This window comes from Cryptomeria japonica, chromosome 10 (assembly GCF_030272615.1).
Source record: "Cryptomeria japonica chromosome 10, Sugi_1.0, whole genome shotgun sequence".
Taxonomy (NCBI): Eukaryota; Viridiplantae; Streptophyta; class Pinopsida; order Cupressales; family Cupressaceae; genus Cryptomeria; species Cryptomeria japonica.
In genome coordinates this window covers 24,413,530-24,557,708 of record NC_081414.1, presented here as the reverse complement: position 1 = coordinate 24,557,708, position 144,179 = coordinate 24,413,530, and the positions used below count along the sequence as shown (strand labels likewise).

Sequence of the window (144,179 nt, the reverse complement as noted above, 5' to 3'; positions counted from 1 at the left end):
CAAATTTCATTATTTGAGTTGTTGCGCATATCACTAGCACATAAAGAAGTCCTGGATAAAGCCTTACAAGATTCGGTTGTTTCTAGGGACATTGATCAGAACACATTTCAATCAATGGTGGGAAACTTGTTAGCCTCAAAGGTCACATTCACTCAATAGGATGTTCCTGCAAACCGACTCGTGCATAATGATCTGTTGCACTTAGAAGCTTTCATTGACCGAAAAAAGGTTCAAAGAGTACTAATAGATGGTGGTGCGGGCCTCAACATTTGCACTCTACATTTGATCAAAGCTCTGGGATATTCTGAACATTATATTGACTCTACTGAGAGAATCAATATAAAAGCCTATGACAATGAGGAGCGCCCTTCCAAAGGTATGGTGACATTACCAGTACAAGTGGGACTGACTACAACAAATATCACCTTCCAAGTACTAGATAGAGAAATGGGGTACAATATGTTGTTAGGTCACTCGTGGATACATACAATGCAAGCAGTACCATCAACTTTTCACCAATGTGTAAAGTTCCCATATAATGGTATAGAGATCACTGTCCATGGTGACCCCAACCCTTTCCAACATTGTAATCATTTAAGGGCAAGCTCAAACAATCAGGTACCAAAAAATCAGGAAGCTCCTATTCACCTACAAATGGAAACATTATAAATTAAAGGAAATAGAGAAAAATACACCAACTACATCTTCTTTGCATATTAAAGAAGTTGGTTGTGGAGAATATTCCATTTCAAGCACATCAGATGGCAAACAATCATCATTTTCTCCAAGGTCCTTTGGGAAGCCTCAGAACACAACAATGAAGCAAGATAAAGGCAAAGAAATAGTAAAATATTCAGATTCTTGTTCCTTCATTAGATGGGGAGATCTACAAGAAGAATCTTTAAATGAAGATATTAATCACTAGATATATAGAGAGGAGGATGACATGGTAGTACCCATGATACCTCTACATCGATATGGAAACGACTTCAAGATGTTACAAAAAACACGGATATGATGGCACCACAGGATTAGGGCTACAAAAGTAAGGAATATTAGAACCTATTTTGCCAAATGAAAACCCAAAGAATCAAGGCTTGGGATATAAATATTTTCCACCAATTACAAAAGCTAGACAACAAACATTGGATATATTGAACAGGCCAAAGGTACCCTCAGATTTCATACCTATAAGCTAGATGGATTTCTTTCCACCTCAGAAAAGAAAGAAATTACCAACATCTCCTATCACAAAATCAAATGGTGAAGACATGAGGCAACTTATACAAGAACCTATCATAGAGACAAACAAGAGTACAATACTTGAATCATCTGCGCAAGAAAAAATGGCAACAGATACAAGCTTAACACCAACAGATGAACCAAATCCTTGGTTATTGTCAATACTATTGCTAAGAGAAACAACTTCACACCTCCATTTGAATCAGATGAAGAAAGATTGCAAAGACTAATACCAGGCTTAAGAAGGGTATCCACAATGCAAAGGAGGCCTACTCATTTACCAGGAAACAAGAGAAGATACGTGATATAGAATCAGAAAGTGAAATTTACATAGAAAACATCACAAATTCTCATGACTATGAATTTCCATCTGACAATGAAGACAACTCATCACCAGTTTATGATGAGGAAACAACAGATCATAATCAAGTATGCATGATATCTGGATCATCTAAAATGACAAGAGACAAAGATTTACCCCTCATACATCCATGTTTGATTGACTGGGGACAAGAAGGAGAGCCACAATTAGATTGGTTCCAAAATGATGAAGCTATAGCAAAATTCTTAGGTGCAAGGGATGGATTCCCTTATAATGATCACAAAGCTAGCTATGTAGTAGATCTAGATAGAACTACATATTTTGGAGAGGCAATATCTTCTCTTAATTATGACAGTGATGATAAAGCTGAACACATAATAGTTGCCCTACCTGTTGGTAAAGAACAATCAACATTACTGGTAGAAGAAACTGAGGAAATCAACATCGGCGATGTTGAGAAGGTTTGTAACATTCACCTGGCAAAATCCCTTGATCCAGTGGAAAAAGATAAATTTATCAACTTCTTTAAGCAAAGAATGATCAATTTTACATGGTCTTATGCAGATATGCCTGGATTAGACCCAGAATTACTCCTGCATCACTTGCCTTTACTTCCAGGGGTAAAGCCATACAAACAAAAGCTCAGGAAAATGCACCCCCACATAGCCTTGTTAGTCAAAATTGAATTACAAAAAATGTTAGATGTGGATTTCATCAGACCTATAGACTACATTGAATGGATTTCAAATTTAGGTCAGTTTGTCATAATGAAAGTAATTGGAAATGGTGCTTATCATTTGCAAACAATGGAGGGAGATTCACTCCCTGATCCCATCAACAATATGCACCTAAGAAGATATTACATCTAAGAGTGGGTTCATTTCAATTCCAGTACTGCATTTGCATATCTCTTTGTTGCATTGCATTATCTCTTCTCGCATAGTTGCATCAATAAAATAGGGTGATTGTTCGATTCATTCACCTATCCACATTGAAAGGAACGAAGGTTGTCTCATTTCCTAGATACTTGCTCATAAAGTATTGCAGAGGTCTCTAGTCATTCATCTTCAACATCACGTTGTGATTACGCTTTATCCTTGGTTGGGTAGAGGGTTCCTTATCAAGTCTCGTTACCCATAAATCTATCAATTGCTATATCTTACACATTAATCAAAATCTCTAAGTCATTATAGATACCTAATTGGTCATGTGGCTAGTGAAAAATCTAATATTCTTCTTCAGCGTTGTTGTAATTATCATACCCAAGTAGGTTTCATTACTTACAAGTCAAGGCAACAAAATAAAAGAAAAAAGTGTTATGTCAATCTCAAGACAAAACAAACAAACAAAAAATGATATATTACTGAAATATCATGCATACAAATGCGATAAAAAAAAAAAAAGCTTGACTATGGGAACATGCAAGTAACTCCATCAGGGCTATGGACGCCTACTAGCAATGGAGCAATATTTGAGAGATTATAGTGCATAACCTCGTCGGAGCGCTAAAAGCTTGCTGGCAGTGAGGCTCTATCTAGGTTGCTTTTGAAGTCAGAATAACTCACGTAGTTAGCCACATTGGATTCCAAGGGCCTTTAATGGTTATAAGAGTCACAATGAACTCAAACGCACACACATGGGCAAAAGAAGATCAAAATTTCAAGAATTGATGGAGAAGTTTTCCACGCCTCCATTCATAAATCTTGGTTACATAGTGTGTTAAGTTGGATGGTCTAAGTCTTTTGAGAATGGATTGAACTCCTATCTCTGAAATGTTTCACACCTTTAATACAATTAGTGCATTTTAGAATGAAAGACACACACACTCATCCTTGTTCGAATACAAACTACATCTTTGTCATGCATCCTGCATTAGCATAACTCATATCAAAAATTCATTGTCTCCATCACATTATGCATCATCATGTTATCATCATAGGTTTTCATACTTGGGGGCATAACTGAAAAAATAAAAAACATTCGAAAAATGATAACTGAAAAAAATAAAAAACATTCGCAAAATGATCCTGAAAAAAATAAAAAACATTCGCAAAATGATCCTGAAAAAATCCAAAAAACATTCGAAAAATGATCCTGAAAAAAAAAACAAAAAAAATTCAAAAAATGATCTTGAAAAAATTAAAAATCAGAAAACATCAAAATTACAACAAAAACATTCAAATACGATCTTGAAAAAAGAACAAAAACATAGAGAAAATACCAAAAATTCTAAGCATCGGAAAAGCTCTTAAAAAAAACAAAACCAAAAAAACAATCAAATGCCAATTGTAAAACTTGCAATAAATTGTCTCCCACGATTCAAACACCCCAACAGATGTCCAACAAACACTTCGCACGAAGTTAAACAAAGGATACAACTAACTTGTCAAAACGTCTGCAATCACACTGATCAACTGTCTAATCTATCAATTTATCAAACTATCAACGTGATCAATATCTTGTCTTAAACATAATCGGTACACTCGAAACCAGACAGATCGATCTTATACGGGGTCCAAAACTTATGAAACCAGACATTATCAAACTCACACCAAACATATCAAAGCAAAGGCACAGTCAATCTCATTTCTAAGTTTTGTCTATTTTGGTTGACTCTTTTATCAAATTGGCGAAGATCATTGCTTTTGGCTACTCAAGGATGTCCAAAAGTGACTAGAGGAGCCATGATGGGCATGATCCTTTTGTTTGTTTGTTGTTTGTGGTTTGAATCGATGAAGTTATAGGGTAATTTCTCTAGTGGGTGTCTATGATAGGAGCATTCATCTTGTGAATGTCACACATACCTCGACCCCTAGTGTAATTCCCAAAATGGAGGGTTCATTCCTTGTTTGTTACGTGTTTGTTTCTTTGCAATGAGATATCTATACATCTTGGTTCCTTATACCTTGGTGTAATAAGCTCCATTGTTATATAATAAAGCTCAATGATGATAATGTATTGCACCATGAATAAAGCAATGAAGACTTTCTCATCAACATTTCTATCATATCATCTATTATTACATCAAAATCTGGCTTCCAAATATTGATTCAGTTGATTGATTATCTTTTCTACATCTAACAATTAACAATTCTTCTAAGATCTTCAACATCACAAAAATATATAAGCATCATCACATTTCATGTTCATTACCATTCGTACTCATAATAAAATTTTCATCAACTATTATGCATCACAACATAAAGCTACATCAAATCACTGCATAATGTCACATTCATATTGCATTCATCATAACAATAAGGAAGCAGTAGACCATGAAGTTCACCATCAAAAAGCTTATCAAGAACGCATATCATATATATATCACATAAAAATGTTTCAAAATACATCATATCTACATCATCAAAATCAACATCCAATCTATCAACCTATACCGCCTCTATCAGTAGGAGCATCTCGACTAGCTCCAACCTATCCCGACGACGCTCTAGGTGGACCCATTACTCCCCCACTACTAGTCTATCGAGAAGTAGATCGACTCGATCTTCTCCCCATGAAAGCACCAAAACTAGGTTCCCTCTGACCCTCGAGGATATCTCTCTCATAAGCCTGCCAAAAATAAATAGCCTCATGTGCTGCAACAAAATATCTATTTGCCTGGCTACGTGCCTCTGTCATTGGCCCAAATAATTGATCATATGCATCCATAGTGATTTGACACCTCCTAACTTCCTTATCCCTCTCCCACTGTAATAGATCTCTATCAGTAGCTATCTGATCCCTCTTCGTAGTCAAATCCTCCATCGCATGCCGATACTGATCCCTATCCTCCATCCGTTGCTGCCACAAAGTAGCAACCAAATCCTCCAAATGCCTAACCTGATCTCTCAATCCCTCCTAATCTCTTCTATCCACACCTACAGACCCTGCAGCCTGGGGCATCTCCACATCATGACCATCATCCCCGCCCTCATCTCCATCGCTGCTCAATGACCCTAATCCTGACTCATCACTATCATCAAAACTGCTCATGGATGTAGTCTCTCCACCAATATCCACATCCTCCCTATCACTATCCACCTGCCCTGCAACCGTTGTTATCAGATCTATACCTCCTCCACCTCTACCTCCTCTGCCCCTACCTCCTCCACCCCAACCTCCTCCATCCCTACCTCCTCCACCTCTAACTCCTCCACCCCTATCCTCTCCCTCTAGGACCCCTGCCATGTCTAATCTGTTGAGCACCAATCAGAACTATCAGATCTGTCAAAGGTATAGGCCTATGATGTATCCACCATACACTATAATGCGTTGTGGACCTTGGATCCACTACACCAAGCCGCCATCCCCACAAAACAGGAGCAAGAGCATCAAACTCAACAATAGCAACATGAGGCTGTATATAAGCACCCCAATCACCAACCTCTCAAGTAGTGTGAGAAAAATAAGTTGTCACGTCTGGAATACCTTGTACTTCCCCAAAATGTCTGAGCACATGGCCAAGAAGATGCATATCAATAACCCTGTGACTACCAACATCTTGACCAATAAGATATCTCTGCTGTCGACAAAAAGAAAGATGTTGAGCATCATCAGTCCAACCAGGACAAGTAAGATAAGGTCTCCATGAGAAGTACTGTAAGATATCAATCTAATGACGCCAATACAAGATGTTACCTTATGCCCTATGCCTCACACCAACAATATATCCATAAGCATATGGCTGATCTACCTCTAAATCTATGTGTAACGCAGGATGAAAAATAGCAATGTGTTCCCAAGCCCATGTCTAAAGCAAAGTAATACCACATCCAACTGATTTCTGCTGCAAGTAAACAACCCCATGCATCTGATGATACAAAGTCGCAAGAAGATAAGGACCCCAAGAAAACACACATCTGTCAATAATCATATCATGTATAACATGTCCCCATCCAATAGGAAAACCATGGGCACGTCTATCAGGAATCAATAATCTAGCAACAATACAAGCAAGCAGAACGGTGAGATCATCATAATCAAAATCATCCCAATGAATATCATAACAACCACATATATGTATATCCTGCTCCTCACACTCGAACAATGTACACAAAGTTGAAATACCATCATCATGATCAAAAGTAACTCGCCTACTAGATATCGAAATGTGTAAAATACGCCACACATCCTCAAGTGTGATGGATGCCTCACCAGTCGGTAGATGAAAAGAACATGTCTCTGAATGCCACCGCTCAACCAAAGTAGTAATCATAGCCCTGTTGGTCGTAACCTCAGGCAAATGCGCAATATAATATAATCCAACATGTCGTAACAAAGCAGTATCCTCTGCATCCAACTCATGACGTCGATCAAGACTATCTAGTCGTGTCTTCCTAGCAAGAAGTATTAAATAATGCGCCTGAATTTGGAAAATATAAAAATGAGTCAACTACATCATCAAAATTATCAGGACGCATAAACTGAAGAAAGAAAGACCTTTATTATCAATTGCGATTCAATATAATCATATGAGAAGCAAAACAAGCAAATGCGACATGAAATAATCATATGCGATACAAAACATTCAATTGTGATACAATTTTGTCAAGTGCGACAAAAAGTTAACAACTGCGACATAAAATATCAAATGCGATGCGTTGAACTCAATTGCGACATGATAAAGTCAATTGCGGCAATATCAATACTCAATTGCGACATACATGTAAAATGACACACCAAAAAGATTAAAAAATTGCAAAATACAGATAAAAAACAAGCACAAAGTTAGGAAACTCACCATGCCACCAATGTCGGGAGGTCTCTGATAAGATCACACTTGCTTGGATAAATGCAGCCTCGCTCTATGACCTGCCATTTCTCTCCAAGGACGCTAGAAGCTCTAATATCTCTAAGAAATTCTTTTAAAACAAAAAAATGCAAATGAGCTCAAACCCATATCAATCCTCAATTTATAAGCTCAAAAATTAGGGTTTCTTAACATAAACACCCGTGGCCCCCTCCAACTTCAATGCAGTGTTAGACATAGCAAACGAGATCGAAACTCTTTCGAACTTCATATTATCACTATCTAGCATATTTCCGAAAAACTGGTCTTCGATCCAAAATTTTCCGACCACTTTTTCTGAGGGGGCATTATACCCTAAGCATCACCGGGGCAGTTTTTATTTTTATTTTCTTTGAAACAACGTTGTTTCGACATTGTCTCAAAGAGGGGCAAATGTAGACACCTAAAAATATCTCATTAATTCTACACTAATTATTCGTCTATTTAATTAAGTAATTCTTTAATTATTTGATTAAACTGACCATTTCTTCTAATCATAGCCCTTCAACACTTCTAATTATTCTATTTCTATTCTCAAATCATTTTAATAAGTTAACCATATCTCAATTATTAATTAAATATCAATTATTTAATTAATTGCAACATTTTCCTTAGTTAAATAATCTTTATTATTTAATTAATTATATTTCCTAATGTTTAAATAATTTCCTTTAAATTAATTAATAAAATTCCTCCAAATCCCCAAATTATAATTCCAATTAATTCCATCTAATTTCATTTCATGTTTCCCCAAATTCGAATTTAATATCATTTCATCTAATTTCATATTTCAAAATTCACATTTTCCCCAAATCTGAATTTCACTTAATTTCATGTGCATTTCAACATTCGAATGACCAAATTCAAATCCAAATTAAAAATGAAAATCAAATTCAATTTCAAATTCCTACAACACATGCTAAAATCGGAACTGATTGATCAAATCAGTTGTCTAATCAGTTAACTCATCAATCATCCTTTTTAACTCTCAATCACCTTTTTATGACTAATCCATCTATTCAGTCTTCTAATCAATCAAGTGAGTCATCTCCCCAATCTATTCAATTCACTAATCAATCAAGGGAGTTGACTAATCAATCAATCCAGTTCACTCTTCAATCAATCCAATTGACTAATAGATTTGCTACGCACCACAACCCTCGTTGGTAAACTTCATTCTACTATTTCCTTTACGCATCTTTCATTTTGGGCTAAATAGAATTTGTTGGGCTTGAAGGATATTTTTTTGATGGATAAGTAGTCTCTCTTTTTCATTGCCATTTTTTATTCCAAAGAGCATAGAAATTGTGTTCATAGATATAAGGGGTGGTTTTGTAAGGGTGTTGGTATTATCACTTTGGCGTGGGTTCCAAGTTTTAGTCTGGATTGAGTTCCTCCGCTTTTCATGCCTTTTTGGATTGCTTTCCCGGGGTTCCCGTTTGAGTATCGTGATCCAGATATTGTGGAAATTTTGGCTAATCAAATGGGTATTTTCATCAAGCATGATCTTATCCCGCGTGAACTTGCCCATTTAACCATCGGGGTATGCCTTCTGCTAAACCTCACAAAGCCACTTCCTAAGTCTATTTTAATCACTTCCTCCATAGGGAAATGGAATCAAGACATTTGCATATAGGGTACCAGAGATGTTGATGACCATATAGATAAATTGGGTCATTTTAATTCATAGTGTCAAGGATCGGGTATTGATGTTGTTAGGGTTTGCAAGGATTTTTTGATTGATTTCCATAAATGCTCCTTTTATCAGTCTGTTGCATCTCCTTCTTCTCCACCAAGCGGGACAACAAGTGTAGCTGACTTATCAAAGAGTCTCGTACCTCTGAATAATGTTGACAATGTTGCAAGACCTTTCCAGGTTGTTCAGTTTCAGGCAGAAGCTCCTCTTTCTTTGATTCCTTCTCAATTCTTTTCGGGTTGTATGGTAGACATTTTACTTCCAATAGAAAAAAGAACAAAGCCCTCCAATTGGAAGAATTCTCCTCAATCTCAGGTTGTTATCTCTGGTTCATGTTCTCTGCAAAAATTTGTGGGTAGATACAAGAATATATCTTTTGAGATCCACTGCTCTTAAATCCTGGTTGATTGGTTGTATAAGAGCATATTTGTTTCCTCCCTCTTTAGGCAAATTACTTCTTCTTTTCTGAGTTTTTCCGCAGGACCCTCAGATTTTCAATTCCAGGAAATTACTCTTTCGTAGAATGCAAAGGATAACCTGGTTCATAGCTTGATGTTTAATTGCCAACCTTTCCATGTGGTTGGTCGCAATCTTCCCACTGTTGGATCCTCATTGAATGCTCCAAATATTTAATTAATGGCACATGATATCCTTATATTTGTCACATCGAATTTGATTGATGAAATTGCTCTTGAGGAATTCCTGGAAATTCAGGATGTCCCTTCTGTTGATGCTATGCCTCTTGCTCTTAATACTTCACCGTCCACTTTTTCACCCCTTTTGGAATCTAGTCATGTTGATCACCTTGTGGTTGAATATACTTCATATCAGCCCTTTCAACCTCCCACACAGCTTGACTTTGATTTTTCTCAACATCTCTCTCTTGCTCAATCAATTTCTTCATCTCCTATGTTATCTAAAACACCTAAAAAAAGAGGTCGGAATCCCAAGATTCTTAAAATCCAAGAAGAGATCGCAACTGGTATCCAGTCTACAATTGTAGACAAGTTTTCACCCTATTCAAGACTAAGAAGAACATGTTGTTCTTCTCGAGTGCAATGAGGGTCATCTCTTGGAATGTCAGAGGTTTGAATGCCTCTAACAAGAGGGGGCGGATCAAGCAGCAGCTCGATTCCTCCCAAGTAGACATCATTTTATTACAAGAAACAAAGCTTTCTAATGAAGCCTCTCAAAAGATTTTTTAAAAATGGACTTTATGGGATTTCATACATGTTCCTGCAGAAGGGGCTTCCGATGGTATTCTAACCTTGTGGAATCCCAAGACAATCAAAGCAAAAGCCTTGAACCAAGGGACAAATTGGAATCTTATTATTATTGAAAATTTTGATTTATCCTTTCTCCTCTTTAATATTTATGGTCCAACAGCTCCTCATGAGAAACATGCTCTTTGGAATACTTTGTCTTGTCAGATCCATCAGCAAGGAGTTCAGAAAATCATCTTAGGAGGTGATTTTAATGCTATTTTGTCTCAGGATGAGAAACAGGGAGGCAACCCTACTTCTTCTACGGTGATTGATGACTTTAGATATTTTGTTTCCGATAATGCCCTTTCTGACATTTTACCTTCTAATGGTCAATTTACATGGACAAACCGGAGAACTTCCTTTCAAATTGCAAGTAGATTGGATAGGTTTTTCACTTCATATGAATGGATCCTTCATAAATATACTTTCAGCTCTAATATTCTATCTTTCTTTGGATCTAACCATTTTCCTATCTCATTATGCTTGGATAAACATGAAGTTTCTCATCATAGATCTTCTTTTAAATTTGAAAGAATATGGTTTCGACACCCACACTTTCATGCTTTTCTTCGTCAATGGTGCGTAAGTTCTCCCTTCTATAGGGGGAACAAAATGTTTCAATTCTATATGAAAATGCAGTTTGTAAAAGCAAATATCAAAGTCTGGAATAGGGAAGTATTCAAAAACATCTTTGTAGAGAAATCCTATGTAGAGAAGGAGTTAAAGGACATCAACAAACTTATCTTTTCTAATGGGATTAATCCTGAATCCTTCTCAAGGAAGAAGCATTTACAAAGTTATTGGGAAGAATTGTGCTCTAGAGAGGAGGTGTATTGGAGACAAAAATCAAGGGAGATATGGCTAAAAGATGGGGATAAAAATACTAAGTTCTTTCAGGCATCTGCAAAGATTAAGCAAGTTGCATCTACTATATTTTCTATCAATGCCTCTTTTTTGGGTGTAAAATTAACTAATGAACAAGAAATTAGGGAAGAGGGTGAACTCTTCATTAAAAATCTTCTTGCTCCCTCTCCTCTGTTTGTTCCTGAGGAGTCTAGTGTCGAGGTATTGTTAGATTTCATCCCTTGTCTGATTTCACATCGTGATAATGATTATTTGATGCAACCTTCCTCTCTTGCTGAACTCCAAGAGGTGGTAGTTTCGATGGCTCCTGACAAGTCTCTAGGTCCTGATGGTTTTACTATGTTATTTTTTCAGAAGTGTTGGGACGTTCTAAGTTTTGATATTTTAATGGCTTTGGAGGAGTCAAGACAAAAATCTTTTATTAAGAATTTTAATTTAACCAATCTTGCTCTTATCCCCAAATCCAACAACCCTCAATCTTTTGCAAACTTTAGGCCCATCTCCTTGTGTAATACAGTTTACAAGATCTTCACAAAATATATTTATATCCGATTGAAATCCTTGATTCCTAAAGTAATATCTCCTCAGCAAGGAGGTTTTGTTCCTGGTAGAGAAACATCAGAAGGTGCACTTGTGGCCCATGAAGCTTTGCACTTAATTAACTCTTCACAGTCCTCTGCTTTTATAGTTAAATTAGAAATGTTGAAAGCATATGATAAAGTTGATGAATACTAAGAGGGGGTGGGGTGAATTAGTATGCCTAAAAACTTAACCAAACTCTTAAACAATTTTCCAGCAGAACGGTGTAGTAGCTTAAACAATAAACTGGTTAAAACATAAATAAGCCAAATAGAAAATAAAGCATTCACCCATAAAAGCACAATCACCATAACACAAGACATTTTGATGTGGAAACCCAAATGGGAAAAACCACGGTGAGTAAAAATCACAAGTCAACTATCTGCAGAATAGTAACCAGACCGGTTAAGGTCTTACAATGTTCTTCACTAGGAACAGATCCTGTTAGGAATCCAGATCTCTGTTAGGAGATAAGTCTTGTTAAAGACTACCCTGTTAAAGGATTTCAGATCCACAACTGTGAACCACCTTGTTAGAGGATTTACAATAGGCTTGGACGGGCCTACCCGGTTAAGGGTTTCAGACTTGTCGAAGATATTAGTAATCAACAAGTGAATGATCTAGATAGTAGCACAAAATGCTTGATTAGATCCCTGATAACTCCTTGTTAATGCATTCAAGCATTACTTCAGTCTTCTATGCTTTGCACTCTCAATCTCAGTCACGAGATACCTTTCCTTTCAAAAGACTCGCACATATCAACTTATGTTCTTCTTATAAAACCCTAGACATGGTGTCCTTAAATAGGAACTTGATTTCATGTTGTTCCAATAGGATTAGATTACAATTTCCTAAGTATAGTGCATCTAGACACATTTGGTAACACGACACAGAAACACCGCTAAAGTGTCGATGGATGATAACTCATCACACATTACATGTATACCGGTTAATTACATATACCAATCACCGGTTAACAGGTGAAGACAGGAAAACTTGATCATAGTCGATCTGATCAAAAGATTAACTGTCGCTCGGGGTCTCCGTTCCGCTTGAGGTCTTCATACCACTTGACTGATAAGCTTCTTCTTTAAAACACCGATAGCCTTCAATCAAATAAAGACTATTCATACAATACCGGTTAGAACAACTATCGGTTGAGAATAATAAATTCATCAAATAAGTGTGTGTCCATCAATGACAAACAGTTAAACATCATCAAAATACTAACAATCTCCCCCTTTGGCATTGATGGCAACACTTAGGAAAATTTTTGACATCTAAGTGCTTTAACACAAAAAAATGTCATAAGCAGAATTATACTCCCCCTAAGCATATACACTACTCCCTTTGCAAAAATTACAAGTATGTGCAAAAAATACTAATCAAAATTTGAAGATAGATACACTACTCCCCCTTTGCCAAAAATGACAAAGCAAATACAAAATATTGCGAGTTTGCATAACATAAAAACAGAGTATGTGTTTATGACAACAAAGAATAAAATTTCTCAAAAAGAGATTTAAAGTTTTGCAGAAAGTCCTTCATATCTAAGGACCATGACTCAAGAAGTGATGCAGCAATTTCACTCTCAGTCTTCATTTGGAAGGTGAGTTCTTCCATCTCATCTATGGTGCTTAGCTCTTGTGTCACAGTGATAGCTTCTAGGTTCATAAAGTATTTCTGGAGTACCTGCAATTTAGGCAATAGGAGCAACTGAATCTCCTGCAAACCTCGAGTCTGATTGCAGATTTTTTAGTCAAGCTTGGCAATTTGATGTTGATAATGATGAATAGAGTGTCCATAGGCTGTGAACAGATCATAGGGTAGTTTGAAGTTGCCGATGTATTTCTGCAACTCTATTTGTAATAGTGTCTTCTACTTTAGAGCATCTTCATAGAACAGGTGAGGTTGACAGATTTTACTCAAGAGTAGGTGACCTTCACCCATAGCTAACCTTATATCATCTTTTTATTTAACCAGTTTTGCCCGGTTGTCATTCATGTGTTGTATTAAGGTAACTATGAGTGCCTTTTCATGGCTTTTCTTTGCAGTGACTTGGGCAACATCTTCCAAACATTGTACCTAGTCATCGACTACTATGCAGAGTAGTTTGAGATTAGCCATCGAGGAATCGGTACTGGGGAGATTAGTACTGGGGATTAGATTGGAGAGGGTGTCAACGGCAAACTGAATGACATCCTGTTCTTTCTTTTTCCTTAGTTCTTCCAATCTTTCCTATGCTAAGTGAATGCTTCGTAGTATCTCAATTTCATTAGCCAATTGGGTTAGACAGGCAAGAGTCAAATCAGTGGAACTGGTGGAATCAACCTGCTTGGTTTGATCTCCAGTTGCTATAGGAATTTGTTCTCCTTCTTTGGCTTTGACCTTCGCTTGTCTTCGCTTCTCCTCTTCATCTCTTTCTTGGGCTAGCTTGACAACCTTCTCCTCTTGTTTCTTTCTCTCTTCTTCTCTTTGTTTCTCCTCTTCCTTCTTCTTCTCTATTTCTTTCCTCTTTTCTTCTTCTTCCTTTTTCTTCTTTTCTTCTTCTTCTTCCATTTTCTTCTTTTCCTCTTCCTCCTTTTTCTTCTTTTCCTCTTCTTCCATTTTCTTCTTTTTCTGTCGTGCTTTCTCTACTTGTTCTTTCTCTTGTTTTTCTTTCTCTGCTTTCTCCTTTTCAAGTTTCTCATTTTTCGCTTTCTCTTCCTTTTCTTTCTCTAATCTTTCTTTTTCAGCTTGCTCCTTTTCTGGAGTGATATCTTCTATTTCTAGTGCATCAACATCAATGGGGTCATTTTGTTCTGCTATTCTTTCACCCATACTGTCAAAGACTACTTCGGGTTTGGCTGTGGATAGATCAGGCTCTTGTTCAGCCAGTCGATTAGCTTCTTGTACTCTTTTCATGTCGACAACAGTTTTCACCTTTAAATGGGTGTCTTTTTCCACTTCAGAAAATTTGCCTTCGAGTAGTAGAAGTCTTCTTCTTCGCATGAAGAAAATGCCTTTGTTCTTATCAATGAGTTCAAACAATTCTGAATTAGAGACATCTGGAAAATATTGAGCAAAATTTTTATCCCTGATGTCTTGCTCCTTGTCAATAGCAATGCACCATTTGTTGTCCAAAGAATCATACAAGGATTTAGATGTAACAGATTTGATCTCAGAAGGTGGCCGATCATTTATGCATAGATATTTAATGAGTTCTTGTTCAACCTCCTCCTTTTCATTATCATTGAAATCATCAAAATAATCCTTTAAATCGTCAAGGAATTTTCTTCTAATATTCTTTATGGTCCTTTGACAATGTGTCATAGGCTTGTAAGAAGAAATATCTAAGTTTACCGATGCAGAGATTGTAGGTACATTACCGATTGACTTCACTTTATTGGTAGATTTCCTTGTCTTCTTTACTTCTACCTCTGATTAAAAGTCTTCTGGATCTGGTGAGTGATTCCTGGTTTTTCATGTTCGTTTGAACACCTTTGCGAATAGCCTCCGGTTTCTTTTTAGCAGGTGACCTTTTGGTCACTTTGGGTTTAGCAGCAGAGCTAACCGGTGCCGATGCCGATGGTGCTACTTTACCTTTTATCTCCTTCAGTTTCTCACTAGATTTGATTCTCTCTAAATAAGTACCAGTCCTCTTCTTTTTGGGTTCCAGTGGTGAGGCTAGTAGGGTTGAGGTGTATCCTGTCAATTTATCATTTACCACCTCATAGGCCATAGGCCCAACTACATCTTTTCTAGGTTCAACTGCTTCCATTATGCATTCATCTGTTTTGATGGTGAAACAGATGTCATCTTCATATTCTTTAACTAAATCACCAGATATTCTCATTCTCTGGTTCATTTTTAGTTTGAATTCACCAAAATACTTGTTCAAAGTCTCCGGATATGCAGTTCCTACTGCTTGTAGACTCTCCTTTATTTGTCTCGTAACCGCTAGATCAGTTGACCATTCAATATCACCGACTCCAGGAAAGTATCTTTGAAAGTAGAAAAATAAACCAATTAGTAATTGACCAAACTTGAACCTCTGAGATTTATCTGATTTGATCGACTTCAGGTTCTCTAAGAGTTGATTCTTCATACAGGTACATATATCACATTATGTATTCTCTTTTATCATTATGTAAGCGGCATGCACCGCAGCTGAAGGAACAGAATTCATTCTGCTAGCATAAAATATTTTGTACCCAGTTACCCTACATGCATATTTCACCAAATCATCTTTAATGGTATTGACAGTCATTGCTCGTTGATCACTTATTGAACCGATGAGCTCCGTTACTTTCATTTTAGGGATTTTTCGAAGAACGAACACTTCCCCAATATTGAAGAATCCGGTCATGGCATGAATTGCCTCCAGTGTAATGTCATGTATTCGTTCAAGGTACATTTTGTCACCATGAACCCTACTAAGGATGATCCTGATGTGTTCCTCGGTAAATTCTTCGAGAAAGTAAACTGCATTGTGCAATTTCTTCTTCTCTATTATGCAATATTCGGGTTTAATCTTTTTATCACCTCCACATAACATAATCAACTGGGAGTGAATTACTAGGGACCCTAGGTTTTCCAGTTTACAATCAATATATCCTGTAACATCGCCTTGGACAATGACTCCGACGGGAATTTGGGATAGGGCATTATATCTCATCTTAAGAAGCTCAAGTGTGTCCTCAGGTTCAGTAGAACTAGAGGGGACATTAGATGCAGATGCCATATCAAACTGATTCCAAATGATAAAAATGTTTCAAAGAGAAATACCTTTATTCTCCGAGCTTTAGGGTTTGTCGATGGTGAGAAAAACGCACTTCTCCAAACGCTTGATTACCACTTTGACTTTCACACTGATAGTATGAAATGGTTGCAAGATTTGAGCAAGATTTCTTTCTGAATTCTTTCGAATGTGAGATGAAATTCTCTGGTTGCGCTACTCAGCTTAAACGAAGTTTCTCGGCAGCTAGGTAAGTAGAAATGATGACAAAAGTCACTTTTAAACACGCTCCTACCTACCATAATAAATGCATCACTATTAGGGTTCAAACCCTAATTTTACTTTTTACCGCTTCAATTCTTCTGTCTGTTGACAGGTAACAACTATCGATAAAAGTGCCTTATCGATATACTCCGGGGGTTTCTAAATATTTATACCGATATGTTCCCCCTAAGCTTTTTGAAGCTCAGTTTACTAATTCAAGGATTTCCACACTTGGTGCGGAAACTAGTTCATCATGTGACTTCACTTCAGATTTCTTTTTCCAAGTTTTGTCCATATCCGCTTGAACGGTTTCAATATCAATCTTCCCTTCAGTGTTGATCGGTATGTTTCCCAATGGAATCTTTCTCAATCTACATGCTCTGGCGGTGTGTCCCGGTTTGTTGCAGTGATAGCATACCATTCTAGGTGTTCTCCATGGTCCAGTGTTCACATTTCCATTCTTCCTTCTGCATGTTGCAGTAGTGTGTCTGCTACCATGACAGATTAGGCAGGTTGCTCTCCAACTGGTTACCGCTTCACAACAATTTGACCGGTGGTCGTGGGTTCTGTACTGGTTTGGGTTCCGGTTTATAAGAGGCTTAGGGGCGGCTCCATTGGATCTTGGTGGATTATTTCCAGACTTGTTGATAACTGACCTACACTCAAAAGCTCTATGCCCAAACTTGTTGCATGTATAACAGTGACCATTAAATCTACCAGATCTAGCCACATTATTTTGAAAATAAGGAAAATTATTTAAGGCTTGCTCCTACATACATTGGCAATATGTCCTTCCTTAAGATGGTTAAAGCAAACAGGTTTAAACTTTTGCTTACCTTTACTTTCGTTGTTATCCTTAGGTGTTGATTGTTTCTTCAGTGCATCATTCTTGGTTCCAGAGGTCTCACCTTCCTCGTATCCAAAGAAACCAAGTCCAGTGGTATCCTTTGATGGTTTTACTGATTCTAGTTTTTGTTCTAACTTGACAACACTCTGGTTGAACTTAGCAAGTATTTCTTTGGTCTCAGCAAGTTCCTTGGAAAGGGCATCATTGTTCTTCACCAAGATTTCATTTTGAGAGAAAGTTGCATTTTGTTCAACTTGCATTTCTTCTTTCTTTTCTTTACCCTCTTGTAGATAAGCGGTAATGGTACCAACTTCTTGCTTTAATTTAAAGATCTCACGCTCCTTGTCTTTTACCAAATCTTCAGCTTTTCTCTTGTTTTCCAGTTCCTGACTCATCCTGATAGTCAATCCTTCTAACTCCCTCCTTAGGTTAGTTTTGGATTCATTTAGTTTCTCCACTTCTCCAACTAGGGTATCCATGTTTGCTTCATCAGAGGAGCTATTTTCGGTAAGTTCCATCAACTACTCAGCAAGCTCTCTTCTCTTGACTAAAGAGGCTTTAAACTTGATCTTGAGTTCATCATAGGCTTTCTCAGATTCAGCCAAATGGTGAGTGAGTTCCCTCATACTGTATTCTCCCATATCTCCTTTCAGCTGGTTAGACTTATGGAAAGGTTGGCTCTGATACCAATTGATGAATACTAAGAGGGGGGGCTGAATTAGTATGCCTAAAAACTTAACCAAACTCTTAAACAATTTTCGAGTAGGCCGATGTAGTAGCTTAAACAATAAACTGGTTAAAACATAAATACGCCAAATAGCAAATAAAGCATTCACCCATAATAGCACAATCACCATAACACAAGATATTTTGACGTGGAAACCCAAATGGGAAAAACCACGGTGAGTAAAACTCACAAGTCAACTATCTACATAATAGTAACCAAACCGGTTAAGGTCTTACAATGTTCTTGACCAGAACAGATGTTGTTAGGAATCCAGATCTCTATTAGGAGATAAGTCCTGTTAAAGAGTACCCTGTTAAAGGATTTTAGATCCACAACTGTGAACCACCTTGTTAGAGGATTTAGAATAGGCTTTGTTGGGCCTACCCGGTTAAGGGTTTCAGACTTGTCGAAGATATTAGTAATCAACAAGTGAATGATCTAGATAGTAGCAAAAAATGCTTGATTAGATCCCTGATAACTCCTTGTTAATGCATTCAAGCATTACTTCAGTCTTCTATGCTTTGCACTCTCAATCTTAGTCACGAGATACCTTTCCTTTCAAAAGACTCGCACATATCAACTTCTATTATTCTTCTAAAACCCTCGACATGATGTCCTTAAATAGGAACTTGATTTCATGTCGGTCCAATAGGATTATATTACAATTTCCTAGGTACAGTGCATCTAGACACATTTGGTAACATGACACAGAAACACCGCTAAAGTATCGGTGGATGATAACTCATCACACATTACATGTATACCGGTTAATTACATATACCAATCACCGGTTAACAGGTGAAGACTGGAAAACTTGATCATAGTCGATCTGATCAAAAGATTAACTGTTGCTCGGGGTCTCCGTTCCGCTTGAGGTCTTCATACCACTTGACCGATAAGCTTCTTCTTTAAAACACCAATAGTCTTCAATCAAATAAAGACTATTCATACAATACCGATTAGAACAGTTACCGGTTGAGAATAATACATTCATCAAATAAGTGTGTGTCCATCAATGACAATCACAACTAAACATCATCAAAATACCAACAAAAGTGTGTTGGTCTTTTCTTTTGAGAGTGCTTAAAAGTTTGGCTTTTCGGATAAGTGGTGCAAATGGATCAAAATTTGTCTCTTTGGTGCACATTTCTCAGTTATTATTAAGGTAATCCTTCTAGATTTTTTCGAGCCACTCAAGGAGTTCGGCAAGGTGACCCACTATCACCTTTTCTCTTTATTATCATGGTAGAAGCTTTTAGCAGATTGGTCAATAAGCAGATAACTCTGGGTCTTTGGAAGGGGGTGTGCATCCCTAACACTTCAATTTCCATCACCCACACTTTATTTGCAGATGATACACTTTTATTTGGTTGTTCCAATATTCAAGAGGCAAGGCATATTAAGAAATTGTTGGACATATATACTTCCAGATCTGGGCAGAAAATCAGTGCCCAGAAGTCTAAATTATTCATATTTAATACTTTTGAAATGGTGTCTAACAACATTATCTAGACCTTGGGCTTTCCAATGGATTCTCTTCCATCTTCGTACTTGGGCATCCCTTTCTTTATGGGAGCAGGGAAACCTTATTTTGGGGATTCTGTGATTGACAGATTAAAAAGAAGAATTTTTTGTGTAAAGCTAGATGGTTATCTCTGTCAAGCAAAATCCTTCTTGTCAAAACTATTTTGGCTACAATCCCAAACTACTACATTTTTGTCCTTCAAGCCCCAAAATTTATTATTTCCCATATCGAGAAAATTATTCAAAATTTTATTTGGAAAAGCAATCTTTCAGAAGATAAAAAGATCCCTCTTGTGTCTCTTAACAAAATGACTCCCAGTAAAACTACGGGTAGGGTTGGTCTACATGATATTTCAAAAAGGAATAAGGCCTTTGGGAGAAAGCTGGTTTGGAATATTTATGTAAAACCACATGCTTTGTGGTGTCAAATTATGCAAGCAAAGTATTTAGATACTCCTACGCCATCACGTATTTTTACTATCCTTGATCCTCCATCAGGGTCAGCAGTTTGGAACTTCATGATGGCTTCTAGGAATGTGATTACTAGATATTTATCTTGGCAAGTACATAATGGCAAAGATGTCAACTTTTGCAATGATTCATGGAGTGGTCTCCCCCCTCTTAATCTTGAGGAATCTCTAGTAGATGTGATCCCTATATTTATTGCTCATTGGGGATCTTACCTTTATGATTACATGGATGACCTTAAGAAGCCTTCAAACCGTGTCATTTGGAAGAATCCAACTTCACCCCCAATCTCCTTGGATCAAAAGGTAAAGTTTTCTTTGATTCTCAAGAATTGCATTGTATTTATTTCTAATGGTTTGGACAAATTGATATGGTTCCCTTCGAAGAACGGAAAGTACTCTACTAAGGAAGGGTATAAGGCAATTCATCATATGTTTGTTCAATCCTATTCACAAAGAGCTTATAATTTCTATTGGAACAACAATATTCTTCCCAAGGCAGGGATGTTTGCTTGGCTTGCTTTACACAAGAGAATACTCACTAGTGAGAGACTTGATAAATTGAATATTGCACCTCCATTTGCCTGTGTACTTTGTGGTGAGCATAATGAAACGTTAGATCATCTTCTCCTCCAATGTGATTTTGCTCATTATTGTTGGATGTTTGTGCTTGCTAAACTTTCCTTTAGCATCCCTCTTTCAAATAATGTGTGGGATTTGTTCCAGTCCTGGCCAATCTTATACTCATCCTCTCTTTTTGCATGCATTTGGAAAGTGATCCCATCCACAGTAGTATGGTCACTTTGGTGGGAAAGAAACAAGTGTATTTTTAGAAAACAGACATCTTCTCTTTCCGATGTTCTCAATTACATTAAAAAATCAGTGTCAAAACTGGTTAATGCTCATGTTTCAAATCATTTCAATACAAATAGGGAATTTAATTCTTGGGATGGCCAACTTATTAATTGTTGGAAGGGTATTTCTATTCCTATATCACCTTGCTTTCTGAGAGTGAGAATTAGTAAAATTGATAGAAATAAAGTGAAATAGTGTCCTTCGGATTCAACGCATTTCAAATTGAATTTTGATGGCTCCTCTAAAGGGAACACGAGTGATGCAGGAGTAGGGGTATGCATAAGGGACCACACAGGGTGTGTTTTTGCTTTAAAATTTGTTTCCATTCCACATGGTACTAACAACTTCGCAGAGGCACATGCTTTGCTTGAAGGCATTCTACTAGTTAAGAAAATGAACATTTCTTATATTCACATCGAAGGCGACTCAGCTATTATTATCAACACTTGCATGAAGAGAAATATTGACAATTGACAGATAATATATTTGCTTGAACAAGCATGGGCTCTTATTGATACATTTGTAAACTTTATCATTTCACATGTGTATAGAGAAGGGAACCGGGTTGCAGATCATTTGGCAAATATGGGAAGTTCCAAGGTGGAGCTTAATATGATGAGTCTGAATTGCGATCTCGATTCTTTTCCAACTCCTAGAAAACTAATTTTGGAGGACATGTGTACAGGATAATATTGCACATGGTTGTGTAGTTGTCCTTTTCATATTGATAGAAAGTTTGTATGTGAGGTATTATAATTGTAGGGTTATGTGGATTTGTTGTATCTGAATGATGTGAATGGAAGTCGATTTGGGCATCTATGAAGCGTGTGGACTTCAAGTTGCATAAATGCTTAAGTTAGGCAGTCTATGGGCTGCTATATAAATCTGTACAACTTTTGTGATGTTTTGGTTCAAACTTCATCTTGTTGAACATACTCCAGGAAGCATTCGATACTCGAGGATGATTTGTGGCATTTGGTATTCTGGACATTATGAGATATATTGTATCTTTTTGGCATATTAGGGATATAAACTTCACAACCTTTCTATGTATCATCGAGCAAGGATCAGAGTTTTTCTTTTTGGTTCTTTTCTCTGGGAGCTCTTTGTATTAACTTTTTTAAAGAAATATATAAATAAAATATATTAAGTGGCACTACCACCTTTTTTTTAAAAAGTAAAAAAATTCAAATTTTCACTTACAAGTCAAATTTCACGTTTAAATTTTAAAATTAAGTGGTTTATTTCAAAAACCCTATTTAAAAAAAAAAAAAAAAAAAGCTTGTGGGTTGTTTAAGTTTTGAATTTCCCATTTCAAATTTGCTTCAAATTCAAATTTACAATCTTGGATCAAATTTAAATTTAAAATTAAGTGGTTAATTAATAAGAGACTAATTTTTAAATTTAAATTAATCTTGTACATTTCCTAATTTTTCAATTTCCATATTTCAATCCTAGATCTAATTTTAAATTTTAAAATTAAGAGGCCCTTTTTACAAGACCCTAATTTTAAATTTAATTTTCTTGTGCATAACTTTAAATTTAAATTTTAAAATTAAGAGGTTATTTAACAAAGCCCTAATTTTAAATTTAAATTTTTATTGAGTAAATTCAGTTCTTCTAGTGGGTAATGTTAAATTTAAATTAAGAGGTTATTTTCAAAGCCCTAATTATAAATATAATTTTCCTAGGAGGTTGCATAATTTTTCAAAAATTGAATAATCATTTTTCTAAAATTTTGCATTATTTAATTATTTTGCAAATTCCAATTTCCAAATCTCAACTTTCAAATTTCATTTCACATTTTGCAAAATTTAAATCTAAAAAAAAATCAATCAATCAAATTTGAATCTCATCAATTTACATAAATTAAGTGGTTTTATTTATAAAATTCTAATTTATTCCAATTAATTTGCTTGGATTTAAATTTCAATATTAATCATGGAAATTAATGGATTTGATCTATTTGCTATTTCAAATATGATTACATTGCTATTTACGCACATTTATTATAATCATGTGTTGGATAATGGTTTCTTTCACTTCATGTTACTTCTTTTCATTCATAGCACTTGGACATATTGCATTCTTCGGATTTCCAAGTTGATTCCATTTCATAAATTAGATCTCAAATATTTTATTTATCATGTACGTTGTGTTATGGTGATGTTTTTGGGCAAATGCATTTCATACGTAGATCATCTAAAAGCTTTTGTAGATCCTAATTCTAGAGATGACAATGAGAAACCTAATACTTGTACCTCTCCTAGGGTATCTAATGTAAATGAAGTAAGAGCCAATACTCCTATCAATGATCTCTCTAATGGAGAGAAAGCATTGAAGAGCAGCATGGCCTTAACTTCTTCTCATACACGTACCCTTGCGCAAGGGGGGCAAGATCAAAATATTGGTGTTTCTATCTCTCTAGATCCTCCTTATTCTCCTAGAGCCTATCTTAAACATCAAAACATTTGTAGAGAAGATGATGTCATGCATTTAATTCATGATCTCTCTCTCCATATAACATTAAGCAAAGATGAGGCCTTAGATGATAAGGATCTTCCTTCCCAATCTACTAAAGAAGATATGCATGATAAAAGAAAGGAAAATCCTACTCTACAAGATATTCCTTCTTCATCTACTAATACTTCCATTCCTTCCAAACATCCTTACACTACAAACTTCAAATAAATGTATTATAATGTTCCCCCACCTTCTCAATTAAAGGATTCTTATAGGAGTGGCTTTAGCATAATATCAAAACAAGGTTTTAGAGGACAAGGACTTGGAAAATTTGAACAAGGAATTCGAGTCCCTATAAACCCTCCTACACAAATTAGTATAGAAGGCCTAGGACATGATAATAAATCTCCTATGGATGACGTCCTCAAGATTCAATACTTCAAAGATCATCTTGCAAGACAACAAGCCATTCGCTCCCGTAAAAGTGCTTCTTCTTCAAAAGATCCTTTTTGTTCATTTCATCATACTCACGATCATCATGCTAATGATTGTCCTGATTTTTAAAATTCAATGAAAGAGCTTGTTGATTATGGCAAATTTAAAATTATTGATGACAATCCTTCTTCTTCTAATAACAAAACTTTTCCTCAATCTCAAAAGATAAGCCTACAACTATTGATGATAAAAAAAATTGGCCACTAGAATCTTTCGGAAATTGAATTATGACAAGAATGTTGTTTTTCCTTTTGTGAAGTTTAGCACTAAACATAAAGAAGGTAATGGGCATTGTCTTTTTCATCATGGTGGTTCTCATTCTCTTGGAAAGTGTAAAGCCTATAAGGAATTTGTTCAAGAACAATATGATCGTGCTCGTAGATGTCTTTCAACAGATCTTGCTCTCTTTCTAGGTGAAAAGGTAGTGCCTTAGCACTCCTCTCATCCCATGTTACTCCTCACCTTATGACACAAGTAGTGAAATTAATTGGGGGCTCTTTGTCATTAGAGGTGGTGCTTCTTCAACATCAAATAGCTTGAGGTAGCAACATGATTTCTCGTCTATCTTTCCTCTTTCTAAGGTTTCACTATTCCCTTTAAGGATTGCATTATTCATAACTTGATGTCCTTTCTTGCATGGAATTATCCTTCATGCGAGCACATGTTTGTTCCTTGGACGGGACCTATTCCTTGATTGAAATGGTGCATGTATTATGAATAATCTCTCCTTAGAGAACTTTTATGAACCTCCGTCTTCCTCTTTCTTTCTCTTTGAAAATTACCCCTTCTTTTGTGTTGTGTTATTCATAATTTGGTGTCCTTTCTTGCATAGAGTTATCCTTCATGCGAGAACAAGTTTTTTCCTTGGTTAGGATCTATTCCTTGTTTGAAATGGCTCATCTCTTTTGAACATCCTCTCTTTAGAAGATGCGTAATTCTTCCTCTTGTCCTCTTGCTTGGGGGGGGGGAAAGGATGGATTTTTCTAGCTCTCTCTTTCTCTCTAAACTATCACTATTCCCTTTAGGGGATGCATTTTTCATGTGTTGATATCCTTTCTTGCAATGGTATGTCTCTTATGATTAATCCCTCCTTAGGGGAATATGTGATCTTTCTTTCTTTCTCTCCCTCTCTTTGAAGATTACCACTTCTTTTGAGATGCATTTTACATAAACTAATGTCTTTTCTTGGATTGGATATTCATTCATGTGAGTATATTGTTCATTTCCTTATCCCCAATCTCTCCTTAGAAGACTGTGTAATTCTTCTCGTTGTCCTTACACTTGGGGGGAAATTATTTATTTCTCTCTCTCCTCTCTAAGGATCTACTTTTCCTTCGTGGAGTGGTGTTTGTTCATGATGTAGTGGCATTCCTTGTGTGAAGTTATTGTTTTATCAAGGATTCTCTCTTATACAAGAGGTTTAAGTCCTTGGATACAACCTCTTCTTCACTGGGTAATGTACATCTACCATAAACTTACCCCTTTACATTGGGTCAAAAGTGTGTCATGCTTCTTCAAGAATCCCTTTCACCTAACAATGCGAGGAAGGTAGGAATTCTTGTTCTCTTTCCTTTATTTTGGTAGAAGATGTTATGTTTATTTAAGATAGCTCCTCTTGGAGGTAGATGTATTTTGAGCAAAGATCTCTTCTCCTCCAAGGATCCCCTTTACACGAGTTGCAAGATATCTCTTTTTCAACTATCTTGTCCTTGCTTGAAGAGTATTCCCTCTCTAGCTTGCATTTATGACATTGTTGCCCAAAGGATATCTCCTTGGTGTTGAAGGTAAGGTATCCTTGTCTCTAGCTTCCTTAAGACATCAACATAGTGTTATGTTGAAATCTTAAGAAGGGGGGGTGGAGGGGGGCACCCATATCACTCCCTTTGTACTATATTTTACTATACTCTTGCATATCATTTTTTGCATGTCATAAATGGGGTGTTCATTCTCAGAACCAGAGTAAAAATTCTTAGAGCGAGATGCTTCACACTCAAAACCAGGCACAACATTTGATATGTCTTAGATGAGGTTACACATCACCGAAACCAGAGCAAAGACTCTTAAACGGGATGGCCTTGAAACCAAGCATATATCTGGCATTCGCTACTTGGCATTTGCATTTACATTACATGTCTTAAACAGGTTGAAGCGCACTAAAAACCAGAGCAAAGACTCTTACACGAGGTTCTATGCACTTGAAACCAGACATCACTTGCACACACGCACGAGGATGGGTGGAACTAGCTAAAAACAGTTAGACTATTCTTACTCTCCTCCCCACATGAATCACCTAGATAAAAGCATCTAGGGACAAGTTGTCCATGTCCTTTCCCACCATGGATCACCTAGATAAAAACATCTAGGGGCGAGTAGTCCATGCCCTCTCTCATCATTCTTCGCATGGATCACCTGGATAAACATGGGATAAACACCTCTAGAGTGTATTCATGTTCTCTTCTTCCTCTCATGAACTCATAGTTTTGCTATTGATAGTTCGTGGATGATGCTTGCTTTGCTCTTTTATGTGATCATTTGTGTTCGTAAGATGACATTTTTTTTTCAAGAATGATATTAGTTGAGACATTTTGATATCGAAGTCTCTTCGGCTAGTTGACTTGAGGTCCTGTTTGTTTTTTTGGTTCTTAGCTTTTGTTGTGTATCTTTTGCCTTTGTTTCTCTTTTTGTCTTCGCTTGCCTTTTTTGTTTTTGTCTTGTTTTGTGTGCCCTTGCATATGTTTTGAGCGAGTTAAGATCCTAAGATTGGGGGCTTAGTTCCTTGAAATTAGTGATATCCTATACTCCTTGATTTTGCTTTGCATTCCTCATCTTCTTCGTCTCTCTTTCTTCTACTTTACCGTGAGTATTTGCGTAAGCTAATACTCCCGCTAAAGTGAGGGCTAAATGTAGCGTCCTAAAATTGCATCCCTTGCAATTTTGATTGCATTTGGGGCCCTCACCTTAGCGGTCTCATCCTCATGCTTGATTGGGACCTATTTGTGCCTCCCCCATGCAACCAAGCTTCATTTTTTTCATCTTGCACTTTGCATAGCCCCTTGTTTCTGACCCAATTTGGGGTACGACTAGGGTGCCACACCCTGGTCCTCCCTAATTGAGACCCATTTTGGCCCCTAGGGTCTATCTCAAATTTGAGCAGGAAAACAATTCATCATGTCGTCCCATGTCAGAAAATTAGAATGTTTGACGACAAGCAAGTATATAAGGAGGTCTTCCCCTCTCATTTTGATATGGCAGGATAGCATCATATCAAGCATCATATTCTTCATTGGATCAACATTACATCATTCATTTGCAAGCACGTGTGTGTGTTAGGGTTTTGTCATGTTCATGTCATTTCATACAACATATGTGATTACATTCAAGAAACAAAGCATCATTATCAGTCATTGCAAATCTAAGGTATACCTTTCCATTATTTACTTCAATATTTGCAATATTTCATTCAAGGTTGATTCCTCAATCGAGGTTTGCCTATTCCCAACACATTTCCCTTTCTTTTTGTGTGCAGGAAACATGTGCGCGACTGTACTTCTGGAAATAAGCTTCAGACACAGAGACAAAAAAACCCTTTTCGACGATAGGAAATTTCGGAGGACCAAGAGGGGGCGTCCTAGTCCCTGCACAAGGTCCCTGCTATTTTTAGCAGTTTCCGCAGGACAATTTTGAATCAACTCATATTACTCAGATCTAGGTGCACGGCGAAATCCTGAACCTGTAGCTCACTGTTTCCGCATATTTTGTCTTCAATTTCAACATTCTACTTATTTTAACAATTCACCTTACAAAAGAGAAGAACCTAAATCAATCCAATGTAGTTAGTATTAAGTCCTTGTCTCATTTAGGATTGGATCTAGTGGATTCCCTTCCCTATTTTGACTGTAAAGGTTTTCTAAGCGAAATTGATTTGGTGATTTCTCCCTCCTATGTTGCAAATTGCCAAATCAAATTCTCTCCTTTACACCTTCTTAGATGATTCCCCTTGAGAGGGAGAGGATTCATATTCTTTGTGTAGCTTATTTTTTTCTTTTTTCTTTGTGTAGTTTTGTTTTCTTTTGCTTCTTATCATGATTCCCCAATTCTTTCTATATCTTTGGTTCACTTAGCACCAATTCTTGTGGTTTAAAAGACTTGATTGGACCCATGTGAATTAACTTTTCTTCCTCTTGGATTAGGAGATTTACAAAATTATCAAACTTAAGATCAACACATGATGCTCCTATAAAAAGCCGATGAGTATGAAAACCAATAACAAACACTAAATAATTAGGACCAAGCCTGGATAACACATTTAGAATCAATTATAAATCCTTCTTAATGATATTGCAATATTTTAGTTGTGTTTTTAATTGCTTGATTTTGACAATGTGGTCAAAAACTTTTGAATCAAGATTCATCGAAGCATTGTTAATCTGATATCCCCTAATCTTATCAATTGTACCATACATTTTTTCAAAAGTCTCCCAAGCCTCCTTAGGTGTTTTACATGATTCAATATAAAATTGCAAATAAAAAAAATCAATGAATATATCCATCCACATGTCTTCTCACAATTGATCTCACACCTTGTCAATGCATTAGGATCAACACTGAGAGAAATTGTTTCCTTTAAATAGCCAAGATATCCCTTTCTCATGAGATATTTTCATTTTGATTTTCTCCATGACGCATAATTTTATAGAGTTAGGAGTTCAATTTGAGATTTTCCCATTGCATGAACATACAACAAGCAAAAAAATACTATCAACCACCACAAGGTTACCCCCCAAATTACTCAATCAAGAATCTCTCCCAACAAAATATGATCTAGCACTTTATGCTCAATGGAATTATAGGTGCTAGATGCTAAAAAATAGCAACTAGACTTGATCTTAGTGCTTATAAATGCCGAACTTGGAGACAAACTCAAAGTATATTTTTTTACACATAATGAGATCAATTTGATCACATCACTACATAGTACAAAAAAAATCATGCATTTCATAAAAAATGAAACCCAAAACTGTTACCGTAGGAGCAAAAACAAAACCCCTAAAATTCCCAAAATGAGAACTGCTTAAGCACCAAAATAAAATAAAAACGATTGAACCATTGTGAAGAGTGCAAAATTCCACCCCAAAGAAAAATAATGCTTGTAAAAAAAGGCCAAATGATTTCATTATGAGCTCATGAAGTTGGACTGAGAAAAAAAAAAAAACTCTCCATTAGAAGGGGCAAGTCAAATGAGGGGTCAACATGTCAAAGTCAACAGATAGATTGCTAACATTAGCGCAGGAGTCGATGGAATATTTCTTGCAATTGACGATATATTCTATTGACAACAAGTACAAAATACTCTTTAAAATATTCTTAATGTTGACGGTTTTAAATGACAGTCAAAATCTTTTGTGGAATGGCATATTTCGTTCTAGTTGCCTCATAGGTTAGCAAGATATCGACACATAGCAACATTGGATTGATGACCATACTTGTTACAAATACTACAAGTGTAGGTTTGTGTACCTTGCAAATTTGTGTAGAATTATATTAGCCTTTTTTTTAATCTATTTTTGTTTTTTTGAAGTAAATTGCAAATCGTACCAGTCAATTTTTTTGCCGACTATACCTATGCAATAATGATGGTCATACAATCGTATAAGGGGGGAATGGAGATTTTTCTTTAGCTTTGAATCAAGTGCTCCAAATTCGATGATTTGATAGTCAATCTATATGTTTTTGGGTCTTTTGAGTGCCAATAACAAGGTCTATTTTGACCCAAAATGCTTTGAAATAACAACTACCTTCTATATCTGACAACCACCTCTTAACTTTAAACTTTCATAGACCTAAACTTCATATGTCCATTTAGACAAAACTAACTCTTTCAAACCCTCTAAATTTAATAGTGAGCTCAAATTTGCACCAATAAGCTCTAATTTTGACTTGCAATAAAAAACCATAAAGAAGAAACCCTCAAATCTAGTTTTTCAATCAATTGTATTTATTCTCCAGATGATCATTTGATGCAAGAGAAGAGCATACTCAACTTTTCAAGATTTGCACAAGAAACAGTTCCACAAACTTTGATACCACATAATAATTGACATAGAATCCTTTGTAACATTCAAGATTGGTCGAAAATTGTAGCCACCCAAGATCTAGACACTTCATAAAAGTAAAAGAAAGATCAATTATGAAAAAATAACATTTTTCTATCAAAAGATACAATTGTAAATTATAATGGATTAAGTTGAATTACAAAAGAGACCCATTGGTTATGTATCTAACTGAACATAAGATTGCATGAAATTATGACGTACATCTTAATCTTATAACTTGAAACAATTAACAATGATAAATATTAAATGACCTAAGAAACAAGAAGTAAATGTGATAAGGTGATTTAAACCTAAGCAAACTTAAATAGCATGTATTAACTAAAACCTGGCTAGATAAAACACCCTTTTCACACCAAATAAAAAACTTTACCATTAGTTTCAACCATGAATAATCATGGGCACCTCATATTAATGATGATTGACACATGGGTGCTTGCCTTTGCAATAGACTGGGTTCAAGTTTTGGTAGGCTTGCGCCCTTGATTTTCATATAGTTTCTTTCCAATCATTAATATGTGAGTTGTTTAATGTGTTTGTTGAATTAAGTGCCTTTTTGGGTTATCAAAATTAGTCCTTCGTAAAAAGCCACAAACTGACCTTGGCATATTTCTGATTGCAGTGATAGTTCTAACAATTCCCATATAAATGTAATTCCTTGTTACGGGATTTTGGGCCTGGAAGGCATGTTAGTGTGTATGTTGTTACGTTCTATATAGGCAGGAATGTTTGAACTCTTGAACAAAACATTTCACCTTCTACATCTCAATTCACTTTTGTATCTCTTGACATTCTCATACATTGTGATGATGGATCACAGAGTGTGATCCAAAACGTTGATGCAAAAAAAGACATACAATCAAATTCAGAAGCAGCTTGGTGATTAACTAATGGATTGTAAAAATCTGATAAAATTAATTTTAACTACTACAATTAAAAAAATATTACAATGTGGGAACTGTGCAATAGCAAATTCCTATTTGCTATGTACGGATAGTTTAACTTCATCGATATCTTAAGGGAAAGTAGGCCCTGTATTATTCAGATTTTTTTCTATTTGCCCAATGTGTTTACCAAGATAATTAAAAAAGTTTGAGCTTTCCTATCTAATGTGATACTACCGATAAAATTATGAGTTCGCTGCAACCTACCTCTTATTTATCTAATTATCACGAAACATTTCGAATATTCTCTTTGTTTAAGCATACAAGCAAGCATTTACAAATGGTCTATTTATTATTTATATTAAAAAAGCCCACCTCTTTTCATTTACTAAAAGTTCGAAATTGAATTTGTGCCATGATAAATTTATGCACAAAGAATTTTCTATTTTGTTTAGAGCTTTACACATAAACTTCCTTTGGAATCACATTTGACCATCTCAAGTTTGATATTCCCGTTCCTGTCAGTTTAAGTACACATTCCTCTTCGTGCATAGAAATTCAAAACACATCAAACAATTAAGCCTGTATCTGTCCCTTTCATTCTGGTAGAATAAAACAGCCATCAGACACAAGTAATATAACATATTAATTAACAGGAGTTGAACAAGATATGCTAATATAACATATTTATTAAGCATTGCAATTTGATGTGCGATGTACTCTAAATGTATTCATTGGTGTCCAGTTTATGCTCATTAAAAAATAAGCTTGTACCTGTTCCTAGCATTTTGGTAGAACAACACAGCTATCAGGCACAACTAACCATATACAAGAGTTGAACAACATATGGTAAAATAACATATTTATTAAGCATTGTGGTTTGATGTGCAGTGCCACACGAATTTGTTTGGTGTCCAGTTTACAATGAACTCATCCACCGTAATTGAAATTGATGATCCTGGATCACCATGGCATGCATGCTCTCAACCAAACTTATTTGCTATTAGAATACATACCATATGAAGTAGACATAACTTTAATAATGGTAGGTACCATCAACTCTCCCCAAGTGCCAGGAACAAAAAAATTGAAATAGTGAATATCAACAAAACCATTTTGAAGATTGTAAACTGTTGATTATTGAAGAAAAAATATGTCCGAGACCACCTACTGGAATACCATTTCTCTATCAGCATTGCCCCAGGTCGTAACCACCTATTTCCATGTACTTCTGTATGCAAATTTGTGTTATTAGCTTACACTGCAAACAAGAAAATGCATCCGCTCACATAATGTGAACATTATTGAGACAATAGTTTGATTGCAAATAAGGAGATACCTAACTATGATCACATAATGTGAATGTTATTGAGATAATAGGTTGATGATATAAATTTCTTCATGATTTCATTCAAAAAATGACTCCCTCCTTGTGAGAAACTTGGTGGGTTTTTTGGCCATCTATAAAATTCAAGGATGCATAACCATTTCCACGTGCACCTTCCATTAAATTGGCCTCTTCTACTGAGTTATCACTTTCATCTCGGTTACTTTGAACATCTCCCATTTTTTCTGTTGGGTATGATCTTCCACTACTCTTGATGAGATCTCTAATAATTGTTTGAAAATTTTCATCTGCCTGGAGTATCTCCAAATTGACATGGACACCTGCAAGGAATAAGAGTGACAACAAATAAGTAAGCTTCCTTAAGTACATGAACGAATTCTAGCTGTTGAAACAAAATGCCTCGCAATTAATAGAACAAATTCAAGGGCATGATCTTAAAAGGCTCCTGCCCCACTCATTTCAGCTTATCAATAAATGTCAGATACCAAGGCACGAAAGATGTTATCAAATTTGGAAACATGTCTCTTATTAGCAAAGAGAATGCATAGGACATATCTTGCCAAAATCAACTAGTTCTGCAAAGATGCCTGCAGTTGAATAATTGAAAGTAATCTTTAAGCCTCATTTGGTATGGATAGTAGTTAGTACCATGGTGAACCAACATTCTAGATATAACTGATTCTTTGTAGTCTGAAAATGTCTACTAATAAGATGAACTTGATTGCCATGTAGAACATATATCTGCTAGCTTCTTCCAAGGGTTCTAAACTTGTATTTTGGTTTCAGAGGATGATTCAAATGCAGGCTAATGTTTCCAAGGTTAAGGAAAAGGGTCACTTTCATACACAATAGGCTAGTCTAGACTTGTCCGGCTATCAACTCCCACTTTCCCTAGATTTTTCTTGGCTACCATATTCCCATCTCCATCTTTTAAGAATAGTTGCTGAATCACAACGGTCAATCTTCTGTTGATTGGATATTCATATATCACTCAACTAAACATTACTCTTCTTCTCTACATTATACATCCTCACCAGGCAGGGTAGAACAGGACAGATAATACAGAAGGTAAAGCAAAAACCTCGGGAATATTGAACATTATACTTACGAAAGCGCCAGTAGTGTTTAGGATTTGTTGGGTCATTGATTGTCTCCTCTGCTGCAGGTCGTTTGCTGTACTCTTCCTTCAATGCTAGAATATCCTGAAGACGAAGATTAATTAAATTACATTTACATGTAAATATATCAAGAAAAGGGTATTGAATGTTTAGAGAAAGCTAGATATACAATCCAACCCCATCTCACAACAAGAAGAAAAAATATATATAAATGGCACAATATTAATTTGTTCTTATGCCACAACATGAAAAAAGCTATAGTTTTACCTGTAGCGGAAAAATTGCCCATATAGAGGGAGCTTCAACATGCTGCTGGATTATTGCAAGTGCTACTTTAGGATCACACTTAGCAGGTGGTGCTTCACTGTATCCTAGCACATTCCTAAAGAACCGAATGCGTCTTCCTTCATCTTCTTCCCACCAAGCACGTAATGTAGAACAATCATGACATGATGGAGCACATACCTAATGCATTATATTACAGAATATCAACATTTTTGTAAGAAAAATACACCATCGTTTCAAATTTGCTCGATAAGCATGAGTGACACTTCACCATCCTAAGAACAGCTCAAAGTGTAGTTGAATATTCATATAGCCAATTCTTACTGTCATATAAGGATAGTTTGCAGGGATACCAAACTCCAGATCAGGTTCACTAGGCATCCGTTGAATGCGTAAGCCAATCAAACCCAATTCTTGCATAACCTGGACAAAAAGCAGAATACATGGGTTGATCCTAGATTTAATAAGTATTTCAAATATCATACAACTATTCCCTAAAGGCTCAATGCCACAAACACACAATATACTAAATCATGATGACATACAGGATGCACACAAGCCGGAATCAACCCAAGGTCTTCTCCACATGCCAGCATGTCAGATGAATTTAATAGAGCAGGAAGGGTCTTCAATGCATTTTGTCGCCAAAGCTTCTCTTGCCGATGAAAATAGTAGTCGTAATACAACCTTTTTAAAACATTTTTACTGAAACAGAAAGGAAAAATGTTCAGTCTCTACCTTGAAGTAAAGACAAAATTCAAAGCAATGAATGTATTTAAAATGTAACAGTATCTAATAAATAAATAGTATTCCAAATCAAGGAATAGCTATATTTATCTGCTTAGAAAGAAATGCCAGAGAGTAACATAATAGGAAGTTGCAGCAACATTTAAGTAACTTCAATTTTAGATCTAAAGCCACAAGCTCCAAAGTACCTTTGATCATCTAGTTCTATGAAACTGGTGGTTTCCTCAATATTGAATCGAGGATAGAATTTCCTTGGATCTTCTGGATCGCTAATGAGGACAATCTCCTGAATTTTGAAACATACAGAAATGTGAATGTTAATGGAGAGTTGTATACAAAAAATGCCTTACATGCACATATATACATCATATAATATGCAATCAGAAAATGATTTCATGAAGGTAAGCATGAGAACAAACTAATGAGTAGAAGTGTCAATATAAAAAAACAGATAATGTCAATAAAATGGAGGTTGAGATGGAAGATGACATTGACAAGATGCTAAAATTAGAAAATAATTGAACCTAAAATCAATAATGGTTTCCAATTGTCCGTTCTAATTTATCTTTTCTGTAATCTATCCCCATTTATCTTGCATGTGTTACACAATAAGGGACCTGATAAAATAACCTACATGTAATAGGTGAAACAGGCCTTTCCTTAGTTGCTCTGCTTTCTGCAACTCTTCTGGTGTCTCTTCTTTTGTCTTTATTTCAGCAAGGATCTTCTTCTCTGTATTATACTGTTCCTTAAACTGCAAGAAACAAATTTTCACAACTTTATGTAGGTCCTCTTAATAAGTTGCAACATAAAACATGCTTTCAAGAACTATAACAGAAAACAACAACATAACATTCTCCCAAACGGCTCCTCAGACAAGTCTTTTCCCTATTGTACTTTGATCATATAAATAATAAATAGATAAGCCACCAGCATACCAATGCATAAGCACCAGTCAGTACACTCTTCTCAAAGAAATGACACTGGAAAGCTTAATCTTGTAAAAAGAAATCAGGTATACGAAGGTTTTACCTTATTCAATTGTCTAATTAAGCACTTTTAAGGGTTCTTGAAATTGTGTTGGACGAAATCATACATAGAAAGCATGTCTTCTGTTTGAGGACACATTTCTTATACCATTTAACAACTATAAATAACGAGTCTCTATGATTTTGAATCCCAGGCTAAGTTATCCGTTCAGGTTCGGGTTCGGTTTCTTTTGGGTTCATGCGTCTCGTTCGTTCACATGCACACACACACACACAGATATATATATACAAAAATTTAAAGAAACATACAGAATTATAAAACTAATTACATTTGATACTATGATACTTCATCATTGATCAATGCCAAATGCCAATTGATAGTTCAGAATTGAATTGGAAGATGGAACAATGCAAAATGGCAAAAGAAAAACAGCAAAGGGCAGTTGGAATGCCTGGAGCGAACCCGAACCCGGATGAACCCGGTTTGGGTGCAGGGACCAACCGGTGAACCCAGTAACTGCGATCCCTGGAGATATCCAGGGATAATACTCTAATTAATAGAACATAGACGTCTAATATGCCAAAGCAATAGTAAACAAGAATATATAAATGATAAATAACATTCAGCAAATGACACACAGGAAATTCTGAAATATAATAAAGCTTTGACATAAACCTGTATTAATCTGGACATTCTGTACATGCTGCACCATTGAAGAGATGCATGGCTATCTATCTTCCTAGATGCCCTTTTTTATGCTATTGCTAACTACTTATCTAGATATGTATGTATGCATAATCATACATGCCACTAAAAGCAGAAAACCTTTACAGAAGATGAAACAGTTGCATTTCCACAGGTGACTGTTTGCCTTCCGTTGATTGATGCTGAGCTATGTAAAAATGTAACAGTTAAATCTTGCCTTTGAGCCATATGGCAGGAGAATGAAAATAAAGGAATGGGCTTATGGCTCCACACATTACAAATTAATGAAAAAGTGACAATACATACTACCTGCAAATTGCTTTTGTTGCTTTCCCTTCCCCTTCTCTAGAGATATTGAGAGGCATAATGGCCAAACTTTTGGCACTTAAAACACTTGATAATATGACCCTTGTCAATAGGTATTTGTATGTAAAGACACTAACACAAATTTTGAAGCCAAATTCATAGTACTTCTGATTTTTGGTTTGCTGGCATTTTTTCAAACACTTTACATATAACTTAACACACAAGATTTCTGAATGCCAAGATTTAGAACAGCTATGACTATGAATTTAGATCATGAACACAACACAATATTTCAAGATAATTGAGGGATGTTTTGTCAAACAGTTTGCAACCTTCAATAGATCTGGAAATAATAAAAAAATGAACAATACAACTTGCTGTTCCAGAAATCAGATTTACAAAGATGCAAAGTTGCACAGACATGGATACGGATACGGTATCAGATACGGATATGGCCATTTTCCAAGACCTCTCATATGAATATGACATTCATAAATATATGTAATTTTATTATCTAAATAATTTATAATATATGTTTAATATTTACTTTTTCAAATTTAATTTTACAAAAGTAGACAAACTAAAAATCTATAATTATATGCGTGATAACTTTCAAATTTAAATCTAAATTAATTATTAATTTAAAATAAATTAAATATATTAATAACTTCAAACAAAAAAATTAAATAAATATATTATTTATAACTATTATAAAACAAACTAAAAACAAAATATAACTAAAATATTGGAAAGCTTTTAGTTTTGCAACACAAAATCAAGAATTTACAAAATTGTATGAATTCGTTTTAAAAATTAAAATATGATTATGATGAATAAATGTAAATCTATAGAATAATTTTAAATAAAAAATTATAATTTGAAATTATCAAATTTATACATTCAGAAACCAAAAGATTCAAAACTAATAAATTTCAAACTATAAAATTATTTTAAATTAAATTAACAATTTATAATTCCAAATCAAATCTACATTTCTTTAAAACCTCTTAATTGTAAATTATTTAAAATTATTTTATTTAACTATTCTTATATTATTTATAAAAATATTAATTAAATACTATATTTATAAACATTTAAAATTAAATAATAAATTTAGCCTTTAACTATCAAATGACAAATTTAAAAACAACTTCACTTTTAACTATAACTATATTGAAATTAAATACAACTATATCGCATAGAAGAAGATTTGAACTACACAGCATGGCACAACATGCAATCGCGGAATAACTCTTAACTGCAGATTCAAAAAATAATAATTTGGCAACCAAAGCCATTCAAATCTGGCAAAATTTGGAAGTTTTTAAGACATGCGGTCTATGTCGTTTCTGAGCCATACCATATCTTTCAGGTACGACAATATGCATACCAGGTGAGTAAGTTTGTCGTTCCTACAACCTTGCAAAGATGTAGAATGCTTTGTCTTCTAACCTCCAAAGATGCCAAATACACTTGCAAGTGCCAAGATGATGTAGCAATGTGAAGTTGTGAACAACACTGGTAATGGCAGATTTATTCCTTGACAATGGTGTTTATATCTGGAACACCTCCAAAATGCTTGTCGATATTGAATAATGGCTAGATGCTATTGAAGATGATAAGAGCTTGTTGAAAACTAAATCGTGATGAAGTTTGATAAATTATAAGATCCCCCAAAACTAGAATTTGCATTGCAACTCCTAGATATCCGAAAGCATTCTCTTCATCCTGAAACTATATACATGATATATAACTTACACTTAATGTTTATTTCATGTACGACCCTAAATAATATGACTAGCAAATAAGTACAACTCCCAAAAAAATTTACACTTCAAACGGCATGACAAAACCCAAGGAAAGATTGTAATTGGGTTGGGAGTAGTTGCAACTCAATTTGGGAATGCTTCCAAGTCTTTTTCTTCATTGCAAACTTCAAATATGGCACCTTTCTTAACAATGTTGTGGCTGGAATTAAAGCACAAGAAACCCCTAGTAGAAGATATAGCTCTTCAACACAATCTTCTTCAATCCTTCATCAATATGCACACCTGTGAATTCTAAATGAATTCACCAAGGATTGGCTAGGTGGCTTTTCGTCCACAAAACCAATATTTACCTTATAGTTTTCATCCCAGGCAGAATAAATAAACAATAGCTCAAACTCACAATGAGGGTTTCTCACTAGAATGAACAACCAAGAATGAATTGAAACGAATCTCAATATTCCTTTATAATCTCCTGTGGAATTTTTTGGAAATTATATTTAAAAATCACTTTTTAAATATTAATCATTTTTGCTCCAGAGAAGTGACTTTGTAGTCCAACTAAATAAATAACATAGGTTGTCTTTTAATTTTTCCTTTTTTGACAACTTAACATTTGATTATTTAATTTTTAATTATATTCCACTCATCTAGTCAAAAAATGAATTTTAACGATGCCACAATATTCTAAAATGCTTATGAAATTGAACCTTATAAACATTAGTGCTTTCCATAAATAGCAAGCTTCTCCAAGAAATGCGTAGAGCTCACAAAGAGTCAAAAAATAACAGAGTATCATGGGAATCACCTTGAATTCTTAAACTCACACTACCACTGACAGAATTTTGTCCTCAAAAGTTTGGCTCTCTCCAAGAAAGTTGGAGTACCTAAGGATAGTGGAAAGGCCACAAATAGGGGACATTACTGAGATGCACGGAAATGAGATCCTAGCCTAGGAATACAAACTAAGTGTCATATCCCTAAACCAGACTGAACCCATATTTATAGCAAACTAATGCCATAAAAACATAAAGGGCTGACTGGGACATATGTTTAATAATTACTGAATGGTGAATTCTCAAATAGGTCCGACCTAGGTAACTAAAATTAATAAGAAGCCTCGCTGACCCTCCTTGTGCAAACGCCCATCTTGGGCAAGGAAATTAATATAATAAATTGTATTTATTGTTGAGCCGACCTCCTTGAAAGGGTATGACCTTTGGGGGAAGAATCATCTACGGCATATAAAATGAGAGTTTAGGAGGTCAATGGTGGAAGGCATTCAAGGAATATCCATCCAACTAAGGGCAGAAATCAGAGCAGACATAAATATATTATTGCAGCAGATATAAATACATCATTATAGCAGACTAATAAGCATACCCAAAATTAAAGAAATCAGAACAAATGAGCAGCAACTGGATTAATATTGGCCAGTGATGTAATTGTCTATGATTAACAGTGATCATTACCAATGTCTGTAGCAGCATATTGAACAGGAAGAAGACAATCATTGAACAGCAGCAGTCAAACTACAGCAAGCCCAGTTGTAGTCATATCTTCAGCCATTGTGGCATGAAGGAATAATTGTATTCCTTATGCATGTGTGAATAGATATGAATATAGATGCATCTAGGATAAATTGTATGCAGACTTATTTCTAGCATATCTCTATGCTTAAGATGGTCATATCCAAGTGAATCTATACATTTGATAATATCATATAACCTGCAATAATCAAGATCAGTAAATAGAAATCTGATAATGATATCTTTAGTAAATCTATTATATATGTACCTGCATATGTTCTAAATGTTTACAACCAAGATAGTAGGAGAGGGGTTTGCAAGTAGGGCAACAGTGTCGAGGTCATTTTCTAGGAACACCACCTCATGGTAAATGACTAGGGAGTCCCATGAGGCCAAAGGGGTACAGAGGGTGCTGCCTTTGGGCCTATAAGGATGGACTTCCTTGGCACCCTATTGTAAAGAGCCCTCATACTCTCTATCTTGGTAAATTGATGCATTAATCATAAGGAATAGGATGAAGGTGGAAAAGTTGAGGAAAACGGTGATAGGATACCTCACTAGGTATTCCACCTCATTTGGATGGCATAGACTACATGAGGCCAAGGGGGATAAGGTCCACCATTGGGCCTAGGGTAGAGAGTCTTTGGGGCACCCCTCTTAGTCATCCTATCCTATGCCCTTCTATGATTGAATTCTCTCAAGCATAATTTAATCTTTTTTTTCTATTAGAGATAGTTCACAAATAACATCATATGAGCTTTTCAACAGTGTCCATCAGATATCATCAGTATATACCATGTCACATCAAAAAAAAGACCTATACTATTTTAACAGTTTTTCTATATCATCTAGAGATATATAATAATACAACATCAATAAAGTTCAAGTAAACAAAAAGAGAGATCGCAAGTCATCATGCACATCCCATGACCCAATAACAGTGTTGCTTTCTTCGGCCTTATCAGTTTCAAGTCTCCCTAGGGGGGGGGTCAATATCAGGATCACCTTCTGCATCCCACTTTGGGCCATCTTCCCTCGCGGTCTCTTTGTTAGTCTTATCAATGTCTTCCTGAGAAATGTTATTGTCCTGCAGCAATTGATTTAGAGCATCCAGCTCCTCCTGATCTAACATGTCTCTATACATATCAAAGAAATGAGCACTTCTACTATCTGATTTATAAATCAGCAGCACACCTTTCTGGATCAGGGTCATAAACCTGCTCTTGGTAAATCAAGCAGAGCTGAAACCTGCAGCATTATGTGAAATATGTGAGTTTAATGTTACACTCAGCAAGACTTCTCCTTTTACCCTGAAAGACCTCCTCGTTCCTCTTAGACCACAAGAACCACAGAATTTCACAAAATAAGACAGACCAAAAAGTATTCATTCTATCATCAAGACAGTCCACATATCCCACAAGTACTTCAGTCCAAGATAGACCTGGGCGAACATTCCAGACCAAAGGATGACCAGCAAATAAAGACCAGACCAATTTGGCAAAGCGACATTCAAAAAAGAGGTGACTGATAGACTCAGTAACAGAACAGATAGAACAGCATAAAGGGGAAAGACCCACAGAAGACAGTACATCCCCCACAGCAACTTTTTAAAGCAAGATAAGCCATCGCAAGCATTGTTTTTTGGGTTCGCAAGGTTGATGCCAAAATCGGCTAAGGGCAAAGTTCCATTTGATGTCCCAGGACTCATTAATCCATCTCAGGATCTTTGGGTCCTCTTTGAGCATCTGATAAATCTGTTTTACCTTTATACTGAAAAATAAAGTGCCATCTTTCCATTTCAACTGATCCATGTACTGCTTACTATATAGGAGTTTCCCGGGAAAGAAGTCCCCAGTAGCTTTGCAAAGCAATGTATACGTCTTCTTGTGAGAGAGAGGAATATCAAACTTGGAACATAATTCTTCCCATGTACCAAGACGGTTATCCACCAAGAGATCACTAATGAGAATGATGCCTAAGGAATTCCATATTTTAGCTGAACAACACTGAGTCAAAGCAAGAGGTTAGTTATTAAGCCTCACCCCTCACCACACAGATTTGTCCAGTACTGAGTATGTAGGGGAATGTCCAACAGCTTCTCTAGAGAAGATTAACCCCCTAACTTGTGTCCAAGCCTTCAATAGTGAAGAGAATATAGCAGAGCCAAAGGGCTTGATATCAAAGTCCTCATCAGTATGTCATAAAGACCCAATCCATTCCAACTTCTTCCTTTTTTCGGTTTTGACATACAAATATTGTTCCTTATCAAGATCTTCCAAGGTTCATTTCCATGAACTGCTCTGAATATCCATTTGGAGGCTAAAGCAGCCCCATGAGTTCTCAGGTCCCTAAGACCAAGACCACCTAATTCCTTTGATATACAACACCACTCCCATGATAGACAATGCCTTTTCTTTGTACCCTGCCCATCAGACCATAAAAAATCTCTTAAAATTCTTTCCATTTTATTCACTTGGTAGTTAGAAAATAACCAGGTAGAAGAATAATAGATAGCATGTGAAGCCAACACCTTCTGAACAACCTGTACTCTGCCAGCCAATGACAACAGGTGAGTTTGCCATTATAAATGTTTCTTCTCCACCTTCGCAAAGATCCATTCCCACATGTCTTTTGTAGATGGATTAATAGCAAATGGGATCCCAAGGTATCTTACAATTTTATTGGGACCAACCCAACCCCACTCTTTGTTTGCTAACCAAGTTGGAGGTGTATCTGACCATCCAATAACAATTGACTTCTGAGGAGCTACTTTAGCCCCAGATGCTGCACAAAAAAATTGTAACCTTTCCAGTATGTTATCAAAATTATCCTCTGCTAATTCAGGAAAAGGGGCAATATCATCTGCGAACTGTGCATTCAATAACATGGCTTTGTTTGGGAGCCTTATACCTCTTATGGGAGGTCCTAACTCCAAGCATCTAAGGATATAATATAATGCATCAGCAGCAATAACATACAGGGCCGGAGCAATGGGGCCTGTCTAATTGAACGTTGAAGCTGTATAGGTTCAGATAGCCTTCCATTAACATCAATAACAGTAGAAGAATCCTTAAATAAAATCTCAGTCCAATTACAGAAGTATGATGGAAAACCAAAAGCTTTAAGCATCCCAATGATGAAAGGCCACTCAATCCTATCATAGGCCTTCTCAAAGTCCAACAATATCATTGCAGCACTTTGACCATCCTCCTTGGCCCAATGCATTGCCTCCCAACTGGTAATCAGATTTTCAAGAATATATCTCCCCTTAATAAAACCTGTTTGTGTGACATAAATGATTCTCCCCAGTATCCCAACAATTCTTCTTGCAAGAGTCTTGGCCACAATCTTGTAGGAGAGGTTAAGTAATGTAAATGGTCTCCAATTCTTAACTAGTGACCTATCCCCCTCCTTAGGCAGAAGTTTAATTACTCCTTTATTGATATTCTGTCCAAGAGACCCTCTGGAATATGCCTCATTATACAGCTCCACCAGTTCCAAACTAATCCACTCACTGTTTTTCTTGTAAAATTCTGCCGGTAGCCAATCAAGACCAAGGGATTTACCATTTGCCAACGACTTAATAGTCTCCTCAATTTCATTAGCTGAAATCTCCTCAGACAGACTTCTAGCTTCATCCTTAGATATTTTCTTTGGAATCAACTTGAAGCATTTAAATTTTATAAATCTGATCATAGTTTTCTTCTTTGTGCTCAGATGTGAATAAGTTCTTGTAAAACTCATAGAATGCCCTGCTGATTACTTCAGGATCATTGGAGCTCCCATCACTAAGGGTAATCTGCTCTATCATTTCCCTCTTTTGCTTATACCTGATCATGTTAAAGAAATAATTGGTATCTCTGTCCCCTTCCTTTAACCAGTTCATTTTTGATCTGATGCTTTGCCCTTTGAATCTATAGTTTTGAATCTTTCTAAGCTCCATCTTCGTTCTGTTCAAGTCTCCCTCCAGCGTATCATCTTGCCCTTTTGACTGAAGGAGGTCCTCTACTATATTGAGTCTCTTTTGAAGGACATCTTCCAGTTTGTACCTATCCTTAGGCTTCTTCTCTCCAACAAACTCAAACATTTTCCTCCATAAGTCTGTTAATCTATCCCATTTTTCTATAGCCCCAACCTCCTTGTTACAAAATTTAGAAAGGCAGGTAGCCATTCTAATGGCATCCACAGTATCATCATCTTTAAGTAAAGAAGTATTGAATTTAAACACATTACAACCTCTGCCCCTCTGAAGGGATGACTGAGGGCACTCAATCTTAATCACAACAGAAATAAGAGAATGATCAGACATAGTAACAGGGGTCACAACAACCTGATTATTGTCTTTAACATCATTGAAGGAGAACATGGAAAAGTTTGCATACATTCTATCGAGTCTGCGATATATCCTCTGATTCGAAGCTTGATTATTGCACCATGTAAACCATATGCCCTTGGAGTCTCCCTTTTTCCTTTCTAATGGGTCCACCAAACTGAGTCTTCTCTTGCATTTGGCCCAGAAGAACTGCTCATTCCCTTTCCACACATGTTTGATTCCCCCCTTTTTATCTTCTCTGCATTCAATCATGTTAAAATCACCTGTGAAAATCCAATATCCTTTGGGGAGGGAGGTGGAAGCCCAATCCCTCAAGGCAGCCCTCTCTCTATAATCATTGGAGGCATAGATATTGCATATGCCAATCTCAATTCCTTGATACTTTAACTTCACCCAGCAAGCCTTGTTACAAGGGGAAACTCCAGAATTTGTGATGCTGTCTGCCCATGTGGGACCTACCATTATAGCAGCCCCACCTTTCCCTTTCTCATGTTTAGTGACAATGCATTTGGATTGCTTCCAGATGAAACTGAGTGTGTTGATAGCATGGTGTCCAACTTTAACCTCTTGCAGACATATAACATCCTTCTCCCTCAATCTATTACACCAATCTCTAACAACAAATTTTGTATCCCTCATCTCCAACCCTCTCACATTCCAACTTGCTGTAGAGTTTTTCTGATTGGTATATAATCTATTAAAAGCATTCTGGAATATTACCCCCCTTTTTATTTATGTTTTTCTCCACATTCGAATGTGATATAGACTGTCTATCCGAAGTTTTCCTTTTTTTCTTCTTCCCTACCTCCACAAAAGGTGGGGTGCTCTCATTTTGATTGGCCTCAGCCATTTCAACTTCCGGATTACATTGAACCACTTCCATTCCACTGGTATTGTTATCTGGAACTTCATCTAGTACTGGGTCAATATCTTGTTGTAAATTCTGTCTAAGTTTCCTGTAATTTTCTGCTCTTTCATTGATAGTGGCCAGGGCTATCTATTGGGCATTAAGCCGCCTTAGCCCATCATCCTCACTAGGGGTCTCAGGATGAATCCCGTCTTTGGGCATGGTTTTTCCTTTAGGACATGCAGGGATTACTTCTAATTCATCCTCAAAAAGAGGATTGGATAAAGATATCGTGTATTTGCTTGGTATAACCTTTCTCTCATAGGAAGGTTCAATTTTTCCTTCATTCTTGTCCTAGGGGCCGTTCACTTTCGAGGGCACATTATTCAAATTATTTGTTTTGGATTCCCGAGTGACATTAATCACATTAGGGTTTGTTGCCTTATTTACACCTGAATTGGGTATTGTTGTGACCTAATCACACATCACCCCATCCCAGATAGGAACCCCCCTTTGCTTTTAGGCCCTTTTGGTCATTTGGCTTTCATTTTTGTGTGTGTTAGTGGCAATCTCTTCAATCTCTCCGCATTACGGGTGTTTGGGAGTCAGTTGGGGTTAATCTGCTTCTTTGTCAAGCAAATTTTGTGAGGTCTAGGGCCTGTTTTGTCCTTTTTCTAGGGTTTTGCCTTCTGTCCTAGATTTTAGGGGTTCCTGTTAGGGTTTCGGAAAAACTAAGCATATAACTGGAGTCAGGACCCTTCAGGGGACCTCCCAGCAAAATTTGAGCCCAAACGGAGTAACTTTCTATTTTTAGAAAGTCCCTATTTTTTAGGGATTTTTCTGAGTCCTAGAATGTCGCCATTTTGCCAAAAATCAAACTTACTATTTTTAGTAATTTCTATTTTTAGTAAGTCATCCTGCGCCCTGTCTTGGGCTCTAACTCTGACATTTTGGAAAGTTTCTATTTCAGGAAAGTCTATTTGTGGCAGGATCAAGCTAGCAGACAACAGAGAGTCAACATGCACAATCACTTCTAAATCTGGAAAGTTGAAAGCAGACAGGCAGGGGTCTAAAATGGCTAAATCTGAAGAATCATCCCTGAAGTGGGAGGTCAAAATATTCTAAGTCTGGAAGTCATTCACAAGCAGGAAATTCCGCCTCTCCATGGACATGGCCAAAATGCGCCCAGGTCAGGTCTGGGGCGCCAAAACCAAGGATGAATTCACAAGTACAATTTTCCGCCTCTCCATGGACATGTGCAAAATGTGCCCAGGTCAGGTCTGGGGCGTTGAAATGAAGAAGACATTCACAAGTGGAATTTTCCACCTCTCCATGGACATGTGCAAAATGCGCCCAGGTCAGGATTGGGGCGCTGAAATCAAGAAGACATTCACAAGTGGAATTTTCTACCTCTCCATGGACATATACAAAATGCGCCCAGGTCAGGACTGGGGTGCTGAAATCAAGAAGACATTCACAAGTGGAATTTTCCACCTCTCCATGGACATGTGCAAAATGCGCCCAGGTCAGGTCTAGGGCGCTGAAACCAAGGATGAATTCACAAGTGCAATATTCCGCCTCTCCATGGACAGAGCCAAAATGCGCCCAGGTCTAGTCTGGGGTGCTGAATCCATGAAGGCATTCACAAGTGGAAAATTCATGAATCCTTGGCATGGCAAAATTTCACCCAAGCAAAAAAATTGAAATTTTGCTTAAGGCACGGAATCCAAGAAGTCGAGGAATAAAAAGCAGAAATTCTCCTCAGGTGATTTTTCAAATATGCTATTTTTAGACATCAGATCCGGCCAAATATAGAAATTTTTATAGATTCCGAATCAGGACAAAATTCCCCATCCAATGAACCTGACTCCTAAAATTTAGGAAGATCCCTAAAAAATAGGGATATGGAGAAAAGCCGAGAAAGTTCCTTCGACAGCACGAGATGACAAGTCGGAGTGGAATTGAGCAAATCCCAAGAAAGATCTTGCAATCTCCCTCCAAAATTGGAAAATATGAAACCAACGAGTTGGCAGGAGGAATCTTCCAAGTATGACGCATGACTGGGAGCATTTAAGGAAGGTTCTAAATTTGAACTCACATGCATGGGAAACTGCCTTGCATGTCGAAGTGATTAAGGAAAGTATGACGTGCCATAAATGCAATTACTAATTTGATACCTCTTGGGAATTCTATATAAGTTGGAAAAAAATTTCATTTTTCACGTGCAAGATTCAAGAAAGGAAGAGTAAAGAAGTGAAAAGTTTTTATACTTAGTCTCTATTTCATCATTTTGAAGTATTCCCAAGATGGCGGAACCTAGCAGGACAGCTACTATTTCCAGGCAGGCAATGAACAAAGAAGAAATGAAGGGTTTTCTTCCCCATTCTCGGTTGAATTCAAGATGGGAAGAGATCAGTGATACCAACTTCGACACGTTCAACTGGGCTGCATTCAAGATAAGGATGTTCGGAACTGCAGGGCACAATCCATCTCCGACAACTGTCAAAATTGTGAGAAGCGGAATAGTTGCAGCAGCTGGCTTTCCTCCCACCATTCAATGCCCTGATCTAGTATTGGAATGTGCAGCGCATTACAACCTGGAGCAGAAGACGATCTCAACGCCAAACGGCAAGTTACTGGCAACATTGACTCTAGAGGCGATTGGTGAAGCCCTCGGAATCCCTTCACATTACTCCATGACGTACAAGACCAGCAGTGGAGCTCAAGCAGTCTATGATGCAGGCCCCGCCAGATGTGCTGATTTGATCAACAAGCAATGGTTGCTGAAGCCTAGAGTGCACGTTTCCAAGATTCCCAAAACTCTCACAATCTTCGAGTTCAAGCAAGAATATGTGGACATGATAAAAATGTTGAGCAGAGTAATGGGATGCTCACACTCGATGAACTTCGAGCCTTGGATGTTCTTCTACATTGGCGAGATCATGAATTCTAATACACTGATCGACTGGGCTAGATTGATCAGCCACTACTTGCATGAATAATTGAAGAACCTGCAGGAGAAAAGGTCTCAGTCCTTTTTCATGAGTTCCTACCTATTCTATATGCTGACACGAAGGGGTGGATTCGATGGGCTGCCAGCAAGAGGAATCATGGGCTACGGGCCAGCTCAGCTAAAGGTGCATGAATGTTATACTCAGCTACATCTCCACAACGTGAATTCTTACAAATTGGCGAATGACGCCTTCACCATGTACCTGACATGACTTATGCAAAATAAGTTGCACATGAGATTGTCTCCGCAAGCGAGTGCTCTGGTCCAGAAGTACGGCGCTGCGTACCTGCAGTTCCCCAAGTTCACCTACATCAGGACGCAGGGTTTCTCCTTCCAGTCTTACAAATTGCCTAGATATCCGTCAGATAAGCTTATATTGCTCGAGCTCATGAGGCAATTGACTGCCTACGATCAGCTGCAGAAGAAGAAGCAATCTATTGAATTTTCAGTTGTCTTGGGGGATTTCATGGAGATATGCCCAGAATTGGAGGCCGCTAAAAGTGCAGCAAGCGAGTTGGCATTCTACCGCCTACCATTTTACACTTCCAGGGCCCAATATGATCCTTACAGCCAGATCAGGAAGGTTGCCGGTGTCAAATTCACACATAGATTTCACTTGGAAGATTACTGGGCCGGTGCCGAGGATGACTTTGAGGTTCGGAGAAGAATGCACTCCAGACTGCCCCTCGACACCATCAGAATAAGTGAGATCCATCAGGTGCCAAACCAGGTGAAGGAAGACTCAAATTTGATGCAACCCGAATTCGAGAGGATAAAGGATCAACCTATCCTGTTGCTAGATTGGTCGGAGCCTGAGGTAGATGATTTGAACATTTTGGCTAGGCCAGTGCTAAAATTCACTAAGCACTGGATTGACAAGCAGACAAGAAAGTTGGTTGAAAACCATGTCCCTCTGACATACCAGCTGATGGGAAATCTGGATTCTCACAGCGAGGCAACTGAAGACTCTTCACAGGGTCAGGCAGGAAGAGAGGCCCGAATAGACAAAGGAAAAAGTGCCCCAAAGAGGCCAAGGGTAACAAAGACAAAAGATAGCCAACAGGAAGTCCCGCGCGAGATTCAGCAGGAAGCCCAGCAGGAGGAGCCTCCACAAAAGAGAACGAGGACGGGAAGGGAACATTCACCAGTCAGCTCCGCAAGCGTACAAGAAGTAGAAATGTTCCCACATCCCGCAGGCCCACTTCCAGGGAATGTTCCAGCACCTGATATACTTAGCATCAATGCTTCACAGGGCCGTCATCAGCCAAGAAATCAGAGACAAGAAGTTTCCCCGCACCTGGAAGAGGTTCGCCAGGATAATTTCATAGAGACTATCCTTGGCGAAATGGAAGAGGAATCTCAAGAACGAGAGCATGCAGAGGACTACAGCCATTCCATCCTCGTGCCAGATTGGTTGGTAGGCAGATTGGGAAATGAAGCAGGAGGGGAGCCCAATCCTACTCAGGAATTAGAGGAATTATTGAAGAGGATGGATCAGCCACCGAAAAGAAAAGCCCTCCGAAAGTTTTCCAAGGTAGTCAGAGAAGAATCCGGAGCTCAGACCTTGCACATTTTTGAACCTGCAGTGGATAAGAATAGGAGTGAGATTAGGCAAGAAGATTACGTCATCAGACAGGTGGATCTTGGCCATGCTTCCACCGGTCAAGTAATGGGAGATTTCGACGATTCTTCCTTTGCCATGAAGGAGAAATTGCTGAAGTCAAAAGCAAAATGTAAGCGGCTGAAGGAGGAAAACGGACTTCTATGCGAGTATGTCAGGAGTTTCAAGAAACCCCTCAGGGAAGCAGGTCCCTTCATCCACTCCCCCTCCCTTCCTTCCCAAGGAAGTAATTGATGATGCAGAACTTACAAAGGCAATGGCACAGAATTCCCGAGAATGGGTAGAAGATGTTTATGCTGAGGCAGGGAAATTTGTAGAAGATCTAGCTCAGCTCCATTCGAGATTCGTGGCCCTCCTAAGTAGGTTGGAAACGGCAGAAGGACTATGGGAAGATGTTGATGTCTACCAAGACTTAACCATTTCCTGACTCAGGGCTCTGATGAGGACCCCAAGGCAAACACTGGTAGACGGGAAAGTAATCCAGGAGAATGAAGCCTATGACTTTCCCCGATGGATCTACGCCATCTGTTCAGGGAAGAACACCCTTGATAAATTCAGCATTGATTTCGTCACCTTTAAGGAATCTATCAGAGGGATACAGGAAGAAATCCTCAGTGCCATGGAAGCTTTATTTTCAAGGAAACTCGGCGGTGGGGGAATAACAGTGAATTCTTTGAAATCCCAGTTGCATGATTTCTTCTTCGTCGGTTCGTTTCCTAAGAAACATTTTGCAAATGTTTTTTCATTCTCCGGTATGATGAAGAAAACACAGGAAGTCATGGCGAATTGGGAAAGTTTATTTTCCAGAAGTGAACAGGAGATTGCCTTGATGGAATTCAACATCGAGAATGTGCCAAGTGTCTCCATCGGAGAATTGGAGGCCGTCGTCAGTAGGTTCATTGCATACGCCATTAATGAGCGAGATAATGGTCGTCCGTTTTTGGACGAAAATATTTTGATTGAACAATAATGGCGTATTTATGGCTGAAGGAAACATTGACTAGGTGCGAGACCGGTCAACGCATGCCACCCCAGGATAAGGGAATCTTCTTGCACGTCGTCCCCTCATAATGGTTTTATGACGGATTCTTTTTGCATGTCGCTGTCGCTTGGAGAGTGATGGGTATTTATGACAACGTCAGTTATATTCCAGGCATGATCATCATCATGGGCGCTATTTTAGGCCCTTTTTAAAATTTATTGTAAGTGGGCATAATGGGTTATTTAATGCAGATTCCCACCTTGTTGCACCTTGAGTGGGGAATCTTTAGGGCAAACCCTAATTAGGGTTTTGCATGTAATTGGGTTTGAGGCCTATATAAGGGGGTGACCCCCTCATTTGTAAGCAGGAGAGACTATCGTCAGAGATTGTTGCTAAGAGTTTTTGAAGCAAACACTTAATACATTGTTCAATTGTTGGTGCATTCTTGTGTTGTTTTGGAACTCGCATGGTCTCGTTCTCTTCATAGATTAGATTTGTTTTCATGCAATTAGATGAACTGGATTTGATAGGATCGCTTGTTGCCAAATTCGCGCTCATACTTTTGGTGTGCAGCTGATTGTTGCATACCGTGCAAAGTTAGTCTGAGCCTCGTTATATGTGTATGTTCAACTTCGATTGTTAGAAGAGATTGTTCTATCTGATGGTTTCTTTTGACTATTTGAAAATCCTTAGCACTCCCCCTGAAGATTGCACCGCCTTCGTGTAAGTTGTGCTTTGCTGGTGAAGCGAAGCGCGGTTGGATTTTGCACAAGTTATCCCATCTCCTTGTTCCTAGGATTAGATTACCTTTAGTTTAGTTTCCCTCTGCCCTATTCCTATTTACTTTCTGCATATTTCGAAGTCCAAAAATCTAAAACTTAGAGCTTCATTGCAAATCATCCGCATCAATAAATTCTTGAGCTTGAATAAATTTCTTTGAAATACGTAAGGCCCCTTGGATTACCAGCAATCACATCAGCCAACTAAGTCACATCCGCAGCATAAAAGGAACCTTGGAGTCGGTTGTCTGATTCTCCTACTATATCAGCATGCAATCGTACTTTGATCAAGAGAGAGTGAAGTGACCGTTGGGCAACTTTATTCTGTGTTGGACGCTGTCATAAAAAACACGTCAACAGGTATAACATTGAATGATTCATTATTAACCTTTTAAGCAGAGGGCACTCTTTTCTGTTATGCCCATTTCTTTTACAGTGAAAACAAGCCTTTAAATTCCCAAGAACAATAATATCCCAACACAGGATTTCATCTTCAATTTTTAAAGAATTTTTCTCTAGGATTTTGACCTCTGAGTTCAACACATTCAAAAACCTAGCATTCAAATGAAGCAAGGTAACCCTAGACTCCTCAATTTGCAGCACACTGCCTATAGGCTTTAAAATTTGTGGAATAAAGAACCAAAACTCTGTAGGCACTCCTTTTATTTCTAGCCAATTAGGCGTTTACTGGGCAACAAGGCAGCAAACTAAGAGGGGGGGGTGAATCAGTTTGCTCAAAAACTAAACTTAACTCAAACACAATTTCAGATTTGATAATTAACCAATGAAAGCATAAATCAACACCACATCAATAACACACATAACACCAAGACTTTTGACGTGGAAAACCGGGTTAAGGGAAAAACCACAATGGGAACCTACCCACAATGATATAATATCCTGTTAGAAGTATATGAAATATTACAATGGGGAATGCACATGCATTCAAGCACACTGCCTAGAGCTCACTGCTCAAAACATATAACAAGAAGCGCTACAACCCTTGGGAAGACTCGCTATTTTACAAAAACATTCGGATTATATCCGAAGGATCATGAACTGATAAAATAGCATCTCCAAATGTTTGGTTACAGTTCCGATTAACCACACGGTCTGATCTGCTCTACCACACTTCTTCTCGCTTCCGAAAGATCAAAACACTTGTTCGCACACTTATCCAATCACACACATTCGGATACACTCGCAGATACCACGCAGATACATCTCTCATATGACTATTACATATATTTATACAAATCATCAACCTATCTTTCAAGGTCGGCTCAACACTCATCACAAATTACAAGAATATAACCACACACGCTACAACATAACATGCGGACCAAAACAATGTTGGCTAAGACATGGTATGGACCTGTTGTGACCATTTCACACATCGCCCCATTGCAAATGGGGACCCCTGCTTTTTTTGCTTTTTAGGGTTTGTTTTCTAGGTCTTTTAGGGTTTTGTCTGTTAGCCTTTAGCTTTCGAGTGTCACCAAGGGGATCACTTGGATAGCAGGTTCTGCTTGAGTTAGGTCAAGTTGGTGAGTGATGAAGTCTGAAAGTCTTGATCCTGAAATTTGGCTAAGTCTGAAAGTCCTGATCCTGAAATTTGGCTAAGTCTGGAATGCCCTGATCCTCAAATTTGACTAAGTCTGGAAACTGAAAAACCTCCAAAAACTAGATTTTGCAATATAACTCCTAGAGGTCTGAAACCACTCTCAAACATCCTGAAAGTATATATGGAATATAACTTAAAGTATAAGTGACATTTCCTTCTTATACTTAAATGTTATATTCCATAAAATTATCCTGACGGAAAGTTCAAAAAGTCAAATTTCGCTCCTAACCCTTGCTGAGGATCCAGAGCGAATTTCGCTCCTGACCCTCTCAGGAGGTCCAAAGCGAATCTCGCCCCTGACCCTTGCCGAGGGTCCAAGGCGAAAATCAACCTAGGACTCATTTCTAGCCTTATTGGACCAAATTTTGACTTACAAGGCATTTTGTTTGGACTTTGGAGTTGATTGAAAACCTTGAAGAAAATGATGAATTTTGGCCAAGATTAGGAATTTCGCTCCTGACCCTTCCTGAGGGTCCAAAGCGAAATTCATTATGGACTTCATTTGCCACCTCGCTTGAATTTGAAACCTTGTTCCTGGCCTTGAAAATAATCTTACCTCGCCCTGTGAAGTGGTTTGAAACTAAAAGATTAAGCAATTTAGCCTAGATTGTAAATTTCGCTCCTAACCCTTGCTGAGGGTCCAGGGCAAAAATGTTGTTCAAGTTTATTTCTCGCTAATTTTGGCTAACTTGTTTTGTGCAGGGTTTCCCGGAGAAAAGATTGGATGTTACTGGATGCATTTGAAAGTTTGAAAGTTTGAAAGTTTGGTGAATTTTGGGCAACAAAGAGAAAATCGCTCCTGACCCTCTCTGAGGGTCCAGGGCGAAATTTCCAAGAGTTTCACTTCCCTTATATTTCGAGATGGTATTTTTGTTTCCAAGACTCAAAAGGGAGTGAAGAATGATATTCTACACCTTGAGGGTAATTTGAAGTTGAAGTGATCAAGAATTTGTGCAAAAAGACTCAAAAGTCGCTCCTGACCCTCACTGAAGGCCCAGAGCGAAAATCTTTGAAGCCCCTAGTTTGCATTGCAAAAGCAAATCTAGCATGCATGGAACGAGTAAAGGAGATCATTGCTTACCCCACAAGGAGAATTGACAATTAAAAGATGAAGGATTAAGAGCAAAATTGAAAAATCGCTCCTGACCCTCTCTGAGGGTCTAGGGCGAAAAAGTCCTAATAGTACTTTCCTCCTAGAGATCAAATGAAATCAAACTCAAAACTCCAGTTAAAAATGCCATTTAAATGTCTAGGTGAAGTTTTGGGCGAAAAAAGGGAGGTATGCAAGGTCTAGATTGAACAATCGCTCCTGACCCTCACCAAGGGTCCAAGGCGAAATTGGTGATATCCTTCATTTTTACATTGTTTGAGCGTTGATATTCTTAAAATTCACCAAATTTGCTCACTTCAAAGCCTTTGGAAGATTAAATCAAATTCACATTAAATTAAAGGCATTTCAATTTAATAAATTAATTTTGTACCTTGAAATAATCAAAATAAACATCTTAGAGGTATTAAAATTAATTTAAATAACTAAAAGATTAAAGGTTGAGCGCACAAGGCATTATTTTGTCTTTATTTATCAAGTCGGCCTTCTTCTTGGCAATTTTTTATTTTATTTTAAGGCTTAATTGCTAGGTCGGCCTAAACAAGAATCAAGGTAAGCGCTCTATATAATGGGAGAAGTTCTTTAGCAAATTCAAATCATTCTTGCATTATCTCTCATGCGAACTTGAAGAGCATATTTTGAGGAGCGAAATCCAAAGGATTGAAGGTGAAATTAAGCAAGTTTGAAGGTGAATTTCCAGATTTTGGAGAAGCTAGTGGAAGGTGAAGCTCTTTTGAAGGCTAAAGGAGGCGTACTTCATCCAAGGGAGGACTATAAATCTTGCCCAACAAAATCCGGTCTTCTTCCTTCATTTTTCAAGGTTTTGTAGTTAAGTACTCAAGGGAAGGTATGAAGAATTACTTTTTTGAAGATCTCATTCAAGACTTATTGTGATCCCATTGCAATTTTGTAAAATCTAAGTCTTGAAAATCCAATTTCCATTCATGATTAATTTGAAAATGTATAATTCTTGATTTATCATGACTTTTTTCAAATTAATATCTTAAGTTTTACCTTTGAAAGGTCTTAAATTTTATGCTTTGAGGTTTGATGCTCAAAAGACTAACTTCAATATTTTGTGTAGGCATCAAATGGAGATCCCGGAGTTGGAAGATCAAGCAAGGATAAGGGCGACCTCCTCCAGTCTAGCATCGACAAGGACGGCCTTCTTCGGTCAAGCATCATCAGGAATAACTTCTTCCAATCCAGCATTCCAAGGCAAGGTACATCATCATCTTGCACATCAAAGACAAAATAAGTCAGAGCAAGGGTTCGTTGAAGAAGCAGATAGTTTCAGAAGAGTTAATTAAAGCTAGCTTCTCAACATCATCGAATTGGATATCAACCAAGTGTCAGACGAGGTAGCATCCCAGTCATCACTCCTCTCCTCCAGTCGGGTTGGTCCACCTCAGCGTGTCCAGATTCAATGTACCTAACTCATGGAAGGTGGCACAAACTTCGATGTACCTACCCCAGCTATCTATTGGTCGAATTTTCCAGAGAAGACATGTGTCCTAAAGATATAATTTTATCATTGGTCAAGCATTAAATGTTATGTAATGGTTGTAACAAACCCTAATTAGGGTTTTCATTATTGAATCTTGGCCATTGATCTCAAATTGATCTTAGCCATCGAATTGTATTGTGGGCACTATATAAGCCCCGACTCTTCATTTTGTAAAGGCAGTTAGAAAGGAATAGAAAATAGTTAGAGAGTAGTTAGAAGGTGAATTAGTCAGCTAATAGTATAGCAATTAGAGTAGAGTAGAGAAATAAGGCAAAGATTGTTGCCAAGATGTTGTTGTAAAAGACTTGTAAAACTTCATTGAAGAAATGGTGAAATTTATGGGTCGATTCGACAATTTGCATGGTCTCTATACTTCTCATATTTGATTTCATATTATTAGATGAGTGGAAGAAATGTGTTTGATTGATGGTGAAATTCGTATATCCATACTACTAGCAGTTTGTTGATTGCAGACTTGCCTTGTGTAGTCAACTGGAATCATTCAGCTTAAGCTTAACTTCAATTGTCGCTTCTTCATTGATATGCATCAGCCTGATGGTGTCTATGCCTGCAATGATGATTTGAACATCATAAAGCTTTCCTTCGAAGATCGTACTAACCTTGTGGAGATGGTCCTGGGATGTCAAAACAAGACTTAGTTAGAATTTCATCAAAGATCATTCATTGCTCCTACGTTCTTAGTATTAGGATTAGATCCTTTCCTCTCCCTCGTCTTTTTTCCTTTTTTCAAATCAAAGCTAGTAAAATCCTGTGTTCCAGCAATATTCAAAGCAAATCAGACGTTCAATCATCAAGTGTAAGTCCCCTTGTGATTCCAGCAAATCACATCATACCACAGAGAGCTTATCCACACGTAGAGATTCTACAACAAAGAACCTTGAAGTCACCCTGATTGATCCTTTTCGCGATATCTTCAGCATTCAGAGGCTTTACTCAAGAGAGGATAAGGTACCCTTTAGGTATTTTATTTTGTGTTTGATAGTGTACAAAATACACGTCAACAAGACCTTAACCAACACCTCGAACAAGAAACACCTCCAAGGATTATGCCTAGAACATCCACAACATGCTACAATCATCAACCTATCTTTCAAGGTCGACACAATACTCATCACAAATTACAAGAATATAACCACACATGCTACAACATAACATGCGGACCAAAACAATGTTGGCTAAGACATAGTATGGACCTAAAACAACACCTCGAACATCCACAACACGCTACAATCATCATGTCGGTCAAGAACATGAAGAACACCAGATCAAGAAGATCAGCAATAACGCGCACAACGATCAATGCGGACCATCAACACGGATAGAACAAGATCTAGAAACATCCACAAGCATCATGAATTACCACAACAACAACCGCAACATCACCACTTACTAGACTCTTCATCATCATTATACCGAACCTCAAGAACACACACTGAACTGACTATCAACCTAAAAGATTCACTTGCGGACCTCCAAATCACGAACCATCTGAATTGAGGACACATATGAACGTCCCAAACACTCCGCCAAATCCGCAAACCAAGATATTGCAACGCGGAGCAAAATCCAGAACACTGAACAACTGAGAAACCAACCGCAATACCGGATCATCAAATCACCATGCGAACCTCTAAAACTTTAGCTAAATCAACTAGAGATACTTATCTCAAAACCCTTTAATCCACAATAGCTCATCTGCAACACATTGACCAAACCAACTCATTTATTCTGACTACAACACTGGAACACATAGAGGAATATGTTGACATCAATGACAACACATCATTCCAGCAAACTTCTCAACAATATCCAATAGTTCCATGTCACCCTTGGGCGACCACGGAAAGGACCTAAACATGGATTGACCCATGTTCTAGAATCCCTTCTTCGGGACTCTTTCTTGCATATTGTGAGTTTTGAAAACCACTACAAACAAGCCTTTATGCATCATTCTACAGAAATTAACATAAATACCAAGCTTTTTTCCCCACACATCACTGATCCATTTATCAAAAAACTTTCTAGAAGGCAAAGAATTTGAATCCATACATACAAAAAATACAGCAACAAATCTACTCTGTTCACTTTTAATGGCTTTCAACATATCATCATTAGGAGTGAGGGAAAGGACTTTAAGAGAAGGAGTGTTGATGCATGATAGCTTCGGTAAGATAAATGATTGAATGAGAGATAAATGAAGTCTCTCATTCAATCATTTATCATATCGATAACTATGATAAAAACCTTCAAGCAATTAATTCCTCTTTGATAGCCATTCTACATTTGCATATAAATAACCTATTCAGTTCGATCAAACCCTTAACATTGATAATCATACTATATCTTTTGTTTATGTTCATCGATTACTAAATCTTGCATTCTGATTTGTATCGATTAACATAATTGATAATAATAATAAATGATTAATCAAACACCGATTGATATATCGGGTTATATATGCTTCAATATATATCGGGTGGCATGATAAAGGTTACCGATAGTTATCGGTTGTTAAGCCTACACTGATAGTTATTGGCTGTTAAGGCTAACCACATGCCGATAACTATCGGCTGTTAGTATTATGCAAACACCAATAGTCATCGGGTGTTAAAGTATTTACATACCGATTGACATTAGCAATGAACGTGCATTTGCTTGGTATTAACAAAGAGGCACGATCAAGTAATGTCTTGATTGGTCATGACCGATCAAGGCATTGCTTGATCGTACCCCACTTGTTATATACTTATATTGAATGGCATTCGTGAGATAGGACATAGAAAACAACATATGCTCCTCTCACCTGCCACAAAGAAGAAGATAGTCAGATTCATATATTAATTCAGTAATATATATATAACAAGATCATTTTAAATAGAATATAACTTGCATATTGAATGTAAATTGAACATCATTTACATGGTATCAGAGCTATAGTTAAATCAAACCTAAAGCTGTTCAATTTTACGTAAAATTCAAATCAAGCATATATTCAACATCACAATCCTATCAATGGCTAGTGCGATCAGATTTGAAGACAGACTCGCAGGAGGCGACGACTTCTCCGCATGGAAATTCAGAATTCAAATGATTCTAAAAGAAAACAAAGTTGAATCATTTGTAAAGACTGAAACTAAAGAACCTGAGACTGAACCTGACAAAGCAATTTGGAAAGAAGGAAATGATAAGGCCATCAAAATCATAGTTGATGGGGTAAGGAACAACATTATGTCCATCATAAAGAAACATGAAACAACCTTCAACATGTTCAAAGCACTTGAAGACGCCTTTGAAATATCGAATGCCAGTAGAACCTTGGCTCTAAAAAGAGAGATAAACCACATAGCCATGATAAAAGGAGAATCAGTCAATGCCTACTTCATGCGAATATCTACCTTAAGGGATGAACTGGCAACCCTTGGATATGAGATCCAAAGCAAAGAATTAACCCTCATTGCTTTAGATGGGTTGCCTAGCATCTGGGAAACATTCGTCCAAGGCATCAGTGCAAGGGATAACTTCCCAAAATTCGATAGGCTAAAGGCTGACTGTCTCCAAGAGGAATCAAGGCAAAATAAGAAAGGGATCAAACAAAAGAATATAGATGAAGATCTTCGAGTTCTAAATACGAACTCAAACAAGAAAGGCAAGCAAAAGCAATTCAGGAAGAGAAAAGGTCGTCACGGCAAGAACTCCTTCAAGAAGGACCTCTCTCAAATTCAGTGTTACAGATGTGACAAATTTGGGCACTATGTTGCCAAATGTCCAGAAAGAGCTAAACAAGCCACATTTGCCAAAACAGGAAAATCCAAAAGTGAAGAGGACTCCGAGAAGTATGTACTCTATTCAGCTCTCACAAATCAAGCATCAAACAAAGTGAACTCCTGGGTGATCGACAATGGCTCATCTAGACACATCACAGGATTTAGAGAAGTACTAGACTCCATGAAAAGGAGAATGATGAGGAGGTAACCATCGGAGATGACTCTACACACCCTGCCAAAGGAGTTGGAAACTGCACCATCAAACTATAGTCAGGTGTATCATTACAACTTAGAGGAGTGCTATATGTTCCAGGCATTAAGAGGAATCTAGTCTCAATATCAGCACTGGAGGACAATGGATACAGAGTGACCTTCATGGACAACAAAGTATTGGCTTGGCCAAAGAACTCATCCATCAAGAAAGCTAAAACAATTGGTCAAAGACAAGGCTACTTGCATGAGCTATGCACAGAGCCCAACTTAGCCCTAATTCATGAAACTACAGATGCCAATGAAATCTGGCATAGAAGACTAGGCCACTTAAATTTTAGAGCTTTATCATCAATGGGAGACCTTGTCATAGGACTACCTAAGCTAAAGCAATATCATTCAGGGGCATGCACAGGATGTGCCCTAGGTAAAAATACTAAGGATGCTTTTCAAAGTAGTACTAGGAAAACAAGTAAAATTTTAGAGTTAGTTCATTCTGATATATGTGGACCCATGTCTGTAAATTCATTGGGGGGATTTCTATATTATGTAATATTTGTTGATGACTACTCTAGGAAAACCTGGATCTACTTTCTGAAATGTAAAGAATCAGAAGAGATCCTTAATAGGTTTAAAGAATTCAAATCACTAACAGAGAACTACTCAGGAAACAAAATTAAAACCCTAAGAACTGATAATGGGGGGGAATACACATCAGAATTATTTAAAGAGTTTTGTAAAACTTCAGGGATTAAGAGGGAGTTAACAATACCTTACAACCCTCAACAAAATGGGATAGCGGAAAGAAAAAATAGGACAATCGTTGAAGCTGCCAAAGCTATGATTCTTGATCAGAATCTAAATATCAATCTTTGGGCAGAAGCAACCAGCACTGTTGTATATATTCAAAACAGATGTCCTCACTCTCATCTTGAAGACAAGACCCCTGAGGAAGTCTTTACTAAATTAAAACCGGATATTAGCCACCTTAGGATTTTTGGATGCCCTGTCTATATTCATATACCTAAGGAGAAAAGATTAAAATTAGAGCCCTCTGGAAAAAGGGGAATCTTTGTAGGATATAGTGAAACCTCCAAGGCCTACAGGATATATATACCTGGTCAAAAGAATATTGAACTAAGTAGGGATGTGATCTTCGAAGAAGACTTAGCCTTCAAAAGAGCCCAAAGCTCTCTAGACCCTGAAGTCTATATCCCCAACCCTAGCTTAGATAGAGATCCTACTCCTGAGCTTCAGAGGGAGAATCCTAAGGAAACTATAAGTGAAACTCAAGGTCCACCTAGAGAAAACCTCAAGAAAAGACCACTATGGGCCACCAAGACTGTAGAAGAAGCTCAGAAGTTTGTTGCTCCTTTAGGAACCTTCAGGGAAAGCAAAAGGCCTAATAAATTCACTAGCTATGTTGCCCTTATGAATGATCTCTCTAAAACCGAACCAAACAATGTATCAGATGCACTTGAACATCAAGTATGGAAGGATGCCATGTCTGAAGAGTATCAGTCCATTATGAAAAATGATGTTTGGGAGATTGTTCCTAGGCCAACTAAGAAATCCGTGGTTTCATCTAAATGGCTTTTCAAGATCAAGCATGCTGCAGACGGTAGTATTGAAAAACACAAGGCCAGATTTGTAGCTAGAGGGTTCTCACAAAGGGAAGGAATAGATTATGAAAAAACCTTTGCACCTATTGCCAGGTATACATCAGTAAGAGCTGTATTAGCCATTGCAGCAGCAAAGGGGTGGAAGGTACACTAGATGGATGTTAAGACAACTTTTCTAAATGGTGAGATCTTAGAAGAAGTCTACCTAGAGCAACCTGAAGGGTTTGAAATTCATGATGCGGAGTCTCATGTGTATAGAGTCAAGAAAGCTCTCTATGGGCTTAAACAGGCTCCCAGGGCCTAGTATGAAAGAATTGACACCTATCTCTCAGGACTAGGCTTCTCCAAAAATGATGCAGATCCTAATCTCTACTACAAATGAAATAAAGGTGATATGCTAATATTGATTTTATATGTTGATGACTTATTAATCACAGGAAATGATCACCTTATAGATCAATGCAAGAAAGATTTATCCAAAGAATTTGATATGGACTTGGGACTCCTTCATTACTTCCTAGGATTGGAAGTATGGCAAAATTCTGCCAACATTATACTAAACCAAGGAAAGTATACCTTGGATATTTTGAAGAGATTCGAAATGCTAAACTGTAGACCCATGACCTCTCCTATGGAAACCAATTTATATAAACTTAAAGAAGCAGCAGCAGAGTCACAACCCACTGATCCTACTCAATACAGACAAATGATTGGGTCCTTGATATACTGGTAAATACAAGACCAGATATCTGTTATGCAGTTAATGCTCTAAGTCAGTTTATGTGTGAACCGAAGGAGATACACCTGGTTGCAGTAAAACACATTATGAGATACCTACAAGGTACCCTAAACCTTGGTCTCAAGTATGAGAAAGTTGATATAGACCTACATGGATTTACAGATTCAGATTGGGCTGGAAGCGTGACTGACAGGAAAAGCACTTCAGGGTGTTGCTTCAGTCTAGGTTCAACTATGATATCTTGGATCAGCAGGAAGCAGTCTTCTGTAGCTCAAAGCTCCACCGAAGCAAAATACATTGCAGCTTCTATGGCTGCCTGAGAGGCAGTATGGCTTAGGAAGTTGCTTGTGGGGTTGTTTGGAGAACCTATGAAACCCACTGTTATACACTGTGACAACCAGAGTTGCATAAAACTTTCAATAAATCCAGTGTTTCATGACAGATCCAAGCATATTGAGATTCCATACCACTATGTGCGAGATATGGTAGACATGAATGCAATCTAATTAGAATATGTTTGTACGGGAGATCAAACTGCAGATATTCTAACCAAACCTATTTCCAGAGTGAAGGTTGATCACTTCAGAAAAGGTTTAGGTATGATAGAAAAGTGATTTGCTTTGTAATTTGTATTTGCATATCTATAAGATGTTTAATGTGTAAACTTCTTTGTCATGATAGGACATTTTTGGATTTTATCCCTTGGGTTCATATCTAAGAGGTGACGATCTCTCAAGATAATGAACACTTGTATGGAGACATTATAAGGTGACGATCTTATAATGTCCAAACCAGTTATCATGTTGGATCTTTGGTGTGTCATGGATGTGCCATGATTATGTTGTGATAAAACATTTGTATAAAGTGTTAGTGCACATATCACAACTTGGATAAGATGAGAAGTTAATCCTCCTCATATGATTATCCTTAAGTATTGCGTGTGTAGGCAATACTGATATCACATGCTTAAGTGATATCCTGTCATCACAAGATTGATGTGATGGACTTCGGTATCACGGGTTTAGGTGATACTTCATATCATGTGATTAGGTGGTATGATTTTCTAGAATGTCTAAAATGCTAACTATCATTTGAAATGTGATGCTTGAATATATTGTTTACATTCATCTTACCTAGCTAAGAGGGAGTGTTAATGCATGATAGCTTCGGTAATATAAATGATTGAATGAGAGATAAATGAGTCTCTCATTCAATCATTTATCATATCGATAACTATGATAAAAACCTTCAAGCAATTAATTCCTCTTTGATAGCCATTCTACATTTGCATATAAATAACCTATTCAGTTCGATCAAACCCTTAACATTGATAATCATACTATATCTTTTGTTTATGTTCATCGATTACTAAATCTTGCATTCCGATTTGTATCGATTAACATAATTGATAATAATAATAAATGATTAATCAAACACCGATTGATATCGGGTTATATATGCTTCAATATATATCGGGTGGCATGATAAAGGTTACCGATAGTTATTGGTTATTAAGCCTACACCGATAGTTATTGGCTGTTAAGGCTAACCACATACCGATAACTATCGGCTGTTAGTATTATGCAAACACCGATAGTCATCGGGTGTTAAAGTATTTACATACCGATTGACATTAGCAATGAACATGCATTTGCTTGGTATTAACAAAGAGGCACGATCAAGTAATGTCTTGATCGGTCATGACCGATCAAGGCATTGCTTGATCGTACCCCACTTGTTATATACTTATATTGAATGGCATTCGTGAGATAGGAGATAGAAAACAACAAATGCTCCTCTCACCTGCCACAAAGAAGAAGATAGTCAGATTCATATATTAATTCAGTAATATATATATAACAAGATCATTTTAAATAGAATATAACTTGCATATTGAATGTAAATTGAACGTCATTTACAAGGAGGAGCCTCACCCTCTTCTCCCCCTCCAGGGTCTCCACCTTGGACGACACTTCCATTTCATATTCCATGTCCATCGGCCCCCAATACTCCCTTTGATCCTATTCCACCGATTTCCATGACTCCTCCATTAAACACAACCGTCGATGGACACTCAATTTTCCTTTATTCTGTAGAGAGCACCGCTTTGTACGACAGTTTTTGTTTACTATCATATGTCGACTTAACACCTTCCACACCTTCAATCTTTTCACAACTTTTATCTTCATCATTCCCACGGGTATTATTTTCCTCCATAAATTCTCACGCATGGAGTTAATGAGCCCCAGGACGCCAAAGATGAAGCCAAATTGGTGATAGTATAGGTTAAACCAGGGCCAGGGGATAAAACGATTAGCACAAATAAGCATAGGAAATAAAGAACCGAACAATCAAAAGAAACATCAACCAAAAAAAACCAACAACAAATCAACGCACGACAGAGAACACACACAAACCACAACTCGTGGCCAAGGGAACGCAAGACAGCACAGGCATAGAGGCAAGCATAAACTCTGAGGGGAAGACGTATTACCTCCTAGAGCGCATCAGCCTTCCTCCGCTCTCTAAGCATAATTTAATCTTGTAATTAGGACTATGCTTTATATGTGTATGATTGGTGTTATCTAATCAATAGATCTATTTAATAAATTATTATTATGTGTATTTCCTGCAGGGTTTCAATCAAAGTACCAAGTATCTCTAAACCCTACTCTACCTCAATTTGGGCAAAATTTGGGTACTTATAATTGGGGACATTACAAGTGGTGTCAGAGCATGATCCTACCAGCCTATTGGGTAAAGATAAAGCAATGGATGCATTTTGTAAATGAAAGGGATCTAACAATACGTGTATTTGCATATATACTCTGTGTTTTTATATATCCATGTGTATGCTTCGTCTTCTCTGTGTTTGGCATGTCTACTTCATGAATATCTAAGATTACTGTTTTTGGTTGATCTAGAATATGAGAATAACAAGAGTGAGCCAAAAGAGATATGAAGGTCATAGGTGTGTGTCACGCTTCTAATCTTCTTATCCATATATGGCAAGTTCTCCCTTGCCTTGTCTTGAAGAGATATTCGTAGGACCAACCAAAACAGTTCTTCCAATTACAATTGATGAGAGAAACTTGTCTTAAAATTACAAACCTTCCAAATTTTCAATAACTTGGTTAAGTTGTTCAAGTTGGCAACTTGTGATAATATCAGAGAAGTGCCACGGAAGTGAGTTGTGTGACAGATTTTCATAAAAAGAAATTTAGGAGTTTCAAAATCCGAGCCCCTTCATAATGGGAGTCATCTTAATCAATCATGATCATTGCTTGAGGACAAGCAATTTTGGGAAGGGCGGATTGTCATATCCCTAAACCAGACCGAACCCATATTAATAGCAAACTAATGCCATTAAAACATAAAGGGCCGACTGGGACAGATGTTTAATAATTCATCAAAGCTATAAGATTTCCACGATCCATTCAAATAATGTTTGCAATTTCTGGATTTGATGTCTAAAAATTTCTCACACAATCAAATCCAGAAACTGCAAACAATGTTTAATAATTACTAAATGGCAAATTCTCAAATAGGTCCAACCTAGGGTTTGATGTAAGTCAAATCACAGTTTTTTAAGAGTAGGGCCGACCTAGGGCTTTTATAAGGCAAGTACAACAGAATAATAAGGGCAACAACTACATATGTAAGGCCGACCTAGGTAAATTAAATTAATAAGAAGCCTAGCCGACCCTCCTTGTTCAAACGCCCATCTTGGGCAAGGAAATTAATATAATAAATTGTGTTTATTGTTAGGCCGACCTCCTTGAAATGGTATGACCTTTGGGGGAAGAGTCATCTATGGCATATAAAATGAGAGTTTAGGAGGTCAATGGAGGAGGGCATTGAAGGAATATCCATCCAACTAATGGCAGAAAATCAGAGCAGACATAAGTATATTATTGCAGCTGATATAAATACATCATTACAGCAGACTAATAACCAGACCCGAAATTACAGAAATCAGAACAAATGAGCAGCAACTGCATTAATAATGAGCAGTGATGTAATTGTCTATAATTAACAGTGATCATTACCAAAGTCTGTAGCAGCATATCGAACAAGAATAAGACAATCATTGAACAGCAGCAGTCAACTACAGCAAGTCAAGTTGTAATCATATCTTCAGCCATCATGGTATGAAGGAATAATTGTACTCCTTATGCATATGTGAATAGATATGAGTATAGATGCATCTAGGCTAAATTGTACGCAGACTTATTTCTAACATATCTATATGCTTGACATATGCAAGTGAATCTATAAATTTGACAATATCATATAACCTGCAATAATCAAAATCAGTAAATAGAAATCTGATAATGATATCTTTAGTAAATCTATTATATATGTACCTGCATATGTTCTAAATGTTTACAACCAAGATAGTAGGAGAGGGGTTTGCAAGTAGGGCAACAGTGTCGGGGTCATCTTCTAGGAACACCACCTCATGGTAAAAGACTAGGGAGTCCCAAGAGGCCAAAGGGGTACAGAGGGTGCTCCCTTTGGGCCTATAAGGATGGACTTCCTGGGCACCCTATTGTAAAGAGCCCTCATAGTCTCTATCTTGGTAAATAGATGCATTAAAGTTTAATCATAAGGAATAGGATAATGGTGGCAAAGTTGAGGAAAACGGTGATAGGATAACTCACTAGGTATTCCACCTCATTTGGATGGCACAGGACACATGAGGCCAAGGGGGATAAGGTCCACCCTTGGGCCTAGGGTAGAGGGTCTCTGGGGCACCCCTCTTAGTAATCCTATCCTATGCCCTTCTATGATTGAATTCTCTCAAGCATAATTTAATCTTGTAATTAGGACTATGCTTTATATGTGAATGATTAGTGTTTTATAATCAATAGATCTATTTAATAAATTATGATTGTGTATTTACTAACTTACTTGCAGGGTTTCAATCAAAGTAACAAGTATCTCTAAACCCTAATCTACCTCAATTAGGCCAAAACTTGGGTACTTATAATTGGGGACATTACTAAGATCTCAAATTTCCATAACATTGCAATCATAAATAGGTTCAACTATAGTCCTAATAGGAGAGCTGAACGCTTGGTTTATGATTATTTTGTTGCAATGGAATTGAAATTATCAAATGTGTGTTTAAGATCTAGGCTAAATGATAAGAAAATGATATCTTTCAGCAATAACGGTGAAAAGCAAAACAAAAGGCCATCACATTAGGCTCAAATCTGGAAATAGGAGACAGAGAGCAACTTGTGATTGCAATCTAGACCCGAAAATGCCAGATAGGGTTGGGGGGTGCCCCAGTTTGAGGTATGTTTGTGCACACAATTTTTTTTGGATTCACAATCAAGAGATCCTATTAAGTCTCTCTCCAAAATCGAGCCAAAACGTGTTGGAGACAATTGGAGGATGTTGTAGTCTAGGCGTTCTTATTTGTTCGAAATCTAGGATCGTTTGTCACTATCTACTCTATACACCTGTAGCACTCTCTATGGTTGGATCAAAATCTACACACGAAAAATGGGGGAAAAGTGTTGTGTTGTATAGGGGCTTGCCGAAGTCAAACCCCGTGTTGGTGTTCCCACCTCTACTACGACAACGATGGATAAAACAAGAGCTTATCCTCAAAAACGACATAGGCTGAAACCAAAGCTTGAATTGACAAATATTACCTTAGATATGAAACCCTTGGTTTGAAGTCTTAAATAAGACTTGATGTTGCATGAATGATGTTAATGCATTCCTTCATCGTGGAGGAACACATTATGATTGATCATGATTGTTCAAACTTAGTGCTTGACTCCTTGATTGCAGATCTGTACTCAATTATGCCTTGCTTGTGTTCAATAGGAATTGCTAGATGATGGTTCTAGTTTGAAGGAGAGAGGGAGTTGTATTTATATGCAACTTACACCTTTTTGAATTTAATTTTTGGGGAAGGCCGACATTAGGGAGCAATTTCCCGCTACTTGCAAAGCCGACATTTGTAATTTTGAATTTGGACCCGAATTGCTTGGACAAAGGCACCCTAGTCCTAGCAATTTGAGCCAAAACAATGGTCGTGAGAAGGGGGATTACACTAAGTTTCTGGAAACAGTCCCAAAACTGAGTAGAGTCAAACATGAATTAGGTACAATAGACACAACCATACTTGGACTACTCGCGACTCGGCTCGACTGGCCAAGCCCCCGAGAAAAAAACTCAGCAAAAACTCGGGAAAAACTCAGAAAAACTCAGCAAAAAGCTGGCAACGTAAAAACACGCTTAATTTTAATAAAAAATGCAATTTTTTTGCAAAATTTAATGAGAAGATGCATCCAATGAGTCAATAAATGATAACACAAAAGAAACAAGCTGATTCTAGATATATTTAAATGCAAAGTGTCTACAAAATCACATCCTCATGAGGAATGCTGATGGCTGGAAGCAAAATAGTAAATAGTTTTTGTAAAACCAAAAGTAAATACATCATTACAAATTACAATTACAACTTCCTCTTCCCAGCTCTAGCTAAAACTATTTACTATTCCTCTTCCTATTCCCAATGGAGATCTTCCCAGTTCTAAGGGTGAGAAAAAGAGGGGTAGAGAGATAGGTCTAGATCCTGGTGGAGATCTACAAACGTGCAATATTTGAAATTTCATCATTCATACTGATAGTTTCAAACTTTCAACTCTAAAAATGTATAATACCAAGATTTCTTCAATGCTAATTATGTTGTTATATGGAGCCTAATCAGACTCGGAGGTTAAATTTTCCCTACTTCCATCAGCACAATTTCCCCCTATATTTTTCGACGGGGGTTTGGGGGCAGCGCCCCCAAGTTGGGGTCAAGGGGCATCGCCCCTTGCGCGCTCCCTGTCGCGATACAGGGTGGGGTCGAGGGGCAGCGCCCCACGAGGCCAAAAATACTTTTATTATTTTATAAAGGCATCGAGTGTTATAAAGTATAAGAAAGGAAAAAGACATATTGAAATGCCACTTATACTTAAATGTTATATTTCATGTGTATATTCTGATGAAGAGAATGAAACTGACCTGAAAAAGCAAAAAATGATAATTTTTTGACATGTTTGGGCCTCTTTTTTTAGTCTAGCCGAGTTTTTTTAAGAAACTCACCGATTACTCGGCACGTTTTTCCTGCAAGTTAAAGTCATAAAAACTCGCAGAGCTCAAAAACTCGGCGAGTTTTTGAAACTCGCCGAGTACTCTGCGAGTGTGCCATCTATGGGCACAACCACCAAAGTGGGTCCAAAGTGATTGTGAAATTGTAAAGGGATACAATATACTATACTAAAATTACATTGTATCATAGTATTTTCCTTTTTTATCCTCCGTAGCTCCTTTCCTGCAAATTTTTGTAATCTTCCCAACGGAAGCTTGGTTTTGACTATCTTCCAATTTGACAAAAGTAGCTCTAAATCTAGTTTCGTCCTAAACAAAGTCATCTCAAAAATTTTCAAAAGTAGGAAGCTTCTCACCAACACAAACACCTTAAAAAAATAGTTCCCAAGATGGCTAGAACCTACTAAAGCTACAGATGCCATTAATCCTCCATCTTCACCCAATTGTTGCAAGTTGATCACAAAGTTCTATGATCTTCCTCAAGTGGGTTGCTAGTGTCGATGTCAATCATTTGTGTGGCATTGAATTTGTACTTCAACATCTTACGAGAGACGTTCACACTCAGATAAGGAGTGATCAAAGCATCAAACACCTCCTTTGTTGATTTTCTTTAGCAATGTGAGGAAGCAAATGATCCTTTATAGAATCCAAGATGATATTCTTTCATTTGGCCATCTTATTATGTTCAACCAACTATGCAAGATCAATATTAGAGGTATCAGCATGGTTCCCACAAAGATCCAAAGATCAACTTCTTCCAACATCTACAACCTGCACTTCCAAGGAGTAAATTTGAAGCAACCTCTAGGCAATCATGTTCTTTGAGATACTAGCCATGATTGCAGTTGCTGGAACACACTAAAAAAGAGCAAATCAGGTGAAATTAAATCAGATCAGCAACCCATCGCAAGTGTAGATTAACACTCCACTCATTGGAGAAACTAGGGCATCACACCCTACAACCTTTTGTAGGTCCCAAATACTTCAATCACTAAAGCAAGGTGCTGAAATCTTCCAGCAACTCCCTATTACAGGCAACAAATTTACCCCAAAACTATCAAAAACATTCCATCATCATTTGAATTTTTTTGCCATATCTTTGTTGACCTACAACTCATATGGACCAGCTAGGACTCAAACCTAGGACCTTCCATTTGCTGTTGGAATGCTCTACCAACTGAGCTACTGGCCCTGCTTTGGCCAACCCATTGTCGATCTGGGTGTGGCTTATTTCCAACACTCCCCTTAAGCCACATTGTAGGTGCTTGGGGCTCCTAGCTTAGCTCAGATACCACATGTTGAGCTACATCTCATATGGACCAGCTAGAATTCAAACCAAGGACATTCCATTTGCTGTTGGAGTGATCTACCAATTGAGCTACTGGCCCCTCTTTGGCAAGCCCATCATCAGTCTTGGTGTGGCTTGGTTCCAACAATTTTGTGCTTTTTTCCAAATTTTTACTTTCATACTGAAGTGAAAAGAAATTTATTTTGAGCCATTTTATCAATTTGGCAACTTTTCCCTTCCAATTACTATGCTCATCATTTTAGCAATAATGATAAAAATTGCCTATAGAAAAAGAGACCTATAAGGAAGGATATGGTCACCATAGTAAACTACTTTAAAAAATTAACAGCACAAACATTAGACATTCACCCTATAAAAAAGGGATTAGTATACCTAATTTTTTATGAATGACTTTTTGGTTACACAGCCCTATTTATAGTTTGCAGATTTTAAGAACCTGAGATAACCTTTAGAAGTTAGAACCATATAAGTTTTCATATTGATAAAGAGGTAATTGTATCAATAATAAAGGAGGCTGCTCTTATGAAGTAGCCAACCCTGGAATGAACACAAAGGGAGGAAAAAAGGTTACCCAAACTATCTCCCTAAATCAAAATGGGGGATACAACAAGACACTCAATCGAAAAGCACAAGGAAACAGCTCCAAGATAATTGAGACAGCATTTTTAATAGTAAGTTTGAAGTGTAGTAGTAGTCACTTTAGTAGAACAATATTGATGCATTTGTGGAATTTAGAATCCACTTTCTTTCTAAGAAAAATGTTTTTTCTACACATGAATATTCAGGTGCAGCTTTTACAACAGTATGCGATTAGATATTTTAAAAATTTTCCAAAAAGCTTGTAATGTCTCACTCCTACAATCACATACTATTCATAATCAAATCAAGATTTTAGAAATACATAAACCACAATTGCAAGCTATTATGTCATCTCACCTCATAGCGTTGATATTGATTTTTGTTTAGGTAATTTGATGCAACATCTGCCCAAATGCTTCCAAATTTATCCTGCGAAGTTGCATTAAAAAAAAACAGTAAGAACTGAAAAACCTATAATCTAATAGTAAAACAATAGACACCGACACAGAAATCCCTCAAACCATAAAGCTTTGGACCAGCAGAGAACTCAAATTTGCAAGAAATATAGAAGTTCATAATATAAATAATTCCACTCTAAACAGTTATGTAGTAAACACTGGTCTTTTGGTGACTATATCCACTACATAAATCCAATAAAAATCTGAAACTCAATGCAAACCTGCAGTATATGATCAACTATATAAGGTTGACTCAGCCTATAGAAATCCCAAATACCCTCCTTTTCAAGCTCCTCCTGCACAAGACAGAGAAATGGTCATGACAGTACAAATTTATGTGATATATAAATGGAAGCTACCTCAATGTTTAAAAAGTTAAATGTGATTTCATCGAAACTTCCTATTTTCCTTGAGTATATAGCAGGAAATGCTAACAGGCTAAAAAAAATTAATCAGTTTCAGAAGCAAATATCAAACAATGAAATCAAATTGGAAAGTAATTTAGTACATTCAAAGATAAAATTTTCTAAAAATAATATTCAATTGAAAACCTTATAAACTGCAAATATGGACAGAATGAAAGGGTAACATGACAAAGATTGTACCTACAGAAACTGACATCTACTTTCCTCAAAGTGGTTTTCTATTCCAAATTCAGATTTCTGCATCCTAAATTATCACTTCTAGAGACCTTTTCCTGAAGAAAAGATTTTTTCTGATGAATAGATTTATGCCAATGCAACTGGAGATACCTGACTAAGAGGAATTGAAGGGCGGAACTTTCCAATAAGTCCAGTTACTGCGTGCTCTGGAAGTTCCCAAATCCTGAAAAAGCCTAGAATATGATCTATTCTGTATGCTGTGAAATATTTCCCCATCTGCAAGCAAACATGTTTAGGTTTCAGAAAAATCTAAATGGGAGGTAGGTATTTGCAGAAAGAGTTAAAAGAAAATCACGAAGTGGGAACCAATCACAATCAGGATTATTATGACATTCTTTATTTTTCTTAATATCAAAATGGGACAAAACAGCATGTAACCTGTGTTAGCCGTGATTGCCACCAAGCATAATTATCCTTGGACATTTCCTCCCAGTTATAAGTTGGAAAGCCCCAGTTCTGTCCATTCTTATCAAAATAGTCTGGTGGTGCACCTGTTGATGTATTCATCCGAAACAGATTTGGGTAAACCCATGTGTCCACACTACTCCGGTCCACTCCAATAGGAAGGTCTCCTTTCAAAACTACATTTTTCCTTCTAGCATATTCTGCAGCTTCTGAAAGCTGCACAAACCATGGTAGATGATATGACAATAGCAGAGATCATACTCCACAACAGCAATGAAATATTTGCATCCTGTTTCATTGCAACTAAAATTTATAGGTGGTAAAATAACTTAAAAAATTTGGACTAACCTGCAAGTGCAAGTGGAACTGGAGATAAAAATGAAAAGCAATTGTGTTATAATGGTCACTCTCCTTTGATACCAGCTTTTCCAACTGTAATGCAAATCAATTATTAAAGATTCTAAGCATCCACAGTCAGTAGACTATTGAAAGAGGGTTACTAGATAAAATTTGAAAGAGGGTTACTAGATAAAATTTGTTTAATATATTTTTTGAGGTTATCCAGCTTTTATCCAGAACATTCTTCACACAAATCAATTATTTCCATGTAAGGTCATCAAGTCCAAAAAAATAATTCTGTAAAGAAATCACCTTAGAAAATTTAAAACAATAATTATGTTGTACATTGCAGAAATTATTAACACTGGTAGAACCTAGATTGTATTTTCACAATAAAGCTTAGAGTGACAGTAAAAGAAGATAGGCCAATGTAAACAATGCAAATATTGTATACCCCTGTACAACAGAACTAGAGACGCTTTAAAATAAAGTACATGCAAAGAAAGGGAGACAATTGAGCAGCTAAAATCACTTATTTTGAGAACTTATATAGTTAGCACAAAAGACAAGAATGATAACCCTTTCACAACTGCGGGTAACATCTTAGGAATTAAAAAGCTTCCTAAAAACCAACAAAATGGACATGTGAAGTTATCAGATATTATAATATTGGGAAGATAGAAAGCATGTATTGAAAGAATCCAACTTTAAGCCACGGATCTTCTAGAAGTGGGAATAAAAACATACAATTTCTTATCTACATTTTTTATTTTATAGAGCAAAAACCAGAGGTTATCACCTAAAGGTCAAAGACACTTAAACTAAACAAGTGGGATTTCGGCATTGGGGTTCAAAACAAGATCCAACCTTGATGCAAGGATTTTCTAAAAGTGAGAACAAAAACATAATATTTTTTTATCTATATTTTTAATTTTATATACAGAAAACCAAAGGTTAGTACCTAAAGGTCAAGGCAACTTTAGCTAAACATCAAGTAGGATTTAGGCATTAGAGTTCCAGTATAGAGCAATCAATAACTTAAAGACAAAGAAAGTGAGAATGGAAGGAAATGAATATCTAATTTTCTGATTTCAAGACTTTCAAAAGCCTTTTGTGGTGGGGTTTCAATTTCTTGTGAAACTAGCAAAAGAGGGTAACAGTTATGTAATCCAGTTTCATGTTTTTTATCCTATAAATCTGTACATATCCTTCACTTTTCTTCCTAGTTGCTGTAAATATATCCTACCTTGCATTTTTAGTCGCACTTTTTAGTTTTTAGTGTTCTTCAAATATATTTAGAGGACAATATTACTCAGTATCTTTCATCAGCTTGTTACAAGCCCATATTTTCACCTGTCATTGGTACCCAAAGGACCCTATCAACTTCCATTGTGGATATACTTGAAGCAGAATACTACTCGATGTTGTCTTCCCTAGAGTTCCATTGAATGTTATAAGTTATATGGATGCCTGCCACTGTAGATATATTTCAGGCATAATACTGCTCAATGTTATCTTTCCTGGACTTACATTCAATGTTATGTGGCAACCATATGAAAATTTTGCATTATGTCAAATTTCTAGCTAAAAACTAATGTCCTCTTGAGCATGAGCCATTTTTCAGACTTTGTCCTTGTGTCCATGTCATTTTTGTCATCTTTTTTTTTTATATTGCTAATCGTTTACAAATATTCTGCTCATGAGAGCATCAACATGAGACCAACACAAGCTCTTCTGAGCACAACCATAAGACTAATATCAGCTCCTTTTGAGCAACCACACTAGAAACCACATATGGAAGAACAAGAGTCACAACTTAGAAATCCACTTATTTAGAAACCACTTCATTTTGTCATTTTCTCTTCTATGGCTTTGTAGGAATAATGAAGAGAGCTTTCAAGTACATCTATTAGACTGAAGAATGAGTTTAGATGATGAAAGCATTACAACTAGCTATTGCGTGTGCAATGGGTACGCCGAAGAGGTGTGGAAAGTCAATTTGAAAAAAATAGTTCTATTTTTTGCATACTTGTGTGCAATGCATGAGGACAAATTGTGGACTATCTAGCAGATGATGTAATTTGTGAAACAAAGGTCACAATGGCGAAGTGATAGCTTCAAATCAATTATGCGTCCACTTAAAGGGATCCAAACATAATTAAAATAAAACCTCTGAATCAAGAAGACAATCAAGCTCCATTACGAATAGGATCATGTTATGTTTGTATAGACAAGATAAATCATGAATGTGCTGCAAAGTGAACTAAGGTGAACATTTAATATCTATAATTATATTAATTGTTATATGAATAACCCTCATTCTAATTAGTTCTTCTAAATTTGTATAGATTAATTTAAAATAATATCATAAAATTTAATAAATATAATTATAATATTAATGATCTATAAAATTAATATGCAAACTAAATATAATATGATGATTATTGCACCCCCTTATAGAATATATAAGTAAACTAAATATAATTATAGTACTACAAAAAAAATTTACATTAAATATAAAATATTATTAATGATTAATTATATGTTTAATATATGGCCCGTTGCTGGGCTCCCTAGGGTAAATCCTATTGGGGTTGAAGTGCCTGATGTAAGTTGGAAAAAACCAGAGAAGGGATGGGTGAAGATAAATTTTGATGGTGCCTCAAGAGGTAACCCAAGTATTTCAGGAGCGGGATGTGTGGCTCGTGATGATGAAGGGAAGATTTTAGTGAAAGGAGCTCAATGATTGCAAAATGGGACAAACAATGAGGCAGAGGCTTAAGTGGCGTTACTGGTAGTTGAGTTAGCTGGTATTTTGAAGGTCTCTAAACTTCATCTTGAGGGGGATTCGAAGATAATTACAGATGGAATTTCGAAGGGATTGACCCAATGTTGGCAGATTAACAAGTTTATATTAGTTATTTGCTCAAAGCTGGCTGCCTTCCAAGAATTCAAAATTTCACACATTAAGAGGGAGGGAAATGTTGATGCTAATTTGCTATCCAATGTGGCCTGTGATTTGGACCCTTTATTGATCCGGTGGTGGGACAGCTCAAATGTGGAAGTGTTTTGGAAAGTCTAATTGGCAGCTGTCATGATGGTTTTAGATTTCGTGGTACCGAAACATCATTTCATTCCCTATGGGTTGCTCTTGGTGCAAATTTTATTCTTGCATCATTAAATTTTATGCCGTCACCTTACTTTGTCATCAATTCAATAGTTTTGGGGATTGGTTGTACTTGAGGTGGCACGTTTTACGGCAAAGGAAGGAGCTGGATGCATTTACATATTTAAAATTCTCCAGATTTTTTGGCATTGTGAAGTTGGTTTCCTTTGAAGTGAGTGGCATTTACCAGTTCTGGGTGTAGGTTTGAGTTTGGTCTGCCTTGTGTGCGGAAATAGAGGCGAATTTTACTCTCCATTCATCAAAGCAGCAGTTGGCCTTTCTTGGGGTCATCTCGGACAAGCGAATAGGGAGAATTTTCCACTGTGATGAGGAGGCCTTTCTTGACATTATCAAGCGCCTTCTGGCAAGGGAATATCTGGTCTTTGAATATAGGTATAGGACCAACATGGACATAGTGTCGATGTTGGTGGCCTGGGGGTTGAGACTTTGAGTTTTGGAACCAAAGCTGAGGTTGAATGGGTTTTGAAAGCTTGTGTACCAGCCCATTCTCTGTGTGGTCTAGTTTCTTTGATGGCAAGGGCGGTCCCAAGACAAGGTTTGAGGAGGCCCTTCGGTGAGGGAGTGATGTCGAACAAGATTAATGTCTAGTATTGACCATTCATGTTGTGGAGGGATGGTGCAGATAGTGTGGTGAGGATTAATGAAGCTCGGGAAGCATGGGAAGACTTACTGGTTTATGTCCGGTCTACGGAGATTGAACGGGATATAGCGTGGGCATCGAAGAAAAAGCATGAGCGCAATTTGAAGATGAAGATACAGTTTGCTGATGGGCCAGGGTCAACGTCTGGCCCAAGTGTGGCCTAAAAATTTTGTGGAAGATGAAAGACGCATGCTGGTGAGGGCTCGAGCGAGTATCAAAGTTTTTTGCCCTAATTTTGGTGTTGCGAGGATATCAAGTGCTCTTTTTCCTTCTAAGCCTTGCTTGCCCTGTTTTTGAGTCTGTATATTGTTTACTCCCTTAACTGTCTACGTGTTTATGCATTAAGTCTTTTAGCAGTACTTGTAGTTTGGTGGTCAAGCTGGGATCGCCAATTTTAGCTTGATAATGTATGTATGTAGGTTGTAATGATGCTAGCATTTTAGTCTTGGGCCAACTGGATGTAGTAAGGGGATGGAGGGGTTTGCAGAAATATGAATTTGGGGCGGTCACCTAGGTTTTCAGGCTTTTTGTATCCTGTAATACTTATTTCCTATATTAATAAAATACTCATAATTACCGATCAAAAAAATTAAATGTTTGATATATTATATATTCTATATATTATTAATTTTTATTATAGAATATAATGTATAGTAATTATTGTGATTATAAAATTATTTAAAAATAAATTTAATAATTGACATTATATAAAATATAGTAATGATATAATTGTTGGCAACAACAATGAAGGAAAACTGAGAGGGGCGGAGAGGGGGGGGTGAATCAGTTTTCGCCGGATTAAACAATTTAAGCACAATCTCAAATCTGATCAACTGCAGCAAGAATAAAGATGAACACAATAGCAGCAACACACATAACACCAAGATTTTGACATGGAAACCCTGGTTAAGGGAAAAACCACGGTGGGAACCTACCCACAATAAGATGATACTCTGCAATAGTATGTGTAATTATTACAATGGGGAATGCACATGCATTCAGGCACACTGCCTAGAGCTCATTGCTCAAAATACAATGACCTAGAAGGCTCCAACCCTCAGGGAAGGTTCACTACCTTACAATAATATTCGGACTACAATCCGGTTAAGATGAACTGAAAGAATAGCATCTCCTAATGCCTGATGACAGTTCCGATTAAGCACATTTGTCTGCCATTCAACAATATCTGCTCAATACATCATACCAAATGGTGAATTCGCTTATTCGCACATACGCCACTCTCTGATAATGCAAACACCACTTCTACACACGAATTACATGAATCTAACACCTATTCATACAATTCATCAACCTTGACTACAAGGTCGGCTCAAACCCTCAACACCTAATTACAAAATTATATTACACGATGCATAAATAAACCACCCGACCAAAACAATGCCATAGATGACATAGCATGGACCTAAATCAAATCCTCAGACACACAACACCACCGAAGATCTTGCCAAGATCGACCACAACACACTACACCGAAAATACCGCATAACACGAAGAATATCACTGGACCCAAAAAGATCTTCAATAATGCGCACAATGATCAATGCCAACCACCAAAACAAATAGGACACGATCAGGAAACACCAACAAGCACATTAGAACCATCCGCAACAGCTGCACCAACACCACTTATTCAAATCTTCATTGATCAACATACTAACACTCAAGAACACTTCACAACAGCAACTTGGACTAGAAAGATCACTTGCGGAGCACCAAATCACGAACCATCTGAAATGAAGATACACATGAAGATCCAAAACACTCCCAAATCCACAACTTAAGATATGATCATATTGGAGCACAACAGATCAATCACTAGAACACTGCAACACTAAACACTGAAAATTAATCTTCATACCAGAATCCTCAACTCGATCAAATCACCACACAGCATCATGGAATCAATAAAGAATGAAGTATCTCTAGTTGATTCAGCATCCCAAACAGATAAACCAACCAGATCAACTCTCTGCAATCACTAGATCACCAAAACACAGGAATATGTCGACATCAATGACAACAACATATCCTAGCAACAGCAATATCCAACAATAATTTATACTATATCAAATATAATTATCTCATATATAATTCAATTCGTATTATAAAAATAATATTATATATTAATTATACATTTATATTTACTCATTTTTTATAAAATTTAATAATATTATTTTAAAAATAAATTTTAATTTTTTTTTTTTGATTAATCATTGTCAAAGCAATATTCGGCAAAGGTGTTGAGGGGTGGCTTCCTTCGTGCAATCACGAGCGAAGTGCTCCCACTGATTACAGGCCCTACATTGGATAATTGGCCGGCCCTTGGCGTCATATTGGATATGGCTTCCGTTATTGTTATTGTTGCTATTCCTTCCGCCACCACCGCGTCTATTGTCCCGATAACCTCCAAATGATGTCGTTGTGTTGGTTTGCTGGGCCGTACCCGCTAATGCAAATGTTGTGGCCTGCTCCGTGAACAACACTTGGCTCATTTGCGTACTTCGGGTTTTCATGTTGTATGGGCATTCCTTGATGAAGTGTCCCATCACTTGGCAAATCTCGTAGAATGCTTTCTTCGGGCAACTACCCTTTGTATGCCCCTCCTCTTTTCACTCAGTGCACCATATGTCCCCTTCAGTTCGACTGGTGCTTCTCATAGTTTTGAACTCCCTCCTCATTCGCTCCATGTCTTTCTGGGGCGCTTGCACCCGTTTGCCAGCCTCGTTGTCGCTGCTGCTTTCCTGTGACGAGTCATCCTCCTCGGACGAGCTATCCTCCTCCTTTTTCTTCGATGTCTTGGTCTCGCTCTCGAGATCCATCGCTCTATTGTATGCGTCTTCGTACGATGTAGGTGGAACGATTTTCATCTTCTTTCGAAGGGAATGCTTTAGTCCCTCCACGAACTATCGCTTTTTCAACCCATCTGCTGGTTGACTCTCCATTTTTCCCAATAGTTCCTTCAGCCGCCGACTATAGGCTCGGACAGTCTCGTTCTTGTTCTGCTTCGTTCCATAGATCTCGGCAACTATTTCGTTGTCATCTCTCAGGAGGCAGAACTCTATCCCAAACTCCTCCTTCAGGTCGAGCCATGTGCCGACTTTGGCCTTGTCCATATCTGAGTACCAGTCTATGGCCACTCCTCTCAAGGTTGTTGGGAACTGTGTTACCCATTCGTTTTGATCGGTAACACCGTTCGCTGACCATATGGTTTCGCACGTTCGACAATGGCGGACGGGATCTTCCTTCCCGTCGCCATTGAACTTCGGCAATTTCTGTTTACTCCCCATCGATGGGGGTCGTCTTCCTGGAGGTGGCTGTGGCTGTGTCTGTGCCCCTGCGCCACTCCCTCCGATGCCAGTGGTGTGTCCTGCGTGGGTGACTGGAGGTACGGTGTTTTGCCTGCCGAGTGTGGCACCTACCGTACGGTTATCCTCCCCTTCGTTGTCACCCGCGCCCACTCCTGGCTCTCTTTGGTGATCCTCACTTTGTGGTGTAAGGGATAAGCTTCTGAACCGATCCCAGGTCTCTTCGACTAGATCTCTCCTTAACCTTGTTTCCTCCAGAAACTCTTCGTGGCTCTGCACCCTACAGTGTTCTGGTGATGCGTAGAAATTTCCATCGGCTTCTGCACCCTCCGTTTGCACGTCGTCGGCCTCTGGGTTAATCTCACCGACGGGTAGGCCCATCGTGTCCGTGCGCCATCCGCGTCTTCCATTCCCGAGTACGTCTAGGCAACGGCACCAAATGTTTACCCTCTCGGGTGAATAACTTAAAGCACACAGGTAAAACACGTAATGCAGAATGATAACGCCATAGATATCAGACAAGTATAAGAGATGTTATTCCAATCATAATCGTTCCCCTTCACAAGTTACATTCGGAAGTATATAAAGATACCGAGGGGGTGCGAGCGCCAACCGTCGCACCGCAACTGCCACCCCTCGGTTGCCAACTAACCAACACAATTACAACTTAATTAACTAGTTTTATTTCCATGTACAATATTGCCACCAACAAATATTATAATCAATATTATGAATAATTAGTAACAACCTTGTGTTACTAATTATTCATAATATTAATTATATCATTTCATTTTGGCATTACCGATTTATTATAAATGATCGCATATCATTATTGGTTTGGTTGACCGATCATGTGTTATGAGAACCCGACGATATTTGGGTAATGCATTAGTCGATGGTTGTCGACGTGACTCCACATAGGAGTCACGACTCCTTGAGGAATCATGTCAGTTCCACAAGAAGTCGTGACTCCTTTATGGACCACCATTGCATATAAATGCCATGCTGTCGATAGAAGCAAACGGTGAAGAAAAACAGATAGCAGATCGACATTCTAACATAGGTGACAGCCATCGAAGTGATAAACACTTGTGTGTGAATCACATTTCTTCTATATATTGTAATCTGCAACTACTCAGATTGAAGGCGAAGTTGATGTGAGAAACAAGAGCAGTCAATATTGTTGTGATAACATACAGCAGTCAATATCATTGCACGTACAGCAGTTGACATATTTGTTAATAATTACTATATTATAAGTAAAAATTACCTATATATAAATCTGATCCACTTTAACAATAAAGGCCAACTTCTTGAAGATATTCTAGGCCAAAGAATAAAGATCTTAATTGCTGTAAAGATTACTTCTCATTTCAGTAACTTTTATTTATAAAAAAACAGCAATTGTCTATTGGATAGAAGCTGGAAACCAAAGCTATGCCGAAGCAGAGCAGGCTTTCAAAAACTTGAGAAAGGGCAATGACATAATGATTGATCAAATTGTGTCCAAATCATATCAATCAATTTCCAAAAGACAGACATCAATAACAAACACTCCTAATATATGCTTTAATATCTTTCCCTATTTATATACAGATATCAATGGAAGAGACTCGTATGCCTAGAAAGCCATTTGACAACCATATTATGCTTGTCATCATGGTATGGAATGGGCCCTTTTACCAAATTATTGGTAACAATTCAATTACAAGTCAGCTTAGCCAATATTAAATACCCAACTTGAGAATACTAAGACAAATCCCATTGAGCCTCTGATTCTGAAGATAAAATAAATCATTATGCAAAGTCCTTTAATATTTTTGAGAGGCATTATTGTAGGATTATTAGAGTAAATTGTTGTTATATTGTATATACTACTTATTGAAGGGTATGTTGCAGAGTTGTCTTTCAGATGTTGTGTTCATAAAAGAGAATATTATTGTAATAAGGTAGTGTGTTCTAAAAAGGAAGAATAGACCCCCATTAGCAGCTGGTATGGGAGGTCAGCCCTTTTTACTCTTCCTCTGATCAAATTAATACTTGAATTAATAAAAGAAATAGCAATGCATACTAGACAGGAGTAAAAGTATATCTTTATTTACACATGAAGTTATTACAGAAGTAGACCAAAGATAGTCAACCAAAAGATCAAACTACTTTCCTCAATAACGCTAAGGCCATGTAAAGGACTCGAAGGTTGCCACAAAACACAACTGTCTAACAACCAACTCCTATAACTACCCGAAAGCCAACAAACAATTAATACATAGTCGGATACAATTATATTAACAAAACATAATAAAGGTGTCGTATGCTGACTACAAGCCCCACCAACATCAATAGATCTCGTTTCAGCAATTCATACGTACATACTAACCCCATGTTATTTATTAACATATAAGTTTATAACAATCAAGTACCATGTTTGTTGTTGCAACTTGCAACTACCACTCAAGCAGATAAGTATTTTGAGTCTTATTGATTAAGAGATCATGAGCAAAGACAAGATAGTCCTACAACTCTGAAGAAACCATTTTGATATCTTTGAGATACCATCCGAAAGTTAAGAACTCAAAAGAAATACTTTTGCAACCCAAAAAACCAAACAATATTCTTAATTAGAAAAAGCTATAAGAGAACCATCCATAAACTATGAGTTAATTTTGAAATACTTTAAATTCCATGCAAATATAGCACCTTTTCTTTTGAAAATTTAGAGAAGCGTCCCCATTGACTATGATCCGATGTCTCAAAAAAATCACGAAGAAAACAAAAAGCAGCATATGGTTTCAGCCAGGCCTGTTCATCAGCCAAAGAATTGAAAACACTGGAGTGAGTATGAGAATCAGAAATTTAAAGCAACAAACATTATTTTGACAAAAATATTTTATAAAGAGTGCCTCTAAATTCATATTAAATTAATTGATATACCAAAATGTGTTTTTTATTTTTCTTTTTTCTTTGTGTGTGTGTGCATGCGTGTGTGTATGAAAGACCCACCAAATCCCTTCAAGAAGACTGCTCAACCGTAGGAGATTGGGTACATGCAGGTATTACATTTTTGGTATAATTCAAGGTGGATACTTCATAAGATGTTTACATAGAAAGGTTGATTAAGACTAAAAGATAACACCATTACCAATAGACATAGGATGCTTTATTTTTCCACAAGTAGCTTATCCATAAATCAACAAATTTTCAGTTCATTCCTTCATTTATTCACCTCGTTTTCCTGGAAGAACATCTGGAAAGCATCTGAACTAAGCACTTCATCCTTCTCTAAATAGAAAACCTTTTTGGCAATTGCTAATTTAGTAGCCATTGTACCATCATAATCTACCTCCTGTGGATATTCATCCAAGAAATACAAGTTACACATAATACAGAATTGCCCCAGAAATCAAAGATTAAACATCTGCAACAATAGTAATGTCCTAGCATGGCAAGACTATTTAATAAACCGACCTTCAAGTTAAAGCACTCTCTAGCTTTCTCAATCTCTTGCTGCAAACATGAGAGAGTGGCAGGTTATTTCTATCATACAATAAGCAATCACATGCCAAGGTTTGTCCATACAAAGGAATTTCAGAATAACCAGGAGTTTCGGTAGCAAGAAGTCTGAACAATCCATACCTTGATTTCTTTTGGTATCTTTTGTGACAGTGCTTGCAACCTCAAATACAATGGGTGCAAGGCAAATACAGAAAGAGAGCTGCAAGCACCACCAAGTCAGAATCCATACAAAAGCCCAAGAAAGGCAATGAAGCTTTTTGTATTAAAATTGTGTGCTCTGATCTCATCATGTCACCATCTGATTAAGCAGCAATTTATGAGCAGTGAACTAAGAAGTGTAGATTTCTAATGATACCATATAACTCAACATAATCCTGCGTGTTCTTTCCAGGCCGTTGTACCTGTATGGATAGGAATCCCACCACATCCCATTAACAGAAGTATCATTCACAGGGAGAAGCTGAATCAAGTGAAAGCCAGATTTGACTGACAAGTCAACAAGCAGTTTTAGGTCTAGATATTCGCCTACTCCTATGTCATCATTTGATCTAAGTGCAAAAACCGGAATTGCAACTCCAGCACCACGCCATGGCATTTCCTGCGATGGTAATTGAAATGTTGCCTCCAATAAGTTTCCATTATTCTTCTCCAAATGGATTTTATATATAAACCAATTGTTCCAAATAAGTTCTTAAAAATGACCTTACCCTGAAGCTTCCATCTGATTGAAAAATCATTGTAGCAGATCTCCTTGGAGTAGAATCCCAGCTAAGCTCTCTATCAGCACCAATTTCAGGAATGGTCTTTGAGCTCTTTTCCTTGATAAAATACTTATATGTGCAAACCTCATAGCTAAGAAAAACAATTAGGTGAAGAATTGAACAATAAATGAGCAGCATCATATCATATGATGTGATACAAATAGCAAATAGAGCTTGACAGCACTATTGCCAGAAAATTTCCAGATGTGAAACCACCAAAAAATACTTAAGAAGCAGATAATAAACTCTCATCAGTCGTATTTGAAACTGCCATAGCAAAATGTTATGCACCAAAAATGATAACCAACGAAAAATGATATTAATTTAATATAGCAACAACTTTTTCAAGCTAGGGAAAAAGGAACTACTAGTAATGAAAGGATATCTTATTGGAAATTCATCCTTTTTAATTATACAATCAGCCTTCCAGTAAGCATCTGCACAATAGGAGAGTCTTACAGACTCCTTAAAATTCCAGTTCCCTAGTGCTGATGCACTGCCGGTCAAGAATGCCTGCAGCACACAAAATTTTCATTTTTCTGAAATAAAAATACTGTTCCATAATTTTTAAACAAAATATAAACAAATCCTTAAACAAACAATTTACCAGATACGAACATGCTTAAATATTTTGGCGAAATCTAATTAGAACACAATGAGAAATTGACCAGCATGGCATATACAACACATTCCACTTTCAAAAGAAAAAAACTTACAATTTTTCCACTTTCCATTTTTGGGCAGCAAAGCATGAAGCGAACAAGGACAGAGTCTGCTCAATCTCAACACAAAGTTGTCAGATACAGCTAGCATAATAAAAGAGGTATATAAAAAATAATGAAAATCTGTTAATTTAGTTCCAGACAACATACTAAACATTAAAATTACCCTATGATATCAAACCTAATATGTCTCTAGAACTATTTAAATCGAAATTTTAAACGTTCTAGATGATAAATAAAAGTTAGAAGAACAAATTACAACTAACCTTGCATGTTGAAAGTCTCTACAAGGAAATCATCTTGTTGAATGGTTGCTTTCAAATCATCATGGTTCTCTTTGTTCTCATCTTGGTGAAAGATGGCCTTCTGAAAGGCACTTTTAGAAAGGAGGGATGAAGGGGCTGATCCATCCTGGAATATATTTGAAATTTCTTAGCATTGAGTTGAAAAAAGCATAATTTTCTTAAAGGATCACATTCACAATAAATGTCTCTAGCCAATGTTATATATTAAACAGCCATATATGTATAGGAAGACAAATTAAGATTCCAGTCATTTGGGAATTAATTTATGTTCCACAGGGTCACATCACCTAGAAAGAATCCTTTCAGGGACATGGGGAGGACAAGGAAATATCCCTGGGGCCATCATCTATTAAAAAAATTTACAGAAACGTTTCAGAAACTTCAAGGAAAAGGTAGGAGATACCTAGACATCCCCCAACTGTCTTAGGGATAGCCAGCAATCCCCTATAGCCCAGCCAAGGAAAAGTCATTAAAAATAAAAATTAAGCATAGAAAAAAGAAAAGAAAAAAGGTCAGTTTGGTTGAGAATCTGGTTCAAGTTCCTCATTTTATGGATAAAATTCTGACATTTATAACCATCATAATCTTTCTGCCCTTGAGAATGGTAGTTAACATTTAAATAACTGATAACGAAGTGATTGTCAACCTATTGATAGTAAACACAATGATCAGCTTTGCTACAAACAAACCCTAGTTTCAACTGAAGCGTTTACACTCATACTTGACACAAACATGGCAAGTCATTTTTTGCCTAAACACATACTCAACAAATCTCCATAAATTGAGAAAACGTTGAAAAATGGCTAAGTTTAAGGGAAAAACTAATTATCTGCCAGTATTGGCATAGTGTGATGGTTAAATTGTAGTGATATAGTTATTGCCATAAAGGAAGATTTCGCTCCTGTCCCTTTGGAAGGGTCAGGAGCGAATTTGTCAATCTAGCTCAACTTTCTCATTCAACTCTCAAGTTTTCAAGTCTAGGCTTGGTCGTTAGGCATTTCCTAAGGATAAACAGGTCAATTTTATACCGATCAATGACTAGAGTACAAGGACATCATTCATCAACTAGACCAATCTCAAACCTTCAAAGGGAAGAATCCTTGAGAACGCCTGCTCACATACCTCCATTCACTTCCTTAACTCAATGACATAGGCCCCAAAAGGCAAGATTCCTAGCATGATAAAAAGACTTCCTCAAACTCAATCAAGACTCGACCTTCGAAGCAAGACCCAAGCCTAACCAAGAGGAAGCTTTCAACAGAGACCCCGACCTGGCCCACCTACTGACCAATTTGAGCCTAAGCAGACCATCCTATCCTAACAAGCCCTCTAGCGACCCTTCAATGCAAAGACTAATAGCTGAGAACCTAAAGACCAAGAAAACTAACCCTAGAAAGCAAAAAGTAGGGGTCCCCATTTGCAATGGGGCAATGTGTGAACACGTCACAACAATACATAAGACTGCCTTCCGTTGTCACTATAGACACTTCGAGTTCCTTGTCATGCCATTCAGACTCACAAATGCACCAGCAACGTTTCAGTCTTGCATGAATCACACATTCCGTGAGCAGTTGCGGAAGTTTATCTTGGTTTTCTTTGACGATATCTTGATATACAGCAAGACGTGGAGTGATCATTTGCAACATTTGGATGTTACCTTGGGTATCATGGAGACACAGTCGCTAAACATGAAGGCCTTCAAGTGTGATTTCGAGATGACTAAGATTCTTTATCTAGGACATGTGATTGGGGCTGAGGGTGTTAAGGTACACCAGGATAAAATACAGGCAATACTAGATTGGCCGCATCCGAAGAACATATCAGAGTTGAGAGACTTCTTGGGTTTTTGTTGTTACTATAGGAGATTTGTGCGAGGTTTTTCACAGTTGGCATCACCCTTGACAGATCTTACTAAGAAGGGTGATTTTCATTGGTCTTATGAGGCACAAGTGACATTTGATAAACTCAAAGAAGTCATGAGTACATGTCCAGTGTTGGCACTACCTGACTTCACACAGTTATTTGTTGTTGAGTGTGATGCATCGAGTCAGGGAATTGGTGCAATTCTGATGCAGAACAAGCACCCTATTGCATTCGAGAGCAAGAAACTCAGAGATCCAGAGAGATTGTACTCCACTTATGATAAGGAGATGCTAGCCATCATGCATGCGCTAGCTTAAGTTTAGACAGTATCTAGTGGGTGCAAAATTTGTTGTCAGGATTAATCACAACAGCCTTAAGTATTTCCTGGAATAGAAAGATCTCAATGAACGGCAACAAAAATGGGCAAGCAAGATTCAGGTGTATGATTTTGATGTAGAATATGTCAATGGAAAAAAGAATATTGGTCGTTGATGCCCTTTCCAGGAAACCCACCCTTTGCTCTCTCCCTGAGATTTCAGCTGACTGGAAATTTCAATTGCTGGCCGAGTATACTAAAAACACTTTTGCTTGTGATTTGGTTGATGGACAGGTGTAGGATGACCGGTATTCTATAGCAGATGATGTGATTTATTATAAGAACAAAATTTATCTTGTACCAAGATCTAAATTGAAGGACAATATTATGAGGGCATTGCACGATACCCCTCTAGGAGGACATCCAGGTTTCTTCAAAACATATCGTCAAGTGTGTGAGAGATTCACCTGGAAGGATCTAAAGGATGATGTGTTACAACATGTTAGAGTGTTTGACTTGTCAACAAAACAAGTCAAAACACACCTATCCTACAGGCCTTCTACAACCATTGCCTATACCTAAACAGAAGTGGGAAAGAATATCCATGGATTTCGTTACAGGACTTCCACGAGTTCAGGGGAAAGATTGCATCTATGTAGTTGTGGACAGGTTAACAAAGTATGCACATTTTTTTGCCATTGCTACAGATTATTCAGCACCTCAAGTTGCGGATTTATTTTTCAGAGAGATGATCAAGTTGCATGATCTTCCTAAGACCATAGTTAGTGATCGAGACAACCGATTTATCAGTATGTTTTGGCAAGAGTTGTTCCGATTGGCAGGTATAGAATTGACACCAAGCACCAGCTACCACCCTCAAACAGATGGACAAATAGAAATTGTAAACAAGTGGATTGAGGGCTATCTTGGAAATTATGTTTTTGGACAGCAGCGTGCTTGGATTAGATGGCTTCACTTAGGTGAGTATTGTTATAATACCACCTTTCGTATGTCAATCAGCATGACTCCATTCAGGGCCTTGTACGGGTATGATGCATTATCTTTTGTGGATTTGGCTCTTAATGAAAGCAAGGTCCCTTGTGCGAAGGAAACGATGCAGAACTATTAGGATATTCTCAGGGCACTAAAGGATAACATTTAGCATGCTCAAAATCAACAAAAAATGCATGCAGACAGGCATAAAGTTGAGAGATCATTTCAGGTTGGGGACTTGGTTTTCTTGTGTCTACAGCCATACATGCAATCCACACTAAAGAAGAGTGGCGCAGAAATACTAAAACCATGTTTCTATGGGCCCTGCAGGATACTAAGGAGAGTCGGTGAAGTTGCATATGAGTTAGAACTGCCAAAAGGCAGTAAGATTCATAATGTTTTCCATGTCTCTTGCCTTAAGAAGGCATTGGGCCAGCATACAGTTGCATCTCCAGAGCTGCCCCCATTTGATGAGGAAGGAAATCTGGTGCTAGTTCCTGAAAGGTATTGCTGATTGGAGAGAGAGGAATTTGAGAAACAAGGTGGTTCCGGAATATTTGATAGAATGGAAGGACTTACCAATTGAGGATGCAACATGGGAAGGTGAAGAGATTTTACAGCATACTAATCTACAATTATTGGAGGACCAGCAATTCCGGGAAGGGATGGCTGTAATGTCCCCTTCTGAGTGAGGAATAAGCAGAGAGGAAGTCTCTAGCCTTTTCCATTCCCTGAGGCTAGAAGACTAAATGAATAATAAGGGAATATGAGAATAATAAAATATGAGCCCAAAAAGCTAAAGTAACAATACATTTGAATTTAATTATTCATTATGTTCCTTAATGAGGGCCATTTTAAGTTATATCATTACCCTTCCTAGGCGAACTTCACAAGGTGGGCATTAAAGTCAATAAAATGCAATTATTAATATTAAGAGCCTAAGTCGAAATTCATGAAGTTCGAATGCTTTTTGGAAGAGATGGTTATATATTGGAATCGATGGTTCAAGAGTTCATTATTCACCATATTTATTTGTTTTCTCTCTCTCTGCAAGAATCGCCTTTCAGCTTTTCAGGACGCAAACCCTGGGAGTTGCATGCTTGGACGAAACCCCAAGCAATTTGAGTGTTTTTTCATTCAGTCGTATTTATCAGCAAGGCCATGGCAGATATTGGAATCAGATTTCTCCTTCAGCTGGGCCAGCAAAAGGTTTGATTAGCTTATAAACACCCAGGTGCCCAGTAGCAGCAGAATTACCAAGGAAAAATGCAGTTTGAATGGTAGTTCTGAGAATCGTAGCACAGTTGAGGGTCCTCAATGCCAAAAAGCAGCGAACTGAAGGTGTTAAACAAGTCTGAGACAATCTTTCTCTTCAGCGATAGGTCTGATAACTTCTGCATGTCTGGAACAACCATAGCCGTCCTCTACAGCAAAAGTCCGAGTCAATCAAAGCTGTCCGCAGTCATGTTCGTGTTTATGTTATGCACAAATCTGGAGTGACTGTTTATAATTTCAGACTGTGTAATCTCCATTTCTGAATTTCAAAAGAAAATCTTCCTATCACAATTTCATTGCATTTTGTATTCATCCGTTTGGGAGTCGCAATGTGAACAATCCTTGCTGTAAATCAAATTGCATCACATTAATTTATCATTAACACTTAGTTTTCACAAAAAGCGTGAGGAAGAATATTTCATATTTGCATATAAATTGGGTGCTTGGAGTTGTATATCATATTGGATGAATTTGCAGGTACCAAAATTACTCTAGAATTTGATGTTGATGAAACCTCTGTAAAAGTTTGGTCTGGAAGTGTCTTGTAATCTCTTGTTTGATTTGATGATACATTGAGCAGGTTTTGGAGTGGGGTTTTTCTCCCAAAAGAGTTTTCCTCATGCAATACCAGTGTTATGTGTTGTATTATTTATGCTTTTATATGTGTTCCTAACTTTCTGCGTATTTTCTGTAATAGTTTAGATCAGATTTTAAACTTTTTTGTACACTATTCTCAAGATTATCATAGGAAGTTGATTTCACTACCTATGCTTCCTTGCATGGATGACCATAGCAAATGCATACATAAAGGCAAGCACAAAATTTCAAGCACAACAAGAAGTTGTTGGAAAGAAATATCCTAGAAGGTATGTAAATATTGGAAAACAAAATGGTAAAGCCAAAGATAGATAAAACTCGAGATAACTTCTAAGAAAGTTTCTAGTAAGGGTTGGCAATAGAATAATCAATAAGGAAACCTACCAGCTCCAAATAACTGGGTTACACCAACTACACGCTCCTCAAATCAATGACAATTCCCTGTTGTTGTAATATTTGATATTTCATATTTGTGATAGAATCTTGATGTTTGTAATTGATAATTGACAAGCACAAAACAATTGTCTTTAATGTTGTTGGTGTAGTTATGGATTCATTACACCATAGGTTAAGTTATGCTTCTCCTTTTTGGAGCATTACGAGATGGCGCCCTCTTCAATAGGAGTTACACTTACTTTCTTGGAGAGTAACGGATTGCCTCATTCCTTGGGGGTCACATTTCTTGAAGGTGAGTAGTCATCCTCTTCTCCTCGTATTTTCTATAAATACAACTTCATTGCATTTATTGTTTACACTTTGATAAATGGAATAGCCAGATTTTGTTCATTAATGTTGTGGTCATTTCTTTGAGCAAATAGGTTGTTGTAAATAGTTTTTAAGGCATTTGTTCTTGGCTAGAGATTCCATGCTATAAACTGAAATCTTACAAATGCAACCTTCTCTCTTATACAATAAACCAGATCAATTTGTAGTCAAGTCACTTTTTTGGATATATGATTTTGCATTGTAGTGATCCCAAAGGAAGGGGGAAATTGACAATAAATAACAGAGAAGTTAGTCCAAACCAGAAAATTACTCTATTCCACTTCTTAACATATAGAACAATACAGAATTCAATCCAAACTAGAAAATATCTTTGTTTCCACTGTCTGTAGTATTCGTGAACTGTAATTGTGATCCCATAGTTAGTGCCTCTTATCTTACAAGAACCAGTATGAATTTGTACCTTACTAATTACTTTTGGGTGTCTTATACAATGTTTGAAAGTTACCCAAGGAACAACAAATTTAGAATTGAGTAAAACAAAATTTTGTCCAAACCACCAAATTATCTTATTTGGACGTGCTGACATAGACCGATAAATATATCAATTCAAACCAGAAAGCAGCCTCTTCTTGGTGATGGATTGCAAATCATCATCTTGAAGGCTCTCATGTTCTGGAAAACTTTAAATGTTTGTACCTTTGCAAAATCAAAAGTTCACAAAAGCAGGGGAAAATATATAATTAAAATAAGAAAAAAAAAAAAATTATTCAACCCAAACCATAAAATTACTCTTTTTGAGTTTGTTGACATAAAAGACCACAGAGCTTAATCCAAACCCGAATTTAGTCTGTTTTACACTTGTTAGCATAGAATACCAGAGAGTTTAGTCCCAACCAGCAAATAACTCAGTTTCCATTTTTTCTGTAAAACGTCATGAATTGCAATCACTATTCTCAATCAATAGATTCAAGACGAACCAGAAAACTATATTTGATTCCATTTATTTACATTACTCGTGAACTGTAATTGATATCCTAAAGGTTGCATCTTACGAAAGGGTTATTTTAATGTCAAAAAGCAGAGAATTTCATCCAAGCTACAAAATTACTTTTATAACTTGTTAATATAGAATAAGACAGGTCCAAGCTTATAAGGTTCCTAAAAGGATAACCAGGGTTAAAATCTACGCACTGTAAAACGAAAATCCATAACTCTGGAGGAAATGGGATGAGACTCTGCTGTAATACCGATGGACAATGTTTCTAAGAGTGTGAGAAGATTCAAGTCACCCAGCTACTTCAGGCGGTTCATAACACCAACAGATATATGGTGAGGTCATAATAGAATCGTAATGGGGTACATTCGTAAGAGCATGACCTCATGTTCGAACCCCCGGTGGCCATCGGGAAAGGGAGATGTAGCACCGTAGTGATGTAAAAATGACGAGATTCTGTCGAATGGCCAATGTTTACAAATAACGAATATGCAATCTAACTTTAGACCCCATCGTTTGAAAGGCGGAAAGGTAAAACTTATAGAATGACGCATAGTTTAGTGGAAACCAGCAAATAAGACTTGTCTGATTTATTAATGGACCACAAATTAGATTTTACAAACACAAATAGCATGGTAGAAACGTCCGAGAGAATTCCTTCGAATATCATTCATACACATTCGCAAAAGAAGTCTCTAATCACACAGATAGAGCGAATGTATCAGAACAAGCAATTAAAAACACAAAGTTCGAATGGAAAGCATCAATAAAGAAGAAAAGGGCACGAAACGGGACAGGAAAACCCTAATTTAACACACAACAATCGCAGTTTACCCTAATTTAAGTTACAACCCTTAAAGGAATCTCCTTCCATATGAATGAGGTATAACTTAGGCTTCGACAAAAGTCAAGCTCTAAGACATTTTTCCCTTTATGCGGATTCTGCTCTGTCAACATTTTCATTTGCAGGAAAAACATACAGAATATTTCAGAACTTTAAAATAATAATAATTACCAGCCACAGAGACTTTTTTCCTTTATGCGGATTCTGCTCTGTCAACATTTTCATTTGCAGGAAAAACATACAGAATATTTTAGAACTTTAAAATAATAACAATTACCAGCCACAGATCGTAAACATCAACAGACGCTCCGTCGGGAAGACTTTGAGGCAAAGTAAAAGTTTGTCGTTTGCCAGATTCCTGCTTGAGAACATTGCGCTGTTCATCCACGAGAAAATAATTATAGTTGCAGGAGAAGTCGTGTGCAACGGTGAGGGTCGCATGCCAGTAAAGAATGTCCCCTTGGTGATACGGCACCATACGCACCGCCTTATTCACGTCCCAACCTCCGACCGCTGGATCCGAACCGCACACCACCAAATTTTCTCCCCATTGCGTGTAGTAGGGAATTCTGAACCTCAGATTTATCTTGCGAATGCGCTTGAACGGGGCTTCGACTCCTGCGCTCGCCATTGTTGAACAACAGAAAGCAGTAAGGCAAAATGAAGAATATTTATTGTATATTTTTAATGAAAGTACTGAAAGACTGAAGCTGCAAGACTCAAAGCGCGGTGTCAATGGGAGCTAACTGCGAGAAGTTGAAGAGGTGTCTATATATAACAGGCGCAAGAACGAGGATGAAGAATGCTCAACGACCCACACTAGACCGTTTGCGAAAACGTGAAGAACTTAAATTTCATTATTTATTCATTTGAGGACACATGGCCAGCGTTTGCCCCGCCTTTGATATTTGATTTGACGCACTTTTTCAGTAGACCATCTCGAGACGAAAGAGCTAAGGTTATGGACACAATAATTTCCTTGTTTTTGTCTTCCATGTATGACTGTCAGTTTGACGAAGAGACAAATCTATGATATTCTGCAACGTTGTCTGTAATCGCCTCGAAATATCTGGCGTACGAAGGGTGAATCTGATTGCACGTCACAAGCTGCTACATTGTTTCCAGAAATTCTGTTTGTCCTTAAATCTGGACAGTAAAAACTAATGGGAGGAGTTGAAATAGAAGACTTCATTATGTATCAGATGAAATTTTAATGAAGAAGGGACGATTAGCATGACGAGTTTAATTGGACCGTTCAAGGTGAACCTCCAATAGGAAGGAAGCATCTTTTTTGATTAAGTAAAATCAGCAAAGAATTTATAGCAGCATTAATTAGCAAAAGTAAAAGGGTACTAAAGGTAGCTCTGATATTTCTCTAGATTTTTTATCACAGGTGAGAAGCTATTGCACGCACTTTGAGAAGCATTAAATAAAAACAAAAGAGTTCACTTTAGAATAAAATAAAAGAGAAAACAAAATGTGCGAATAATTGGTGACAATAAGGAAAGAAGAATATTCAAGAACTAAAAAGGAGTAGGTCTATTTAAAGGAATCTGAATTAAATAGATTTTGGATGGAATTTTATGAAAGAAAAAAAAAGGTTGGAACAACTTCTATGATGAAATTAATAATATTTACAAAATAATGAAGTAATAATATATTAAAGAGATTTTGTACATATAGCAACACAATTGTATAAACATGAAAATAAGAAAGATTCGCTTCTAACGTTTGTCAATGAAAAATTGTTCATGATGGTTCAAGAGAAACAATCTTTAAGAAAAGTAACCAAAGTGGGGAGCTAAAACCCTAGCACCTTTGATTAAGGGCTATTGCACCCAACACTTACACATAGCACAACAAGAGATATTAGCACAAAAAATGGAAGAATAAAAACAATCTACTTTCAATTTCATCAATAAAATGAAATTACATATTTAGAAATTATAATGCTACGACCACATGGGCTTGACTCGTTACAAAGAAAATCAATTCCCTAAAAAAACTCTACAATTCGAAGCCACAATCTACATTGATGGATTTGTCCTCTATGACCTTTGCTCCCCTCTTATTTGGAACCAATAATCTCCTTGGAATGTTAAAGAAAGTTTAACAATTCATCTTCTCACCTAGGAAGAATTTTCATTTGAAAGTTGAATTTTGGTAGCACAACTTCCAACCGCCATAACTTTTGACTCAAGCATCCAAATTTCTATTATAATACATCATTGGAAAGCTTGCAAATAGTTATACAATATCAAAATGTCAGTTTTGAGCTTTTTCTAAGGATTCTAAGGTCTTCAAATTTGAATTTGAAATTTTCAAGACAAAAACTTAATATCTCCCAAACATTACAAAATATTGAGATGATTCTTTCACCATTCACTTTAGTTTTCAATTTCACTTCATGAAGTCAATTTTTATGTTCATACATGTCTATATAGGTTGACTTGCTAAACATAGCATGTGATTATTTTTGGCCTTTCCAAACTTCTAACTATCTTACACCTCATAAGGCTTATCATGAGCTCTAAAACAACTAAAGAAACCTACAAAATAGAAGGAAAATACATTTTTTTGGGTGATGCGAGATTGCCCTTATGTCACTAGATTCTCTTGCATCAAACACCTAGGGTAATTAAGAAGTGACCTTGTCACATCTTTGGTCCTAGATGAAAACTAAGATGGTCAACCTCTACCTTAGACAATCAAGATGAATCTCCAATGGGCCTTCCTTTCTATTTAACCAAATATTCTTCATACTACATGTTTCTTGTACTTCTGCCTACACAACTATCCAAGTTTTCTTCTATCTCTTCCTTCTCTAGAGTAGATGCCAAAATAATCCATTGTGCTTTTGCTAGTCTCTCTTCAATGCCTCCTTCATGTTACTCCATCTCAACTTAATTACACTGGGCAATTCCACCTCATATGCATTTCCTAAATCATGTTTCTTTGCAATCCTACATGGTCCAAACTTCTTAATTTTTAACTTATTATATGTTCCCAAAGGAAACCTTTCTTTCCTCAAATGAACCATAACTTCATCACCGACATTAAATTCTCTAAACTTTTGCTTTTGATTTGTCTTTTCTCTTGTACTGAAAATTCATCTTACTAATGTGCTTTCTTAATTTTTCGTGCAAGTTTATCATGTGTTTTGCAAAGTCCTTAGCATCTGCACTGCTCTTTTCTACCTTATTTATCTTCATCAACTTGGAAGCATTCCTCAGGCTACTACCATATACAATCTAGAATGGGGACTTACTTGTACTCTTATTGACATAATTGTCGTAAGCAAATTTTGTCTATGTTAAAATAAAATCCAATCCCTTCTAGGCTTATCTCCTATTACGCATCTCAACAAGTTTCCCAAACTTCTATTCACCACATGTATGTGTCCATCAATCTATGGATGGTGTGCAAAACTAAACTTCAAATCCATCTTCAACTTCTTCCATAAGGTTCTCCAAAAGTACCCAACAAATTCGGTATCTCTATTTGAAACTATGCTCTTCAATAGGACGTGTATTCTTACCAACTCTCTAAAAAACAACTATGAAATGTGAATAGCATCATCAGTCTTATAACATGGAATGAAATGTGCCATGTTTGAAAATATTTTAACCACCACAAACATTGAGTCATGTTCCCTTTGTGTCCTTGGTAAACCAAGAACAAAATCCATACTAATATCTTCTCAAGGTCTCTGTGGTATATATAGTGGTTGATATAACCCAATGTTCTGACTTACACCTTTGGTCATCTACATGCTCTACAACTTTACACAAACTTCGTCTTGTTATATTGTGGCCAATAATAATTCTCACTAACAAAACCAATGGTTTTATCTTGACCAAATTGTCTAGCCAATCCTCCACTATCCTTCTCCTTGATTGGTTTCTCTCTCATAAAACTTCTCAGAATGTACATCTAGCTTCCACTAAACAACATTTCATTTTGGATTAAGAAATACAACCATTTCATCCTATCCAAAGTAATAAGTTCTAAGCAAGCTCCCTAAGCCTCTATAAAGCAAGATACAAACTCTCGAGTTCATCAAACCCAACAACCTCTATCTTCACCTCCACCAACAAAGTTTTCCTTCTACTAAAGGCATCTGCAACTCTATTTGACCTTCCACTCTCGTTCTTCAAAATAAAAGTTTCAACTCTATAAAAAATCAACCTATTTTAAGTGTCTTTGATTCAAGCTTTCTTGACTATTAAGATACTAAAAAGTCTAATGATCTGTATATAAAACAAATTCTTTTGGCAACAACTAATGTCTCCATTTCTTCAAAGCATAAATCTCCTAATCTAGACATGATAATTTTTCTTGGAATCATTAAGCTTCTCACTAAAATAGACAACAAGCTTAACTTCCTAACTCAAAATAGCTCCTATGAAACTATCACTAGCATCACAATCTACCTAAAATACATTATTGAAATATAGAAGTGACAAAACAAGTTGCTTTGTGACTTTCTTCTTCAATATACCAAAAATTTCCTGGCTACTCATGTAGTCTACTTAGACTCCTTTCATTCCCCTCTCATTGTCTCTATTGAGGGTTTGCATAAATACTACTCAAACTCTTAATAAACTTTTTATAAAAAATTGTTAGACCATAAATGATATTACCTTTGTAATACTCCTTGGTGTAGCCCATTCAATGAAATCCCTCACTTTCTCTAGATCCATCTTAAGACCCTCAACCGAGATTAAAAAAATCCCAAATATACCAACTCCTTCACAAAATTGCATTTCTTAAATAAACTAATCAACAACTTCTCCTCATTGAGCTTCTAAAAAACTCTTCAAATATGCATCAAGTGCTCCTCCAATGTCTTACTGGAAATCAAAATTTCATCCAAATAAACAATAATAAATTTTCCCAAAAATTCTTTCAATGCCTCATTCACAAGTTGCATAAATATGCTTGGTACATTGGTTAGACCAAATAGAATGAGTAACCACTCATAAAAGCCCCCTTTAGTCTTTATTTTTGTCTTCCACTCATCCCCTTCTCTGATAGGGATATGATGATACTTAATCTTCGAGTCAATCTTTGTGAAGTACTTGTCTCCACTCAAATTATCCATAATGTCATCCATCCTTGGTAACAAAAATATATACTTGATTGTAATATTGTTAATGGCTTGAGATTCCATACACATCCTCCATTCTCCATCATTCTTTGGTGCTACTATTATAAGTACCACACATGAACTCAAGCTCTCTTGGATCAATCCTTTCTTCAATAGCTCTTGAAGGTCTATGCGCCTCCACATTCTTTGTTGGAGTCATTCTATTGGCTGTCTCATTTGGCAAACTAAATCGTGGTATCAAATCCATCTAGTAACTAATCTTCCTCACTAGTGGAAAACCCTCAGGTACATTATCTGACACAACATCACGAAACTCCTCTAATTAATTTGAGACTTATACTAGTATCTCTTTGTCTTCTTCTTGATTAACTCTAGGAACTAATGCATAACACATATGCTTGTGTTTCATACCATCTATAATTTTACTATAATCAATTAAACAAATTCTTGCACTAATATATGTACCTTTTCTTCCATTTCTTTGATCGGATTCAACTTGTGGAAAACTCAATTCTTTGTCAATGAATAAGTTTTGGCATACCCATCATGTAATACATGTTGATTAAATTGTCACAACCCCCCTAATAATATATGACATGCATCCATGAGCATGGTATCACATGACACCTCATCATGGTAATTCCCAATCATGAACTTCATTGAACACTACCCATTGACCAAGGCTTTATGGTCCTTCTATAGCCATGCAATATAATATGGATGTGGATGACGCCTTCTCTCCAACTGCAATTTGTTAACAATCTCCTCTAAGATAAAAAAAAATTACAAACCTTACCTTCACATTTACACCTTGGGTGAAATAAACTCTTCCTCCAATCGAGATATTTCTCCTCATTTAGTAAGACTTTCCTCGTGAAAATAACTTTTGCTATTTTTGCATCTCTACAATGTTTAAATTCACCATCCTCATCTACATGTGCAACTTGTGCATTGCCTTCAAATCTTTTATTTGTCCTTCTTTGATAGTGTCTATACTTGTATGTTTGACATCCCTCTTCTCCATATTGGAAATAGGTTCCATAAAATCGTCCTCTTCAATGTCCTCATCCAAACCTTCCTCTTCCTCCTTGGTCACCATTATTTTTCTCCATAGGAAGAATTTTCATTTGAAAGTTGAATTTTGGTAGCACAACTTCTGGGAACCTTAACTTGTGACTCGACGGTTCAATTTGCTAAAATTATAATACATTGTTGGAAAGCTAGTGATGAAATCTACAATATAGGAATGATCTAAGATCATTTTTTCTATTTTAAGCTTTTTTTAGGCTTCCAAAGTCTTCAAATTTGAGTTTGAAATGTTATAGAAGAAATTTCCTAGGATGAAAACTTTCGTCTCTCTAAAACGATATAAGATATTGAGATGGTTCTTTCATTGGTCACTACTTTATTTTTTAATCTCGCTCCTTGGGGCCAGTTTTCATATCCATACGTGTCTGTATAGGTTGTCTTACTAAAAATATAATGTGAATTTTGTTTTTGTCTTTTAAAAACTATAACTATCTTGCACCTCGTAAGTGTCATCATGGGCTCCAAAACAACTAAAAAACCTACAATACAAAAGGAAAATATTTTTTTGGGTGATACAAGATTGCCCTTACACCATGGGGCACTCTTGCATCAACCTCAAGTGAAAAAAAAACATAGAGGCTATTCAAAAAGGTTTCCCAACAAAGTGGAAAGCTCGTGTAATCATACATTTGTTCAAAAATTGGGGATGTAAATTGTCTCTTAAATTATTAAACTATCATGATCATTCCTCTCTTTGCAAAATATTTGGAAACATTATTAAACATAAATATTGGTGATTGGGTTGAGAAGCTTAGAACAACAATAGTAGGGCAAGCAAGATTTAAACCCAAATACTCAACTCTCAATCATTTTGGCACACACAAACACTTAGTTGAAAAGGTTTGGGAGAAAAAAAGAGATGTGTAGTGTTCCCTTGAGGAAGGCATTTGACATAGTTCTTAGAAGAAAATTATAGAATAGAATGAAGGAGCTTGGAGTGTCAAAACATTAAAAGGCAACAATTCATATATTGTATGAGCAAGACTAATTTACAACACAAGAAAGGTTGTCTGAAGTTTTCAAGAGTGATATATGCATCAAATAAGGTTGCCCTCTACCTCCAATTTTGTTGACCTATACATTGACAAGCTAGATGATTGGATAAATATACCAAGGGGTGAGAGGGCCCACTTGACCAATTATATGGTCAAATTATTACTTTATGCTAATGGTTTGATTCTATTGGAAAAGATAACCCAAGGTTTGAGAGATCACTTGCAAGCTTTAGAGCTCTTTTGTAAAGATGTGAAAGTGATATTGGTGAATATTATTGAAACCAAAAATATGTTTTCCTCTTTGAAAAGGAAGAATAATTTTGATATTCAATTAGAAGGAGATTATCTTGAAGTGGCATGTTAGAATATAAGTATCTTAGCCTTGAATTTCGTAGCCAACTCAACTGAGACACATGTAGGATGCAAAAAATACAAGGAAAATGGAGAACTCTTTGTGCACTTTGAAATAGGTGTAGGAATGGTAAGCCATGGGATTGGAGGACAACCAAGTTTCTATGTTTTTTATTTGTCACTTTGGTGGTGTTATATGGTTGTGAGGTATGGGCTAGTGGAACATCAAGTTTGAAATGAGGAAAAAAAAAGGATCCAAAAGCATCTAATCACTAGCAATTTCAAAAGTAAAGCTTTAGTTCCCTATGAAATTATCCTTACAGAGATAAGAACTTTCCCTTTAGAATAAATTGTTATGATCAAGTCACTATGTTACTTGAAAAAGATAGAAAACATGAAGATTGTTAGGTGGCATTAGGTTGTAAGAGATGAAGAGTTTCTTAGAAAGAAGAAAATGGGGATGAAATAGAATCACAAGTAGATGAATAAATGAGACACAAACCTAAATGAATCCCTAAACTTCAACAAAGACATATTTAAATATATGTTCAAATATTTTTTTTAGAGTTGTGACATCAAAGAAGAAAATAAGTAGAAAATGACAACATTATATTATAGGTTTCAACTTGGTGTATGAGGATTACAAAAAAATCTTATATAGGGGCTAAAACCAAGTGAAGCAAAATATACTCATTTCTCAACTAAGAGTTAGCTCCTCCAAGATTAGATTTGAAACAAGCAAATAGATGAAACCCAAAGAAGAATGAGAAGAAAGGGTTTAAAATTTTTGCACCATGAGGGTGGAAAAAATAGAAGAAGATTTCATCTTTGAATGCCCAAGTTACAGGGACATATGAGAAAATTACGAGGAAACATTAAAATGTGACTCATGGTAGAACTATTTGAAGAAAATAAATTAAAATTTTTGGAAGAGTTGCTAACAAAAATTGGCAAGATGATTAACCTTCTAAAGGATATCACATATCCCATGAATATTTGAGTGGTTAAAAACAATAGTGTAACCAGTGCTCATATAGATCATTTTAGATGTGGACATAATTAAAATTATTTCATTTTATCCTCACATAAGCGTGAAAATGGTATCCAAGAGTTTTTTAATTATCTAATTCATGTTTTCATGTTCAAAACAATATAAAAATTACATATGTTATACAAGTTATTTAATTAAATGGGGTAATTAGATGTAATTAGTATTTTATATTTATAATTTGAGTTCTTGAAATGATAAAAAATGGATTAGGGTTATTATAATTTGATGGCTTTTGATTAAAATTTATTGTTTTGTTATTAAAAATGATGTTTTGGTATAAGATATGGGTTTTTAATATTTTGATGAATAGCAAACTAAACTCAATTTTTATCTAGGAAGGGAGAAGTGTAAAATGGCACTTTGTGTTTAAAGTCAACTTCTATTCTATGAAATCAAGTTGAAAGTTATTTCAATTTTAAATGGACTTACCTCATCTTAAGCATATAGAAATACAACAAGAAATCAATGGTGTTTATAAACACCTTTAAGGAGCTTGCTAAGTGTGTGTGTGAAAAGTGGAATAAGAATCTGTATCTGCAAGACACAACACTTCAACCAAGTCACTACATGCATGGTTAATCAGATATAATCAATGAATAATAAACCATAACAAATCAACCCATTGCCTTCTAAAAGATGCGAGTATAAGATTGCTCTCAGATTATTTAGCAATGCCAGTGACTAGACAACATCAAGACGAAGGATTTTATCTATATGAACATGATGAATGCTAGATGTATGCAATATTAATCTAACAAGATTTTTGCAATATTAAGCTAAATGATTTAATCAATATGAAACAATTAATATGCACTATGTCAATGAATCCTAGAGCAAAAACAGTATAATAACGATATATTCTCCAGCCTCTCTTTGAATGAGAGATGAGCCTGAATTTATAGAAAATTCAGAAAGAAACCAACGGTTGAGATCAAATGATGATGAGCGGTCAAGATTTTCCAAGAGGAAGCACAATCCAGGTGAATTGATGTGATTGGATGCTTTTCTCAGTTTTAAAGGAAATTGAACTAAAATTAAGATTAAATCAAGAAAAAACTGATTTAAAGGAAATTGAACTAAAATTAAGATAAAATCAAGAAAAAACTGATTTATTATCTATTTCATTCAATTTTAATATTTAATTGTTTTAATTGCTTTCTTTGAGATTATCTCCAATTGATTTCTTTTCTCAATTAATTCCTTTCTTGGTCAATTAATTCCTTTTTTGATTTATTTCCATTTTTGAAGATTTGTGCTCAATTGATTTATTTAATTGAATTAATTCCTCTTTCTTGATTTGTTTCCTTTTTTGAAGATTTATGGCAATTTGATTTATTTAATTAAATATGCTAGGATATTTAATTAAAATAAATAAGCTAATTGTTTAAAATGATTTACTTGAAATGATTAATTAATTAAATAAATATTTAATTAATATTGAGTGATTGATTTGCCATGTGACATTTGATGATTTTAGGAATTAATTGTGTGCTCAAGATTTATTTAATTGCCTTTGGTTAGGACCTTGGTGACATTGTCGAGATTAGGGGCCCATGGTTTAGATGACCATTTTTAGGGTATTACATTTGCCCCTCTTTGAATTAATGTGCGAGCAGCGCGCTAGTTCAAAGAAAATTTGATGTCTAGGAGATGTCAATTCTGAACTTGATTGATCACGAACTACATAAAAAAGTGAGGTGTTTAGTTTGATTCGAAGCGACAAATCTGAATAAAGTCTGATTAACATGATACCGTTTCGGAACTTGATTGAACTTGGGAATGATAGAAAACAAAAGATACCGAACTTGAACTTGATTGTTCAAGAAGTGGATCTTACTGATCTAGAACTTGATTGAACTTAGATACAGTGAGTGATGATAAAAAACGATCTTGAACTTGATTGATCAAGATACGATGAAGATAAACTATTCAGCTTGATTAAGAAACGAATAAAACGTAACACATGTTTAGACTTAGCATGATTAAAGATACTCTTTAAACCCTTGATTGAGTTTAAACGAAAAATCAGCTTGATGAAAAGCGATGGAACTGATTAATGTAAAGAGATTGATTCAGATAAAAGACAAATATCAGCTCGATATGAAGCGATGAAACTGATATGCCCCTAGAGATTGATTTGATTTAGATGATCGATAAATCTCAACTTTATATAAAGCGATGAAGTTGAGATGCCCCTAGCGATGAGGTCTTATTTGATTTTCTTTAGTTGAAAAGATTTTTATTTGCTCGACTTTCGATGAAGATTTGAAAATTTTCTCGACATTGAAGAATGTGAGGTCATAAGGTCATGGGTATGCCCCCTCGAGAGCGAAATCGAAAAATAGCGAGGGTACATGATGATAGGCAATTTTTTAGCGTTGATAAGTTGTTTGAGCACAAATTGATTCAGAGGAATTTTTGAAAATTTAGCGAGAAATTGAGCGCAAAGTTAATTTGTAGAAATTAAATTGAGATTCAACATTGAAATTGAGTGCAACAGAAGAGAGAATGAGCTTTTGATGAAAAGAGCGCTAAGTGGTCCAAATTTTGAAATTGACTAGCAAAATGATCTCGATTTTCGATTTCGATCCCAAAAATGGACTCAAGACAGCCGATTTACAAGCTCGTGATTTGATTTCATCATACTTGTGTTGATTAGTTATGAGATGTTGTTCTATATGCTTTATTCTATATGTATGCATTTCTTTTTAGCATAGATGAATGAATGAATGCAAATGGAATATGGATGTTTATTTTTCTTTCTCATATGCACATAAATGAATGAGTATGAGTAACTAGTAATGCAAATGTTTATTTTTCTTCATGCAATAATATGAATGCAAATAAGTATAAAATGAAATGTATGAATCTATATAAGATGCTCATGTATGCAGCTAAACATCTCAAAACACAAGTACTCGATTAGAGAAATGATGAAAAGAGACCACTTAGCGAAGAAATGATGACGCTCCAACTCTCATTCAACAGACAAAGAGGAAGCATTGTTACTATACCGAAATCACTCCAAATTCACAAAATACATAATGAAATGCAAGATGAGATGCAACCTAAACCTAGTCACTGGACTTTGAAAAGCTTAATTGTCATCATTGAGCGTTTTACAATTATAGCAGGCAGAATAGAGTTCATTTCTTTTCATGTGCAATATTAAGGATATTGTCCGCAATGACCTTTTTTCGTTCATATCCTTAGACAGATTTCGTAGGGACTCGGATTGCATGATAAAGAAATTTCCTCAAAACAGACAAAGAAATGATGGGAACCTCCCTGTAGCATTCAAATAAGCGGAGTCGAGGTATGTGTGGCGATTTCACCTTGATGTGAAGGCTCTTGTCACAGACACCCAGCTAATTTAGATGTTTCCAGATCATTGGAATCATTCCTTCAAGCAGAAAACAAAGAAAATATTATGCCCCAATCCTTGCTCCTCTTAGTCACAATAGACTTCCTCGAGTTACTCGGAGGGATAATAACCGAAAACCAATATAAAAGACAACACACAAAGAAAATTTGCATGCATAGCTCAAACTGTTTAGTGATTGTTTTCCATTTTGTTGTTTTGTCTGTTAACTCAGTGATAAAACTCTTCAGTAGTCAGGAGACAGGTAACTGACTCGGAGTGGATGACCAGTTTTTACTGACGTAAGGTTGACTTGATTAATATTGCTTAAGACATGTGAAGTGCTATGTCGATTACCCTAAGACTATGACAATGATCGGTTTCAAGCCATGAGGGTTCCAACGAACCATGATGTCACGAAAGTGACCAAAAGATATGTACAAGCGAAAGCAAAGATGCATGAAAGCAGGAATGTCAACGTTGCGTTGATAGATGAAGCGCTTGAGTACAAGAGGCGCCTGTTTGCCAGGTTTTCACCTACTTGGCAGAGATGCATATATATTTTTTTACCAAGGTGCCTGTTTACCAGGTTTTCACCAGGACATTTTCTCTCTTTTTTCCTTTTTTTTTCTTCTGTTTTTCTTTTTCTTTTTCTTTTTTTGAATTTCTTCAGGACTTTTTCTGATTTTTCTGATTTCTTAGGACTTTTTCTGATTTTTAGGATTTTTTCAGGACTTTTTCTGATTTTTAGGATTTTGTTTCAGGACATTTTATGATTGTTTTGATTTTTTCAGGACTTTTTCTGATTTTTAGGATTTTGTTTCAGGACATTTTATGATTTTTTTTGATTTTTTAATGTTTTCCCCTAGTGTCTAGCAAGGCAAAAGGGATTTTGAGTACATGAATGAATAAGTGAATGATGGTGGAGGCTTTCAAGGACTATCTCACAACGTTAATCCAAGCACAGGATCCAGATATAGCAATGTAAACCAAGAATTTTAGCGATGTAAAGCAAGGATTTTAGCGATGTAAATCAAGGATTTCAGCAATGTAAAGAAATGATATAGTGTAAAGAAGCCATATGTTCCAAATAAGTGGCCATGTCAAGAGGTTTGTGGAAAGCATGTTTTTGCATTTTGTCCATAGTGTTGATCAAGATCAAGGGATAGATTTGGATAGGAGGCAAATATGATAAGCAAGATCAAAAGGGAGGTAATGAAGGATGTAAGAGAGCAATGGATAGGAGCTAAAGGGTTTGGATCAAGTGCAATATATAGGACATACAAAACCTGTAAAGATCCTTAACCTTGTCAAGATCAAAGGTGGAAAAGGGATATGAACATAGATAGAGCAGATGAGGGATAATGGAGGACGAAGGATAATGGATGGATGTACATGGATGGAACTTGCCCCCAGTGTAAAGTGCAAAAGGATAATGGATTACACATAACGCCTATTTGCCAGGTTTTCATCACGGTACTTGCCCAAGGCGCCACATGAACTGGTTTTCACACAAGGACGAATTTATTTCTCTTTACTTTTTTTTCTGATTTTTTTTTTCATCATTTTTTTTTGAAAGATATTGGAGGCATGATAGGGGATGGAAGAAGGACCCCAAAGTATCGCTGCTTTGGATGGTACCCTTAGAATATGAGTTGCAATGGACCATGGCTATGAAGGTATGCTCAAAGATGTTGGCAGGATAATGAAATGAAACTAAGGCAAGGATTTATGCAAAGGATTGGATAAGAGGGATGGAAGGGTGAAAAAGAGGTGTTGGATAATGGATGGGATGTTGGAAGAATTGTGTATGGATAGATAGAAATGTTGGGAAGATCAACATTGGCACACTCCTTGAGGGATGGTGGACATATGGAGGAGAAGTGAATCTCAGATTTTGAGATTTGGATGGAGGAAAGGTTACAGATTTTGAGGCATAAGAACCCAAAATGGATGAAGGAGGTGATGGAGGAATAGACTTGGAAGGTTTGGATGGAGGAACAACAATTTTGGATGCCAATTTTGATTTTTCTTTAGACTGTTGTGCTTCAAGAAGCCGTTTAGGGATCCACATGGTTTTTGATTTTTGATTCTTTTGTAGTTCCTTAGAGCGCATTGCTTGTGCAAGTGCCTTAGGAACCCATATAACTTTTGACTTTTCTTCTTTCTTTGTGGGCCTTTGTGGCATTTTGTATTTTTCTTTTTCTTTTTGGATCATATTTTTCTTTGTTTTGACATGTCGATTAGATGGGACATGTTGATCCTTGAATACATGTGGATTACTTGACTTATGACTTTTATGCTTGGCATCCAAATTGCTTGGAGGGAGATACGTGGATAGATAGGAATGATATGGAGGTCTTTTAGATGGATGGAAGTTACTCAAATATGTGTGCCTTTGTTGATCCTGCATAAGGGATGGAGGGATAAAGGGACCTAGAATGGATGGAAGGTGTGAAGGAGAAGGCATGTATTTGGATTTAACTGGAGAAATGTAGGATTTGTGAGAGATACCAACATCTTGAGAAATGTCCTTGAGGCCATGACCTTTAACATTTTCTTTAATATGGAGGGGTTCTTGCTTGTGGAGATTTACCCCTTTTCCTTTATAAATATTTTGACTTGTAGGATACACTTTGCTTTGGAAAGAAGGTGTGAGTCCATTATGAGATGGAGGTGGAATGCAAGGAATGATAGGATCATGAGAGGGATTTGTAGGCATGATGGATCCTTGGGGTGAAAATGGAGGAATATGACAAGGAGACGAAGGGATACTTTGATCTTGACATGGAAGAGGACCATTGGATAGAGTGTTTGACTCTTCATTTTGAATAGGACCATTTGAAAAGGTGGAAGAGGCATCTTGATCTTGCTTAGGAAGTGGAGTAGGAATGGGATTTGGAAGGATTCTTTGCTCTTGAGGTGGAAAAGGATCATCTTGGAAGAAATGGAAAGGTATAAGGGGATCATCATGGGATTCTAGTGAAATAGGATCTTTTTCAATCATTAGATGGGATTGAGGAGTTTTGGTGTCTTGATCTTGATTTATGGTACGACTTATTCTTCCATTTTTCAGATTATTCTCTTGACATGGAGTCACTTCTAAGGAAGGGATATGATTTTGCATAGGCGTAGGGGATTCTTGGAAGGTCTCCATATTTTGGCATGATGGGGAAGCATTTTGAGTGGGAGTCTCTGGAGTGGGTACGTTTGGAATTGAAGTGTATGATGGCATAGGATCTGGGATTTTTAAATCTTTAGAGGAACTTGTATCACTATTTCCATTAACTTGGATTTCCATAGGAGATAGCCCTTGAAGGTAAACATGAGAAGTTTCATTGTTTGAAGGAGATGGTATGGATTGTTGCTGAGAAGTTTTAGGAGATGAAGGCATCATGGAAGGGATGGAGGCTACATATGGAGCCTTGCTAGACATAGGTTCATGATTTTGATTATGCTTAGAAGTAGTTCCTTCTTTTTCTTTAGGTGAGTCATTAGGATCTTCAATTTCAATGACACCATCATCAAGGAGATCTTGAATCTTATGTTTTAATTCCATACACATTGAAGTCTTATGTTTGTTATGCCTATGATATACACAATAACTACTCAAAATTGCACATCCCCATGTGGTCTTTTTAGGCAATGTGATAAGATTGTTCTTAATAAGCTCTTTCAAAGCTAACTCAATAGATTGCCCCAAATGTGTGAATTGTCTATCTAGGGAATAGATGTCTTTTTGTTTTGGTGAAGGTGTCTCATGAGCTTGTTTGAGATTTGGCTTTTGATCATCAATTATTTGTTGGTATTTGATTGTCAAATCATATAATTGTTTTAGCATTCCTTGAAGTTTCTCACTCTTGATATCATGCATTTGTTTTTCAAATGGAGTCATTGATCTATTTTGTTGGATTTCCATGTCATATATATTTTTCTTTATATCTTGAAGCATTTGAGCATAGGCAGCCATGGGAATTGGAGCTAAGGTATCCATGAGATTCTTACTTTTTTTCAAAAAAATTAGAAGAGCTTTTGGTTTGAACGGGCATTTTTAACCGACAAGACCGAGAGCGAGATGTGTTGCAGAAGTCAAGATCAAATTGTAGCTAGTAGTTCGTCTAACGTAGTAATTGAGAGAAGTAACTTAAGATAAGGTCTAGTTTCAGGAATGATCTATCTTGTGTAAGACGTTATCTAAGTTAACTTAGGTTTGATAAGATGTTTGTTTGAACTAGCTTAAGAGATGATCGACAAAATCGTGCAACGCAACGACAGAGGTACACTGTCAAGGTTGTTTATGCTCAGGAAGATGATAACCAGTTTTAGGCTCGCTGTAAACTGATCTGGGCAATTTTGACTGTTTTGACTAACAAGATCACGAATTCATACAATAGAGGATTGGACAAAGACGAGATTCTGATAGACAAAGTTTCAATTACTGACGACTACTAGTTTTTGATAAGGACTGATGTTTCAATGACTGATAGAGACCAGTTGGACACAGATAGAGTTTATCACTGAATTGTTTGATATTGTTTCATTTGTTTTCTCCAGTTTTAGTATTTCAGTTTTAGTTTTAGGGATGAAAACATAGAAAACACGCAAGATATATAATAATTCAATCACAACACGCTAACCCTATGGAAGTTGGCTTAGAGAAGAAAACCTTTGCTTGCTGACTTAGGTACACACCCAATAGCTAATCAGAATACGACCGCTGAGTCTCACGCAATGGATTCTCAACGCCATATTAGCCGACTCCAAATGCTAATGGGGGCACGATATGGCAAGTGTCTTGGGAGAGTTACTATCTCTCTTGCACAAAGATTATCAACCTTACGGAGGTGAATCAGGTAGCTTCTATCTTATAGTTCTTAGTAGGGAATTTCGTTTGAAATTACCCCTTGAAGTCACGCAAGCATGATTGAGGCCTATACCCCAACAAGGTAATTGAGACCGCGAGGCCCTACAAAATGCTCGATATGAGAGATCTCAAAGAGAAAACTCAAATAATCCCATCCTCTGAGACTTTAATCACCAGAGGCCTATTTATTATAGTGAGTTGGAATGCTCAGGTCCAGCTGTACTCACTTGGGTTGTTCTCATAGGGTGATTACTTTTTCCCACTGTGACAGGCCCGCTAAAGGTACACAAATCTCAAAACTTAGAAAAAAGCTTCGAGGGTCTAGATTTCTGATTGTCTATAAAAGACAAGAGCATACTCTCCTACCTCTTAGATTTTTTTGAAAACACGAAAGACAGATTTTTTCTTTAACTAGATAGAAATTTAAGTGCCTAAGAAAATACTAAATGAATAGACAATGTTTAGTCGATTCTCCTTAGGCAACCTACAAAACCAATATGTCAGCAGTCATTTTCTTCTTGATTCTTTGGCAGGCATATGTTTGATTGATAGATTCTTTGACAAGCATCCTGAAAACATTAAAATCCCAAAATTATTTTCCAAAATAACATAAAAAATAATTATCAAAAGAAAATTCTAGCATGCAAACTATAACTTAAACTAATCTAACAAGAATTTCCATTTTTTATGACTATCCTAGTTATGACAGTTTTGATAGTACTTCACTCTGTCATTTATAACTTTTGCATCCAAGATAATTTGGAAAATCTCTTCGGTGGAAATGTGGAAAACTTGCTTTTACAAAACATATTAAAATTTGGGTTATATCCAACGGTTCAATAAAAAGTTATACTCTCCAAAACGAGACCATTTTTTACTGTCACAAAAAATGAGTAAAATGACAGTCCTGCACTCTGTCAATTATAACTTTCAAACCCAAAATATTTAGGAAAATCCCTTAGGTTAACCTGTAGAAAACTTGATTTTAAACAACATATCAAAAATTTGTTGAGATCCAACGGTTCAATAAAAAGTTATGCTCTCCAAACCGAGACCATTGTTGACTGTCATTGAAAAATGATAAAAAAGAAAGATTTTTATTTGCAAATTTAACACATGTTTATTAGTTATAAAAACCAAACATTAAATTTGTTCAAGAAAAATTAGAAATCTTGTAGTTGTGGGTTCGAGCCCCACGGTGGGCGCCAGAAATGTGTGTGTGAAAAGTGGAATAAGAATCTGTATCTGCAAGACACAACACTAAATAAAATTGTCATTACATGCATGGTTAATCAGATATAATCAATGACTAATAAACCATAACAAATCAACCCATTGCCTTCTAAAATATGTGAGTATAAGATTTCTCTCAGACTATTTAGCAATGCCAGTGACTAGACAACATCAAGACGAAGGATTTTATCTATATGAACATGATGAATGCTAGATGTATGCAATATTAATCTAACAAGATTTTTGCAATATTAAGCTAAATGATTTAATCAATATGAAACAATTAATATGCACTATGTCAATGAATCCTAGAGCAAAAACAGTATAATAACGATATATTCTCCAGCCTCTCTTTGAATGAGAGATGAGCCTGAATTTATAGAAAATTCAGAAAGAAACCAACGGTTGAGATCAAATGATGATGAGCGGTCAAGATTTTCCAAGAGGAAGCACAATCCAGGTGAATTGATGTGATTGGATGCTTTTCTCAGTTTTAAAGGAAATTGAACTAAAATTAAGATTAAATCAAGAAAAAACTGATTTAAAGGAAATTGAACTAAAATTAAGATAAAATCAGGAAAAAACTGATTTATTATCTATTTCATTCAATTTTAATATTTAATTGTTTTAATTGCTTTCTTTGAGATTATCTATCAATTTTTAATTTGTTTTTTCAAGATTATCTCCAATTGATTTCTTTTCTCAATTAATTCCTTTCTTGGTCAATTAATTCATTTTTTGATTTATTTCCATTTTTGAAGATTTGTGCTCAATTGATTTATTTAATTGAATTAATTCCTCTTTCTTGATTTGTTTCCTTTTATGAAGATTTATGACAATTTGATTTATTTAATTAAATATGCTAGGATATTTAATTAAAATAAATAAGATAATTGTTTAAAATGATTTACTTGAAATGATTAATTAATTAAATAAATATTTAATTAATATTGAGTGATTGATTTGCCATGTGACATTTGATGATTTTAGGAATTAATTGTGTGCTCAAGATTTATTTAATTGCATTTGGTTAGGACCTTGGTGACGTTGTCGAGATTAGGGGCCCATGGTTTAGATGACCATTTTTAGGGTATTACACTAAACAATACTTGTATTCTTTTCAATTAAGCTCCTATGTGGATCAATCCAATCACATGATCAAAGATAATAAGAAATTGTGCAATATGATAATATGTTACTATGTATGGATAAGGTGATGTAACACATATGCACACGTGATAATAGAAGTGTATCAAGATCTCTCGTTGGATCTTTTTTTTTCATTGTGTTAAAATGAATTAGAGGTTTTCCTTTTAAATACAATGCTCTAGATTATAATGTGAAATATTGCATGCTTAACTAAGCAAGAATTGAGTAGTAGGAAGAGAATAGAAAGCCAATTTCAATTTTTTGAATTTTAAATTTTGAAAGCACTAGAGTTGAAATTCGATCTAAAGTGGGGAATGAGAAATTTGGAGGTTCTTGGGATGCGGTAAGCATTTTGTTAGATGGTTGGCATTCATTGTCAATGTTTTGCCTTCCCAATGGCTATACATTTTATACATTTGTCAACAATGGTGATTGCATTTACTCAAAAGGTTCATAAATACTTTCCAAAAAATTATAGTGTAAGTTATGCAAACATTATTTTAAGGAACTTCAAAAGGATTGGAAGAATCAATCATCTTCTTAGAACCAAATTTTTGTACACCACTTAAATTGATAGAAAAGTTACTTTATGGCTTTAATCAAGAAAAAAATTCATATTCCAATGCTAAGATTATTTTATCCTTATTTTTTATTATAAATCATAATTTAAATCAAGGAAACTAAGTGTCATCGTCCATGCCACAATGAGTAGTAAGGCAAAATGATTAAACACCTGAATGGAAGCATGAGAAGTTAGCCAATTAAACAATCATCTCCCTTGATATACCAAAACATCTTACATTCCTTGTGGGGTGTAGTGAACTCCATTACTTTGATATTTTGTGTGTGAATAACCTTTCACAAAACCTCTTACAACAAGTTTTGTTCATGGCATCACCCTTCCTTTGTTATTTGTGATGGCAATTTTTGTCATATTTCCTAGCACCTTTATTCTATATTTTCACATTCTTGAGATACCATTGACATCCACTTCAAAAATTATTGCAATTTAAGGAACTTCCCCTTGGAGCTACATGTTTACCAATCTCCTCAAATCTTCCAATTTCTTTACAACCCTTCATTAAATTGTGTTCACCTGAGACAATTTTTTTTATCTTGATAGGTTGTAAAGACTTGAGCTTCTTTGTAGGAATAAGAATGATCCTTGGAATAATAGATATCATCACTCCTCCAATAATCTCAAAACCTAAGGGTCAAGGGAGCCAAATCCAACAAAAAGGATCTCTTTATTTTTGTGTCCACCTTCTCTTATAAGAATAATTTCTTGAATAATATCACTAAAGGTAATATCTTCATTTAGGTTAACACCCTTGCTAGGTTTTCTATCATCAAAAAGTCCCCAATAAATCGTTGAACTTTGGGAATGTTAGTACTACCAATAACAAGAATAGTTTCATGTGTTTGACTCTTCTCTAGTTCAACATTATCCATGGCCTTTTAATACAACCCATTGTTTACCTTTATTCTCAAATTGAATGTCTTAAGATCACAATTTGAATTTAAATATTTGAGATCCTCTTTGTAGAATCCTAAATTTGAATTTAAATATTTTCTCACATGTGAAGATATTACCATAATTGTAAACTACAAATCGATACCATTATATACTTCTAAAACGCCATAGATAATTGATGAATGTTCAAAACAAATCCATAGGTTTACATGCAAAAAATATCTATAGGACATCCCACCATATGCCATCAAAGTAAAATAACTTATTTGGAAGTTGGGTTTATTGAGGCTTGAGTTATATAATTTACAATTGCTAAGTTTTAAGGGCTTAAAAAACTCAGGATGATTCCATATTTGTTTAGATATCCATTCTTCATAGTGAAATCTTTGGAATTAGAAATTTAAGCTTTACAATCTATTAAAAAATCTCTAGGAAGGACATTCACACACTCTACCTTTTTATACCATTAACCTCAATCTCTAACAATATTTTGTTTCGATGTACATTTTGAGAAAGATCAACATTGTAGGAGATTGAGTGCTAGAACTTGGATTGCTATTAGATTCAATGATAAATTAGCTAGGTAAAATTTTTGAACAAAGAAAATTATAAATAATAAGAGCTTTAGTAGATAGCAAGCAGACACTTTGCCTTCATAATGATTCAAATGCACTCTATTGCAATGTTCAATAGGATCATTGGAAGATAGCTTTTAAATTTTCTTATTCTCAAATAATTTATGCGCTCTTTCTCTATTTCCACGATTTACATACATGTCTAACAAAAATCCCCTTCGATTATTAATTATTATTATTTTATTGATCAAAGCAGAAAAAATACAATGAAAATAAATATTAGGTCAAATAGGACTAAAAAGTAAAGGAAATGATAAAACAATAAGACATTGTCATAACTTTAATAAATTATACAAGAGCTATAATATATCAAAAATGTTACATCGACTCGAACCAACTAGCTCATGAAACAAGGGAGCATATTACACTTAAATTTGGAAGAGTCTTGTAGTTGTCTAACAAGACATTGCCACAACTAGATATATAAGAACTACAATATATCAAAAAAGTTACATCCAGCTAAACAGAAGAGCAAATTACAATTGAAATTTGAAAAATCTTGTTAACTATCTAACACATTTAATGTCTCCATATAATTACAAATAATGATATTTTATCTCATCTCATAAATTTTGATAAATATTAATATCTTATTTTAAAGATTCAATTTGATAAAGAGGAAATGATTACAAGGAATATGGGATTGGACTTAACACTTATAACACTCACTTAAAATTTCTTAAAAGAAATTCAATAAGCCTAGTTTGTGTATATGTAGGCATGATACCACATGTCTTGGAGGCATTATGTCACATACCACCTAGTTCACATTGCCTCCACATAAATTTCCAATTCCAATTTGTGAAAAAATTCTTCCAATAAAATCAATAAGGGAAAGAACCCAGTAGTTGTGCACCCTAACTTTGAGCTTCTCAAAATCCTACTTGGAAATTTCAAATCACTCCGATTTTTTTACAGTAGCTTACTTGGCAAGTCCCTTGCTTATAACTAAGGTTTCAGGGCCACATCAGCATGCTTTTTGTCAAGGTGTCCAAAACAGCCCAAAAAAAAAGTGAGACCAATAGGCGTGCAAAAGAGACCCCAATAGTTGTGTAGCTGATATGGCATCACCTGATTGATTACTTTTTACAATATTAGTACATTTCTTAACAACTATTGATACATTTCCTAACAAATGTTGGTACATTTCCTAACAAAAATTGATATTTTTTGTTTCAAACAATAGATTTTATTTGTTCAATTTTTAGAACAAAAGGTATCAACAACCCTCACAACAATTGATACATGCTCAATCCTTTTCCCTATATATGCAAAATATGAAACAAGTTGTTCAATATGTAAGCGTGTCCCCTCCAACGATAATAAATTGAGACTCTTTTTGTTTTTAGCAGCAATGCAGGCAAAGCTAAAGACAGTGCTCTTAACATTTTCTTCATAAATAATGCTTTGCACAAATTTGGACCGCAAGTGTCTGATTCGTCTAGTCGACGTTAACACAAGAGAATCCGTCGCTGTACGATTATAATAAAAATAATGGTATTGATTTGTAGTTTACAATTATGGTGGGACCCTCACGCTTTCTTTTCTGTCAGGTAGGGCCATATTTAATGTGAGCCCTTGAATAGAATGTAATTATTTGCAGTTACATTGACACCACATATACCTACGTGGGAGGAGTATTTAATATGCTCTGGCGCATGGCAAATGGGATCTTTTTAATATCTTTTCACTGTACTTTTTTTTAAAAGTGAACAATGCTTTCCCAAAAAAGGTTTGCAGTCCAAAAGAAAGGACTGATGAGCAATACAATAATCAAGCAAATGTAAGGGTAGCAAGATACCAGCTGTACACAAAAACAAACAGTCACAAATATCAACAACAGGAAATACCAAAAGCAGAAAATAAAACAACATAGAATGCGACTAAATTTGTAGCAAACATATTTGTTTTATGTTTGAAGGTTTATGGATTTTAATGTCTCCTATGCATTTGTTTCTGTTTTGTCATATAATAAATTTTAATTTTTTTTTTTAATAAAAATATATACTCTTTTTTTTTTAAAGAGGATGTACTTTTTGTACTTTGAGAAAAGTGGAAATTGAAAAGTATTTTATTTTAGAGTGCCATGTCATCAAGGACAACAAGGATAAGTTTGTTAATATCTTAACTACTAATTCGTGGTATAATTTTATTCAATGAGGAGTATATCAAGAAGTTGGGGGCACTCATCATCAACTTGCATAGGAAAATAATTGATTTGTAGAAGTCAATTTGATTGAGTAGGTATATTGAGAAGTTGGGGGCACTCATCATCAACTTGCATAGGAAAAGAAGTGATTTGGAGAAGTCACTTTGATTGAGCAAGTATATTGAGAAGTTGGGGGCACTCATCATCAACTTGCATAGGAAAAGAATTGATATGCAGAAGTCAATTTGATTGGGCCAGTATATTGAGAAGTTAGGGGCACTCATCATCAACTTGCATAGGAAAATAATTGATTTGCAGAAGTCGGTTTGATTGGGCAAGCTGTCCCATAGGCTATTCTTAGCCTCGTGGAAGGTAATGTCTTCTTCCTCCTCTTTTCTTTTTCTATTAAATCAATTAATAGAAGAAGAAGAAGACGACAATTTTAACATCCATGAGGCTAAGGATAGCCTATGGGATAACCTGTCCAATCAAGACCAACTTTTGCAAATCATTTTTTTTGTCTATGCAAATTGATGACGAGTGCTCCCAGCTTCTCAATATACTCCTCAATAGTATGAATATTTTAAATATATTTATCTAAAAAATAAAAAATATCAATTTTAAAATTATTTTATTTATTACAAACAAATATCTTTTATTTTAATTTTTAATTGATTTTATTTTACTTTACAATTATTTAGAAATAATTTTATGCATTTATGTATTTTTAATTTTTTATTTAATTAAGAGTTATTTTATTTTTATTTTTTAATGATTATTTTATACTTAAAAAACTTACATGTATACACACTTTTAAGCAAAAAAATAGATAAACTCTTTTTTTTTTAATCTCAATTATCTTCCACTATATCACTATAAAATTTATATGTTTCATTACTTGCAAATCTCAGTAAAATATAAAATTCACATTAATTTCGCTATCTCTTTGTATATCACTTTCTATATCTTCATCTATCTCTTTAAATCCCCCTCTATCTCTCTATATCTTTGCAATCTATATCACTCCCTCTCTCCACCTTCTATCTATTTATTTACCTCTTCCTCTCTACCTCCATTTTCCTCTATCTATAGACTCAATTCATCACTCTCTTTCACTCTCTCTCTTCCTAGACCCCAATATCTATATCTCTTTCCCCCTCTATCTCCATCCCTCCACATTTCTTCTTTAATCTATTCACTTTCTCTATCTCATTATTTCTCTCTATTGCTATATATCTCTCTCTGCCTATCTCTATATATCAATTCACATCTCTATCTTTATCTTTCTATCTACTCTAAAATAACTACACTATTGGTAGGAACTTGACGTATTAAATCCCATGTTATTAAAAACAAAAAAAATTTCTAAATATATTTATGTACAAATTTCTATTAAATTATTACTCAATATTATGATTTTGAAATATAAATTGAATAATATTATTTAAATGTGAATAAAGAATTAAGAATTGATATCCATTGTCGTGTTCTTATTCCGACGTGACTTAACCAACACACTCTAAGCATTGAGGGCCCAGTTAACAAACCATTTCCAGTTCCGTCTTCCGTTGCACTTTTCTAACTCTCCACGGTGAGAGTGACTGCGATGGTTAAGTTTGAATTTTAGTTTTGAATTTGCATCTCCCACCTGAGGCGAGTACTTTTGCCCGCGCATTTCCATTTCAAACATTCATTCATCAAAGCATTTGGAATGAACGAACAAATCTGATAAAAAAAGGCAGTTCTGCAAGGGGATTTGGGAAGCTACTTGTGTCATCGTGAATTAGCAATGTCAGACTCTCGGCATGTAAACAGCGGAGTTAAATGGGTCTTAGATTCTGTTTCCAATATTGCCAATGAATTTGACAAAAATGAACTATATAGCCTCGCTGCATACAATATTAAATTTTTGCCTATAACTAACTGTTGCAGTTCAATCTGTGTAGGTAATAGACGTCATGGGGAATGCTAGGAAATTTCATCAAAGTGGGTTGCATTGGGAAGTATAAATGGAGTATCTTGCATACATAGTTGTTTCTTCTTCTTCTGTTGCGCTTGATGGTGATTCCATTTTCACACAACATGTGGAGATTGCAAACATAGAGGAGATTAAGGAAGCATTATAGCATTATTCCATTGGATTGTGAACAATCTAGTTTGAGCTTTTGTACAAAACTAACTGTCCGACTTTGCATGAATAAACACAACAACACATTGAAACATCGGGATGGCTTAAACAGCACACACTAAGCTTTGACTGCTTAGGTGGCTGGTGTGGGCCCCTCAAGTCGTCCCGTTTGCCGTTTCCCTTTCCGTTACTCCGTTCGCCGTTACTTCCGCGCGCACTTTATTTTTTGAACCGTTTTCCCGCCCGTAACATCTCCATAAGCAGGTTTCTGACCAAACAGTTTTCATTTGTGCAGGTACTCCCAGCTTCTGCGAAAATGGGAGCTTTGGGATAGGATATGGACATTCGTTGAAGCGATTATTGCCAGATTTTTATAGTCGCAAATGCTCTGGTAAACATGTATGCAAAAATGTGGACGCATTGACAGGCTGTGTGAACTGTTTGATCAAAGAAATTCGGTCTCATTCACTGCTATTATTGCAGGATATGCACAATGTGTGTTTGTTCAAAGGACTTAGAAACTTTCAAACAAACGCGATTCGCAGGTGTAAAGCTAAAGTCCGCAACTTCCGCTAGCATCCTCTCAGCCCGTGCAAAAATGGGGCAGCAAACGGAAGGCATGGGCGTCTTCAGGAGGCAGTCGCACTGTGTCACCATATGCAACAAACAGGTTTCCAACCAGATCAGTTTACATTTGCCAGCCTACTTCCAGCCTGTGCTGAAATTGAAGCTTTGGAATAGGGTATAGGTATCCATAGAAGCATAAAGGATAGAGGAATTTTCTCAGATGTCATAGTTAGGAACGCTCTGATAAACATGTATGCAAAATGTGGAAGCATAGGCAAGGCGCGTGAACGATTTTGACCGAATGCCTCAAATAAACGTGGTTTCATGGAATGCCATGATTGCAGGATATACACAAAATGGATTTGTTGAAAAGGTATGAACATCTATAAAAGTTTTTATCATTTAGTCATGGAACATGATCTTAAAGAAACACTTTACTAGTCCGACGCTCAAGAGATCAGTAGAACCCAAAAACCTACTTTGAACAAGATTGCATTAAAGATAGGTAATGGACAACACTTGTGTAAGGACTAAGAATTTCTGTGCCGCTGCAAGACTAGAAGAGCCTTCCTACAAATTAACAGAAATAAGATGTGCTCAGTTGGAGTTGAAAGATTGCCCTCTTCCTCTGCGTAGCTTGCTAGATTTTATTTTAGAAAAGCCCAGCTGCAAATGAATAGAAGAAAGATCTGTTCAATTAAAGTTGAAAGTCAGTTCCCTTTCTCTGCATAGCCCATCTATTTTTGTTGTCTATCTGTTCTTGTGGTTTGCTAGATTTTATCTCAGACAAGGCAAAACAAAAAAAACATTTTGGTCTCAGATCGCTCATTTCCTTTTTCTAACATTTCTTACTTTATTTTACATATAAGTATGAACTCCATAGCACTACAATATGCATATTTTGCTCTTAAATCATTTCAATGCCATACTTCAACTTCTTTTTTTCTTGTCAAAAATAGTTCCCTACCATTACTATTTTAAAATCTTTTCAATCCAACAAATAATTTTAATAATTTAATTCAAATAATTAATCTTTTAATTCAAATAATTTTAATAATTATAATTAATATTAAGTATAATTTTATAGTACAACCCACTCAATATATATCAGTCAATTTATTTAATTGATTAATATTTATGATTAATTAATTTAAATTAGTTAATTATTATTTGACATTATAGAGGTTTTTTGTATATAAATGAATAATAGAAGAATTTTGCTGCCCTTAGAAGCATGTATGTAAAATGTGTAAGCATAAACAAGGCATGTGAATTGTTTAAAAAAATGCATCCAAAACTATTTGATAGAATGTCTTAAAGTACACTCTTCTAATGGAGCACCCTCATTATTGGATATTAGTAGAAGGGTTTGTTGAAAAGGCTTTACAATCTTGACCTTCTTAGGTTCCTCATAGGAGAAGTAGGTTGCAATTACATGCACAACAAACCTTCACAACAAAGCTTTGAAATGACCCTTATGTAGAATGTCTCAATGACATAGAATTTTATTTATTTTCTTTAGTCTTTTAAAAAAAAGGTCTATTGTGTATTTGATGCAATAGTTTTGGATGGGTAGTGTATTTGACATTCATTGGGAGTTTTCACAATAAAGAAGGGTCAAGATTGAAATTGAGCACTCTAGTAATTTAAAATTAAATTCTTATGTCCATGATGCAATACTATTTTTTCATAATTTCATACTATTTTTGGAACTAAGAGCCTACATGTCTAATAAATTTTTAAGTCCCCACATTTGTGGGAAGTACTCATGGATTTTCTAACTGTTGATGCCCTAGTTGAATATATATCCAATAATATACTAGAGTGAATCTTTAAATACATGTGTTAATAGATAATTGAGGATTGGAAGTTGTTTGTTAGTAAATTCAAACTTAAGTACACATATTATTTAAAGTTCGTAAGCTTCTTAGGTTGGTAGAACCTAGAGATATATCCTTTAAGGTCCAAAACCAAGCTTCCAAATAAATGAGGATCGATAATATGTTTGTGGAAAATATGTTGAGAGTTAAGAAACCTAACAATTAGTGCATGTCATGTATTTATATTAAACTTAACCCTATGAAAATAAATTTTAATTATTAAACTTAAACTAAAAGCTTGTCAAATTAGCTTGGGATTTGATGTATGTGAGAATGTACCAATTGGAGTCAGCCATGTGTTCCCATATCGATTCTTTTAAAATTTGATGGTTCAATCTATATTAAATCTTGTCTTAAGGCCCATCTCTTAGATGTCACAAACTTAAACTAAAAGCTTGTCAAATTAGCTTGGGATTTGATGAATGTGTGAATGTACCAATTGGAGTCGGCCATGTGTTCCCATATCGATTCTTTTAAAATTTGATGGTTCAACCTATATTAAATCTTGTCTTAAGGCCCATCTCTTAGATGTCACCCTATTTTAAGATAAAATAATGGCCTTTTATAAAAGAGAAAATAGCCAAATGCTTAGTAGCAAGAAAAAAGTCCACAAAAGGGAAGTGGAAGAGAATGTAATTAAATTTTGTAGAAGTGGGTATGGGAACAATAGGATGGACAAATATTTGAATCCCTATTAGGATCCCATAGAGGAGGGAAAGAACAAAGATTAAAGGAAGGAAGGGATTAATAGAGTTTGTAGAAATATTATCACATAATAGAGTGGAGGAATAAAGGGTGAGAGAAATCTCTAGATCTACAGGTGGAACGAAGAGAAATGGAAGAATTAAAGAAAGTGATAGACCTTATAGATATTTTAGGTGGGAATTGACACTAGAACCAAACATTAGACAAGTAGGAAGTCTTGATGTCCACTAAAAGTCTAGAAATTTGTAGAAAATATAAAAAAAACACTATCAACAAAATTTTCTTAGGGTTTTGAAACTTGTAATATATGGTAGGAACATGGGAGGTAAAGCATAACAACAATTAAGATATTTTTTACAAAAGGGAACCTATTTGAAGATCTCTCAAATCAATTTCTATGACGGGGAAAATGACGCATAAACGTGCAAAGGGTCCATGAATTAGGGTGAACACATAATAGTGAGTTATGTTGGCAAGAGACACCGCACAAGTTATCAGGTGTTGTCATTGATGGAAACCCAAGTCATTGTACCAATCTGCAGTGAATGATTTTCTTATACCGGAAGTCAGATTGAATATTGGTTTAAGTCTGACAAGCTGGGTATATGCACGAAGTTGTGGTACCAAAAAGGTGCCACACTTCAAAAAAAATGAAAAATGTGCTTACGCCTTATGCGCATTTTAAACTTTAAAAAAACCCTGCTTCGCGTTTTGGATGCATTCTACATTCCAAACCCGCGTTTTGGTGATTTCGGGTGCCATTTTCTTGCGCTCGCCCTTTGTAAAAGCTTGATATTGGGCACTAAGTTGTCCATCTCTCATCAAAATACCATCACGCCATCGAAGAGCTCAAAGAGGTATGTATTTTTATTTTCTTATTGTCATTTTTTTTATTAATTTGAAGATTAAACTAGGTTTATTGATTTAAATTTATGTTCATTATCGGGAAATGAGATTAGACAAGAAAATATTGAAAATACTCAATCACCTCCTCATGAAGACCATATTGAAGAAGAAGCACATCAATGACCTCCTCATGAAGACCATATTGAAGAAGAAGCACATCAAGAACCTCCTACAATCCCTAGACATCCCATAGGTACACAAGAAAACCTATTAGGTCAAATAGAAAATAGCCAAAAAGAGCTTGAAGGTTTAATCACAAGGCTAAAAGATCCCACTGGAACAAACTCCCATAGGACAAACCTTGCCAGTTCTTTGCAATCTATTGTATCTCACATACAATCTGTGAGTGGGCAAATAAATTTTTGGTCCAGTAAGAAGGAAGAACAAAAGCAAATTTATACTGACAAATTATCATATGCGGCAGTGAAGAAAAAGAAAATTAATAAATTTGACTTGTGTTCTCTTTTTATGGACCCCCGAACGAATCAACCTTTACACCCTGGATGTAGGAGATTCCCTATTCATTGGTGTCATCATGAAGGGATTAAGAACAATTTTTGGGATAGGCGGTGGATGGTATTTGATCATCCCCCATGCAATAATCATGAGGTACCCCGATACTTTTTGAGAAAACTGTACTGTGAGTTTGTCCTTAATGAGATCCCAAACTATTTTGATTTTCTAGATTTCCAAGGTAGAGGTGGGGGTTCCTCGCATGATAGAGATCCCAAACTATTTTGATTTATGTACCTATTAAGCTAAAATACTAATCATCGAGCCTCAATTATTCTCCATTTACAATTTTCATGATTTCTCTCCTTTATCATTAAGTATTCACCATCCTTCTAATTTGAGGATTCACTTTTCCTTTAAGCCTAAAAAACTTGTGTTTGTTTATTTTCCCTACTCATTTTTCTCAACCCACTTCCCATCTCCCTTCCTTCTTGTGGAACCCATACTTGTAGGATTACTCATACCATCATACCCAAAAGCTATAAAGCATGTGGTAAAACCAATCTTTAAACCTTGAAAGTCTTCCACCTTATTTCCCTTGCTATTTTTTCTTCTAGCAATAGATGCACCACATTTATAATCCCTAACCCATTTCCATTCACCTAATGTATGAACAAAAATAAACAAAATATGGAAGATGACAAAAACTAAGGAGGAATCAATAGAATATTATGAACAATGTTTCAACAGTGTGGTTAGAAAGATAGAAGATACCTTGACATAAAATAAATTAATTGATTATTTTATTTTAGGGTTAACCTCTCACATTATAGTAGAAATAGATGAGAAGATTTTCTCTTGATATAAGGATGTACTACAATTGATTGTCATAATAGAATCATAGTCAAAGATAAGGGAGAATGGTTTAGTAGGAATGGATGAAATTGATCAATTCAATTAGAGTTCATAAATGTAATGTTGAAGTGATAAATTATAATGGAAGGTGAGAAAGATGATACTTCTCCCCCACCTAGAGGAATTAGTTGAGTTTTAGTTTAAAAATCACATTAGGGAAGAAATCTAAGGAATGAATGTTTGATAATCAAAGGCATGAAAAGGGCTACCACAGTAAGAGAACTTGAGAAATTCTCTAGAAAGATAGAAATTATATATCGTAAAGTATAAAGTGGGACAAAGATGACACAAATAGGTGTCCAATGTTACTTCATGAAGAAGAAGAATATGAACCAATAGTTCATGGATTGACTAGTGAAGAATTTTTTTTGACGTGTATGGAGAGAACACAGGGTTTAACTATAAGAGCATTCAATGTTTGTTTGGCCTATGGCTATGGGAACTTTAATTGAGAGAAAGTATAAGACCACATAACAATATATAGTATATGGTGCTACAAATCAATATATATGAGCTTCCATGAGTTACCATGATAACTATTAAGGAGATGGTACCTCCAGGGAGGTTACCATGGCAATAATAGAGGTACCAAACAAAGGAACAAAAGGCCAAGATATTATAACTATGGTAAACTAGGACATTATGCTAATAAGTGAAAAATAATAAAAAGGAGGAAAATATTTATATAATTTTGTGGTGATAAAAGACATGATATTTATAATTCTTCCAAATTGAATAGCTCTATAATAACATGTTGGCACCAATGATTAGACAATGAATAATTTTCTAGTCGAAATGTAACCTATGATGCTAAAGAAGGTATGAATAACTAAAATAGAGGAGAAAACAAATCAAATATAGAAAGTGAATGTAGAAAAGGAGAATCATCATTGACAAAAGGAATTTTAAAATTAATACAAAGGAGAAAAAAAAGGAAAACTCAAGAAAAATAGAGAAAAAGAACTCCAAGAGAACGTTACTAGGGTTGGATTAATAGAAACATATCCTAGGAGAACCTTATGAAGGTGAAGATGAAAAAACAATATTTAGTTAAAGGGGGGACATGATTCGGTGATAAGGAATTCCAAAGAGATAATTAATAAAAATAGCTTTGTATACTAAAAAGAATTGGTGAAAATTGTAGAATAAGAAGAGGTTGGGGTTCAATGGTTGGATAGGATGAAGTTGGATAATATTCAAAGAAACTCGTGAAAGATAGAACTAAGGATTTTTTTAACAAAGAGGAGTAATGAAAATTTAATTAGTTTATTCAATTCTAGGCTTGGATTAAGGAGAAAACTTTAAGGTATTAATGTTCTTTGTAGAATTATGGGTTTCCTAAGAAGTGGCCATTGTCAAAAAATAGAGGCATCAAGGTTAAAAAGATTACCTTAAAGTGATCTATCACCTATAACACAAGGCAGTAGAAAGTGTTATAAAAGTTGGATATTTATGCAAGATATTTTGATAGCAAAGCTTTGGAAAATATTCATAATAAATACCCTCTTGATATTACAATTAAAAAGAACATAAGAGATAAATGATAGAGGGCATTAATAATAGAAGATAAAATCCATAACATCCTCATTTATGCCTTGATTATAGTACATCGTTGATGAAATTGACCTACAATCCTATATTGACTTGAATGTGTTCCATGCAAAGATAAGTGAGATAAAGAAAGAAACCCATATAATAGGTAGCTAAAGAGTAGAAACATTTTAAGATTTTTTCATTAATGAAGTAAGGAAAGGATTAGCTATAAATTGAACATCAAAGTAGTACTTAATGCACATTGATCTATAAAGGATTGAATGTGTATGTTAGGATCACTTATGTAATTAAATACATACATATGTCAATGTTTAGCATGATGAAATACAACTCTTACGGATGATTTATTATGGCCTAATATATTATTTTGTGGAGTAGGTTTAAGGTTCCATCCCCCAAGGTATAAGATAGTGAGATAATAGATAAATAGCATTAAAATTATTAGCATTTATTGAACTAGATGGTAAATGATAGATATAGGGGATAGGCTGGGAATATGAGGGTAAGAGACGTTATTTATTTTGTTATATGATAAAAGTATGTCAAGGGTTGCGAGGTTAAGGGTAAGATAGGATGAAGGGTGACAATAGAGGGTGACAATAGTGGAAAGAGAGAATGAAGCAATACAAGTGAAGGGTAAGGGTTAAGAGGATGACACATAGGGGTAGGAGATAAAGTGGTTTCTTAAAAGAACAGGATCATAGTTAAATGGAGAGAGAGAGAGAGAGAGAGAGAGAGAGAGAGAGAGAGAGAGAGAGAGAGAGAGAGAGAGAGAGAGAGAGAGAGAGAGAGAGAGAGAGAGAGAGAGAGAGAGAGAGAGAGAGAGAGAGAGAGAGAGAGAGAGAGAGAGAGAGAGAGAGAGAGAGAGAGAGAGAGAGAGAGAGAGAGAGAGAGAGAGAGAGGCTGGATGAGTAGACATGAAAATTTAGGTGGAGGAATATTGAGTGTTAAGAAAAATAAAAGATGTTGGGTAGAAGAGAGGGATGAAGGTATGAGAACTATATTGTAAAGGGACATGAGTGTGGATTTAATATGTACGACATATCTTAAAGTGATGATGATATTTGTTAAGGAGTGTGCAAGTAGTCTAATTTTAATATAATGATGTTAGCACACCTGTAGATTATAACCATGCCTAGTTTTATAGGCATTGTTTGTTAAGGAGTGTACAAGTAGTCTAGTTTTGATATAAGGATGTTGGTACACCTGTAGATTGCAACCATGCCTATATTACCTATATTATTTTAGGAAAAAGGTAGAATAGATAACAACAATCAAAGAATGCTAAAAATTTAAAAGAAATAAAGAATAGAATAAGGATGGATAATTCCTTGTAATGGATAATTCACATCCCTTGTCTATGCTTCCACATTTTGCATAAATGTCTATTAGGGTAGTTCTAACCACAACATCTAATATTGATCTATCCTTTATGATTTGAAGGATTTCCATATCATGTCCTAAAGCTCCAATTTTGGTACAAGCTATGAGGATGCTAGAAAAGGTTGCAAAGTTTGGCTTTACACCTACCAATTACATTTTCTTGAATGTTCCTAAAGAATGTTGAAAATTTGATTTTGTGTATAATATTCAATGGGTGCATTCCATGAGTACACTTTTCTTTTAGACATTCTATCAAATATTTTCACATAATTTTGCATATCATGTGATCATGGTATTTCATGAGATCATATTTGATTGAGGTATTTTATCAAATAGTTTATGTTTCTTGTTTATGCTTCCTAATTATCCATATATGTCTATTATAGAATTTCAAATGATAATATTTGACAAATATCTAGGCACTTTCTTTAAGCTGTTATGGATGTTCATACATATGATAAAGTCTCTCTAACTTTTATCTTTTGATTGATTGCATACCTTGTTCCAAAGCTCCATTTTGGCATAGGAAGGGAGGATGTTGGAAAAGGTTTTGGATTATGTGTTTACACCTACCAATTGCATTTGCTTGAAAGTTTTTGAATCATATTCAACAAATCCCTTTTGTGTATATCCTGTAATCATGACATTCCATGAGATCACATTTATTTGAGGTATCCTATAGAATAGTTTGTGTGGATATATATGCGCTAAACTTATCACAAACAATGTCTTATATATGCTACAATAATCATATTTAATAAGAGGTCATCCCATTTTTTATGTGATCAAACACCTTATTACAGTAGCGTGGGAACAATGACGAGTTTGAATTTGAACATGAGTTTCCTTATGCCCAGGAATTGCTTGCTAATTAAGTGGCTCTAATGGCAACTATTTAGGAGAAGTGACTCTATATTCTAGGTTGTAGATGCAAAGGGGAAGTCCATACCATTAAGTATTTGTGATTGCAATTTTTTTTACCAAACCCTAGGAGGAGAGTATTCTCCAAGTCGAGTAAGAAGTGAGTGAGCAATGAATTTTATGAAAATTAAAACTTCAGCCAAAGTGTCGTATTTTCACTCTTTAATGTATGGTTGTGGAATCTTTAATAACCATGTGGACCCATGAGCTACGAATTCAATGCGTCATTACTTTGTTACATTAGCAATATATTTCATCTCATCAATTGCTAAGGCATGCTCATGAGAGATAATAGTAGGTATAAAAAATAACACTTGAGAATATTGAAGAGGTTTAACTAGGTGTTTAATATAAGAGGTCAGTTGAAGCCCCTGTTCTTTTAGCTTATGCTTGGTCTAATTTCTTATTCATTTTACAAATGATGGAAGTAATGATAGATAGATTATTCTCAATTTATAATTGTCTTATCTATACTCCCAAATTAACCCTCAACACTTGATAATCAGATGGTCGGAGATCTCTAAATCTTTATCCACAATTAGAGTACCGATTTTTTAATCCTTGACTATGGTGTATTAGTATAAATTAATAAATAACTATATTTTTATTTTCTTGAGGTGGTTTATATAACATTGTTGAAATTGTTTGCAAATCCATTACTAAAGATTTAAAAACCTTCTTTATTTTCTTGGTAGTGATATTAGGCCATGTTAAAAATTCAACAAGAGATGAATCGACTTCTTTTGACTCTTTCCCCTATTCTTGGCATCTTGAACATATTTCACATAAGTTTGTAGGGGAGTAGAAGAAATATGTGGGAACTATATGCAAACATTAGAAATTAGATGAACCAATTTCCTAACTTTGCAATTGTAGTTGTATCCTCTAGAGATAGACATTTCTTTATATTTTCTCTATCAATTTGATCAAATAGAACATAACATTTTTATCCTTTTTTAAAATGTTTTTGTCTTGCCTAATTAAGGATAGGATTCATAAACCTTTTTTTCCTTAGGGCAATAATTCCAACTTTAACTAGTTCAAGGTAAGGAGCTTTCCTTGTTATAAGATAAACTGGATATGAAGTCATATAGAAATTTTGGCATCTTGAACTTGCAACAATGTCTTATGTAAGGTGTCACTAATCAAATTTTCCTAATTATTTATTTCTTTATTTTCAAGGATAATAGTCACAAATTTGAACATCCAAAGTTAAAAATTTCTAGCACTTTGATTTCATACTAATATATTTAAAATGGATTGAAAATTGTTAATTTATGTTTGAAAATTACTCTTGATTGGCACCTTAGAGCAACCTTAAATCACAAGTTAGGATCCAAGTTAAGTCTAGGTGCCTTCAACAATAGTTAGTGCATTATACTTTGCATGATGAGAAATTTGAAATGTCTCCTCAATCCACTCTTGCATGATATCTAGGAACACTTACAGACCATCTTTAAAGTAAAGATTTAAGGTTTTCAAACATTTGGTCTGTTTTTACAGACCATCCTTGGATATTTTTGCAATCCGTGAAGATAACCCAAACTCCATTTTGTTAATAGCATGCAATCAAGAGCGTTCAGATGAGAACACATTTCTTTGAGGCATTCTGTCAATCAGTTCGCGTGCCTTATCTAAGCTTTAAATGGATGCCCATACCCTGTTTCAAAGCTCCCATTTTAGCACAGGCAGAGAGTACGTTGGCAAATAAGACTGATCGGAATGGAAGCCTGTTTGCTGCACTGACTGCGTTGTGAGGATGCCCATCTCTTCTGTCCGCTGCATAAAGAAGGAAAGGTTGTGAAAATATCACAATGACGAGGTACTCCATGACAGCTGCGAGGTAGATGAGAGTGCTCTCTCCGTTCGCTTTATTCTATGCAATGAAGCACGCGGGAACAGTGTTCAAATTCAAAATTCAAAATCTTAACGGTGATTGTTTCCTAAACGGAAACGGATGGGAATGAACTGTCAGGGGAAGGAATGGGCCCACAGCCACCTAAGCAGTCAAAGCTTAGTGTGTGTTGTTTAAGGGTGGCCAAAAACATCACATAGGGGAAAGGACCCAGTAGTCGTGCACCCTAACTTCACGCTTCTCAAAATCCTACTTGGAAATTTCGAATCACTCCGATTTTTTTACAGCAGCTTACTTGGCAAGTCCCCTACTTATAACTAAGGTTTCAGGGCCACATCATCAAATATGATGCCACATCAGCATGCTTTTTGCGAAGGTGTCCAAAACAGCCCCCCAAAAAAGTGAGACCAATAGGCGTGCAAAAGAGACCCCAATAGTTGTGCAGCCGATGTGGCATCACCTGATTGGTTACTTTTTACAATATTAGTACATTTCTTAACAACTATTGGTACATTTCCTATTGGTACATTTCCTAACAAAAATTGATATTTTTTGTTTCAAACAATAGGTTTTATTTGTTCAATTTTTGGAACAAAAGGTATCAACAACCCTCACAACAATTGGAACATGCTCAACTACTGGGTCCTTTCCCCTAACACATATGTTTCCTAAATGGAAAAACTCTCATGGGGTATTAAAAACCTCTCGAACCTGCCTTCTTTATTCCAAATCAATCATCAACTTATTACAATGGTGGAGTTCGACTCAACACTTCAAACATAGCTCGATGGCATATATTGAATGCCAAATACCATGTACAGTAAGTGCCACGTTCGGTACTTTAAGTGGGAATACCCACTAAAGAGTATGTCGGCTAGTGTTGTAGTTAGCACTATAAATATTAAACTTCATATGTCGACAAGTACTTGTATAATGTGCTTAAAACAATTGACATATCCATTTACTCTCTTTTCATCAATAATGGGATTTTCTAGATCAATTAATATTGTTATATAAATAATTGTCATACTAAAAAAAATCTTACATATATCAACACTAACAATTCTAAGTTTCCATTATAATGTGTTACAATTAGCTCTATGTATAGTTTGGATGCAATTAAAATTGTCTATTACTTTTTTATTATCAAATAAAACCATAGAATATATTATGATTTATCATAATGTAAATTTGATTACATACTATTTATGTCATAAAATTGAGTTCAATATTTATATCAACTTGAATATAAAGAAACCCTTCTATCTTCCTAACCTTTTTATTGTTATTTAAGCCACAAATTTCTTTTGGTAAAACTATGAAAAGTGATCTTTAATAGTAATGTACAAATTGACATGTTTTAGTTTTGTGTTTATTTTTCTTTCACATGAGATAAACTATACAAATATTGTAGGATATGGATAAATAATTTTCTAGTTGATTATCTAAATATCATTGCCATCTTTCTTACAATGTCACCCTTCATATAAAGGACTTGAGTTTTTTCTATAAGAATAAAAAAAATGATTGATTTAAAATAGATATGAGATCCAACAATTGATGAGAGACTTTTTGAAAACTATGTACAATGGTTTCAATTTCAACATCAATCAAATGTATAGATGAGTCTTGACATTAAAATTTTAAACTTCAAAATAGAAATAAAAGATTTCACTACATGACAAAATACTTTTTACCAATAAATTTATTGCATTTACATTGGTAAATGTATCTGGAAGAACACAATTAGAATAAGCATTAACATAAACTGGTTTGTATGAGTTTTTAGATAAATCTATTTAAAATTATTGTTAATAACATGTTACCTTTAATTTTTTATAACCATAAGACATATAACACATATTATCTTATACAATTAAATAAAATCTCAAATGAAATTGAAACAAAGTAACAAAATGTTTTAGATATTTGTGTAATTTATATATAATAAGAAGTATAAATGAAAAATAACAAAACATATATTTTAAATAGCAAAAACATATTTTAAATAAATAATTAAAAAAATTCAATAAGTTTAATTTGATTATTTTGTGTTCAACTAATTTAAAATAGAAAGATGGAAGAAGATGAATAACGAAGAACAAATAAGTGGTTAAAATGGTTATCTACTAATCTAACCAAAATCCAAATAAGTTACATGCCAAAATATGTAATATTAATACCAAATAAAAGTACTCATGGACTTCAACATCCTACCCCTATAGGGCATCTTTAATTAAGCAAAATTCTCATTACCAAGTCAGTAAATAAATAAATACTCTTGACTTTGTCTTTAGATCATTCAAAAGTGGTTTTAATATCTTGACTCGATTTATTACAAGATATTTGCAATATGCAGAGATTAGATCATTCAAAAGTGGTTTTAATATCTTGACTTGATTTATTACAAGATATTTGCACTATGCATAGATTTGTTTGAGTAGAAGCCATGAAGCATTTTTCTCCTAATCATCATCTCGATAGATACGTAGCTTGAAAGCTGAAACACTTTTCTTTACATCTTTTTTGTTAAAATCCAACAGATAAAAATATTCCATGTAATAGAAAAGCAGCTCAAATCTATTCACAAGAGATGAACAATTATTATTATCTTAGAAATTAAAATTGAAGTAAAAAAATTGTTTTTTGAAATTTTGAATAAGAGAGATAGAAATTTAATATATTAACAATTTGATACATATTATAGTAGACTCATAAATAATGATTTTCTTTCTATATGAATTAAAGATTAGAAATTTATGATTTAAATAATATTTTAATGTCTTGACTCAATTTATTACCAGATATTTGCAATATACAGAGATCAGATCATTCAAAAGTGGTTTTAATATCTTGACTTGATTTATTACAAGATATTTGCAATATGCAGAGATTTGTTTCAGTAGAAGCCATGATACATTTGATGGCGAGAGTGAGCATAATAGTCTTCCTGTCCACATGACGATTGTGGCATGCACATTGGGCTCCAGAGGACAATATTGCCAGGAAGCATTTTTCTCTTAATCGTCATCTGGACAGATACGCTTTTCTTTGAGCACTGCGCAACACATCTTTTTTTGTTAACATCCAGCAGATAAAAATATTCCATGTAATAGAAAAGCACCTCAAATCTATTCACAAGAGATGAACAATTATGTCAACATTCGCTATTATGTAAACTCCACCTGAGCTTGGCAGATAGATAGACTCCTTTCACGCTGCTAATAAAGAGAAAAGAACAAAATGATTGGACCCATATAGAGCCCTACCTTCCCCCCTCCACCCAACAAATCACTCGTTTTGGCTACCATACCATGGATACAACGGATCCACCAATCACTATGACTAGCCCCAGACAACTCAATTTACCTTGATGACCCAGAACCATGATGACACTACTTACATCAGCTAATTCAACAATTAGATAACTTTGGATAAAACTAAAACTAAAATCATTCTTCATAGTTGAACATTCCTAGTTTTTCGGTGAAAGCTTCCAATGATTCTTTGTAGCCTAGAGATGGGTGTTATATCTGTCGGCTGGCTTTCTTCATAGTTGAACATTCCTAGTTTTTCATTTGATATGGACAGTAAACTAAGTATGTTGAAAATAGTTGTTTGGTTGCTAAACCCCACCAATACAAATCGTCCTCTCTTTATACTTCTTCTTTCCTTTGTGAGAATCGATTTGTTGAATGTTATGGGATAAATTAGCTTGCTGGGTGGCTTTCATGCCTATCGCCTCACTCACCCCACTCTTATTGCCTTTTAACTTAATAGATTTGTCTGATAGTAAAGGAATGCCATTTTCACTTGGTTCTGTAAGATTTCTCTGGAAATGTGGCAGACATAGATACAAAATAATATCATTTTTGATTGCTGATGTTTGTTTTAGTGTTTCATCTCTTAGCCCAGATTTAGCATGAATCGATTAAGTCTGCAAATGAAACAGTCCGATCAAGACCAAATAAATGAGAAGATGAAGTTATGAGAAGTTCAGCAAACAAGGAGAATCAATATTTACATCTGCCATAAATTGCTAGGAAACAAGAATTTAGAATAAAACAACTTACCCAGCCGATTTGAGGAGAAGAGGAAGGAAGAAAAAGAACGTGGTGAGAGAAAGGAAGAAGGCGTGGAATCCCGCTGAAAACAAATCTGCCAAGTGGCCCTTGCAGACCAATTGAATCGCAGGGAAAGATAGAAGAAGAGAGGAGTGGGGTCTCCCTCCAGAAATCGAACTCCTCAGCCAAGATTAATGCCCAAGGGAAAATAATGAAAAAGAATGCGATGAGAGGGTAACACAGGTTGATTTAATAACTTCCCCTGAGAGGTCGATCCGTAAAGTATAGATCTAGACTGGAGGAAGTGCTGGTGAGAGGGAAGTTAAAATGGAGATACTCTTGTTAAGATCCATTAGTGAAGGAAAAAAATAGCCAGTTAAGAAAACTAATCAAGTGTTGGACTGGTTTGATCAGCCAGTCAGGAAAAGCAAGAAGAGAGCTGACAGTCTGACTCAACTTCTCATTAAAACTCACATGTTTAATTAATTTTAAATTTTAATATTAAGTTAATATTTTAAATTTATTTACTTGTAATTTTTTATTTAACATTTTAATTTAAACTTAATATTTTATTTATTATCGACTTCTCAAATCGACCTTATTATTTATTTAATTTGTTCAATTATTACATGTGTGTGTGAATGTACATGCCATCTACCGACAAGCTAGAAGACCCCTCGGTTATTTGTCCGCCTTCGACGGTCAACCCTGCATCTACTTCACACTTGACAAAGTCGTCAGATCATCATGATAAAAATATATCATTCAATAGCATCATAAAAATCACTAAATTTAAAATGCCAATCATCATGTTAAAAATGTATCATCATCATGTTAAAATGTCATTGGTAGAATCATAATGTTGTCATTTTCAAATGTCTAATTTAAGAAAAAAATTTGTAATCTAAATTCGGGTTGTGACACAATGTCTCCATACAATTGATGGATGATGGTTCAAGCAATGAAAGGACACTCACTGAGCTCTATGTGATGTAGAGCATCCTTAGAAATATTAATACACATTAGTTCATAGACCATGCCATTGCTGTTGAACCATGCATTCTTTTGTTCATAGTCACTTGGCTTCAGAACAGGTGCAAGGACATAGGGTAGTAGATCTTGTTCAAGGCAATTATTTCTAGGCTCTCTAAAGTTAGCTGGACAACAATAGGATGAAAACAATTATCAAAAGACATGATTAACCTTTCTATAAATGAAACTTTATCTAAGTTCGCGATTACACAAAATACATTAAGAAACACCCCAAAAACAACAAAAATTTCATTCTTTCCAATGACTCTGATCTTCAACCTTCAATACCTGCAAAAGATTGTTTATGTTTCTTCTTCCCAGCTCTCGTGTACTCTAATACCATGTAAAATTGCAACAAAACCTGCACAACAAAATTTGGATCTTGACTGGAAAAGAAAAGAATAAATAACTGTAGATGATAGAAATTACGATAGAAGAGGCAGAGTTAAAACTACACTTCTCCTTGATTAGCCTAGCATAAGACAGAGCATTACTGCCTGACTACGGTGCAACAAGAGTCTCCCCGCAAATCATCGAGAGAACAGAAAGTTGAGTTGAGTTGGAAGTTGCATGCGCTAACAGTTATATGGTGCACACACCTTCCCCAATCGAGGAAGAGATTGCATATTCTAAACTAACTCGTGTATCTGAATTTGATAAAAAACTTTCGAAGGCCTCCTGCATACAAATGAATTTGAATTCACTCAAACTTAATGCACTTTAAATAAAAAGCATTTCCAGATCAAAATATGCTCTACATTGGAGTCATTTATTAGATTTAGTGTGTACTACCGGAACTTCGTCTTGCCAATTGAGTGGCAAGGTATCATACGTGACACAAATCCAACAAAACACAAACTTTCACACAATTTACTCTCCAAGAAAGAAAGGAAAGGATAGGCGTGTGCAGGGGGTGGGTAATCAGGCCATAACATTGCGAGCTAGAATGCCTTCGAAGGTGATGCCGGGGCCAAAGGCCAAAATAAGGCCCCATTCATAATCCTTGTCCTTGGCGGCCGCTTTATTCAGACTCTGTGCCCGCATGTACTCCAACACGTAAATGATCGTGTTACTGCTGACATTCCCAAAGTCCGCCAGCGCCTGCCTGCTGCACTTGAGCTTCTCGGGCAGGAGCCCTAACTTCTTCTCCAACCGGTTCAGAATGGCTGGCCCACCCGGGTGCACGGCCCAAAACAGATCGTTATACTCCATCTTCGCCAATCCGGTCTTGTTCATTAGCTTTTTGCAGAATTCCTCAATATTGTTCTCTATAATCTGAGGCAGGTCACGTCCCAGCTTGAAGATGATGCCTTCCTCTGTGAGCCTCCCATCGATGGTCTTATCAGTACCTGGCAGAAGCTGTTGCACAGCCCAGTCCAGCTCAAATGAAGGCTTCTCTTGTGGTGTTGGGTCGGTCCCCAAGATCATGGCTGCCGCTCCGTCTCCAAACAGAGCGGCCCCAACAAGGTCATATGGTCTCTCTGGATTGGGCGGGCGGAAGCCCACCAAGGTCGTCTCTGTTGTTGCGAGGAGAACCCGGCTGCCCGGGTTGTTCTCAGCCAGGTCCTTTGCCACCCGGAGACCCGTGACCCCACCCGAGCAGCCCATGAAGTATACCACCACACGGCTCACGTCAGAGCGGAGGCCAAGGCCGCAGGCCAGAAACAGGTCACCGCCCGGCATTCGGACCTCGCTTGATGAGACGTACACGACGTGGGTGATGTCCGAGGCCGGGCGACCCCACTCCTTTATGCATTTCTGTGAGGCTTCTACTGCCATGTCCGTCACGGCCTTGTTGGCTATCTCCAGCCTCTGTCGAACTGTTGCGGACCCTTCAACTGTCAGTTCCGGGTACTTTTCCAGGATCTCGTCTGACATTACCACGTAACGATTCTTCACGGTGGTCGTCTTGCCTGCATATATATACATTTTATAATTAAATAGATTAATCTATAGTAAGCCTTTTACACCATCTTATTACACGGCTTTCAAATTATAGTCCTATTACAGAACTATAAATTAACAGGATCTAATTTACAGAAACTATTATCCTAAGGAAACGCAACTGGGTGGGATTGAACATTCTCAAAGGAAAATTTTCAATTGATGAAAAATAAGAAAAGAGGGATTTGATTGTATTACAGAGACGGTCGAGCTTCTCGCGGAGAAGGGGGTCATTGCAGTTGGTGTTCTTGAAGTAGCCGTCGACGAGGAACTCCTGCATCACCAGCTGGTCAGGGAAAGCCTTGCCGAATGCCAAAGCTGTTGCAATGCCCGGCCTAGACTTGGGATGAGACTTGCCATTTGATACTGATGACCCATTGCTTGCCATTCTGCCTCGATGAATCTGGTGAGAAGCTGAAGAATTATCAAGAGCAGAATGATTTCGAAGCAATTGATTGCGTGTGGAACTGTGTTCGGTGGTGTGTTTATATAGCCTTTCGAAAGGTGAGACGGATGGTTCTCCATGCGGAAGTTGTGAAGGAGGAACTCGGCGACTAGCTATGGATTTGGTTGTATGTGCATCGAGTGTGATCAATTGGCAAATTGTTTGTTTAGCTACTTCAAAAGAACTCTACATTATTGCTCGTGTTATCATGTGGTACTAATGATGCTGGCAACGTGTTAAACATATAGAGGTTTATAGACTTTGATTGGGCTAGATATATGGATAAATAGAGATCAATTAGTGGATCCAATTACTCTATATAGGAGTAAGTTATATAAGTGGAAAAAGATATTTACATTGTTCATAATAAGAGTAGAGTATGTGGTGAAAATGAATCCAGAACAATATTAATCTTTTAATACAATTTTAATAGTGACACATGTAGAATATTTGGGACAATTGTGAAAGAATGTGTCAAGTGTTTATGAGGCAAGAAAAATAAACTATTAGGTGAACTTAAGTTAGTGTGAAAAGGACTACTATGTGTATGATTATAAAAATTATATAATAATATTGATTTTAAGAGTCATATAGTATTGAATTATCATTCATGGAGTTTAATTTGTCTAGTTAAGAATGTTATTTACCATTTTCAAACTAAACATGTAGATGTGCTACTTTATTTTGTTAGGTAAGTGGTTGAGATAAGGAATGTTTAGTTGGAGAAAATTGAAGCTCAGATAAATATTATCATTTCTTTGAGAAAATTTATACGTATTGCTAAATTTTTATGGTGGAAAGGTAAGATGGGTTTATCCTAGCCTTACACACCAGGCTAACTTATTGGGATACACTAAGATTTCTTATAGTAAATATCAAGTGGGAGAATATTGGAACTTTGGTATGCTATTCACTTGTAAATATTTTTTGATAAGGTTTTCAATGAAAGAATCGATTTTATTTTAAATCTATCTTAGTTGTCTAGTTATAAACTACTTAACAATTGTGATAAGGTGAGAATGTTGTAGTGAGTTTGAAGTGTTGTAATTTAGAATGGACACTTGTTTAATTTTAATGTTTCTACATCCCAACTATAAGTCATTTAGAGAATTTAACTTATAACTACATAATTGTCAACATCTCATTGGGATGTGTATGCCAATGTAGGCGCACTTGTGGTGTTGTTTAAGTGCATGTGGTGATGACTATGAGAGTGTTGATGTTCTAGAAGGTTCCGAAAGGTACCACAAGTAGCTAGCAACAATCACACATTTGTGTCTACTACTACAAGTCATGGATAGTGTTTGGCTATAGTGTAGGAAGACATGTGTATGGCTTAGATGAAGTGGTTCAATAGCCTTTGATCAAGTGTGAGTAGCACCAATTTATTATGTGTAATTATCATCCATATGGGAAAGTTGTGTTACATGCAATGAGTAATAGATGTCATGTTATGGTCATTATATTGTTGTGTTACTATTAGTATTAAATGAGAGTAGGATAGTTAGATAGTTATAATTCCTTAAAAAATATTTTGTGGCTATATCTATTTGCTTGTATGAATAGAACAAGATTGGATGTTGATGGATGGGATGGATCTTAAAGGTGTTAAGTCTTAGTTGAAGTTTGTACGCTATTAGATTATAGATTGACATTATGTGTGAAATAAACTTATTGTATTGCATGTATTTTTCTTAAATAAGACAATTGTGAATATCCTTTTGCCACTAATTTTTTACTCAAAAGGGTTTCCCATGCAAATTATGTCTTGTTGATATCTATAACTCACACCTTGTTTCAAGTACTTCCTTTACTTTTTTCTTATTGAAGTAAATAAGAAATTCAACAATTTTATTTACACAATCTTTAGGTTTTTCAATAACCATTTACTGATAGGCTATATTAGAAATTGATTTTTCATAAATAGAATCCTATCTATTAAATAACCATAATAAAATAAACTATTGAAATGAAATTTTTTAGTTAGTTCTTTTATCTCATCATCAAATATATTGATTATCTGTTACTCATAACTCAATGTCTCATCTCCTATCACAATGATACCCCCTTAAGGTCACTTAAGAGGTCTCTATGTGATTCTTAGCATATTTTCATGAGGTTTTAAGGTACAAAATGATTGTAAAATTGAAAAAAAAATTAATTTGTAATTATAAACTATGTTATTAGGGCATTGTAAAGATGATAAAAAAGTTACAATACAATTGAAGAAAAAAAAAATGTTTCTTTTAATTGTTTTCAAAATTATAGTTATTAAATAAAAGTATTTAAAATATAATTTATTCATAATAGATTTCTCCATGATAAATCCTCAAATTTATCTCTCTTTTTTAAATTTAATTGTTTGTTTTTCTTACTTAATTTTACACTACATTATAACTAATTCACTATCTAAAGAAAGAAGAAAAGAACATTCTTATATATTTACATAATTACAACCATAATAATTTTCCTTAACGAGAAATTAAAATAAAATCATGTGTAATATATTAATGATATATAACATTGTGTTTATGATATTTATTTTCTTGTAAGACCTCAATGTTAGATAATATTGACTATTCTTTACCTAGTGTGCACTTTAAGCTTCTTAAAATAGAATAAAAATTCAACATTTTTTAGGGCATATGAAACAATAGATGAATTGAAATGTTGTCACATTTGTAGTATATTTCTGATAAGATAATCTTTTTACTTGTCAAAATTTGCTTAAATTTTTTAACTTAAGTGGAGCTAAGAACATTGCACGCAATTTGTTCTTCTAATGTTATGTTTTTAAGGTATAAATTGGATAATATTATTTATATGTAAATAAGGATTATAATTTGACAATTATTTTTAAACATCAATTAATTCAATAGTCAAAGTTAAATTTTGATAAATGAAAACAAGTTAATTAAATTTATCAAATTTTAATTAAAATAAGATATAAAATTGATAGAGTGCATCGACTTAGCATGAAGAGATTCAATAAACTTTGACAACAATAATAGTGTAGAGGGAAATAACACATTATGTAAGATAATATACAACAAAGATAATGACAATAAAAAATATACAATTGCATTATATTTACATATATCAAGCAAGATGACAAATGAGTTTCAAATTTGAATCCCCTCAATCACCAGAATGACTCCCTAAGCGTGAGTGCTACCTATGTTATAGACTAGATTTTTTGCATGACAACTCCACTACTAGATTCCTAATCTCACACTAGCTCTCCAAAATAGCATATATAGTAATAGTTGTACCCCAAGTGTTTGAAAAATTACAAACAATCCCAATATTATATGAGAAACAAAGAGTTAGCCCCTAGTTTAGAGGAATCATTTTTTTCCAAGCTCCTAATTCTAAGGGGTTTTTATCCTAGCATGCTAAAGAATCAAACATTCAAGTAGAGTTTGGAATCAATGCTAGAACCATCCTTTTGACTTGAAAAATGAAGCCATAGTGTTCCCTTCCACCAAATTAGATATCTTTGCAAATCATCACATCTTTCTTCTTTTTATTGTAGCCTCTTATTGTAATAAAGATACTCCTCTACCAATTGGTTCTCTTTCTCTTTTCCCATCTCCTTGAAGACTTATTAGTCCTCTACTAAATAATTGCCATTGCTCTTTGCATCATTCCTACTATCTTTTGTTCCTACTATCTTTTGTTGCACTTGCACATAGTCCATACTAAACAAGAACTTTGATATGAGTTTTCTCATTCTATGCATTAGGTCCTTCGGGCATGCTTTCTATTTCATCTTTTTTGAGAAAATCATCATTTCCTAGCTGTACATGATGTGATTAATAAGTCAACTCATTTTTTAGGTTGACTTCCTTTTCTAAACAACAAATTTCTATGCTTCTACTTCCTCCCTCATGGTCACCCTTCTTCCTCCTTAGGAAAGTACTGATCTTTTACTCTCTTTTCATCAATAATGGGATTTTTTAGACATTCCTTTAGCTTCTTCTAGAAATTTGTGTTATTTAAAACCAATAAATATTCATCACATATGGGTCTCCTAAAGACCTTCATATTTTGATGTAGAGATAGGAGGTTCACCTAAACTCTCCTTAATACATTAGTCTTTTTTCTTCACTTTTCAAGGCTTAACAACTTGGCAACTTTCCAAATCCTTTGTCTAACATATGGAAACACCTTAAAGTATGTGTAAATAACATGAGTAAACCATTAAAGGACCCCAAAAACTTTAGATTTCACAAATTACAAACTTACTTTAGGTTTTTCTACACAAACTACCTTCATTCCTTGTAGCCCTCTGGAAAGGTCTTTTCTCCCATATCTTTTGAGTAAGGAGTGATAATATAAATATAAGACCATTTTCACATACCCTTTTGGCTTTTATTAAACAAGTATCAAAATTAGGATAAGTTGTTTTGGAACGAATCCCTCAAAAATTGATTACTATTTCTTTAACTAGGGCTAATTAGTACAACAAATTGAGTTATTTTGGAAACAACTTTCAGTATATTGCTCATATAAGAAACCTAAAACCATTTTTAGATACCCATTTGGGATCTATACAACATATATCAAAATAATGGTAGGTTTTTTTGTAACACAAGTGCCTAAAATTGACTGGTACTTTGCAATAGGCTCATTCACTAAGGGTTTTCCAAACCATGTCTCAGTAAAACGCCTCTAAAACACTCAAAATTCCACGAAAATGGATGAGACATCTCACAATGGAAATATAATTAAATTCCCTATCCAACCATATCACTTTTAGATCAAAACAAATCTTTACAAATTCATACTATTCGTTGCAACATGATTGTTACCTAAAATTCTGGAAATTGCAGCTAATAAAACGATCATAACTTTCATAATACTTAATAAAAAACCGCTAAACCAACACCAAATGAAATATAACTCATTCCTCTATCAATAAAAATCAATTTAAAGACTTTATAAGACCTTACAAATCCATACAATGCAAGAGAGAAGCATTATTATAGGAAAACACAAGGAAAATTGTTCCAAAATGATTCCATTTTCATTCAAAACCTTCATCAACCCATCTCCAACCATGAATTCAACCTTACAAGGCTTATTTAAACATATTACAACAATTACCAGTGAACTTTTGAATTCCAACCAACTTTTCACATTCATTTTCCACTTTTGACCCTTCATATTCCTCTTTTTTGTATTCTTGCAACTTTACAATTTTTTACAATAATTGACAATATTCAACAAAACTACTTCCTAGTAACCTAAACCAGCTTTAAAACATTTAAGATGGCCCATAAAGACCTTATGACATGACCCAAACACCATATAAAGCAAATATTTACAAAATAGCCTCATGGAGGCATAAAGTCCATCGGGTGCTCCTACACCATCTTTGTTACAACTTATCTAATGTGAATTGAATCCTTTGCTATAACATCTTGGGCCTCCTATTATGATAGAAAACACGAGCCTCTTTATTACAGTCTTCAAACTCTTCTCCTTGTGTTTGGTAATCCTCAATTTCTTCTCCTCCTTCAAGGTAACACAACTCAATAGATCCATCCCACACATCCTCTTTATCTTTATCTCATTCATCTACCTCTATTCTCTATAACTCTTGGAACATCATATTTAAAGGTCTTCAATCCACTATTAATTTTGCCAACTCTTCAAGAGATTTATTTTTTTCCTTGTTTTAACAATTTCACTCCTTGGATAATCCTTGACCCAATTGCTTTCCTCTCTTAGAATGGCTCTTCCTTGCGTGAGTATTTATCCTCACATTTCCTTTTTCCCTTCTCTAACTTTTCAATACATTTGTTGTAGATTTTTTTTTTCCTTTTTATTATTACATGTCTCATATCCCTCTTGTAGGAGTTGAGAAAATACAACACCATAAGAGCCTGAAGATCTTCTGCAAGCCGAATAACCTGTTACAAGGAGAAGCAATGAAACAAAATCTGAAGAACATACAAAACACAGAGAATATGCTAAAAAAGAGAGAGCTCAATATTCACAAAAATATGTAATGTGATTCTTACAATGAAAAGAAAGAACTCAACCTTTAATAGGTCAAGAAACCCTAAAAAGGGAAAACCTAGGTTTGCACATAATAATTAATTAAAATAATTAATTATATGCACCTAAAGTTAGCTTAAGTGTAAAAGAGATAAAGGGAACTTAAATAATTAAACAAAGAATGTTTAATTAATCAAGTAAATACCCGAATACTCTAACACCTCTAGCATCTACCATAATCTCTCTAATTCATACTCTAATTTTTGTGACTCCCTTTATTAGTCCCTAGTTTTCTTTAATCTTTCTAATTCATACTCTAATTTTTGTGACTCCTTTTTAATGATCCTTGGTTCGCTTTTCTCTCTACCTTTGTTCCACTCTTTCTTCCAGCTTGATTATCCTTTTTAATATTTCATGCATAGCCATAGATGCAACTCTAAACTATTAAAACTCTTTTCTCAATATCGAGCAAACATAAAAATAGTTTTCCCACACCAACATTGCCTAGAAAAAAGATGCTCTTTCCATAAGGTAGGAGGTCACAGACCATGCCAACAAGACCATTCACTATACTGCAATCTTTCAGTGCACATTCCTCGCGAACCCTCTTCACCTGCAAAGCTTAACTACGTGGGTAAAAATGCTGCGTAAGCATCTCGCCCAGGCCAATTAAATCCTTGACAGAACACTTGAATTTGATGGAAAACACAATGCTACAAATTTATGTTAGTTGACGTATTGTGCAAGGCATATTCAGTATAGATTGTTCTTCTCTTTCAAAACCTCTGACAACCAAGCCGATCAATTCAATCTAGAGAATACATCTAACCAGTTACATAAAATAGAGAGTGAAGTGATCATGTTAGATTGATCCCAACTCATGCCCTGGATTCCTTGTTGCAAAACTATTAATCTATAGTATCTTTTCTTTCATTAAAACTTTTTCTTCTACAA

The 144,179-nt window shown here is 35.8% G+C and overlaps 2 protein-coding genes and 1 non-coding gene across 5 annotated transcripts; all 3 read right to left on the bottom strand.

The window, feature by feature from the left end:
• Positions 1-31,956: 31,956 nt before the first annotated feature.
• On the bottom strand, positions 31,957-94,115 carry LOC131044277 (4-alpha-glucanotransferase DPE2). Of its 3 annotated transcripts, none has more exons than XR_009359062.1 (23): positions 93,284-93,747; positions 85,360-85,504; positions 85,088-85,143; positions 84,757-84,884; positions 84,318-84,447; positions 84,012-84,208; positions 83,731-83,809; positions 83,563-83,601; positions 83,321-83,440; positions 82,795-82,896; positions 72,954-73,037; positions 72,579-72,821; positions 72,291-72,416; positions 71,760-71,834; positions 71,438-71,509; positions 35,242-35,361; positions 34,796-34,893; positions 34,406-34,565; positions 34,185-34,283; positions 33,843-34,040; positions 33,566-33,659; positions 32,449-32,777; positions 31,957-32,340 (listed from the first exon to the last, which is right to left on the bottom strand). XR_009359062.1 is itself a non-coding variant. In XM_059212114.1 (23 exons), the coding sequence occupies exons 2-23, from the start codon at positions 93,482-93,484 to the stop codon at positions 32,521-32,523; spliced, it is 2,823 nt and encodes a 940-aa protein (XP_059068097.1). In that variant the 5' UTR covers positions 93,485-93,624; positions 93,754-94,115; the 3' UTR covers positions 31,957-32,520. The 3 variants fall into 3 exon arrangements, 2 of the variants coding, with proteins under 2 accessions (XP_059068097.1, XP_059068096.1); XM_059212114.1 differs by adding an exon at positions 93,754-94,115 and having other exon boundaries at positions 31,957-32,777; positions 93,284-93,624; XM_059212113.1 differs by having other exon boundaries at positions 31,957-32,777; positions 93,284-93,755.
• Positions 70,312-70,384, bottom strand: TRNAC-GCA (transfer RNA cysteine (anticodon GCA)). Its single transcript has one exon. It is a non-coding gene; the product is annotated as a tRNA-Cys (tRNA).
• Positions 94,116-135,564: 41,449 nt separating the features above from the next.
• Positions 135,565-137,231, bottom strand: LOC131044269 (type III polyketide synthase B). The gene is made up of 2 exons (XM_057977559.1): positions 136,973-137,231; positions 135,565-136,743 (listed from the first exon to the last, which is right to left on the bottom strand). Exons 1-2 carry the CDS (start codon positions 137,160-137,162, stop codon positions 135,752-135,754), a joined length of 1,182 nt encoding a protein of 393 aa, XP_057833542.1. The 5' UTR covers positions 137,163-137,231; the 3' UTR covers positions 135,565-135,751.
• Positions 137,232-144,179: the final 6,948 nt, after the last annotated feature.

Excerpts from the sequence above, each read along its gene's own strand:
- LOC131044269 (XM_057977559.1), bottom strand. The coding sequence starts at position 137,162 with ATGGCAAGCAATGGGTCATCAGTATCAAATGGCAAGTCTCATCCCAAG. Across the intron at positions 136,744-136,972 it reads CGAGAAGCTCGACCGTCTCT|GCAAGACGACCACCGTGAAG; the intron begins GTAATACAATCA and ends ATATATATGCAG.
- LOC131044277 (XM_059212113.1), bottom strand. The coding sequence starts at position 93,637 with ATGGCGAGCGCAGGAGTCGAAGCCCCGTTCAAGCGCATTCGCAAGATA. Across the intron at positions 72,822-72,953 it reads AGTTCCACTTGCACTTGCAG|CTTTCAGAAGCTGCAGAATA; the intron begins GTTAGTCCAAAT and ends TGGTTTGTGCAG. Across the intron at positions 34,284-34,405 it reads TTCCGGCTTGTGTGCATCCT|GTTATGCAAGAATTGGGTTT; the intron begins GTATGTCATCAT and ends CTTTTTGTCCAG.